The sequence below is a fragment of the Prionailurus bengalensis genome, chromosome B1, assembly GCF_016509475.1.
Source record: "Prionailurus bengalensis isolate Pbe53 chromosome B1, Fcat_Pben_1.1_paternal_pri, whole genome shotgun sequence".
Taxonomy (NCBI): Eukaryota; Metazoa; Chordata; class Mammalia; order Carnivora; family Felidae; genus Prionailurus; species Prionailurus bengalensis.
This window is the reverse complement of record NC_057344.1, coordinates 80,003,079-80,147,257: the sequence shown is the minus strand read 5'-3', so window position 1 is coordinate 80,147,257 and position 144,179 is coordinate 80,003,079. Positions and strand designations below refer to the sequence as shown.

The following is a 144,179-nucleotide window of genomic DNA, read 5'->3' as shown; positions in this document are numbered from 1 at the left end:
ACCCATCACGTAGTAGCTATGTACTTTCTTTCTTCATAAAGGGATTTTTCCATAAGCAAGCAATTCTTAGTTTTCTCAATTTAATGCATTCCAAACACTATTTTTGCAGTCTACTGGGTATAAAATTTCAATGTACATAGTTCATTCTTTGGTTCTGCTTAATCTTAATTTCTGGAAATTTCCATTTGCATGTTTTCTCTCTGCCTCTCTCCCCACTGCCCTCTACCTCTACCCCATCCTTTCCTCTCTTTTCTCTCTCTCTCTCTCTCTCTCTCTGACAACATATGCCTAAATTAAAAATAAAAAGAAGGATTTATGGGCCATAATCAAGCATAGGTATATCTTGAGTAATCTCTACAGTCGGAAAAATAAAATAATCGTGTTACATTAAAAAATGTTGGGGGCACCTGGGTGGCGCAGTCGGTTGGGCATCTGACTTCGGCTCAGGTCAAGATCTCGCGGTCCGTGAGTTCGAGCCCCGCGTCGAGCTCTGGGCTGATGGCTCAGAGCCTGGAGCCTGCTTCCGAATCTGTGTCTCCTTCTCTCTCTGCCCCTCCCCCCTTCATGCTCTGTCTCTCTCTGTCTCAAAAATAAATAAACGTTAAAAAAAAAGTTTAAAAAAAAATGTTGGAAAACTGAACTACAAAGATGTCTCTTTTGCTTAAAGAAAAGCCACTCATAGTGGCTGCCTGACATTTTTTTTTAATTTATGGAGGCAAAAATATTTCTTTTCTATTTAGTGCTGTATACAGAAATTTAATAATTCAATAATTAAAAGCTGGTTATACTTTTTGTTATCATTCAAACTGTTATAGTCATATATATAGTACATTTTGCTGTTTTATGAAGAGAAAAATTTTAATATTTACCATTTATTTAAAATGCCTGTTTACCTAAAAATTCACAAAAATAGCAATATAAAAATTAAAAATTCTCTTTATTTAGAATTTAGAACATTCAAGATTTAATGACCAACATTTAACAAGTAGTAATAAGAGTGATAAAATAAATAAAAGAGAAATAATTTCTACCAATGTAAATGTCTTCACATTTAGGCAATTTTGACAAATTGCCACATGGAAAAAGTTTAGCCGGTACATTGATAAAAAACATATGTGTATATGTATATACATATATATATATATATATATATGCACTATGGGCAAGGAGTCAAAATTTTAATCACCTAGCATTTCCTCTACGGAATGAATTTCTCCAGCTTTAACATGCTTTATGCCCCATTTATAAGCTAACACTATACCCTGTCCCTAAGCTAATATTCAGATAAAATGAGGCAATTTGATGACTCAAATTCATCTTCCCAAACCCTTAGCCTTTGGCAGGCAAAAACCTAAGTGTGCTAACTAATCTTTTCAACCTAATCTCAAATGCATATAGCTGGGTTTTTGTTGCTTAAAAACTGCATTGCAAAAATGGCATGATGACTTCCCCCTCTCCACAAGAACTTCTGTGCCTATTTTCACTCAAAAAGTGCAACTATCACACAGATATTTTAAGACTAGGTCAGCCATTGTCATATTAGGCTAAGAAATATCAGATGGGGCCTAGTTGTGTGGCACTAATGAGATTCCCATCCCATGTAAGCTCATAATGTGTCTTCTCTTTTATACAGCTGTTTCCCCTTACCATGGGGGATCTGTTTCCAAGATCCCGAGTGGACAGATGCCTGAAACCATGGATATTGCCAAACCCTATATATACTATGTGTTTTCTTATAATACATACCCATGATAATGTTTAATTAACAAATTAGGCACAGAAGAAATTAACAATAATACTAATAAAATAGAACAATTATAACAATATCCTGTCATAAAAGTTATGTGACTGTGTTTGCTCTCTCAAAATATCTTATTATACTGTACTCATCATTCCTCTTGTAATGATGTGAGAAGATAAAACGAAGTGAGGTGAATGATGTAGGCATTGCAACATAGCATTAGGCCAATATTCACTTCAGAAGGACCTGAGGACACTTGAGAAGGAGGAACATCCGCTTTGGGACATGTTGATCGTGGGTGACTGAAACCAGGGAAAGAGAAACCACAGATAACGGGGAGACTACTATATAGACTGACAGCTGGTATACACCTATCTAGGAATTCACATAAAGTAAGACACTAAAAAGGAAAAACAGAGAGTCAAAACCCTAGTGACTGCTTTTGGCTCTAGTCGAGGAATAATTTCTAAGATACTAACTTCTATTGTTGACTAGCCTTTAAAGATAAAGAACAAAATTTTTTTTCTGAAAGTAGAATAAACTTTCTTGAATAGTTTCAATTGCAATGAGGTTAACAATAATGTGAAGCCTCCTGGCTATCACTTTAACAGAAATGCATTAACCAAACATATTTCAAGTGTACACATTTCAAGTCAGTAACGTTTTGCCAATTAAACTCTTTATTAATGCCAGGACTCAGAGTTTACAACAAGTTTACCTTTCTGACAAGGGAAAGAACATGTAGTAAAAAGAACTGTGGAACTACTATGCTATGAGTAAATGCCCAAGTGAAAAATTTTTACATCATTATTATTTTTTAAGGGAGAGCTTGGGATCTAAAGTTAAAATATGTATAGCTTACAGGGATGATATGCAAAATCTTTTCAATACTTCATGAAAGTTTGTTTTTTGGAATTTAATCCAAGTTCACTTAATTCAGTGCTAAGAAAGAAAACAGTAACTGACAGCCAGTTTTCCTCTCTAACAGGCCAAACTCATGACCAGTCATCACACAAATGCCCATTAATTTAGATCACCACTCATTGTGTTATGAGTTCAGATGGCACACTGGCTTGGAAGGGGTGGATATGAATGTGTTTATGTGTGTGTGTGTTGGGGATTTGCTGTCTTGAATTTAGTCTGACCAAGCAATAGGACGGAAGTCTCTGTACCCCTGGCTGCATTTTTGTGTAAGAAGGACCTCCACTCAACCTAAAGGAATGCGTTTGGCTTCTTGCCACCTCTTTACATGTATGTCCATCTGTGTTTAAGTACAAAATCTATCCTGCCCCTCAGATAAGCCACTCCACTAAATCTTATGGATTTTACTAAATATTAGGATAATTAGGACAATAGGAAGGTACACATCAATGTTACAATCTATATTTCCACTTAAGTTAAGAATTTGGTCATTCGGGTACCTGGGTGGCTCAGTCAGTTGAGCATCTGACTTTGGCTCAGGTCGTGATTTTGGGGTTCATGAGTTCAAGCCCACATCAGGCTCTCTGCTGTCAGCACTGAGCCTGATTCAGATCCTCTGTCCCCCTCTCTCTGTCCCTCCATCACTTACACAGGCTCTGTCTCTCTCTCCCAAAAATAAATATTAAAAAAAAATTTGGTCATTTGACTCTATTGAGTATTTTGATACACACAGTGATGAGCAAACTATTCAGGGTCCTTATGTTCACAGGGCTTATAAAAAAATAATGCTAAAAGAGAAGTCTTATACCTTTTCCTAAATATATTTTCATCACAAGAGTATTTTTTCTTTATATCTTCAAATTAGCTTTTGGTTGAAAATCCAAGGATAGACAGTAGCTATTTGTCAAAAAGAATATGGAAATATCTAAAGCTGTCCAGAGAAGAAATGAACCACCTCAAAGGCAGGGCTTATAAGGTATACAGCCATGTGACTTGGGTTGTCAATCAGTCAGTGTTCAACAATGTAACTGAGTGACTTTTAAGATCCCAGTGAACCCTTTCTGAAATTTTTAAACTACTTTTCTAAATACAGAGTAGGGAAAATTGAAGTAGACAGCATGGAATTATCCCAACTGAAAGAAACAAAGTATTAGCAACTCATCACTGTCTTCTTTCTCTTCACTCTATATTTTTTAATTGGTCACTTTTCCATTCATTAATTCATTTATTTAGACAACAAAATTTTTAGCACTAAGCCGAACCCAAAAATTCTTCAAATGAGCATTATGTCTTATAAAAGGTCCAGGGGCGCCTAGGTGGCTCAGTCAGTTAAGCATCCAACTTTGGCTCAGGTCATGATCCCACGGTTCATGAGTTCAAGCCCCACATTGGGTTCTGTGCTGACAGCTCAGAGCCTGGAGCCTGCTTCTGATTCTTTGTCTCCCCTCTCTCTGCCCCTCCCCTGCTTGCACTCTGTCTCTCTTTCTCTCTCAAAAAATAAATAATAAACATTAAAATTTTTTTAAAGGTCCATTTCTTGGGTTTTAAAATATATCTCCTTAATATACACTGGGAAGAAGTCTATATTTATATCTATTGGCTAATGAGTTTATGAAGTAAGGGATCTACTCGATAGGGGATGGAAAAGTTTCACTGTTATCCTTCAGAGAACAGTCTAACCAAGTTTGGTTTTCCTTTTTTTACTTTATTATTGTAAAAGATAATACACATAAAGAAAAATGCATAAAACAAAAACTTAACAAAGCATTATACAACAAACACCCATGTATCCACCACACAGGTCAAAAAATACCATTCCAAATCAATTCCATCACTCACCTAAATAAAATTTTTCCTATTTTTTATGGTAATCATTTTCTTGCTTTTCTTTAAAATCTTACCAACCACTATACATCCCTAAACACCATAAGTTTTGAACTTCATAAAGACAGCAACATACAGTATGCATTCTTTTGTATGTTTTTGGCAGCTTACTGATGGTGTGATTTGTCCATGATGTCCCATTCAGCTATAGTTCTTCCACTTTCTTTAATGAATAGTGTTACAATGTATAAGTACATACTATTTATGTGTCCTTTTTTCTATTAACAGGAGCTTGGGATGCTTTCTCTTGTTGGGGCCATAATGAATCCAGCTACCGTGAGCATTCTTGGACATGCAGGACATATGCAGGAGCATATGCCTTTCAATAGAAGTGTAACTGCTATGTCATGGAGATATCTTCAGTTTTAGAAAATATTGCCTATCTATTTTGTAAAATCGTACTAATTACATACCCACCAGCTATGTATGAGAGGTTTTGTTTTGTTGTTTTTCATTTTAAACATTCCGTTGGGTTTGTAGTGCTATCTCATTGTGATTTTAACAGGCATTTCCCTGATTATTAATGAGATGAATCACTTTTTTATATGTTTATTAAATATTTGAATTTCTTTTTTTAAATTCTCCTTTCAAATCTTTTTATACTAGGTTGTCTGTATTTTTTTGTGATTTGTAGTCTTTTAAAGTATACTGGATACAAGCTTTTTATTGGTTATAGATGTTGCAAATATCTTCACTCATTCTATGGCTTGCCTTTTTCAGTCCCTTGGTGGGTATATACTACATGTAGAACTAAATGTATAACAGCATTAGAACAGGTGGTGGGAGTGTAATGAGAATTGTTTTCAGTATAATAATTAGTAAATTATGATATCAATTTAAAGAGGAAAATGATAGGATAAATGACATATTTTAAGCAATTGAATAGCCTCTAAAAATTAATGAAGAAATATAGCTAAAAAAAAAGAGAAAAGATGTAATAGAAAAACCTTCTCAATTAACCCAAAAGAAAATAAAGAAATAACAAAAGATCAAAGAACAAAGGAAATAGGAAAAAAATTATAATTATACTTGGAGATTTTATTGCCCATTTTTCATAGTTGATTAAAGCAGGAAAAAAACTTGGGCTATAAAAATTTGACCAATATGAGTAAGCTAACATTTATATAGCACTAAACCCAACAACAGAACACATATCCCTTTAAAGTGCACATGACATGTTCACTAAGATATTTCAATAAATTTCAAAGAATTGTTCTGTAACTGCAGTGGAACTGAATTAGAAATCAACAAAAATAAGATACATAGAAAATCCTTAAGTATTTGAAAAGAAGACATAAAATAAGACATGCCTATAATGTAAACAGATATAACCACTGTGGAAAACAGTATAGAGTTAAAAAAAAAAAACTAAACTAAAAATAGGGGGTGCCTGGGTGGCTCAATTGGTTTAGCATCAAACCCTTGATCTTAGCCCAGGTCTTGATCTCAGGGTCATGAGTTCAAGCCCCACACTGGGCTCTGTGCTGGATGTGAAGCCTACTTAAAAAAAAAAAAAATTGGGGCGCCTGGGTGGCGCAGTCGGTTAAGCGTCCGACTTCAGCCAGGTCACGATCTCGCGGTCCGTGAGTTCGAGCCCCGCGTCGGGCTCTGGGCTGATGGCTCAGAGCCTGGAGCCTGTTTCTGATTCTGTGTCTCCCTCTCTCTCTTCCCCTCCCCCGTTCATGCTCTGTCTCTCTCTGTCCCAAAAAATAATAAACGTTGAAAAAAAAAAAATTTTTTTTAAAAAAAAATTAAAAATAGAACTACCATATGCTACAGTAATTTCACTACTATTTTACCCAACTCAAACAAAAACACTAATTTTAAAAGATATATGCAAGCCTATGTTATTACAGCCTTATTTAAAATAGTTAAGATATGGAAGCAACTTACGTGTCCATATATAAATAAATGGACAAAGGAAACAACAAACAAGCAAAGAAAATATAAACAGACTCATAAATACAGAATGAGTATATACAGACTCATAAATACAGAATTCAATATAATTGAATACTTATAGCAATGAAATGTTATGAACTATTAACACCAAAAACTGTATAAATGGATCTCAAAAACACTATAGTGAGTGAAAAAAGCCAGATGCCAAAGAGAACATGATATTGATTCCATTTATAGATTCTATTTCTAGAACAAGTAACTCTATTCTTTGGCAATCAAAATTTAATCTAATTATTTGAATAGGGTAAAGTAAACTCCCTAGGTTGATGGAAATATCCCTGTTTCTTGGTTCAACTATAGTTACACGTTCATATACATTTGTCAAAACTCACTGAACTAAAATCAGTTCATTCTATTATAAGTAAATTATAACTCAATAAAGTAGACTAAATTTTAAAATACATATCATAGAAAGAAATTTTAGTAATAAATTTTAAAATAATGTGAACCAGATAATTATTTTCTTTAATCAAGAACAGCTTATCTCATTTTGCACTTTTTTTTTTGAGACAAAATTTATATAACATAGAATTAACCATCTTAAACTGTCAGTACATTCACAATGTTATACAACCACTAACTCCATCTTCTTCCCCAAAATTACCATCATCCCAAAATAAAACCCTGTACCCATTAAGCAGCTACTCCTATTGTCCCCTCCCCAACCCTTGGTAACCACCAATCTACTTTCTGCTTCTACAGATGAACATATTCTGGATATTTCATATAAGTGGAATAATATAATATATGCAATTTCATGTCTGGATTATTTCACTTACTATAATATTTTCAAAGTTCATCCATAGTGTAGCATAGATCAGTATCTAATTCCTTTGCCAAAAAAAAAAAAAAAGATTTTACTTTCCAGTAATCTCTACACCCAATGTGGGGCTCAAATTCACAACCCCGAGAACAAGAGGTGCATGCTCTATTGACTGAGCCAGCCAGGAACCCCAGTACCTCATTCCTTTTTATGGCTGAATAATATTCCATTGTGTGTATATAGCATAATTTGTTTACCTAATCATCAATTGATGGACATTTGGATTGTTTCCATCTATTACCTATTGTAAATAATGCTGCTGTGAACATGGTGTACAAGTATTCGAGCAACTGCTTTTGATTCTTTTGGATATAAAACTAGGAGTAGCATTGCTGGGTGATATAGTAATTCTATGTTTAACTTTTTGAGAAAACACCACCTATTAGAAAATAGACAATTTCACCACCTACTTTCCACAGCAGCTGAACCATTTTACATTCCCACCACCAATGTAAGAGACATCCAATTCTCCACCTCCTTGCCAACACTTGCTCTTTTCCATTTTGTTTGTTGTTTTTATGTAGAGCTACCCTAGTGGATGTGGAGTGGTATCTCATTGTGGACTTTCCGTTATTGTTATATAAAGTTTGAATACAGATTCATCAACTAATTTCCTTGCCAAACAATTTTTGTTGCTGTCTTGGTAAGGAGTCCCCCCACCCCAGGTATATGCCACTTTGTATCATTTAACAACAATAATGAAAATGATAATAGCTAATATTTACATAACGCTTATTGCTTATTAGTAATATTATTATTGCTGTTATTATTATTATCATTAATTTAACCCTCATTACTACTCTATGGGGTAGGTATTATTAGCTCCACTTTGCAGATGAGGACACTGGGGCACTAAGTGACTTGTCCAAGGTCTACAACCAGTAAATATTGGAGCCGTAATTCATATCCAGTTAGTCTAACTCCAGAGTTTATTTTTTTCTGTGGTTGCCAGGCTATTCCCCAAAATGCTTGAAGCCCTGTAGGCCTTATAGAAATAAGTCTGGGTAGCATAACTTAATTACAACACGTAAGTTCAAAATTAGGCACCCATGTTATATTTAAAATGCAAATGTGAGATTAACAACAACAAAAGGACTGTTGTTATGGGGTGCCTGGGTGGATCAATCATTGAGTGTCCGACTTTGGCTCAGGTCATGATCTCACAGTTCATGAGTTCGAGCCCTACATTGGGTTCTCTGCTGTCAACAGTGGGGACCCCGCTTCGGATCCTCTGTCCCCATCTCTCTCTGCACCTCCCCTGCTCTGTCTCTCTCAATAATGAAAGGACTGTTGTTATATATGCCCCCTGAATGCACTCTCCACCTACCTCTCAGGTCTACTTTATTGAGTTATAATTTACTTATAATAGAATGAACTGATTTTAGTGCAGTGAGTTTTGACAAATGTATATGAACACTCTCAGGAAGGGTCAAATACCCTCCATCCCAGCTGGCCAGGTAAGGGGAGGACCAAAGGCTGGAGGACCCTAGAGGTAGCTTTCTGCTACCTGTTATGCTAGCCTCTCGGACTAGCCCCTGTAGGGGGCGCCATTCCATCTCACCATCTAGCAAGGATTTGGCTGTGAACTGCCAACCACCAACCACCCCAGGGAGCAGAGGAAAAAATCTGAGCAGAAAAGTAAGAAACTATCATCTTTAGCTTTCCTCTTTGGACCGTCTCCATTTTCCTTCAGGCCTCTGAGCACTGGAAGCAGCAATGAAATTTCGTGTCTCTGTGTAAAGAGAAAAGGGGTCAATTTCTCCTCTACCTCTGCAATTCAAAACTTAGTTCCTAAGCAGCAGCTCCTGATTCAGCTTCCGGCTGATAGAAATTCTTCCATTAACCTCACCTCATATTTTAGGGTTTCGGATGCAAAAGAACACTCTTTCAAATACCTCCCCATCCCCCCCAAAGCACAATCAGTCTTCAAGTGATAAAGAAAACCAGGTTTTTTTAAACAAAATTTTGAAAGAATTCATTAACAGCAAAAATCATGAACCACTGCTAAGAATGTGAGCAAGAATTACCACAAAATGACAAAGAATGACTCAGAAGGTTTTATAATGTTCTTGAATCCCCCAGAGGGTCCAGAGAGCCCTGAAACCTTTGCCTTTCTCATGCTTGTCATTCCTGCCTAGACTGACCAGTGTCGGGTGGTGTTCTTGGTGTGTGGCCCTCCTATCTGAGAGAACAGGCCTGCTGTCATGGCCCACCACTGTCCAGAAAAGAAGAAAACGAACATCTGGTGAGTGCCTACTATGTGCCAGATGCCATACAGAGCACTGTACAGACATGAGTAGTCGCAACAGATGAAGAGAAGGGTCCTGGGGTCAGGCAGACCAGGGTTTGATGTTCCATGTCACCTCTTACCAGCCAAGTGATTTCATCAAGCCACTTAACCGTTCTGCACCTCACCTTTTTATCTGTAAAACCTAATAGCTCATATGTCATAAGACAGTGGGGAGGGCTGCATTAGATAATACTTGTCAAGTGCTTTGCACATAGCCTAGAATAGAGCAATTGCTCGAGCTAGAGTATTAGCTATTAATGGCAGCACTATCATTATTACTGTTACTATTGTTCCATCACCTCACTTTCTCTTCTTAGGCAAAGTCAGAAAAAAAACTCAGAATGGGAAGAACTTCTCAAGCTCTATCAGCTCTAAGTCAGCTCTTTCTAGGTTAATCCTAAGGGAAACTTTAGCCTATAAGCTGTTCCATTCACCTAAAAGTGTCCCCGCCACCAGGAAGCATCTGAGTGCACGCTAGGCTTCAGTGCATTGCTCTTAACTTTAGCAATGCCTGCTCTATAATTGCTCAAACACAAGTCTCTGTAGTTCTTTCTAAATTGCCTTGTGAAAATAGGATTCAACCCCAAATGTAAACCTGTGCCACTTGCTGAAACAGTAAGTGCCATTACAACCAGTGCCGCAGGTCAAGGGTAGACTCACTGCTAAAATAACTGACTGCCTCCTGCTAAGAGATTACATTGCTCCTGCACAGATAAAAATTCATCTCTAAGATTTCTCATCAATGATGGGTCAGTTGAAAACTTTTGCCCATTTTTAGAACAAAATTGGAATTGGCCTTTTATGGTGACTCAAAAGCAGACAGATAGTATCTGCAATTATTTGCTTCTTTGCATTTATGGAATTGCTGCTCCCCCAAAGCAGGTGGCCTGAAGCAAACTATGCCAACTGCTTCCAGAATAATCCATGTTTGTATGTTCACTTCCCCCACACACACTTCAAAAAAAAAAAAAATCTAGCAGGAACTAAACAGAAACAGGCACATGTAAAAAACAGGTCTCTGACGCATGCACTCCAGCCCACAGTAATCCAGATTTCTCTCCTCCCTTTCTGCTCAGTTAAATGTACAATTTTTAGCTCTTGTCTTGCTTGACTTTTTGAATACTTTCAGAAGCATTTACACTGTTGTGTAATGGAAACTTTACGGCTTAATGGAAACTGCCTCAACCCAGTTGTGACATCCTCCTCCCCAGCTTCTTTTGGCATCTCCCTGTCTCTGTCCCTTCATGGCTTCATCTTCCCCTGTGCTCCCCACTTACACTGTGGGTATTCCCTGGGATGCCACCTCAATGTCCATCCCCTTGCACTATCATGGCACATATAGCCTGCTACTAGGAGAAAGGGCATCTGAATGATTTCAACAATTCATGTAGAGAACATTCCAAAAACTTCAATCTTACTTTTTAAATAAAATATAAGCTGATATAATTACAAAAGCATTTATAAACCTAGAATAAGGCAACTTAAGATACAGTCTCTAAATCATGCCCTGTTTATAAGAAGAGAGGGAAATAGCCTAGCGAGAAAATTAAATTGCTACAAATTCTCTGAAAGCAATTTAGCAATAATTATCAAAAAGTCTTTACAATGTCAATACACTTTGATGCAACAATTTTATTTCCACATAATAATTAGGAATATGTGCTAATATTCATCTTTAAACTCTTTTTAATGTTTATTTGTTTATTTCGAGAGAGAGAGAGCTGGGGAGGGTCAGAGCAAGAGGGAGAGCGAAAATCCCAAGCAGGCTCCTCACTATCAGCGCAGAGCCCAATGCAAGGCTCAAACTCATGAAATATGAGATCTTGACCTGAGCCAAAATCAAGAGTCAGATGCTTAACCAACTGAGCCATGCAGGTGCCCCTGTGCTAACATTCATCTTAATGGTCAATTGAAAATGCATTTGAAATAGCCAAAAATTGAAAGCAGTCTAAATAATTCAATAAACAAAGGCATATCCATATAATAACATTAAAAAATTTTTAATGTATTATTTCACGAAAAAAGTTTACAATAAAAAACATATGTACATGTAGAAAACAAGAGGGAAATAAATGGAAAGAAGTCATATCCAATAGTAATAATGATTGTTTCTTTGTGTAAGAAATGTGGATGATTTCTACTTTATTGAGTTTTTCTATATTTTCAAAATTCACTAAAATAGCATGAATTACTTTTATAACAAGGGAAAAATAAACTTTTTAGGGAATTTTTTTCAAAAAGAGGTTATATACACAAAGATGATATAATTACCATTCTCCTAGAATACTGACTCTTGTAAGATCCATACGCTGAGACTATTTGAAATACAACATATTTCAGAAGGAGCTTTTTCATTAAATAGACTTTGAATCCTGTTTGAGATCAGTCTAGAGACAAACATCTAAGTGGAGATGTCTCACTTATCACAACTTACTATAGGTAAGAGAACAGCACCTGGATGACTCCAGAATTTGCCAGAAGATAACTTAGCTTTCTCAAACACAGTGAGATACATAGCGCAAATATGGCAGCCTTGCCTTTGGGATTAGAGCAGCATTATTTACCTTTTACCTATGTCACTAACTGGCTGGCTAGCCTGAGGGAAATAACTCAACACTTTTAAACCTCAGGGATTTTTAATTTGTGAAATAAGGACAAATCTTTTTGGGTTTTTTCTTGTGTTTTTTGTTTTTTTGTTTTTTGTTGTTTTTGTTTTTTTTTTTTGAGAGAGAGAGCACACAAGCAGGGGAGGGACAGAGGGAAAAAAAGAGAGAAGCTTAAGTAGGCTCTGTGACCAGCTCTATCTCACAACCATGAGATCATGACCTGAGCTGAAATCAAGAGTCAAATCTCAATCGACTGAGACACACAGGTGCCCCAAAGGACAACTCATACCTCACACAGTGTGGATGTAGAAATTAGTTGATTCTTATTATTCATGGATTCCATATTTGTGCATTTGCTTACCCACTAAAATTTATTTGTAACCTCAAAATCAATACAGTGTTTTCATGGTCACTCACAAATATGCTAGGAGCAGGGAAAATTTTGCAACATGACCCACACATTTCCAGCAAGGTTGAGTAAGGGCTACTCTGCCTTGTTTCAATTCTCATCAAGGAAACAAGTGTTCTTTTACAGTCTATTTAATGCCATGTTTTTCACATTTCTGTACTCCTTGTTAGTGATTTCACATTTAAAATGGCTACCTAGTATATTACTGGTGCTGTCCAGTGTCCCCAAGTGCAAGAAGGCTGTGATGTGCCTTAGAGGAAAAAAACATGTGTTAGATAAGTTTCATTCAGGCATAAGTCACAGTGCTGTTGGCTGTGAATTCAGTGTTGATGACTCAACTCTGTATGTTGATAAGGTATCTTTAAACAGAAACACACATAAAACAAAATTACATATGATTAGTTGATAAAAATTTTGTGACCAGAGTCTCATAGGAACCTAACCCTGTATTTCCCCTAGGAGCAATGGTTCAGTATTTGCTAATTCACTCTTCATGGCAAGTTTACAGACCATCACTACTGTGAATAATGAGAATAGACTGTATATACAATTCATTCCATGCTTTCCACAAATATTACATTAAGTGCATCATCAGCTAGATTAACACCATGCCTAGAATGAAGAAAAATGGGTAATCAATGTCTATTGAATAAATTTAATGTTGCCTTAAATAGAAACAACAGATGTCATAATACACCTATTTTTAACCAACATCAAGTTACGATTTCTGAAAAGCCTTAAGCATGATGGCTTTACAAACCTCCTTTGCCTGGGCTACAGTTGTTTGCAATAGTAGTTAATCTTAATTTCTCACAGGTCAATTTGCCCTTCAGTAACCAAACATTCTTACAAAGGAGAACATCCAAAACACTTTCAAAATTATGTTTTGGCCTAAAGGTAATTACTGATTGTCTTTATGGAGAGCTTTCTATCCATAAATAAATAAATAAATAAATAAATAAATAAATTTAAATAAATAAATAAATATGAAAAATTAAAAGAAATATAGCTTCTTTCCAGCCTAATCCATTCTCCTGCTGCAATTACAATGTATTTATTCGTGGTGATACACTGATTCTACGACATTCAACATCAGTTGAATCAGAAAAAGTAGCCAGGAACAAAGTTGTTTTTTTAAAAAAGGGGGAAATATCCATAATCTTAATCTAACCATAAGGAATGTCAAAAAATTTTCAAACTGGGGGCGCCTGGGTGGCGCAGTCAGTTAAGCGTCCAACTTCAGCCAGGTCACGATCTCACGGTCCGTGAGTTCGAGCCCCGCGTCGGGCTCTGGGCTGATGGCTCAGAGCCTGGAGCCTGTTTCCGATTCTGTGTCTCCCTCTCTCTCTGCCCCTCCCCCGTTCATGCTCTGTCTCTCTCTGTCCCAAAAAATAAATAAACGTTGAAAAAAAAAATTTTTTTTTTAAATTTTCAAACTGAAGAGCCTAAAAATGTGAGAGTCCTACAAAATACCACTACTCTTGAAAAGTTTCAAGGTCACAAAAGACAAGGAAAGGCAGAGAAATTGTCACATATTTGAGGAGCCTAAGGAGAAATGATAACTAAATGTGATGTATGATTCTGAGTTAGACCCTGAAACAGAAAAAGGACACTTTTGGAAAATAAGAAATTATAATAAAGTCTTTAGTTAAGGGGTGCCTGGGTGGCTCAATCAGTTAAGAGTCTGACTTCAGCTCAGGTCATGATCTCATGGTTCATGGGTTCAAGCTCTGCACTGATAGCTCAGAGCCTGGAGCCTGGTTCAGATTCTGTGTCTCCCTCTCTCTACCCCTCCCCCTCTCACGCTCTGTCTTTCTCTCTGTCCCAAAAATAAATAAACATTAAAAAAAATAGTCTTTAGTTAAAAATATTGTATCAATGTAATTCCTTAGTTTTGCAAATTGTGTCTCAGTTATGTCTGGTGTTAACACTACCGGAAGCTGGGTAAAGACTATGGGAACTCTCTGTGCTAACTTTGCAATTCTTCTCTAAGTCTAAAACTGAATTACAAAAAGTTTTGAACAGAGAGTAGGGGAGAGTAAGAAAGGGAAGAGATGGCTCATCTACATTCAAGGTATGAATACTGAACTGAAGCCAGGTTCGGTGGGAGGGATGGACACACAGCTACTTTGGGTAGCTGGGCAATCCCCATAAGGGCCCATTATTTTTTTTAAAGAATTGACAGGAAGTAGTTCTTTACTCATACTACATGGGAGGACAATTCTCCCCAGAACCCTTAAATTCCTGTCCCCTGGAGGATTTCTTCTAGGCACCCTGAATACTGAGCACACCCCCCGGGCTGAAATGGTCCACACAGAAGAGTGACTTAGGAAGCCAGAGTTCTGAAAACATAGAGCCTATTTGGGTAACTGTTCTGCATCTGACAACTCAACATAAGGGCTATTTGTGGCATAACGGTGTTTTCCCTGGGCATGAACTTTTGCCTGAGAGACAAGTATCTCCAAATGTCCTTCTGTGAAAGCATAGGCTCTTGAGCCCCAGATCATGTCATAACATGACCATGACAATTCAAGCTCATAATTAGTACCCGCTACAATTTGTGCCCAAGTTGCTTTGAAAGCCTGTTGCTGTTTAAAATTTTTTTCTATAATTACTGGAGATCACAATGGTTATGATCTGAACATAGAGCAAGGATATATTATTCCTTTCCTGAAAATACATCAACACTGGGGTTTCTTACTCTGAAATATTGGGAAATTTATTTTATTTTTCATAAGTTCCTTGAGCCAGCCCTTCCTGACAGCCAGCTGGTGAGTAAGAGGCATTCAGATCCGACTGCAGAGATTTAACCGCCCACTGTGCATCTATATGATTTTAGAACAGTTGTCATAATCATATTCTGCATCTATCCAAAACTAGGAGAGCTCAGAGCTATATGCCAAGGTCCGTCTATCAGATGCAAGAAATTCAAAGTACTGGCTTCAGAGTGTCACGAGTCATACTTCCTCAAACCAAACAAACAAACAAACAAACAAACAAACTCAAGGGTCCTAAATCTTAAGTTCTGCTTAGAAGAAATGCTCTAATTCTGGGACAGACAAGAGGCCTAGATAACCCAGGTATGTTCGCAACAATGATGGTGTAGGGCAGTAGCACAGCAGCAGTAGTAATGATAATGATAGGGAAACGCTAACACTGATCGAGCATTTACTGTATTCCAGGCACTGTGTTACACACTTGATGTGTGCTATCACTTGTAATCCTCCCCACAACCTTCTGAGGTAAATATGATCATTGTCCACCATGTAAACGATAAAGGAACTAAGACTTCATGAGGTTAAGTAACCTGCCAGAGCTCATAGGACTAGTAAACATAGGAAATTAACAAAATCGCCCTGACCCCAGAGCCTACCAGCTGAACCACACTACCCTGCACTTAGCATTGTGCAACTTGATACATTCCAGGGTTCCTTGTTACCCCAATTTCTGAATCAACATGACCTCTCTGAGGTGCTTTTAGGCAAAGTGAAGTGTTCAGAAACCACTTTAGTCCCTGGTCACTGTCTCTTCATGCCTCCCTAAATATACAGCTTGCTGAAGTCTCTAGTTGTGACTCCTGAAGGAGTCCTCATGGTTTCCAAGGCTTGAATTCACCAGGTAGGCTTATTTACAATGTTTAAATGTGACTGCCTGCTCCCTGGTCCTCAGGGTTAGCACTCCTCTAGGGATAAGAGCTAATAGCCAGGAATAGGCTTGTTTTCTGGTCCTCCCTCTGCCACTAATTACCTCCCTGAACTTTGATAAACCTCTTTATTTCTGTGGTTTTGTGTGTGTGTGTGTGTGTGTGTGTGTGTGTGTGTGTGTGTGTATTTCATAGAGATATTTCAAACAAAGAAAACTGTTTTATCTGGGCATAAAAATAAATTTAAGTATTTACTAAACCAAACTGACTGAGTAATGAAAAATCCTGAGAGTTGAGATTCACTCTGAGGATCTCAAAATCATCTCACTCAGCTCAACTCTCTACCCTTGCTATCTACATTACAAACACCACCCAGTCTCTTCTCTAATAGACACTTTTATAGCTGTGGGCAGGCTGCCAGTCTGGCCTGGTTTTCTTTTTGGGAAATGTCTCCTACTTTCCACGAGATTCTATTGAGCCCATCCATCTGTTATCCCCTGCAGACACAACACTCAGGCTGACCAATGAGAATAATTTGTCATCCTGATACAAAAACCCAAGAAGCGTTTGTCCAAGTCCTTTCTGAGGGATTGACATGGGTATTTCTTTTGTGCTTTGATTCCGAACTGTAAGAATCCCAGTGTTTGTGGCCACCAGGGACAGGTTGCTAAGGAGAGAGCCTAAGAATAAAACAGAGTAGTGACAAACAATACTGAAAGACAGAGAGAGACAGTGACAGAGATAGCAACAGGGACAGAAAGGTGACGAGATTGTTTGAACTCCTGGATCAAACTATGTCTGAAACCAGACCTACCACTTGAAGCTCCCAGTTAAGTAAACCAAAATATTCCCTTGTATATTTGGTTGTATGGGATTTTTGGTCCCATACAACTTGCAATATACAGTCCTAACCAATACAGTGGACATTAACAATGTCATGGATACCCAAGTCTCCTTCTTAATTCTTTTAATCTATTATTAATTGTTGAGAAAGTGATAAAGTATGAAATAGTACCACTTCTCTTAAAAAAATGAATAAAATTCATGATTTCTCATGTACTATCCATGTGAAATGAAATTGGGAGATATAGAAAAATTGCAATAGTATGTTGGGTTAATTAAAATAATTAAGCCAAAAAGGCCCAGATGTGGTTAGCTTCAGAAATATTGACTAATATTACATATAAATTAAATGTGCGTATTTAAACCCCATGTAATCTCTAAAACTGTGAGTGTGTGTGTGTATGTGTGTGTATACCTATCACTGATTTCCAAATTTATGTCTCTCACTTTGACCTCCCTTGCTGAACACCAGACTCATTTTTCCATTAGCCAACGGGACATCTCCCCCTCTGAGGTCAATATGTATCCAATGTCCAAAAGAGAATCTGGTTCTCTTCAGAGTTTTCCTTTTCAATAAAAAAGAATCTTTTTTTTTTAATGTTTATTCATTTTTGACAGAGAGACAGAGAGAGAGAGAGAGAGCGCTCGAGCATGAGTGGGGGAGGGGCAGAGAGAGAAGCAGACACAGAATCTGAAGCAGGCTCCAGGCTCTGAGCTGTCAACACAGAGCCCGACGTGGGGCTCAAACTCACGAACCGTGAGATCATGAACTGAGCTGAAGTCAGACACTTAACCGATTGAGCCACTCAGGTGCCCCAATAAAAAGAATCTTTAATTCCCCAATGGCTAAGGTGCAAATCTTGAAGTTATTCTTGATTCCTTTCCTTCTTTCACCTCACCATCTAATCAATAAATTTTGTTGGTTCTGCTTCCGGATGTATCCTGAATCCCCCATCACTTCTATCTCCACCATTATGACCTTGGTCCAACCCATAACACCTCTCAGATGGATAATTACAGCAGCTCTTAACTGAGATTCCTGCTTCCATTCTCAGCTCTGTCTAGCCAATTGTTCGCACAATAAGCAAAGGGACATCTTTTAAAATATAAATTTGATCATGTCACACCTTTCCTCAGAACCCTTCCATGACTTCCCATCACAGTCACAATGAGGCCAAAGTTCTTATCATGACGTTTAAGGCCCAAGATGATCTGGATCCTCACAACCTCTGATGTCATCTTTTATTACTGCCTCTCTCATTCTTTTCCAACTGCACTAGCCTCTTTGCTTTTCCTACAGTAAAGCAAGCATGCACTCACCTCAGGGCCTTTGCACTCCCTATTTCTTCTACCTAGAATGCTGTACCCCTCAGTTATCTGTAGAGCTTACTTTCTTTCTTTATTCACGTCTCTGCTCAAACGTCATCTCATCCAAGAAGCCTTTCCTAGCTGGCCTAAGATCATCATCCCCTTTTACTCTCTAGCACTTACTCTGCTTTATTTTTCTTCATGGGTCTTATGCTATGACATTGTCATCATTTTCGTTTCCCTACTCTTTTATTGACTGATTGCCTTCTTTAGAATATAAGCTCCATGAAAGGCAGGACATTTGTTTTATTTATGGTAACATCTCCAGCATCTTGACTCAGGCAAAACACGAAGTGAGCACATGCTAAATATCTGTTGATTAATGAAAGAAGAAATATTTGTAACATTCAAGACAGGCAAAAAGTTAATATCTCTAATACATGGAGAGATGTTCCAATCAGTAAGAATTTTTTTTTCATTTTCATAGGAAAAAATGGGCAGACTCAGGCCCAGATCTTGGTGTTTAAATACGATCCTCCAGGGGCGCCTGGGTGGCGCAGTCGGTTAAGCGTCCGACTTCAGCTCAGGTCAAGATCTCGCGGTCCGTGAGTTCGAGCCCCGCGTCGAGCTCTGGGCTGATGGCTCAGAGCCTGGAGCCTGCTTCCGATTCTGTGTCTCCTTCGCTCTCTACCTCTCCCCCCTTCATGCTCTGTCTCTCTCTGTCTCAAAAATAAATAAAAACGTTTAAAATAATAAATAAATAAATAAATAAATAAATAAATAAATAAATATGATCCTCCAGAAAAAGGAACCAGAGTTCCTTGGGAGAAGTGGCTGTCCAAGACTGGAGCACAAAAAAATACAAGATGAGCCTACATCGTTGTGCAGAACCATAAAAGAGGTACTCAAAAAATAAAAGGATGGGGTCATGTCAAAGAGACACAGGAGAGAAATGGAAGGAGTTCCCAGTAGCCAACCAAGAAGAATTTGAGCAACAAAATTAACATGGTATTAGGTTATAATCCAAAGTATAAAATAAGTATATGTGATTCCATACTGGTGTAAATAATGGTTGAATATGTAAGTAAGTCAATGGAGGGAAAGAGAGAAATCCTCCCTACAAAAAAATCCCCAAATAAAATATATAGATATTCTTCGCTGTTATGGGCTGAATTATGTCCTCCCTCTGTCCCAAATCCATACATTGAAGCCATAACTTGCAACACCTCAGAATATGACTATATTTGGAGATGGGGCCTTTAAAGAGCTAATTAAGTTAAAATGGGGGTGTTAGAGTGGACCCTCATCTCATCTGACTAGTGTCCTTATAAGAAAAGGAAATTAGAACACAGACAAAGACACCAAATGTGCATACACAGGGAAACAGCCATGTTAACACACAGCAAAAAGGCGGCCATCTGCACGCCAAGGAGGGAAGCCTTGGGGGAGACCAGATCTGCCAACACCTCAATCTCAGACCTTAAGCCGTCATAACTGTGAGAAGTAAATCTCTGTAGTTTAAACCACCTACCTGGTCTCTGGTATTTGCTCTGGCAGTCCCAGCAAACTAATACACCTCTCTTTTCAGAGGCAGTGCTTCAGCCCAGCCCCACCTTGAGTGTGGGCTGGACTTAGTGACTTGCTTCCAAAAAATGGAGTATGGAAAGTGAAAAATAATCAATTTACAGAAACCTGGCAAACACCAGCAGAACAAAATGATAAAGGTTAATGGCAGCAGTGCTAAGTCATGTGGACAGCATGTACCCCTCAATAGGTTATGAAGGGCAAGGCATTCCACATCTGGTAAACTTCCTCAAATCCTGTCATCACAGCTGAATCGTGAGAAAACATCAGGCAAATCCAAAGTGAGAGATATTCCACAAATATGTGACTAGTACTCCTCAAAACTATCCAAGGTCAAAAAACAAAGACTGCATGTCCAAAGACATACCTGGGGAGACTAAGGAAACATGAAGATAAAATGCAGTGGGGTACTCTGGATTAAATTCTAGGACAGAAGAAGGATAATAGTGGACAAACTACTGAAATCTAAGTAAAGTCTGAGGTTTAGCTAACAGTTATGTACTAATGTTGATTTCTTGGTTGTGACAATGGTACCACAGTGATGCGAATTGTTATGTAGGATATATAAGACTTTTCTGACTATCTTTGCAATTTTTCTGTAAACGTAAAACAATTCAAAACTAAACATTTATTTTCTTTCAGATGGACCAGGAGAATGAATAGGCAAATCACTAAAAAAATGCATATGGTCAAACTCCATGGAAATTATGGACAAACATAAGCAATCAAAGAAATGTAAATGATAACAATGAGTTATTTTTCACCCATCGGAGTGACAATGATTTTCAAAAGTGATAATACCCAATGTTTCTAAAAAGGTGTGGGAAAATATGTAATTTGCCACTGACATCTAATGTCTTTATCAAGTACATACTTCAATTCATTTCCCAAGGAAATAAGCAGGCAAGTACTGAAAATAATAACTAGCATTTATTGAACATTTACAATGTGTGCAAAATAGTACATATGTATTAGGTCATTTGACTCTGATGATAATTCTGTAAGGTAGATAATATTATCATCTATAAGGATGATAAAACTAAATTGTAATTTTTATAACAATTAGAATATTTATTACAGTAAGGGCCTCTTCCAATGAATCATTCCTCTCTGTATCTATGCCCTTGCATAATCCCCTCCACAGTGACTCTGGGTTTGGCCATGTCACTTGTTTTGTCCAATGAGATATAAGCAAGTGTCACAAATAGAGGGTTTCCCTTTCTCTTTCTTCTTTTGAAATCTTGCCACAATGCTAAGAAATCCTAGCCTGCTAAGACTCAAAGTCAGTCAAGAGCCAGCACCAAGCACCAGACAGGGGAAGGTGGCTAAACTGAACAACCCAGCTATGGCTGAGCTCTCAGATGGCTTTAGCCACATGAATGACACCAGATGGGAGAGGGGGAAGACCCACCAAGCTGAGCCCAGCCCAAAAGTTTGGGCTCACAGACTCGTGAACCATAAATGAACCACAAAATGGCTGTTTAAACCACTAGTTTGTTTTACAGCAATAGATAACTAATAGACAACCTTACAAGACTTTTGTTATAGCTAATTTATACATGAGGAATCTAACACTTCGTTAAGTAGTCTGGTAAGTAGCAGAGCCAGGATTCACAGGGACATAGCTAATAATCTTAAAAGAACATTCTTAAAACTCTGTGTTGCTCCACAGACCATTCATCTTTGTAAAATAACTGAAAAGTATTCAAAAGGGGTTTGTTTCCATAAATTCTGTTATAAATAGATACAATAAGTGATACAATAAACTACTGCTAATGATAGAATAGAATGCAATTATCCTCTCAGCAATATAAACCCATTGTTGATCTGAGAAGATAATCAGAGTTCACTTTTATTGGGTGTTACTACATGTCACACACTGTCCTTAGTGTTTTATGTGCTGTATTTCATTTGCTATTCACAACAGCTCTGTGAATATTGTGAATGGTCCTCATTTATTATTATTCTCAATTATTCCCATTTCCCATTTCCTTACAAATGAGGAAAATGAGTGCAGAGCAATTGAACAACTTGCCCAAGGTCCATTAGTAGCAAAATGGGGAGTCTGACTTCCAATAGCCGTGTTCCTAACCACAGCATCATGCTGTTTTTCCCGTAATGTATTTTTAGTTGAGAAATATCAGATTATGAAAACAATATGTGTTTCCATTTTGGTAACAAAAAAGAAAGTGTGGGTGGCTGTGTGGCCTCTGTTTATGTAGGCATAGGAAAGAATATGGAGGAACTTCTAAGTGTAGAGTATCAACAGTAGTTACTCCTGACTGGTAGGACTATGAGTGACTTTTCTTCTATATATTTTATGCATTTTCAGATTTTTTTTGCAATAAAAGTTTACAACTCTGACTATGGGAAATATACAACTCCTTTTAAATGAAAACCTTAGCACTTCAATATTTAAAAATTATAAAATAGATTTTAAAATTTGCAGAATAAACGTAAAGTCCTATGTGACCATATTAAAAATTACAAATTACTTTGTAGCTATGTATGGTGCTGGGTGTTAACTAGACTCACTGTGATCATTTTGCACTATATACAAATATCTAATCCGTATGTTGTACCCCTGAAACTAATAAAATGTTATGTGTCTATTACACCTCAATTAAAAAACAAAAAAAAATACAAATTCAAAGTTAATTAAAACAATTCATCAGTTAAAACAATTTTTCTCATCAAATGGGCATCTTTTAAATGTTAATTCTCAGCTTGCAAGCGTCTTAGGAGATGCATATTTTCAGCTGCTGCCACTGGAAACATAATTGCCACAACCTCTCTGAAATTTAAGCTAGCAGTATGTATTAAGAAAGAATTAATATCACAAGCGTTGGTGAGGATGTGGAGAAAAAGGAACCCTTGTGCATTGTTGCAAACTAGTACAGCTACTGTGGAAAACAGTATGGAATTTCCTCAAAAAATTAAAAAATAAACTACCTTATAATCCAGTAATCACACTACTGGGTATTTACAAAAAAAAAATACAAAAACACAGATTCAAAGGGATATATGCACCCCGATGTTTACTGCAGCATTATTTACAATAGCCAAACTATGGAAGTAGCCCAAGTGTCCATCGATAGATGAATGGGTAAAGAAGATGTGGTATATATATATATGGCATACATATAGAGAGAGAGAGCATATATATATATAGTATATACATATAGTTATGGAATATTATGGAATATTATTCATCAATAAAAAAGAATGAAATAATGGGGTTCCTGAGTGGCTCAGTCAGTTAAGCATCCGACTTCGGCTCCGGTCATGATCTCACAGATCATGAGTTCGAGCTTCACATCGGGCTCTGTGCTGACAGCTCAAAGCCTGGAGCCTGCTATGGATTCTGTGACTCCCTCTCTGTCTGCCCCTCTCCTGCTCACACTCTGTCTCTCTCTATCTCTCAAAAATAAATAAACATTAAAAAAAATTTTTTTAAAGAATGAAATATTGCCATTTGCAACAACATGAATGGAGTTAGAGAGTATAATACTAAACTAAATAAGTCATTTGGAGAAAGACAGATACAGTATGATTTCACTCCTATGTGGAATTTAAGAAACCAAACAAATGAGCAAAGGAAAAAAAAAAAGAGAGAGAGAGAGAGAGACAAACCAAGAAACAGACTCTTAACTATAGAAAATAAAGTGATGATTACCAGAGAGGGGGTAGGTGGATGGATGGATGAGATAGGTGATGGGGATTAAAGAATGCATCACTTATCATGATGAAAAAATACAGTAAAATAATAAAATAAAATAAATAAGCAAAAACAAAACAAAATAAAATTGCACAAAAAAGAAAGAATATTATATGAAACAGTAGCAATCACATCCTATTTATAATTCAACAAATTTAAAAAAACCCAAACTTCAACAATAAGAAAATGGTTCAGTGGGTAATGAAACATCCACATAATAGGAAAGAATATAGACATTAAAAGTCCTGTTTTCATAAAATATTTAATAACATTCATTATCCCCTATTACTTTCTTTCTCCTATTACTTAAAAAGCAGAATATTGGTAAATAGCAATAATATCTATATGCAAGTAAATATGCACGAATGAATGTGTAAATGTGCCCTCCCAAAAAAAACCCTGAAATTAAATACAAAAAAATTTAAAACATTATCTCTGAGTAATGGCATTTTAAGTAACTTTAATTTTCTACTGAATGGTTGTCAAGTGCCTAGGACAAGTCCCTGTTGAAACCAGTTGACACTAAGAGGCATACTAAGTAGCATTCAAAGTCAGGATCTCTATCCCAGCTCTTGGTCTGGATAGCAACTGCACCTGTAAATCATGGCACACTGAAGGCCATCACAGGGGCAGCGCCAGGAGTTTTGCTGAGTATGATTAGAACCACAGTACAGATGAGGAATGATGTTCCTGCAGTTCTCAAGAGAAGGACCTCACGAAGCTCCAGGTACTTTGGGGGAGTCAGATATACACTGGTTCTTCAGCCAGAACACAGGAGAGTCTTTTTAAGCTTCTGCAGCATGTAAGTCATTTTGAAATTGAACCTATTAAAGAATAGCAACCACAGTATTTGCCACTAATATGTGTTTATATGAAACATACAAAACATCTGGGTCCAGATCTCCCTCAAATCATAACATCATGCTTTGAATGTGGCTTCAGTAACCAGAATCTCATTCCAGGTACTTCTTTCCCCTCCCCCCCCCCCAACTCCAGGTACTTCTAACCTGCCAAGGCCGCCTTCTAGAAGGAGCATGGGAGGCCTCATATTCTTTTGTAGAGAGTCAGGGGTACCTCCAAGTTAAGTATCATTATCTCATCTGTACAAATACATAACCAAGCCAGGATTCAAACCAGTCAGACTGCAAAGCCTAAGGTAAATTTTAACCAGTGGCCTATGAATGTGAAGAATTCTGTCTTTTCCCCATCTACTCCCTATGGGGGGAAAGCATTGTACCAATATTTGATATAATGTGTACTTCACTGAGTAACAGAATGGATGAATCCATGGGTCTGATGGCAATTCCTAATTTTGATCCAAATTAACTAAATGCTGACTTTTAATCCAAATGATTATTTTTTAATTTACAGCCCCACTTTGTTACTTTGTTACCAAAAAGTAGCTTACAAAGATGCATAAAGTGTAGTAAGATAATATGAATTAAAATTAGGTGAAAAAGAAAAGCGAATACAATGGTAGGGACACAAAAAGGCACTAGCTTCGAGGCTAATACAAAATCACACATCACCACATCCCTCTATGAGCTTGGTATCAGCTCTTTTATAAACTGAAACAGCATTTTAGAGTTGTGCCAAGTAAAACTCTAAGACAGTATGGTTTACTTCCTATTACCTGGTTATGTCCTAAAAAGACAGGACAGCTCTCCTGTATGCTGCTTCACATGACACCCATCATAGTAGCAAAAAAGGTCAGCAGTTTAGAACTGGTTTTAGAACCTGATGAACATGTGATCATGGATTGTGAACTAAAAAACCTTGAGATAACAGCAGTTATCTGACTCTTCTGTCATGCTGGTTGTAATTACCAATGCCCATAGGGGATAAAGATGTAATTTAAAAGCAAGGAAATGCTAAATTCACCACCTCCAATGTCTGTCACATGCTGCAATTTTTAGTCCCCCAATTAGTGACAGAACAGAGCTAGGTCCATGGTAGTCACAAGTAGTATACAGCATTCAACATTTATTGTATTTAATGTTATTAATATGACACAACTGATTGGATTGATAATAAACAAGAAACCAATATAGATGTTGATTTCTGCTTTGGAGAGATTTTATCAATGACCTACATCACATAAGGTATCACAAAGCTCAACTACACACTTACTCAGGAACAGTGATTTTTCACTTTAAGGAAGCCCTAATACTCAGACATGCTACCCCCAGCACCAAGAAAGAAAAAAAAAATCAGACATGTGTGAGCAAGTATAGCATCCTGAAAAATCAAAAACATATACTGAGGGATTCTACTACTTCCAGAACCAGGAATGGAGGCATGTAGGGAGGGTACTCAGAAGAAGTCACATGAGCAAATTTAACAAAATCCTCCCTGCTTTCTCCTCCCTCCATCCATGAATTAAGACTGTATGGTTGGTTTGTATCAGTAATTTTTAAATTTTAAGGAGCCCATGAACTGAGGATCTCTTTAAAATGTAGATTCTAATTCAGTAAGTCTAGGGTGGGGCCCAAGATTTTATACACGTAAGAAGCTCATACATGATGTGAATGCTGCTGGTCTGAAAACCTCAGTTACAAGTAGTACAAGTTTTTATTATATTTTTGTATCACTTATCACTAAGTTGATATATAAAAAGAGATTTGCTTTTACTTGGTACAACATGACTAGACTGAGGGATGTCCTGATAGCTAGTGAAACATTACTTCTGGGTGTGTCTGTGGGGGGCTTTTCCAGAAGAGATTATCATTTCAATCAGTAGGCTGAGTGAAGAGCATCCTCACCACTGCAGGTGGACATCATCTACCCCTTAAGGGCCTAAATAGAACAAAGAAGTGGAGGAAGAGCAAATTAACTCTCTCTACATAAGCTCAGATACCCACCTTCTCCTTCCCTCAGACATCAGTTCTCCTGGGCCTCAGGTTTTTAGACTCAGATGGGGACTATACCATTGTCCCCCTGCTCCCCTCCCCGTGCACGCGCCCCCCCCCCCTCTAATTCTCAGGCCTTTGGATTTGGCCTGAATTACACCACTAGCTTTCCTGATTCTGCAGCTTGCAGAGAGCAGATGAGACTCCTCAATGTCAATAACCAATTAAGCCAATTCCTATAAAAATCTCCTCCTGTTGGGGTGCCTGGGTGGTTCAGTTGGTTAAGCATCCGACTTCTGCCTTGGCCATGATCTCACCATTCCCGAGTTCAAGCCCCATGTCAGGCTCTGAGCTGTCAGCTTCAGATTCTGTGTCTCCCTCTCTCTCTGTCCCTCCCCTGCCCATGCTCTGTCTCTCTCTTAAAAATAAAGAAACTCTAAAAAATTTTTTAAGCAAAAAACAATCTCCTCCTATATATATTTGTATATATCCTACTGGTTCTGTTTTTCTGGAGAACCCTAATGAATACACTTGAGTAAAAACAAACTATAAATTGATATTTGGAGACTCAATTCAATTCATAATGTGTGATATGATAACTTCTAGCCTTGTGTGGCTATTTAAATTTAAATGACTAAATAAAATTTAAATTTTCAATTTAAATTTAAATTCCTCAGCTATATTTGCCACATTTTAAGTGCCCAATAGCAGTATGTGGCTAGTGGCTACCATACGGATGGCATGGAAGAACATTTCCATTATCATAGAAAGTTCTATTGAACAGTGCTGAACTGGAGATGGTTCAGTTGCCAAACAAAAATGTAGAGAATATAAGGTGTACTCCACTTTAAAACAAATCAAAAACTGAAATCTTGAACTGCTCTTGGTAAAACCCCAGCCATCCCTGCTCAAAAAACAAAACAAAACAAAACAAAACAAAACAAAACAAAAAACAACAAAACAAAAAACACCAAGAATAGGTCAGGACAACATGATACCCATTAATAAAAGCAGCTTACATTCCTTCTTCCCAGCAAAGGGCAGTACAGCTTAACCTCAAATGGAACGTGACATTAAGGGGCTAAAAGGGAAAGACGGTAACAGAGTTGCTGAAGCTAACCAGAACAGGCCCCATGCTCTGCATGCTTCATTCCAAAGCCATGTTCATGACCCTTAACTTTTATCAGTCAATCTCTTGACCTGATGGGGAAACTAATACCAGTGAGACAAAAGTGTGGGGGTGTAGAGCACAATTTTTCGCTCAGCTGTATCTGGAATACTCAACTCTGACTATTCAATGAAAGCAACAATAACAAAAATGAAACAAAACAAAACAAGAAAACAAAAGGATGTATTAGTCAGGGATTTAGATAGGCCGATAGATAAATAGAGATTTATTTAAGGAATTGGCTCACATGGTTGTGAGGGCTGGCGTGTCTGAATCTGTCATGCAGGCCAGAAGGCTAGAAATGAAGGGAGAGCTGACGTAGCTTTGAGTATGAAGGCAGTCTGGATGAAAATTCCTTCTTCCTTTGGAAGCCTAAGGCCTTTAAGACCTTCAACTGATTTGTTGACGCTCATTTACACTGAGGAAAGCATTCTGCTTTACTCAAAGTCTACTGGTTTAGACGTTAGTCTTATCAAAATCATATCTTTAAAAAAATACCTCCATGGCAATATCTAGACTGGTGTTTGACCAAACAACTGGATACCATAGACTAGCGAAATTGACACGGTAACCATCACAAGGGGATAAAGACTGAAATCTTTAGCTCCAGGTCCCTAGTATTTAGGGCCTCCCTACTAGCTTCCTTTCTGGCTACTTTCTCCAAACTCAATAGAATCACCAGTGGAGACTGTAATGTTAGTGATGCTGTAATAAAGGCAAACTTGGCTGTGGTGGCCACTTGCCACCTGTCCCACACCAGTTTGTTGACAATAGCAAAGTCTCCATGAACTTTCAGAATAGGATGCCTGATGTCAACACTGAGGATCGCTCTACAACATGGGTAGCATAAGCATTAGCCTTTCTCCTTTCCCCAAACTGCCCCCTGCCAAAGCCTACGCAAGATACTAAAACTTGGGATTACGTTTTGCAGATTATACGACCACTTGGGAAATCTGGAAAATAAACGAGATGGTTGTCAACTACTTTGAGCATCTCAAAAAACAAGCATGACTGGAGGAGAAAACAATTTTCATTAAAAGAGCCTTTCCAGGCTTCTAAACCCAGCTTGAATTTTTCTATGGGTTTGGTACGTAGAAGAGAAGGAAATTTGTTTACCTTCTTGGAAAAAAAAAATAATAGTAATTCTTCCAGACCATGGGTTTCATAGTCTATGAGAGATAGAAGTTTATACTTCCAATAGAAAGTTTGCTCTGCCCTTCACTATACCTGATTTTACATTCGTAACTGATGAATATATAGCCTGAAGTGGTGTTATCTGAGCAAGCAGAAATTAAGTTATAAATCCATGGAAATCCTTCCTCCCTTCAATATTAGATAATCAGGTAGCAGGTTTCTGGACTGATTTTCTTTATCACTTATTTCACAGTCTAACCATATGAGTCACAAGCACTAATATCCAACTTGCAATCCAACTGCAGCCTTTTGCCTTCACCATGGCATGGTCCTTGGGGCATTTTTTCTAAGCATTCAGAAGTCTCTGAATTGTAAGTCCTGCTTATAATATTATAAGCTACACTCTCTGCATCTGGTTATTGCACAAGCCACCACTAACCTCCATTACCAGTTAATCTCAGCTGTTGACGGAAAAAGAGGATCAAAAATGCAGTTATGTAAATCCACAAAAGTATTGGTTTATTTCCAGTCTTGATCCAGACTTCAAAAGATTTCATGGACCAAACCCCACCATAATTGGATTTCATAGGAAGTATAAGAATTGTGTATAATTAAAGTGACTTAGTTTCCAAGAGTCAATGTAAATTCAGGAAAGGACACTAGTAAATTCATTCATATGAGAATATGTCCCTTCTACAGTCCCCGCCCCCCACATTTTCACATTCTAGGCTTCTATTCTGCTACCCTCACCTACTATGCCTTGCATCCCACCTTCTCAAATTCATCCCTCCTTTTGAATTAATCCAATCCTTTTGCATTTATAGACTGACCAAAAGTCTATCTGCTAGGTCCCTACCATCAAATCCCCTATCTTCAATAAGCCTTCTCAGAGGTAATCCCTTAGAATTCATCTCTACGCTTCTGTACTTTCAGAATGTGTGGTCTTTACCAGAATTAGAGCCTTTATCACATTTCCGGTTAGGGATACTTGGGTGTCTTTCTCATTAATTGTGACCTCTGACATAAAAAGTTACTGTGTGTCATTTTTCTCCCCCAGCATACCAAATGAAAGTTTAAAATGAAATGGGATGGAATGGGATGGAAAGGGATGGAAGTAGCTCCAAAGAGGGACAGCTTCGCAGACCCAGCTCAGCTGCTGATACAGTTCAGCTGCTAATACAGCTTTTCTGTAGGCCCAGCGATTCTGTGATGCAGCACCATGTCTTTAGCCCACAGGACCCCAAAGGCAGGGGTGAAATGTCCTTAGAGAAATGACATACAGATGTAGAAAAGAACAGGGCATCCAGTTAAGGGGACATGTTAGCAAGTACCAGCTTGTACTCAGTCTCCCAGAGTGGCTTCAAATTTCCCATTATTGAAAGAAGAATCTCCACCACTACATCTGTCCTGGACACATGCAAAGTGGTAAACTAGGACTACCCCCCCCCCCACCAACTATAACAAAAATAAGTTGTGTTTAAAGCTCTTCCATATACATTACCACATTCCATTCATATGTATCCTGTGAAGTAGGCAGGTTAGCTTTATCTCATTTTATAGGTGAAGAAAAGGAATGTCAGAGATTAAATAATTTTCCTAAGGTCCCCTAGACAGCTTATGGCAGAGCTGGAACCGTAACTCAAGTCTTTTTGATTCCTGGTTTAGAAGTGGAGGTGCTAACCACACTCCCAGTGCTATTACGAGTAAGATTTCCAAACACTGACTACCATTTACTATTTCCACGCCGGACATTCTGGGGTTGGGGTGGGAGGGCAGCAAGAGCTCCGCATGTAGGAGCAGAGAAAGCTCAGGCAAGGGATGCAGGAAGTGGGGATAGTGCGACTGTGAGTGTTGGCTTTATTGTGTCAGGGAAATTCAGATTCCCATAGAATCTTTTCCCCTAGCAGCAGAAACTTTGCACTTTTTTTTAATTTTTGTTTTTTAACGTTTATTTATTTTTGAGACAGAGAGAGACAGAGCATGAATGGGGGAGGGTCAGAGAGAGGGAGACACAGAATCTGAAACAGGCTCCAGGCTCTGAGCTGTCAGCACAGAGCCCCACGCGGGGCTTGAACTCACGGACCGCGAGATCATGACCTGAGCTGAAGTCGGCCGGTTAACAGAATGAGCCACCCAGGCGCCCCAGAAACTTTGCACTTTTAAGCCAAACCCTTTAGAGATCATCAGTAATTACAGTTTTCCAAGTCAGGTAAAAGGAAAGGACTCTACACTGGTATAGAGGAAAGAGGGAGCCGCCAGAACCCGTGCAGGAGTCATTGCTCCGGCGAGGGGGGAAAGGTACTGTCCATTTCTCCAGAAGAAAGGAAAAGGCAGAGTCTTTTGAGCTCTCAAAATATGCAGTCTCGAAACAGTTGATCTTGAGAGAAAGTTCAAGTACCTCCTTGACCAAAGTCCAGGATGTTCTGCAACAGGCAGCAGCCACTTTTCGTGGATAAGATTTGCTGACCAGTATGCCTAGTTCTATGTTGTGACATTTTATGGGAATTACCCAAATACTGTGGTTACATGCTAATGATAGGCTGGGGGAAAAAAAGCCGTTCCAAAATGCAAGGTAAAGTTGTTCATAAAAACTTTTTGACTCTTTGGCATCTGGTATGAAAAGGGGAAGGAAAGCACATACATTAAGTCAATGTATAGCACATGGAAATGATACATCTGATAATAAGAGGCAAAATACCTGTTATCTCTACATCAGATTTTTTACAATGCTGAACATAAACTGGAAGAAGAACCCAAGTAATCCTTAAGGTTGAAGGGAAAAGAAAAAACCAACCCAAATGATGGAAAGAAATCAGTGAAAACTGAGAGTGAGGGAAAACCAAAACAAGGTTCTGCAATATGAATATCTGCTCATCATAAAAGGATTTTTATTTTGGGAGCGTCTGGGTAGCTCAGTTGGTTAAGTGTCTGACTCTTGATCTCAGCTTAGGTCTTGATCTCAGGGTCATGAGTTCAAGCCCTGCACTGGGCTCCACACTGGACGTGAAGCCTGCTTAAAACAAAACAAACAAACAAAAAAAAAAACCCTGTGTTTTTTAACACAGGTTGTAGCAGTAACATTTCATAACTTTATTTTAAAGATTACCCCATTTTGCTTCAGTAGGCTTAAAATATATAAAAAGAGTTTGGCTTTTTAAATATGAAATATTAAAATACATAATTTATTGAGACAGTGGGACTATGAACACTTTTTAAGGTTAGACAATTCTAATATTGTTTGGAATATGTATGTGTGAATATATATGTGTATGTGTGTAATATGTAATATACAAAAATACACATCTATTATATACTTTTATATATTATATATAATATAAAAGAAAATATAAAGAAAATATTCTTTTCTTTAAGATACTGGTAAAGAAAGATCTTAAGTAGTTTTTGAATGAACTTGTTTGGGTTCACTGGGCAAAAGAAAATAATAATTTAGCTAAAGAGACAAACTGATGAGAAGAATAAATGACTAGGTTGCTTATGTGAATTTTCTCCTGGCTGGTCCAAGAAGACAGATACAGAGAAGAATGGAAGTGGTACCTTGTCCTGACTACCTCCCATACCCACCACCCCCGATGTCAGTCATTAGGAAGTGAAGCAGGAAAGAGCTGAGCCCTTTGATTTGGAAGAAGAGTCTTTGGAAAGCTGTAGGCCACAGCTAATTAAAGAGCCAAACAGAAAAACCACTACCTCCTTTCTGATAAAGAGGAAGAAATTAAAGACCTAGTTACAGGGTTGCTGTATAGAGTATGTGTGCATGTGTGTTTTTTTTTTAATTTTTTTTTCAACGTTTATTTATTTTTTCTGGGACAGAGAGAGACAGAGCATGAACGGGGGAGGGGCAGAGAGAGAGGGAGACACAGAATCAGAAACAGGCTCCAGGCTCCGAGCCATCAGCCCAGAGCCTGACGCGGGGCTCGAACTCACGGACTGCGAGATCGTGACCTGGCTGAAGTCGGACGCTTAACCGACTGCGCCACCCAGGCACCCCTGTGCATGTGTGTTTTAATGCAAAGTTAAATCAAGTTCTAAATTACTGTCAGACAGGTAGAACCTAGAAACAAATTTTCGACTTTGAAAAAAGTCAAAATGAATTATATTTTATCTGAAGTAATAAATCCACTATTGTTTATTTATTATTACTTCGTGCCTATTTGAAAGAGAGACAAAGAGGGAATTTGATGTAGCTTTTTGTTAAAGTTGGGCATAAATGCTCTTGGAATAGAAATTAAAACCAGAAAAGAATAAAGAAACAAATGCTTAACCACAAAGGATAATACAGTTACTGTGACTGAGCTCCATGCTTGGCCCCAAGATTCTTGGCAGTCAAGACCAAAAGGAAAACACAGTGAGTTATATAATGCCAATGAAAGAAAGCATACAAATGCTTCAAGGGAGAAAACCTTTGTTTCTGGTAATAAATTTTTCAAAAGGCATTCATCACTAGATTAAACAATAATTGATAACAGTTGAGCTCTCATGGAAGGAGCTTGCATTTTTATTTCTTAAAGGTTGCTATTTTCTATCTTGGCATAAATGTATTATTCAATTCTTACCTATGGGAGGTTTATATGTATGCTGGTGATGCTACAATTACATTGTAGTAAAATGTAGAAGAACATGGACAATATGTTAAAGTCTTACTTTCTGTCATTTATTCATAAGCAAACCTTACCATTTTAATCAAAGCCAGATGCCAGTCCATGGTGGCATCCAGGAAAATTGGTTTTTATCCTCAAATCTACTAAAGGGTATAAAGAACTGTATCTTCATAAATAAGTGAGCATTCTTCAAAGAATGGGAGGATGGAATAAGAAATAGAGCCAATGGGATTTTAAAAGAGCTCGGATATTTTACTGTAGTCAGAGCTTTGTGGAGTGCAGTGGATTTCTTTCCATTTTACTTTTTATTTATTCATTTTTTGAGAGAGAGAGAAAGAGAGACAGAGCATGAGTGAGGGAGGGGCAGAAAGAGAGGTTAGAGATAGAATCCCAAGCAGGCTCCATGCTCAGTGCATAGGCTAACTCAGGGCTCGATCTAATAACCATGAGATCATGATCTGAGCCGAAAGCAAGAGTCAGAGGCTTAACCAACTGAGCCACCCAATCACCTCTGTTTCCATTTTAATGTCAGAAGTGGGAGAATGGGTTTATGCTTCTTCCCTGGAATGATGGAGAGAAGTTTCTCTGTAAAAGCATACCACAGGCATCTGAAAAAAAAGGCTATAGAAAAGATTAAGAAGTGAAAGATAAAGGATCATGCCAAGAGATAAAACAAGGGAATGCAGATATCAAGGGAAAGGATGTCAAAAGGCACTTATGAAGAGCACGAGAAAGAGATCCAAGTGAATTTTCCAGGAAAAGGTTAATTTTAGAGAGAAACTGCTGACAATCCTGCTTTAAAAGCAGAGCTCAAGAAGTAAAAGGAAAAACAACTTACAGAGACAACAGAAATTCTGGAGATCCAAGGGGTTACTTAGAGTTTAAGGTCTAGGATTCTGGAATATATCACATATAAAGTGTATGTTAGAAAATAACAGAATAATTACATCCACATACAAATTTTAAGCCTTGTAACTATCGCTGCCATAGCAAAAAAAAAAAGTGGAAAGAAAAGAAATAGATACTATAGATAATTAGATACTATAGAAAGAAAAGAAATAGATACTATAGAAATAAGAAAGAAAAGAGAGAGACAAGATGAAAAGCAGTGGCACAGAGGGAAAGAGCATGGATGTGGAGGTGGGTTCACATGAACCTGAATCCCTGGTTCTGTGATATGGGACAGGTTACAAAATTTCTCTAAGCCATGGTTTCCTTGTTTGTAAAATGAGAATAACAACAAATTATGAGGAAAAGTAAATGGAACAGTGTGAAAAACACATAGCACAGTGCCTTCCACAAAGATCAACGCATTTATAGTGTTTGAGTGGGTGGTTGAGGGTGGGGACAGACGGTGAGTGATTGATGGATGGAAGGAAGGAAGGAAGGAAGGAAGGAAGGAAGGAAGGAAGGAAAGAAGGAAAATGAAATCCCTACTTAGACTTCAAAGAAACATAAACAGCCAAATAAGTTAGGGGAGGAAGCCCATACTGTTATATACTATTAGATGTATTAGAGTAGAAATTCCCCTTAGAGATTATGGATTTCAAATCAAATTTATAGGTAACTAACCTGAAGTCCAAGATCATATTAACTCTCTGCAAGTTTGCAAGAGATCTCTTCTCTGGAAAAAAAATGTATTTTACTGTTATTTTTTAAAAGAAAATTAATGTCAAACAAGGTTGGCTGATTTATTTATGGACATAAATAGGGGGTGAGCATTAGCCTTGGCTGGCCTGAATTCTCAAAATTTATAACCGGAATATTTTACTTACTTTTGGCCTCGTCACTTGAAGACTTTCTCCTAAATTTAATGAATACTGTTTTATATTCTACTTAAATATAAACCTAAAGAATCTACTGAATATTTTATTCATTATAAGACTGCCAAGACTGAGCAAGTAGCTCTTTGGAGTATATAATTACTACCTCTTTGTTACTTTAACCACTGTCTCTGAAGACAATTTAGCCCAGACATGTCAATTAATTCCAGAATCATTAGTTCTTGGCAGCCAGGGCTTCCTGATACCTTTTCTCTTATTCTAGCCAAATTCTAGAAGCTATAATCACAGAGATCCTTTTCAGTGCCCTATAACCTTGTTATTGTTTTAAAATTGTGGCCAGAAAGAGTATTTCTCAAAGGAAAAAAAATGAGGCAAAAATTATGTGTTCCAGCCAATGAAGCTATTGTTGAACATTTATAGAGAGTACAAGAATATGTTTCAGCTCTTCTTTTCATTGTTTCAGAGTCCAAATAACTAAAAACTACTTGGAATGGGATTTTGGGTTATGTTTATTTTTTACATTAGCATATGGCATATCTACTCAAGTGACTTCATCTTAGGAAAATGACAGAGGTACTTGGTTCTATTTTTTAATTAGATTTCTTGACTTCTCACTTGGTTACCACTGTCAATCCAAGTCCAATCTGCAAACACTATGTTTTCAGGCTCTTTTAAATCCTTACAGAGAAGTGTCAGACAGATTTACCTATCCTAAAGAAGTTTAGCATCTAAATAAGGAGATGATACTTAAATAGTTTAAAAGACAATTACCAACAGATAGAAAAACATCATTCTGCCAATTACTAAATGAGTAATGCTGAGTTGAGAGGAAGGATGTAAAATGGTTAAGGAAGACCATCATCACCCACATCATCACCATCATCACCATCACCATAATCATCATCATCATTATATCTAACATGTATAAAGTGTTTATTATATGCCACGGGATAATTTAAGTACTGTATATCCATTAACTCATTTAATCTTTACAATAACCTATGAGACATGTGACAGTATTTTCATCTACAGAGGAGGAAATTAAAGCTCAGAAAGGTTAAGTGATCTATCCAAGATAACACAATTAGTAAGAGTCACAGACCTGAGATTTGAATCCACACATTCTGGCTTCAGAGTATGAACCCAAAGGAGGCCCAAAGAAATAAAATTTAATCTGGATCGTGAAGGATGAATAAAAGCTCACTAAATGCAGTAGGGATTAGTAGGAAAAGGTATGAGCAAAAGCAAAAAGGTGAGAAAAGTCAGTTTGCCCGGAGTAGAGAAATACAAGATTAGAAAGACTGGCCATTGGTAACAACAACAACAAAATCACTGAGACTTTTAAGCAAGAAATGGACATATCAAAATGACACTTTAGGAAGATAAATCTGACAATAATGTGCATGATGGATTCAAATAGCTAGAGGACTAGTTACAGACCTTCATGACAAGTGAGATTTGCAAGGGGGAGGAAGAGATGAATGAGAAACATTACAAAAAGAAGTATCACCTCACAACTGAATTTACCTGAGGGGTCAGAAAAGATGAAGAATCAAAGATAGCTCTGAACCTGGACAAATAGGAACATGATATCACTATTGACAGAAATTAGAGTTGATTTTACAAAGACAACAATGAACTAAATTGATTGTATTTCCCCAAGTTATTGGTTTTCCTACACGAATGATTCTTCACTGTATTACTTCTTTATCTGACAATCCATTTTTGTATTTCCCAAGGCTTACTCCATGATGCTCTTTTCTACTTTCCCAATCTTTCCCCTACAGACAGTGCACCCATTCTTGGGCTTCAATATTCATTTGTAAGTTCACAATTATTTTTTCCATATCTATACTTATTTATTCACAATTATTTATTCCATATCTATATCCAGTTATAACCTATCTCCTGAGTTCAGTATCTACTCTGGTGTGCTAAGGCTTCCACTTGGAGACACATCCATCATCTCATATTAACCTGTTCTCAAGTAAGTGAAGTAATGTTGCCTAAAAAAGCAACCTTTACTGCCAACCTATATGATCAATAGATCTTGATCCTTGCTATAAATTAGATACAATTATGAAGGACTTAAAATCCACACATGACCACTTCATACCCCAGAATCTCCAGCAGAGGGTCATGAACATCCATGTCTGAAAACCTCCACCAGTCATCCTCTTGTGGAGTAAGGTTTGGAAATTACTAACCAATAATGTGATTGATCAGTAGAGGTACCGCTCAACATCTGGAAAAAAGGAATTGGAACAACTAGAAGTTGGAGTTGGTTATAGAACAGAGTTCAGTTTCTTGCGTGAAACAACCCCAGCAAACCTGTAGAGGTGTTAGGATAGCAAAGATGAGAAATGACTCTTAAGTCAAGACCAGGGGCATTGGACAACAAAGTCATGAGAAATAAAGGAGGCATTGTGGGTTGCACCAGCAGTTCTGTGAATGCAATTCCCTAGACCAACTGCTTCAGCATCACCTGGAAATTTAAAAATGCAAAATCCCTTAACCACACCTAACCTACTGAATCTAAAACAACCGTAGGAGGGACCAGCAATGTGTGTTTTAACAAGTCCTCCAGGTGGTGGCAAAGCACTAGTCAAGAATCTCAGAGAATGGACAGAAGGAGAGGACATGAGTAGAGAAGAGGATATCTGGAGGCCTTAAAATGTTTCCAGCCATCCTATGGAAACCTTATTAATTAACCATGCCCTATACTCCAAGGGAAGTTTCATCTACTACTAAAGGAATGATATTATACAGATAGTATTCTCTGACAGCAATGCAACAAAATTAGAAACCAGCAACAAAGTCTGTAAAATATATATATATATATATACATATATACAGTTAGAAAATAAACACCACACTGCTAAATAATTCATTTAAAAAATAAATAGTATCCTGGAAACTGTGAAATCCTTAGAAGTGGATGTCAAAAAAAATACTACATATAAAACTTACACAATGCCAATAGAGTGAGATTTAAGGGGGCAATTATAACCTTAAATATATACATTAGAAAAGATCAGGATTAAAAATTAATGAATTAGGTTTCCAAACATAGATAAAATATGCCATTTTCTAAATTTACCAAAATTAACTTGAGAAGAAACAGACTTGCAATCACAGTATAAAGGGTTCTTGCAGCTCCTGGGTGGCTCAGTCGGTTAAGTGTCTAACTCTTGGTTTCGACTCAGGTCGTGATCTCCTGATTTCATGGTTTCAAGCCCCACATCGGGCTCTGTGCTAGCGAAACGGAGCCTGCTTGGGATTCTCTCTCCCTCTCTCTCTACCCCTCCCCCACTGTCACTGTCTCTGTCTCTCTCAAATAAAATTAAATTTTTTAAAAATATATTATAAAGGGTTCTCAAATTGAGAACCCCAGACCAGAAATAACATCACTTGGGTGCTTGTTATAAATGCAGATTCTCAATCCCCCATCATACCTACTGAATCAGAAACTCTGGGGGTTGGGCCTAGCAATATATATTTTAACAAATCCTCTCTGTGATTCTGATGCAACTAAAATAACAAAGCCTACTCTACAAAGGAAGCTACTAAAATCATTTCAGTGACTTTTATCACTGAAACACCAGAAAACTTGCTTATAATCATTGTGAAGATGTGAATGGATTTTCATAGGCAAAATTCGTGAAAGTCATGACAATGTAGATTGCCTAAAACATTTGGGAAACAATCGTTCCCACTTTGAAAGCAGGAAGATGGTATAAAAGTCTGGCATGCCCTGTAGCCTGTACAGTTCAGAATGGCACCATAGTCAAGATACCTAATTGGTCCCATGTCCAGCTTTACATTCAGGGGCTGTGCAGAACATCTGAAAAGACAAAGACTTGAGGTTTTTATATACTTTTTGTGCCTGCTTGCTAATAGATGTTGTACATGTATGAGAATTTGCTCTGAAACAAGCTTTCATTGTAACCTGGTGTGAGATGGTGGAGGAATAGCAAATCTGACCTTGTCTGTCTTGTGGCTACCATTATCTACCAAAAAGAATCTAATGGTTCTACATGATCAATTAGTCTGGGCTGGTTCACATTAAGTGGATTTAAATGAGAAGGGGAAAAGAGAAATTGGAGTCAATGAGTATAGATAATCCTTCCAAGTAATTTTATAAATGGGAACAGAAATTTAAGGGTATGACTGGTGTTGTGGGGGTGGGGGGTGAAGTCAAGAAGGATTATTGCATTTGCTCTGAATAGTCAGTAAAGTAATATTCCTATCTTTTCTCCTTTTTTAAAAAAGATTTTTAATGTTTATTTTATTTTTGAGAGAGAGGGGGGAGAGAGAGAGAGAATGAGTGGGGAAGGGCAGAGAGAAATTCAACAGAATTTGAAGCAGGCTCCAAGCTCTGAGGTGTCAGCACAGGGTCCAATGAGGGGCTTGAACCCACAAACTGTGAGATCATGACCTGAGAAGAAGTCAGACGCTTAACTGACTGAGCCACCCAGGTGCCTCTCTTTTTTCCTTTTTAAAAACATATTCCCCCAATACATGGAAAGTTTCACCAAGAAAAAAATTGAGAGCTGGTGATGCTCATAAAAACTTTAAGGTATTTTAAGTTAATCCACATTTTTAATCTGTTACAGTCTACATTTGAATTTGCACATGTGTAATCTATTTAGCATCCCAAAGAGTCTGGCATATTAGGAAGTATATTTAGACTAATAAAATCAGTTTTTAAATTTTTAACATTTTAGCCACCAAAAAACAGAAGAGTCATAGGCCTTCCATTCAGTATCTCTTATTCTGTTCCACTTCTGTGGAATGCCATTCCCCTGCAACCATCACAAGTAAACTTTCAACAGTATTTGTTCTTTACAGTATTTTATTTCCATAACTTCAGGTCACAGGAAGGTTGGATAAGAGAGACTGTTTGTTAATGAATCCTCTTTCTCTAAAGACTTAATCCTGATCATTAGAATGCTTGATTTTCTTCTGCAATAAATATACCCCAGGTTATTTTCCCTGGTGAATTAGCTGGGCACAGATGAATTCTGAGTTTTCATGGCCTGACTTCAAAATGTTTTCTTTTACAATTCCCTACCTGGCAGAATTCTTAAACTGAAGACTGACACACAGACTGCTAGAGTGGGCATTCTGAATTAAAAAAAAAAAAAAAAAAAAAGTGAGTCTCTTCAGCTGACACTAGTTACTGTAAGGAACTAACCAAGGAAAGGTGAATCCTAATTATCTATTCTAGAGTAAAGCTCAGCCAGCCAAAATAAATTAAATACTTAGACCAGGACATTCTAAACATTTCTAACCCACTGTCCAGATGTTTCTATGAAAACCTCTCCAAATTGGTTCCTTTTGGGAAGCATAATTTTAAAACATTGATGAAAACAAACCTCTACTTTTCATCAGATCTAATGAATTGTTCTACTTTATTAAACAAAGAACTTATTATTCTTCATTTGTCTTTTCCTCATACAAAAAGTCCTCATTTTAGTAAAAAAAATAAATGTTTGAATTCAAGTTGTCATCTCTCTAAAGAAGTCAAGAATTCTATTCATTCTTTAAATATAATCCTTGAAGATAGTCATTGGCAAAGTATGAGAATACTTAATGCTAACTTATACTTACCTAACTTTGGTTTCTTAAAAGACCTTCATATTCATTCTCTCGGCACTGTGAGATAGGGATGGGTAGGTGTTACCACTGCCATTTTACATATAAGGAAACTGAGGTTCAGAAATTTAAGGGACTTGCTCAAGGTCCCACAGCTATTAAGTGCTAAAGGCAAAACCCAAATACAAAACTCCAAGCTCCAAACCCAATGGTCCTCTCATGACATTACTTAGGTTCCATTTGAGTATCTAAGCAGAAGACAGTGGACCTACCAATAGCATCCATTTACAAGATGTTATATATCAATCCTTTCTCAGTTGATTTAGTGACTGAATTCCAGACTGGCCTTACTGAATGGACTCCCACAAGCACCACTGAATTTTTACTAAAACAACAACAACAAAAATAAAAACAAAAAACAAAAGAAACAAAACAAAAACAAAACCTTTCAATGTTCAAATAAATTCATGGTTCAAACATATTAAGGAGTCTAAAGATTTAGAAATGTTCAAAAAATATTTCTAGCCAATACTGCATTCATGCCATAATGTTAAACAATAATAAAAAAAACCTCCAATATTAACTTATCCACAGAGAAGGAAAAAGTATGCTTGTTAGAAAAGAGACTGAGCAAGACTCTAACAAAGTAATAGCAATTGCTATACAGAGCCCATAAAGCTTTCAGTTCAAGGCTAGACTAAGCATACACGTTTACTTTTCATTCTTTCACAAACCTCATTTGAAATAAATATATACATATTTACATATGCTAAATATATATTCTTTATATGTAAATATATAATATAAACATATATTTATATGTTACATGCTAACATATAAATATATAACATAAATATATGTAAAGTATATATATAAATATATAAAGCATATATATAAAGAATACATATATATATGTGTATATATACATACACACAAAATTAATCCCTAACAACACTGCAAACAAGAAAAAAAACATAATCAGTAGACCAGAAATCTTGAGGAAATAAAAAGTAGATGAAGTCAGATGGATAGAAAAGCCAAACCAGAGAAAACTGCAACACACAATAGATGTGGGAAAGATGGCTGTGAGAGATAGACATATTCATCTCTAAGGGCTCCATCAGAGAGAAACTGTCAGCTACGAATCTACAAATGTGGAGGGCAGACTAGAAGATAATAAATTAAGGAAACACCCATAAAACAGCTGAGCCAGCCATGTCCCTCTTCTTGTCTCTCACTGGGGTATTTGCTTCCAGAGGATCTAACTAGGCAGGGTTCCTTGGACAGGGCAAGAAATGGAAGCACAGCAGAGTCTGAGGTCATTCCAGACACTCACAATGAAAACACACACACACACACACACACACACACACACACGCACAAGAAAGGGACCACCTTTCACACCCAAACATTCCTTGTACTGGCAATCCTGGGGGTCTCTGCACAACTGCTCCTAGCTAACATACTCTAAAAGAAAGCAGATCTGCTTACACAGAAATTTTAAAATTCTAGATGAAATGCTATGTTTCTAGAAAACATAAATATTCACAGTTCCAAAAAAAGCTGTAAGCCAAAACTGCACAATAGCCATCAGATAAATTAAATACATGGGGCAGGGCAATAAATGTACACCCAAAAGACAATGGACCCAGACTGTTTCATGGGTAAATTTGTCTCAATAAAACCAGTAATCCCTATGTACTTTAAATTGTCCCTAGATATTAAAAAAACAAAACAAAACAAAACAAAACACCAAAATCTCCCTGCTTCTTCCACAAGGCTGGCACAAACATATACAGAAACAAATGCTACTAGCTGGGTTCTATGGGCCACAACCATCTTGCCAATGATTATGTGTACATAGCATTGTTTAAGTTTATTTATTTTGAGAGAGATAGAGAAAATGAGCAGGGGAAAGGCAGGGAGAGAGAATCTCAAGCAGGCTCCACACTGTCAGCACAGAGCCCAATGTGGGCTCCATCCCATGAACCAGGGAGATCATGACCCAAGACGAAATCAAGAGCTGGCCACTTAACAGACTGAGCCACCAGGGCTCATTTTATATTTATATTGAATGTAGATATTATGAGACCCAACATCCATTCTGTTACCACAGTCTGTGTTTCTTTCTTTATGTGCTTCTCTCTTTATGAGCCTCATCTACTCTACTTAAATTTTTTAACAAATTTTACTCCTTTAGGCATGTGAGTTCACTATTCTGACCACAGACCAGTTTCACTTATGAATGTGAATTTTAAAATTCTTACTAAAATATTAGCAAATCAAATCTAGCAAAGGCTAAAAGAGCAAAGCATGTGAGTTAAGGCATGTGAGTTCACTATTCTGACCACAGACCAGTTTCACTTGTGAATGTGAATTTTAAAATTCTTACTAAAAGATTAGCAAATCAAATCTAGCAAAGGGTAAAAGAGCAAAGCATTGTAACTAAATAGAGCTTATACAGGGTTTATCATGAGAAAATTAATTCACAGAATTCACTATATTAGCATATTAAAGAACCATTTGATAGGTGGAAACACACACACACACACACACACACACACGCACGCACACACCTGAAAATTTTGTATCCATTCCTGATTCTTTTATAACTCTTAGTAAGCTAAGAACAACAACAACAAAAAAAACTTCCTTAATTTGATAAAGAGAATAAATCTAAAACATAGAGGAAATGACATTCTTAAGGGTAAAAGGTGAGAGAATTAATAAAAAGATAATCACTATTATTAAAAATTATTCTGAGTTCCTAGATAATGTAATAAGACAAGAAACCAAATGAAGCATAAATATCATAATGAAGTAGACAATGTTTTGCATAGTCATAGTTCAAGATAATCAATGTAAATTATTAGAATTGAGTTCTCTGAGATATCAAGATACAAGTACACCAAAATAATGACATTACTATAAATCAACAATAATCCATTAAATGCAATAAAAATTCATATTTATAACAACTAGCATTTTATATGTATATATATTTTAAAATAATCAAACCAGAAAAGTATAAGAAAATTATTATTTTGGAAAATGCTTTTTAAAAATCTAAGTATCAAAATACATTTTTTTTAATATCAGAAGATTCCATTGGTAAAGGTATCAGTTTTTGCCAAGCCAATACCTGCAAATTGAATATGATTCTGACAAAAATCCAAACTATTTTCAATGGAATTTGAAAAGTTGATTCTTGAGTTTATTGTAACAGTAAATGTGCCTAGAAAAATAGCTTAAGAATGAAAAATAATAGGGATGAAAAATTTTCCCTGCCAAATATCAAAACAAACTATAAAGCCATGTTAATTAAAACAAACTATAAAGCCATGTTAATTAAAAATAATAAGGATGAAAATTTTTCCCTGCCAAATATCAAAACAAACTATAAAGCCATGTTAATTAAAACAGAGAATTCATGTTAAAAATATACATACATAGACATATACAAAGTTATAGACACATGTAGACACACACACACACACACTCTCCAAAATACATCCAAAATTCACAATAGTGAAGCAAATATATGAAACAAGGAAATAAATGAGTCTTCCTGAGTTGTCCATCCTTAGTGTACCACAATCAGCAAGAGTAACCACTAGAGGCTAAAAATCTATGAAATTGTGCAGTTCACAAACACTTAAAATACACTGTGGAGTATTTATTAAAACCAAGTGCCTTGTAACTGGTAAGTAATTTTACATATAAACCCAATAGTGATAGTCTGGTTAAAGATGAGCATTTTAGTTTGTTTTGTTGGTTTTTGAGAGAAAGAGAGAGAGAGAGAGAAAGAGAGAATGTGGGAGTGGGGCAGAGGGGCAGAAGGAGTGAGAGAATATTTTTAAGTTTGAGAGAGAGCGAGCACACACACACGGGCACATGGGGGAGAGGGGCAGAGAGAGAGGGACAGAGTGAATCCCAAGCAGGTTCTGCATCATCAGCATGGAGCCTGATGCAGGGCTTAATGTGACATGGGGCTCAATGTGGAGCTGGAACCCATAAACCATGAGATCATGATCTGAGCCAAAACCAAGAGTCAGATGGTTAACCAACTGAGCCACCCAGGTGCCCCACATTTTAGGTATTTTTCATCCTGGGTCACAGTTGGCTTTATTCTTCAGAAACACAAGTATTATGACCCAATATCAAGGATCAAAGAAAACGCTTACACTATGAACCTGTAGACCAGAATTTCTCATCTGAACTTTTGTAATTTTGGGGTATCTAATACTCAGTTGTGGAGCATTTCCCTGTGTGGCATCTGCTTCCTTTGGGCCTGGAGACTACTCAGTAGTGTGCAGCCTCATCTCAATACTGCTAACACAAAGTTCTGATTGGCCCTCTGTATTGCCCTGGCATTCCTGCATCACACCCTAGTCAACCACTCCCCCAGAGTCTAAGACAAAAGACAATAATTTCATCCCTTCCATTTTTCCCAAACCTCCATCAATTCACCCTCAATCCTCACTTCTGTCAACCACCAAAAGACAAAACTGCAAGCTGCAAAATAAAATATGTGCATTTATTTAGGGTCTTAGAGACAGCAACTGCGAGACACAGATTCCACCAAAATCAAAAGCGGGCTCCAGAGAGACAAAAGAAGTTCAGAGCTTTTAAAGAGGAAAGAGGAAATTTACACAAGTTGTTTCAAACAAAACGTGATTGGTGCTGGTTCAGTTACACTAATCTATATGGGATTGGTTGCTAGGGCTAATGTTAGGCAGAAAGTTCATTTATGTTCATTTTAACACATAACAGATGCTTTGGCTTTCAGCTGAGTTCAGCAAAATTCCTAGAATTTCAGACAAAAGACGTGCATAAGCCCCACCTCCTCAATGTCCTCCCAGCTCCATTTTAAATAAACCTCTTAGTGATGCTTACTCCATTGTATTCTCTCCATTGTCACTTTTAACTAATGGCTTCAGGTCCTATTTCACTGAGAAAATAGAAGCAATCTGAAAATAGTTTTCTCATCTTTTTGCCACAAGTTCTACCAGCATTCACACATTAGTCTCCCCCTTACCCCTAGGGATTAAGTTCCAAGACCCCCAGTGGCTACCTGAAACCATGGATAGTACCAAACCCTGTATATACTGTTTTTTCCTATACATACAAGCCTACGATAAACTTTAACTTCTAAACTATACGCAGTAAGAGATTAACAATAACTACTAATAAAATAGAACAATTATAAACAGTATCCTGTAATAAAAGTTATGTGAATGTGGTCTCTGTCTCTTTCTCAAAATATTTTATCGAACTGTACTTACGCTTTTTATTCCTGTGATGATGCGAGATGATAAAATGCCTGTTTTATGAGGTGAAGTAAAGTGAAAGGCGCAGGGCGCTGTGACATAGCATGAGGCTACTATTGAGCTTCTGATGATTCGCCAGAAGGAGGGTCAGCTGCTTTCTGTTGACTGTGGTAACAGAAAATGCTGGAAAGCAAAACCACAGGTAAGGGGGGACTACTGTACCTCTATATTCAATCTTTTTTCCTGTTACAATAGGTAATCTCTCCCCGCTCCTAGCTATATTCATGTAATGATAATTAATACATACATGAATTTTATAGCCTTTGGTCATTCACACTTCCCACAATCCAAAGTATATGTGCTTACATTAAGATCCCATCTTATTCCAGTTGTAGCACTACTCTGAGAATGCTCCATTTTTAAATTCTGATCTTATAGCCTGGTAACAATATTTATCAATACCAATAAAGTGAGGAATCCTGATATCTAATATCTGTCAACAAAGTGTTTGAAGGTCCAATGTCTTTGAAGGATGGAAGCTTTCAAACATCTGGTATTGAGCAAGCACATTCATAACTTTGGAAAAATTGAGGATGTTGAGGAGAGTCAAGATAAAGCTTCTTTTATTTTTTAAGAACATTTCCAGTGAGAAAAAAAAATGTGAAAGCATTTTGTCAGGTATTTTTATTGAGTGCCTACCATGCTTTTTAGAATAGCTCTAAGGTAAGTGGGAGTCTTTAATAAGGTATGTAACATCCAAATTTACCATTTTTCCTTTGGGGAAAATAGGATCTCCTTACAATGATTTACCTTATGATGCAATTTGCAGAGAAACTGGTAAGATGAAATTTGCCTATACCTGCCCTACTTCTTTCACGGGAACACTATGAAGCTTATAAAAATATAGACTCTAAGTGCAATTTGAAAAAATTAAGTGAATTAAATGCAAACTATTATCAAAAAAAAAAACTGCAGTTCTTATCATGGATATTTAATCCTAAGGTGGGCAGCATGATTACTGTATATGGTCATCCTTTTAGCTTTTAAAATTTCTGGGACCAGGGACTATATTACATCCTTTCCCATTTTAAAGCTTAAATAAGGAAAACTAAACAAAAGGAATATAATTAAACAAGCTTTTAAGTCATCTAGAAGACAGAGACCATGGAAGGCGTTCTAACGCCTGCAGTGATAAGCGAAAGTGGACTCAGCTGGCCAAGTCTGGAAGGAGCTACCCACAAGGTGCATCCGCTATCACAGAAGGATGAGTGGGTGTTTCTGAAAAGGAACTGGGAGCCTACTCTGGTTAGAGTGAGGGGCACACCAGATGGCAGACAGGTGAAACTGGATAGCACTAGCTTGAGAGTGGTCAAATGTATTTGTCTGACTACATTCAGAGAGCACATAGGCTCATAAACAGGGCCTTGCCCATAACAGATCATAAATACAGACTAGTAGAATTCCATTTACAATGCTAATGGAGAGAGAAGACAGGAGTTTTAGTTTCCTGCAGTTCAGGGTAGACGATCATGAAAATCCTTACATGGTCCTGGGATGTGAGTGTGAATACAAGCTAGCAACACAGTGGTTCTCTGCATTCTAGAACTGGTTCTTAATAAAGACAGAAATGAGGAGATGAAGCAGAGTCTTTTATATGAACTTAAGTTAGTTCCCCACCAGCTATCAAGGATAAAGAAAAGAAATGTTTTGGGGAAACATGGCCACAGACCAGAAATGAAGAAAAGAACATTTCCAAGAATAAAGAAAGGCCTCAAAGTAAAAGAGCTTAAAATATTATTAAAAACAATGTCTAAAACTTAATATCCTCAAAGCATGATTTCTTTGTAAGTCTCACTTAGACGGAAATTACAAAACTATAGCATGAATGAACTTCACCTGTAGTGACTAATATCAACATAGTATTACTAAAATGAGGAATAATGACATACAACCACATCCTTACGACTCACCTACATCAGCATTTCCTAATGTTACTTAACCACAGAATGATTTACGACTTATAAAATGTTGATGGAGCACCAACATTCTGACAGAAGATACTATGCACACTGGATTAAAAGAGGATGGCAAAAAATAAGTGCTTCAGGAAAACGTCATAATTGAATTCATATGTTTGAGAAGAAAATAAACATTTAGTGAAATCACAAATAAATTTACCAGGAAAATGTTCTTATATTTTAGAGATAATCAAATATTTAGATGTGAATGTTATGATGTCCATAACTTACTTTAAAATACTTCCACAGAGGGGTGCCTGGGTGGCTCAGTCGGTTAAGCGTCCGACTTCGGCTCAGGTCATGATCTCACAGTTCGTGAGTTCGAGCCCCTCGTCGGGCTCTGTGCTGCCAGCTCAGAGCCTGGAGCCTGCTTCAGATTCTGTGTCTCCCCCTCTCTCTGCCCCTTCCCTGCTCATGCTCTGTCTCTCTCTGTCTCAAAAATAAATAAACATTTATAAATAAATAAATAAATAAATAAATACTTCCACAGAAATATGCACATTTATAAAGCCAACTGTGAACATTTTCTTTAAGTCATGCAAATGCAAAGATCAGTACATGAAGCGGCAAGTTGGAGCAGAGCTGTGGAGCCTGGAGTGTGGTGGTGTGTGCAAAGTGTGTCCACAAAATCCAGGCATTTCAAGCCACAGAGGGCAAGTGTTAAATGTTGTTATGGGCTGAATTATGTTCCCCCTAAAATTCATATGCTGAAATTCTAACCGCCAATACTTCAGAATGTAACTGTATTTGGAAATAGGGTCTTTAGAAAGGTAGTCAAGGCAAGACGAGATCATATGGTGGACCCTCATCCAATATGACCCTATAAGAAGAAAAGATCAGGACACACACATACCCAGTCACACAGAAGAGACCATGTGACACCACAGGAAGGCTGCCATCTGCAAGGCAAGGAGACTCAAAGAAATCAAGCCTGCTGACACCTCGGGCTTCTGGCTTCCAGAACTGTGAACAGTAAGTTTCTGTTGTTTAAGCCACCTGGTTTGTGGTATTTTGTGACGATAGTCCTGGCAAGCAAATACAAATGTCCTCCCAAATGTATTCCAGTCAGGAAGCTGTAAACAAAGGTCCTTGAGATGCTGCCTAATCTGTCCATCATCCTTCAGGCAGAGCCACCTCTACGTCTTCCAGGTGAGGGATCAGAAGAGTGTCTGGGGAAATAACCTGATATCCGTGAGAGGTGACTGTTGAAGGCGATACACCCTGAGGATGGAATCTTGGAATCTCAAGTCTAAATTCTTTACAACACCTGTCACCCAGTTTTGGATATCTATTGCAGAAGAGTGGTCTTAAAGCTCTGGCTGACGAATGAAGATGAAAAACTTTGGAAGGCTTTGCTACAGAACATACTGTATTAAACACTACCTCAATTTAGTAAGTAAAAATACATGAAAAGCTGGAAGTCTCCATCGTTTTTCTCTTTAATTCAGAATTGAGATAAGGTAATGAAAAACATCTTGTCAGCATTCTAAAGACATAAATGAGAAATCGGGAAGAGGCTTTGATTCAACCTTTACCTCACATGCAAGCTTCCTGGTCTCTTGTTCACCTCTGTATAAAAAATATAAGTGGAGGGGCGCCTGGGTGGCTCAGTCGGTTAAGCGGCCGACTTCGGATCAGGTCATGATCTCGCGGTCCGTGAGGGCTGTGAGTTCGAGCCCCGTGTCAGGCTCTGTGCTGACAGCTCAGAGCCTGGAGCCTGTTTCAGATTCTGTGTCTCCCTCTCTCTGACCCTCCCCTGTTCATGCTCTGTCTCTCTCTGTCTCAAAAATAAATAAATGTTAAAAAAAATTAAAAAAAATATATAAGTGGAATTGTTTCTCAATAAAATTCCTTTTCCAAATTTAGCAAGAAGTCTTGAAAAAAAGCCCAACGTAGTACATGGTAATTGTAGATGGTGTTGACTCTTCTTCCACATATTACAGAAATAAATTTAGCAGAAAGATTTATACTCACTACTTAGCAATGTTCCTGCATGTCTTTTTGCACTGTTTCTAATTACTAAGTTATTTTGAATGTGTGTAAAGCAGAAGAGTTTGCCTAAAGGCTCAGCTTGACATCCTTAGAACAATATCCCCCTTATTGCCCATCTCCCTGACCCGTTCTCCCTCTTCATTCCCTTTGACCTCTCTTGACCACCCACTCTTTCCTGTAACTATCTTCTTTCTTTATGTCAGAGACACTGCCCTTCCCTGCTTCTTTCTTTCATGCTTCCCTCTCTGTTTGACAAGCTTCTGGTTATTACTTACCCTAACTGAATGCTTTGTACAAGGCTCATCCTGGTTTCTTTGCCCTTTTCTTTTTCACATTCAGTCTACAAATGAAATGCTTCCAACTCATGGCTACAGTTCCTGATTACTATCCTCATTCAAGCCTGAAGGCCTCATCTAGACCCAGGTCTACAGTTCCATACGTCTTTAGATATCAATGACGTTCACTTGAATGTTTTCAAACTGCTTAAAAACTGAACTCATCTTCTTCCCACTTACATAAACCTCTCTTGCCCCTCAAACCTGGCTTCCTTTTCCTGGTACCCTAATGGATTCACTGTCAATCTTCCTCTCCTGGCCACTTTGTTCACATACTGTGTATGGTTACTTTTTTTTATTTAAAAGCAGAGTCCAGTAATTGTGACAGAGACTGTAGGGTCCACAAAGCCAAAGTATTCAGTAAATAACCCTTTACAGAAAATGTTCTCTGACCCCCTATCTAGCAGATAGCTCTATCCTAACCCTTAGCGGATTACTTTAAAGCTATTTACATATATTTCCCCCTATTAGACTCTAGACTTCTTTAGAATAGGGTCATGTCTTATTCGTTATTGGGTTTTTAAAATCTCTATTCCTAGCGTAGAACCTGGTAGACAGTATTTACTCAATAAACATTGGCGAACTGTTTTGAACTCCCAATAGGAAAATTTAGAGTCTTTTTTTTTTTTTTTTACTTTTTCCTGCTTCATCCTCTAGATCCACTCTGCACTCTTTCCCCCCAAACAATTCTTGGTTTCATTAGATTGTTTGCAAAAATAGCTGCAATAGTTCTCTATTTCTATGCCCTTGGTTAGTCTTCTCCAAAACTGGCTCTGGGCTTGACCTTATTTGCTCTGGCCAATGGGATGATAGAAAACATGGTGCAAGAGGACACTCGAAGAATACTTGGTTACTGGGGCTTGCCCCTTCTTCCTGTACTTGGAACCCCAGTACAACCAGATGAATGAGCCAGGCTAGCCTGCTAGATGATGGAAGACACAAGACCCTGTGAATCCCTTGCTCCAGCCAAGAGCCAGATATGTGAGTGAAGCCATCAAATCCTACCTGACTGCACATACATGAGAAAACTCTACTGCATGAATGAGCCTAGCCAAGACCAACAAAAGAACCATACAGATGAACCAAAACTGCTGACCTACAACAGCATGAGCTCATAAGCTATTGTGGTTTTAAGCCAATATGTTCTTTGGGGGAAGGGGCTGTTATACAGCATAAGATGGCTGCTATTTTTGTCTCCTTCATTTTAAATATCTCTAGGATGTGTGCCTTACTTAGACTTGACCAAACCACCAAAGCTGTGTCCATCGCCACTTTATTCTCTACCCTCATGCTTTAAACTGAGATGACACACTATAGGAAAGGAAGGAAAAAACTTTCCATCTACCTTTCTAAGTTTTTTGGCAGGTTTAATAATCAAATTAACAATAGACAGATTAACTAGAGAAAAACAATTTGAATTACATACATATGGGGGCCCCACAAAGACAATGAGACTCCAGGACAAACCAGACAATTGAGACTTACATGCCATCTTGAGATGAGGAATGGGGTAGGGACCTGGGCTTCAAAGAGGAGAAGGGTGATTAATAAGAGGGTAAGAAAAGCAGATGTTTGGTAATTATGCTTGTCCTGCCATTCAGATAGGTCATTCTGATTTAAAAAGAAGAACAAGAAGAAGGAGAAGAAGAGGAAGAAGAAGAAGAAGAAGAAGAAGAAGAAGAAGAAGAAGAAGAAGAAGAGGAAGAAGGAGGAGGAGGAGGAAGAGGAAGAGGAGGAGGAGGAGGAGAAGAGGAAGAAGAAGAAGAAAGAAAAGAAAAGAAAAAAATTATCTCTCAGTAGTAGCTCTCTTTCTGGGGCAGGCCCCTATCTAAAAATTTTTAGGCAGTTTAAGGGAGAGTTCAATGTTTTTCTGGAGTCTGCTGCATTTTAATTGCCTTGAACTCAAAATAGTCTACATGCCAAAGTAGCACATTTTGGGGAGACTTGTTCCAAACCCCTTCAATACTAACCTGTCTTCTTGCTCCTAGTTTCTATTCAGATACATAGATTGTAAGCTCCACAAGAAATGAATTATAGAATCATAAAGCATAAAAAGTCTATAGATGATGTAATCTTGCAATTTCCTCTTACTTATGAGGAAACTGTCTCCTCTATGCATGTCCCACCACTGCATTTTGGAAGCACAGTTTTTGTAGGTTCACACCTGGAGAGGACTTTTCCCTTAGGATGAATTGTATCTCTAGTCTCACCCATATCTGATTTAGATGATATTTAGATGAGACTTTGGACCTTAGACTTTAGAGCTAATGTTGGAATGAGTTAAGACTTCGGGGGCTGTTGGGATAGAATGAATGTATTCTACATGCATGAAGGACATGAATTTATGGAGTCTAGGGGAAAATTTTTCTAAACTGAATGTTTGTTTCCCCCTTGAATCCAGATATTGAAGTCTTGTGATATTATGATTTATAAGGAATATAACTTGGTCGTTCAAATGACGAAAATATATGTCTCACATATAATTCATCTTTAACCACCTCTGGCTCAGAGCTCCCCAGACCCTTGGAATTTCCTGAGCAATAAAAGCATATTTTGTTATAGTATTTGGTCTCTTGACCTCAGTGCCAAAAAAACACTTCAGATCCAGGAAGGTGAAATGAGTGTCTTGTTATTCATGACAATCGCCTTTCCAACACAATTGGGTTTATGTTAAAGAGGTGAGTTTTGGAAAGCAAATAAGGGTAGGGGCTAGTCACCAGGGGAACCAACCACAAAAAGGGAACTTTCAGTCCATGGCCTGATTTCCTGAGACTAAATCAATTTTCAAAGGCCAATAATGTAATCAATGATGCCTATGTAATGAAGCCTCCATAAAAACAAAAAAGGAGAGGGTTTGGAGAGTTGGGGAGTCAGACAGCTTCCACATTCCACCATGCTGGGCCCCAAACTCCACAAAGATAGAAGTTTATTTGCGCAGGACCTCACCATATCTATCTCCTTATTGGGCTATTGAATAGTAGCCTTTAATGTCCTTTGTCATAAATCAGTAATCTGGTGAATAAATAACTTTCCTGAGTTCTGTAAGCCACTCTAGCAAATTAATCAAACTCAAGCAGGAGGGCAATTTATAGGCAGTCAGTCAGAATGACAGGCAACAACCTGGGTGATTGTGATTGGTATCTTACGTCTCTTGGTACTGAGCCCTTAACCTGGGAAACCCGATGCTATTTCTGGGAGGATGGTGTCAGAATTGAGTTGAACTGTAGCACATCTAGCTGGTGTTGGAGAACTGCTTGGTGGTGTGGAAAACTGCACCCTCAAACACACCCTCCACACATTAAAATTGTTGATCAGAACCCATTAAGCCTTAACCTCAAATGTGATGGTATTTGAAGATGGGGCCTTGGGAGGTAATTAGGATTAGATAAGGTCACGAGGGTGGTTGGTGCCTTCATGATGGGATTAGTACCCTTATAAAAAGAGATACCAGGGTGTCTCTCTCTCTCTCTTTCTTTACCTCTGCCATGTGAGGACATGGCAAGAAGCCAGGCAGATAGCTCTCACCAGAAACCGAGCCTTCTGGTGCCCTGATCTTGGACTTGCAGCCTCCAAAACTGTGAGAAAACAAATTTTTGTTGTTTAAACCACCCAGTCTGTGGTATTTTACTGTGGCAGCCTGAGCTGATGCAGATAATTAGTCAACATCCACTTGCATCTCTACCAACCCAAATTAATTGTTATTTCTACGTTTAAGAATCACTTGTACCGCCATCAGTTTTCTACAACTCACAGAGCTGTAATAGAACTTAAAGGTGATGGAAGGCACAGATAACACAAAAAAATGCACTAGATAGGACACCTAGTAATCTTGTCTGCCAATTTCAAAATCTATCGCATTTTGCCCTGACATATCTAAAGAACAAACAATAAGCTAATTGTCCTTACCTCTCCTGTTCTGACGTTATTCCACAAGACACCTGCTGTCACCTCTTTGATTAAGAGTCTGTATTCAAGCTTTAGGGATATTTAGTTTGTCTTATTACATGTGCAACCCAGAGTTCCTGAGCCCATACCAACCATAAGGAACATTCAAGAGTCAAAGTCACAGTGATGTCCTCACAGCACCCACCTTGGCCTCTAGTCCTCACTGGCAAAATCGGGACCTCTCAGGCCCCTCCTGTGTCATTAAAGGGATCCCTGGGGCAGTGTAGCATAAGCACAGCCACCTGAAGATATCAGATCCCCTCTCCAGCATTTACCTTGTAGCTCCCCAGATGCCAGTGATCTCCTTGGCCTTAGTCACAAGTACTATGTCACCTTTCTAAAGTCACCCATGTTACCATGTGAAGCTGCTTCTTCTGCTATACCGCTCTCCTCATGGACAAACAAGGAAGGAACACATGAAAGTGAAAAGAGCTATCACTTATTGAGCTCCCATGATGTGCCAGACTAGGTACGTTACATCCTTTTTTTTTTTTTTAACTCATGTCATTTTTGTTTCTGCTTTGGTACTTAAAAGTAAAGTATATATACCCCAAAAGAATCTACAATATAAGACCATTCTTCTATATGCCAAAGATAATCACACTGAATAAAGTTCATTTCACATCTGATAAAATTAATAAGTTCTTCACAGCATCTAATATCTAGTCCAAATCTAAATTTTTCCAGGTGTCCAAAAAATGTCCCTTACAGTTGACTTCTCCAAACCAGAAGCCAACCCAGGATAGTGCAGCTGGTTGTCATGCTCCTTTAAGTCTCTTTTAATCTAGAAAAATACCCCTTTTTCATGGGCTGACTTGTTGAAGGGCTAGTTGTCCTGTAAAATGTCACACTTTCTGGATTTGTCCACTTGTTTCCTCACAGCATTTGTTACAATATCTATCTCCTACCTTTCCTGGAAACTGGAAGAGCTAAAGCCGTAATTTAAGTTAAACGGTTGTGACCAGATGGAATATGTCGTCAAAAGGAAACTAACATCTGCTTGTCTAAACATTAGTGATGCTAAAACTGAATGATTTTTCAGCCCTCCAACGAGACCACCAGCAGTTTACAAAACACTGGGCTACATTATGCATTGAGTATATTTTGATGAGACAACCTGCAGTCTTGACAACCATGTGCAACATTACTGCAGTGAGAAAACACTTTAGAATCTTCCGCAACCCATTACAAGCGAGCATTTTGGAATACTTCCTTTTACAAGCAAACCGTCTATAGTGAATTTCAATTAAAAATGAAACTTAAACTCACCGGGCTTGCTTTTTCTTCTCCAGGCCAGTGATGTTGAGTCTTGACCATGGCACCGCCCAGTGTGAAGACTGCAGTGACAGGCCCAGGTCTCTGATGTGCATCTCCCCCGTTTCTCCCCTCACAACAAGCGTCCCAGCCTTTCTTTAACTTTGTGGTTCTTCTCTGACCCCTTCATGTTTCCTTCCCCCAGGGGGCCCTAAAGGGAACACAACATTTTTAGCAAACACTGTGAGACTCAAATCCTTTATTGCATTTCAACTTTGAGAATCTTAAGAGTTAGCAATTGTGAAATGGATTTGCAAATTTGAATCAAGAAACTTAAATTCGCAAGAATTTTACCCCAAGGACACATGAAAACTTGGCTCTTAAGTGCCATCTTGAGTACTTCTTAATTTTCAGCAATTATTATTCAGGAAATCAATAATGATAACATGATGCTGAGAAAAGTCAATGTAACTACCATTACAGTAATGCTCCACTTACGAGCAGCTTGAACTACAAGTCAAGTGTGATTAAGAAAGTCTCCTTGAAACCCAGAAGGCCTGCAAATCTGCATCCAACCTACCTTCCAGAGGAAAAAAAGAATCCTTGGAAATCAAATTAAGAAACATAGCCAAATGCATTAATTATATGTTCATTTAAAGTACATAGCAGGAATATAGAAGTGGGTGAGTAGGGGCACCTGGGTGGCTCAGTCGGTTGAGCATCTGATTCTTGATTTTGGCTCAGGTCATGATCTCATGGATACTGAGACTGAGCCCCATGTCAGGCTCTGGGCTGACAGTGCAGAGCCTGCTTGAGATTTTTTTCTCTCTCCCTCTTTCTGCCCCTCTCCTGCTCGTTCTCTCTCTCTCTCTCTCTCTCTCTCTCTCTCTCAAAATAATAAACTTTAAAAAAAAAAGAAGTGGGGTGAGTATATAATGCCTTGTAAATGGGGCAAGGTGTTAGTGAAGTAGTTAATTTAAAGGAGAACAGACTTAAACCCACTGAAGTCATTTTCCCCAAAGTAAAGCAGAGAAGCCAAGAATATAAATCTCCAACAACTAAGGAAAGTTTATGTTGTTCTCACCTAGAATGAGGCAATCCCAATCAGTTACAAAGTTATATCTATGCTCGTGACCCATGTAATACATATTTATTTATATTTGAAGATCTTTCTTAGAAGAAGCAGTAAATTTATTTTATAAACATATAGGGTAGGTATTATACAGAGGCAGATTTCATCTTAATGTCAGGAAGAATTTTTTTGTGTGGCAAAATATACATAATATAAATTTATCATTTTAACCATTTTTGAGTGTAAGGTTGTGGCATTACCTTGTACAACCATCACCACCATCTATCTCCAGAACTTTTTCATCCCAAATGGATGCTCAGAAGCACATTAAACAATACATCCTCATTCCTCCTCCAACCCCCTACCTTCTGGCAACCACCATACTGCTTTCTGTCTCTGGTTTTGACTACTACTCTAAGCACCTCATGTAAGTGGAATCATATAATACCTGTCCTTTTGCATCTGGCATATTTCACTTAGCATGGTGTCTTCAAGTTTCACCTACATTGTAGCATGTATCAGAATTTCATTCCTTTTTAAGGCTAAATAATAGTTCATTGTATATATGTGCACTACATTTTATCCATTCATCCATAAATGGACACCTGGATTATTTCCATCCTTTGGCTATTGTGAGTAATCTTGCTATAAACACGGTGCACACATACCTGTTTGAGTTCCTGTTCTCAATTATGTTGGGTATATACCCAGAAATAGAATTGTTGGATCATACAGTAACTTAATGTTTAATTGTTTGAGGAACTACCATACTGTTTTCTACAGCTACTGCACTATTTTACATTCCCACCTGCAATGTGCAAGGGTTCCAATCTCTAGACATCCTTGTTAACACTTGTCGTTCTCTGCTTTTTGGTAATAGCCATCCTCATGGGTGCAGAAGAGGAATTTTTAATAACTAGACCTGTGCCACAGTGGGGTGAGCTGTTCCCAGGATGTAGGGGCTGATCGATGTGCTCTACCAAAGACTGGATAGACTAAGATGTTCAGTTGTACAAGCTGTGCACTCTCCAAGTGTGTCTGGTCACAGGGTGAGCAGGAGCTAAAATCCAGTACATGTTTCACCTTCCAAGGTGTGAACCCTCATATAGAACTGCCTTTTCTGGGAGGAAGCAATAACATTTTCTTCCCTGAAAATATTGCCCGCTTGCCAAGTCATGTGCTTGAAGGGGCACTTTTTTTCAATGCAAACTAAGGCACTTATTTATAAAAGCTATTGGTTATCCTGGCTGGCTGACTCTCTGTCATAGAAAGCTGTAGACAGAATAGATTAATGCACAGGGTAATACCTAGTCCAGTTGGACTAGATGACCATTAAGGTCCCATTCAATGGTGATATTCCGTGCATCTCTTTGATGGTTTTACAAGTTTCCCCCTAAAAATTCTTTGAAACTCCTTCCATTGACAGATGGAAGCAAAATCCTGTCACCTTGAATCTGGGATCGGTGACTGCTTGATAACAGAATTCTGCAGGAGTGACACTGTACCAGTCTCTAAAGCCCAGACCTTAAGAAACTGGCAGCTTCCACTTCCTGACTCTTAAGACACTCCTTCTTGGAACCCAGCCACCATGCTGTGAGGAAGCCTAAACCACTTTGTAGAGAGACACACATGGAGAAAAACCAACATTCGTCACCAAGTGAGTGAACTGTCCTGGAAGTGGAGCCTCCAGCCCCAACACAGATGAGCTGTCCCAGCCAAGCCCTGCTCAAACTGCAGATTGATGAGTAAAGTAAATTATTGCTGTTGTTTTAAGCCACTACTGTTTTAGGGTGACTTTCTTTAGCTGCGGTAGATAACCAGAACAGTCTGAAAGAGTTACCAGTGCTCCAAACTCACATTTTGACAATATGTCTCACACCAGTAGTGCAACGAAGGACCACAAGGGAGAGCCTTCTCTTAGGAGTCCTCAGTTTTCTCTTGTATGTCACAGGCAATGGCCTTTGTCCTTCATCTCCTCCCCTACTCCTTAACTTAGGATAAAAATCTCCATCATGGAAAGATGCCTGCTTTCTGCAATGTCTGCACCCTCCGTGTTGGGATTTCTTGAGGAATCGTAGGTTTCTCTGAGCCACACACTGGAGCCTTTCACAGACTCTCCCGCCTTGCCTTGAAGTGGTATGCAAGAGACAAGGTAGTAGCAAAACTTGATCCAGTAAACTGCTAAGTTTGGTTCTTGAACGCGATAAGCTTCAGAGGGGCCATACAAACCCAAGCAAAGGGGCGGGGAGCACGGAGGAGACATCCAGCTTGGACCCCGGCTCTAGCCGCAGTCTTTCCCTCACGGATCAAATCTGCCCGTGAAGGGGATGGGTTTTTCAGCAAGGCCTTCCACAGTTCTGAGTCTTGTCTGTTGGACTATTCTCCTCCTTCGACTGCCAACCCCCCACTTCAGTACTGGAAGGAAATGGTTAAAAGGCTGTTGCCCTTCAGGGCCTGGGAGGCAGCTGGGAGGGGGCGGCAGCTTTGCGCTTTATAGTGTCTTCCTCCTGGGAGGGCTGGAAGGTTGGGACGTTCTTGCTGTCCCAGAGTGGAGGCGAAGGTCTGGGAGTGTTTCGAGGAGAAGGGGAGGACAGCCGGGAGGCGTGTTCCCCTGGAGTTTTCTTTTTCTTGCGAGCCTTCGCGCGCGCGCGCGCGTACAGTCATCCCTTTAGTCTGGCGATTGCGGACGGGCGGTGGAGAGGCTCCGTCCCACTCGGTGGCCGGAGGCTGGAGACTCGGGAAGACTTCCCCGGAGGAGCCGTGCCCAGGAAGCTTTCCGAAGCGGAGGCAGCTGTGCTTCCCGGGCTGCCGCGGCGTGGGAGCCGGGCACAGCCACCACCCACCCTCGCCGGCTCCGCTTCCTCCCGCCCAGGCGCGGCGCGCGGACCGGGCAGCTGTTTGAGCCCGGCGAGCTCCACGGTCGGTGCAACTCTTTCCTCGGGGACCCGAGCGGGGGTGGGGGTGGGGGCGCTACCTGGGAGGACTGGCGAGCCGGGAGCGTTTTCGCCAGGCGCCCTGCAGCTTGGCGACCCTTCGCACAGGGGCTGGCACCCACCTGCCCGAGGGCGCGTGGCGGGGCGGGCGCGTCTGTGGGAAGGGCGCGCTCCGGAAACGTTTGGGGGTTGGGGGACTGATCGAAAGCCCCCAGCCTCCCCAGACGGGATTAGGATTTTTAGTCAGAGGAAAACCAACGGTTTTCCTTGGTCTCCCTTTTCCCCCAAGCATATAAAAACTTTGTGGAACATCACGCCCTCGTCGCTGGCTCCAAAGCCTACTTGCGAAGTTTGCTTCGCAGCCTTTTCTTACTCGCCTGCTTCTCCTCCTTGCACACCCGGGGTATGCCAAGGGTAGCCAAGGGCACTTGGTGTGAGGGACTGATGTGTTTTGGAAAACCCCCAGTGCAGCTAATTTGGAAACCTGCCTGTAGAGGTCTGGGCGTTGTGTTCTGTGCTCTCCTTTAAAGGGCACTTGTTGCCTTTCACGTGCAGAAAACAAGGGCTGTTTCTAGATAATCAGCCTCTGTTTACACCATCCTAATGGAGTTCCCGGATAGAGTTGGCGGCGGAGGGGGTGGGGTGGGAGGCACATTAAAGTCAGTTGTCTGTAAGGAGAGTTGCTAGTTTCTTACCCAGCAAGCAGAACCCACAGAAGACTAATAAAAAGTTCCTAGTTTGTTTGGGTTTTTTTTTTTTTCTCTCCTCTAGTAGATATTCGTGGCCTCCTGCCCCATCTGTGTTAACTAATTGAGAAACATCTTGGCAATCATTTCAGTAAATTACGTGCTCTAAATTTATGCCATTTTGGTAAGGTTGGAATTTCCAAATTACTAATTACAGGTGAACTTTAATCCTGAGAATCCAAGATGTTAAATGCTTGCAGTGTAAACCTAAGGATTCAGTCGTCTTCCTTAATAATAGCTTTAGAACTCCATCAAATTCTTAGCCCCCAAATATGAAGAAGGCTGAATCTATAAACTGTGTTTTTCAGGGTAGACCCTGAGATGCTTCACTAGAGCTAGGTCTGATTGTGACCGAGAGTTCCAAGCACAGCATGACTTGGATCCACGGAAATGTGCTACAGGTTCATCCATGGAGGAACATGCATTCGAGAGGCTTTTTGTTTATTTGCTTTTGCATTTTTCACCCAATGATAATATGGTACCCACATATCTTTGGCAAGTATCCCTTAGCTCTGCAGCTTAATATGTGTCAAGAGCTGATGGAGATGTCATCATAAATGATGTAGCAGTATCATTGTGAGAAGAACAAGAAACGTGGCTTTAATGGTAGCTAGCTCACACTTTGATGAGAACCTATAGCCTTGGCCTCCATAGTTCCTGCCTAATCAGCTGACCAAGCAAACCAGCATGCTGATGTTCAAACACTAGTGGTACCTTTCCTAGCTGGCATAATAGCCATGATAGCCAGGTCAGTTCACTAAATATCCTCCTAGTGGACTCTACTGGGCAAAGAGCCACTCCATTTCCAGGAAAGGCCTTCTCTTTCTTATTTTTAAGGAAACATCACTGAAGGGTCCATCCCAACTGGGAAAGTAGGAGGCTGTAGTCATTAAATAGCATAACATACTGAAGGATTTCTTTTCTCTCATATCTATGATCTAAAGAAGAGAATGACAAGGTGCTTTGTTCTTAGAATCTTGGTCTCCACTGTAGAATGTAAGCAGTGGCATTTTGTAGATCTACAGTATTCGGTCAAGTATTCACTCCAAACTGTGAGAAGCAGGAAAAAACTGCAAACTGTTTATAATTAAGCAAAGCAAAGTGAGGCATTATGCCTGTCCTGACATTCTTTGGCCATGAAGACTTCTTCAAGACCCACTTAACTCATGATTAAAATGGGAATATTGCCCCTGCCTACCAGAGTTATAAAGTTCAAGTCAGAAAACAGATGCATACATAATAAATTATTAATATACATACAATGTTATTTTTTCACGTTCCCAGGAAAAACCTCAGGGGAAGGCAAAAGTATATGGTATTTGCACCTTGTACTTACTTTAGACCTTCTGCACAACTTGAATAAATCTTATTTCATCGACATATTGAGTAAACCTAAGCTCTACTGATTTCCCAACATAACTGTCAAAATTCCTAAAAGCGGTTAATACCAACTATAAATAGGCCAAGAAAAAGGACACAATTTTTAAAAAACTACATTATGACCATATATATCATAGACACATGCCACTGCATTAATGAGGTTATGGTCTTCATTTAAAGAATCATTAAAAACTCACAGAGAAGAAAATTTACAAAATATTTAAATGGGAGGAGCCATTTTTAATTTACCTTTGATTACTGTGTTACTACCAACCCCTCATTTCCTCCAACATCTTTTCTGTAAAAAAAAAAAAAATCACTTATTTATTTTGAGAGAGAGAGTGAAGAGGGCAGGGCGGAGAGAGGGAGAGAGAGAATCCCAAGCAGGCTCCATGCTGTCAGCACAGAGCCCGAGGTGGGGCTCCAACTCCCAAACCCACAAGATCATGACCTGAGCTGAAATCAAGAGTCAGACACTTAGCTGAATGAGACACCCAGGTGCCCCTCCAATGTCTTTTAAGGATTAAAGTATCCTTCTGAGCAAGAAGGACCACTTGCTGTCAGCAAGTCACTTAAACAAACAAGAAAACAAAAAACGAAAACAAATGATCTTTTGGAAACAAGTAATCACCCTCCCAAATCTATTGTTTCATGGAAACTCTGGGAGACTGTTGAAACATTTTAGGTGCTAAGAAAGCACAAGAATGAGAGAGATAGTGTGGTCTAGTGGCTAAGAGCTCAGGCTCAGAGTCCAACAAACCTGCCTTAGAATCAACATTGCCACTACCACCTGTGGACCTGAAGTCTCCTTGCCTTTACTGAGCCTCTGGTCCCCTATGTTTCTAGAGGAACTGTGCATCGGCCTCACAGAGGCATGGTGTGCATTAGACAACACCATGCATGTGAAGTGCTCAGCACAGTTGGTGTGACAAATGTAACCACATAGGATGTTTCAAAGAAAGCATGAAACAGATAGCCCTTGGAAAGCCAAATTCTGTGCCTGGCCTGGAAAGCCATTATTACCAGCTTCACTTGCTGGCAAGTATTGGGATAATAATTTCTAAAGAATGGAAGAGAGAGAGAAAAAATTCCTGTCAGAGAGGTGGATTGTACACATTAATCATCAAGATTTTCAATAAAATGAATATTTGGTGTGTATCAATTACATAATTTTTAATCAAAACTAAGATTGTTAAATGTATTGGTGGTATTAACCAGAGTTCTGATTTTAAAAGAGCATTTTATGACACTTTAAATAACTACCTGTGCTACATTTTAACCCCGTGTTCATTATTTACCATGTGTACAGCAGAACACATTTTGGAATATTGAATTGTTAGTTACAGAATTTGCTAATTTTATGCCTTGATATCATGTAAATTTACTCGGCAAATAATGCCTTTTCTCTTCCATTAATAAATAAAATTTTGTATCTCAACTCTTGAAGATTTTTGCAATTCAGATTTTTATCAGCCAGTGTAATGGAGAGAACAAAGTAACTTTTGATCTACTAAAGGAAAAACCCATATGTCCTCATCTATATTATAATCTAGATATAATCATGGATGGAGATGAGAGAGAGAAAGAGAAGGAAGCAGAGGGGCGTAGAGAGAGACCGAGACAGAGACGGAGATAGAGATAGAGATAGAGATAGAGATAGAGATAGAGATAGAGAATTTGCCATAATGGAGCTTTGATCTTGTCTTTTTTCCCTGCCGTGGGATAACCTTACACAGATCTTATCTAATTACCAAATATATATTACTTTTTACCTGACGCAGTAAATAATCATTGACTACAATTATTGGCAGCTGGATTTTGTAACCAATTATTTTTCCTCCTTTCTTTTCCAGGTGAAAAAAAAAAAAAAAGCAAGTGTATAAAGGAAAGGTAGTAAGAGACATTTCCTCAAATTTGCATCACGATGGAAACCTTTTGCCTCAAGGTGTCCTTCTGGGTAGCGCTGGTTGGATGTGTGATCAGTGATAATCCTGAAAGCTACAGCACAAACCTAAGTACTCCAGTGGATGATTTCACCACTTTTCGTGGGACAGAGCTCAGCTTCCTCGTTACCACTCATCGGCCCACTAATTTGGCCCTACCTAGCAATGGCTCAATGCACAGCTATTGCCCACAGCAGACTAAGATTACTTCAGCTTTCAAATACATTAACACTGTGATATCTTGTACTATTTTCATCGTGGGAATGGTGGGGAATGCAACTCTGCTCAGGATCATTTACCAGAACAAGTGTATGAGGAATGGCCCCAACGCGCTGATAGCCAGCCTTGCCCTTGGAGACCTTATCTATGTGGTCATTGATCTCCCTATCAATGTGTTTAAGGTAGGAAGTAACCACAACTATATTTGCAGGTTTGAACATACGTTCTGATTCCACAGTAAGAGAGTTGCTGCAGACCTTTGGAGTTTTAGTCTGTGTTTTTACTGAGAGTGATTTCTGCAGCCTTCAACTTTGGTGGCCTTTAACATTTTTATTATTTGTTAAATGTTACATTTATTTGCTAACTTAATTGTTCACAAAATCGCGTTTTGGGGAAGACTATTCAAAGTCACGGTCTTTAATGAAGCAGATTCTCATGCCAGCCCTGAGCTTGCTGAGTGGATGGGCAATCTTGGGAAGAAACTGGATTTTTCTGAGACTCAGTTTTCAGGGTGAGATCTATTGAGCCCAAAAGATACTTAAAATAAGTATTTCTTCAGTTTCTGTAACCTTTTTAATGTGATGCCATTCAGTGGCCAGATAGCCAGGGTACATGTTGAAATGAAGGTACCTGTTTTATTTTGACGATCTGGATTGATGATGGAAGCCAAAGGGTATGCTGGCTTCCCTCAGTTGTCTCGCTGACTTAGAGATAGTGAGGTCCACGTGATCTCAGCTCAGTGTTGACCTTGTTGAACAGTGTCACTAAAGCCATTTAAAATAGGCCTCAGTTTACTGTTGCCTTCTTCATTTCTTCAGTTTACAGAGTTTTTATTCGTGGAGTACCCACTGTGTGCCTGCCCCTGAGCTAGGCAATAAGGATCCCAAGACAAATATGACAAAAGTGATGCCTCAGTGGGAGGGGAAGATAACTCACCCACTGTCACTGTGATCATCTTGCTTTAGGGACTGGTTAGTACCAAAACAAAGTAAAGCCCAAAGGAATTAGATGTTTCGTATTTGGTCTAGTGGTTGTGAGGGGAAAATGGCTGCAAGAATTCAAGTGAACTAAAATTCAAGTAAAATTACGTGGTCTATGCCAGATGTTATGGAATGTCTTTATTCTAAACCCAGGAAAAGTACTTTCCTCAGCCTTTCTTTTTTTTTCTTCTATGTCTTATCCATAAAAACAAAACTATTCTGGGCAATAATATTCTGAAATATGACTTTAAGTAGCAAGTTTTGTTTGAAGACATGATAAATTTTAACTAAGAGTCTCTCGGTTTCCAATAAATACACTTAAACTATGGCAAAATTATGCTCGCCTAACAGGAAAAGCGGTCATACGATGAAGTGCTGACAGTAAAGATGAAAACAATGATTACAGTCTCGAACGTTACAAATAAAAAGCATTTCAAAAGTACTCAAGTATATTGTTGGCAAAATTGGAGAAATTAGACAACAAATGATAAAAAAAAATTATATGCCATCTCTTTTCACAGAATGGCATGAAAACATGTTTTCTATTTGAACTTGAAATGGGATTTTAGAACTGAACTATGATGCAAAACTGAAAATGCATAATTAACTTAAAATGTTTAGCACATGCTATAGAACTTAAATTTTTTTAAAGGTTATTAATTTTCTCTTTATGAAATAATGTGTGTGAACACGAGGCTTTCTCATGACATCTTTCTTTAATAATAGATTTAAAGTGTTTATATGACTCTTATTCAAAATTTTACTCTAGTAGTTATGTTGTAGAGTATTAAACATTGATTATTCATACTTATATACTAGTTAACCAACCCATCATGCCTCAGAAGAATAATTAACTATCTCTGAATTAATTATTCCCGTTTGACCATTTGCAAAGAACATTTTTGGAAAACCAATATTTGCGACTGCTGGAAAAGACACTCGCTTATCTCTTTGAGGTGCTACCTGCCAGTCACTAGACTAAACATCATTTCTAGTCCAGACCAACACACGAAGCCAGACCGTCTGGACTATCCCCAGTTGGTGAAAATTCAAGTAAAACTTGGTTTTACATTCATATAACAATGGATAATAATTTATACATCCTCATTTGACCAAATGGTTCTTCCTTTTGGGACTCTAATACTTTATATCCCTTATTGTAGTTCTATACAATGTGAACAGTTTGACAGGCTTTTACATCGCAGGGGTACATTTGTGTAATTACTGTTTTTCTAAAACTCACATAATGAGACATTTAACCAACATTAATTTTAGAAAGTAAACCTTTTGGGTTAAAAAAAATACATACATGCTTTAGTTATTTCAATCTTCTTCCAGAGGAAAAGAAGAAAACATTTAAGCTAAAAAGCCTCCCAGTATTTGGGGGTTATTTCTACCTCATTCTGTCAGTCCTCTTCTCTGACTTGGGAGACGAGAAGATGTAGTTTCCCTGATATCTGCCCAGGGGAGTCCAGAGAAATCCTTCCTAGTGATGTGAGCTCTGCGCCTTCCTGCCTTTGGTCTGCAGCTGCCTCCTGCTGTAAGAGTCTGATGCTTTGAAGTCTCACCTATCAGGCCTGTGGACTCCTCTTGCCATGGCATATGCTGCAAGGTGAAGCAGCAGCTGTCCATCTCCCTTTACCATGGTGTTTAGTGCCAAGTGGCTCTCGATCTGTGAGCATGGAAGAGGGGGTCCCTCCACACCTATTTCCAAAAGTTTCCTAATCAATCTCCCTATCTTCAGGGTTTCTTTTCTCCAGCCTATACTGGTCTTCACTTCTACTTACTGTCATTTTAATAAAAATCACCCAGGAGCTTCCATGTTTAGTAGTCGAGGTCCTCTCCACTCTGACCATACTTTACCTACTTCCTACCAGCTGCCAATGTGCAGGCACAGCTCTTGTCAAAATGCCATCACTGCAGCTAACTAAATAACATTCTCAGAGGGGCACCTGGGTGGCTCAGTCCATTAAGTGTCTGACTTGGTTTCGGCTCAGGTCATGACCTCATGGCTCGTGAGATTGAACACTGTGTTGGGCTCCAGGCTGACAGCGGGGAGCCTGCTTGGGATTCTCTCTTTCGCTCGCTCTCTCTCTCTCTGTCCCTCTCCTACTCATGCTTTCTCTCTCTCTCTCAAAATTAATAAACATTTAAAAAAATAATAACATTCTCAGAGAGGCTAGGTCTAGTCACTGAAGGACTGCTACTGAGGCATTTACAGATCCTAAATTGAAAAATAAATCCAAAGTTACATGTGTTGCATAAATAAGAAATAAGCCAAAAAGTGGAGAGAGTCTCCTCTGGCCCTAGCTTGTACTCTCACACACACAGACACACTACCTGGTGATAAAATCAGACAATCTGAGACAATAAAATTCAAAGCAGAAGGAACCAAAGGAAGCAAATAAATGCCAGTTACCTTCTTGGTTTTCAAGCATGCAAGGGCCTTGCAAATGGCAATGTTGGGGAAAAGTTGTTACTAACGTTATCAAAGGATTACTCTAATTCTTAATCATGCAAAAAGCATAATATCACTAATTATAAGAGAAGACTGACCAAAACAGGAGAGAGGAAGGGAAAAGAGTTATCGACCCTTTCAAATACTCATGCTTGTCACCTAAACTGATGATGGATTTTATGTGTGAGGAAATTACATTATCTGATATCCTGAATTTTCAAGAAATGCCCAAATTTAGCCAGTACATTGATCCGTGTATAAATTGTTTACATCCATTACAATGACAAAGCAATTAAAACCTTGTATCTTAGGGATACAAATAACCCCCAACTACTAAATGCCAATATAGGTTAGAACAGCAGAATCTAATAATTGTACTCTTTAATGATTCTTGAGATTATGTTAATGCCATAGAGTGCCATCTATAGGGAGATGGGTTATAATTTTGAATAGAGGGGAACCTCTAAAAGTGATGTTTATGCATGGGTAACCAGCCAAAGCTTGGCATCATGTGCTTTCAGGATAACAGCTCACCCATGTTTGCACACAGATATGCCCATAAAACACTGTAGCTCAGCCCCTTTAGTAGAAACAGGAATGTGGGGAAATATGTGTACGAGGAAGTAGATTGCAAAGGATTAAAATGGTGGCCAACGGAAGAAGTGGAGTCCAATGACTTAGCATAGAAATCTCTCACACGCAGAGCTGGGCATTGAAACTAGTGATGTCGTAGATGATACTGTAGGTGAATAGTGTCTCTTTTTAGCATGTAGGGTAAAGCAGGTTTGTGAGAAGAAGCTAACCAGCAAGTGGCAGAATCTAGTAACTGATTGTTGGTTACTAATTTGGACCACTCTAAACATCCACCTCTTATTGAGGACAATGAAAATAAACAGATATAATTCCGTTTGAAATTATCAGAAATATTTTGCAATGGAAAGTCAAGACTCAATATGTTGCTCTGGCAGAGGATCTGAGCAATGTGGAAACCAGAGACGTTTGCTTGGAGCCAGTTATCTGCATATTCACACAGCCTTTGACATCTTGTGCAACTGGAATCCATTCTGTTGTTGGGGCAGCCATACCAAAGTTGTCTCCTGACACATCAAATCACCAAGGCAACTTTTGCCTAAAAAATAAATCGCCACAACTTATAGATTGTGTGTCTCAAACATAGTAGTCATTCAGTAAGTGCTTTTTGGTATAATTTGATTTGTTCAGGGTCTTTACTGTTAAAATTGACTTCTTATCAGATTTCTCTGAGATCTTCCAGTTTAAATACTGATGGTACTGATGATTATGATGACAATTTGTTAGAGGGAATCTTCATTTATGTACAAGACACAGGAAATTATCTGTGGTCTACGCATCTTATTCCCCCAAATTGATCAAATTACCCACCAGATTATTGCCTATGTGATAATGATGGTGTCTCCCTTTTACTTAGCATCAAGCAAATAAAAACATATCCTTCTTATGTACTCCAGTAATAGTACTATAACCATAAAATTAGGGATAAAAACTATATTCCCTGAATTTTGATAAAGAAAAGTGTGTCCTTTGACCAAGATCTCTGCCCCTTGTTGATGCATTGCAGCTAAATGTTTCCTATGGGGTAGCTCTGCCTCTGCCTTCCCTCCTGGGCCTCTCTCTGTACACATTCCTTTACCTCCCTTTCCTGGAGCTAACCTGGCCTGTCTGAGAATACCAAGATGGTCTCTCTACCTGGCAGATTTTCCCTTCAGGCCTCCTCTGGCTTATTCTGCTTTATTCTTCAGATCTCAGCTTAAACATCTCCTTGTCTGGCAAGTATCTATAACCCAAACTGGGTTAGTGCCTTTCTCATGCGCTCCCACGACACCCTCTATTAACCCTGAAATAGCATTTAACACACACTCTGTTGTATTTGCCAATTCACTTGCCTGTCTGCCCCACTAGACTTCAAGTTCCTTAAGACAGGCTGCCATAATTCTCATTTATCATTGTATCTCCTGCATCTAGCATTGTATCCAAGTTAAAAAATATTTGATGAATGAGTAAAATAAGAACATGTACTGGTACTTGCTTCTATAAGAGTGTTTTTCCTCCCATGCAATTCAAGATCTAAAAGCTGACTTCCTTTTTGAATTTATTGAATTTCTACTTTTTTCTTGCAAATGAGCAACGTCTCGGGGTCCATAAATCTGAGGGAAATGTGTGCAAAGCAGAGCAGCACATAACAGGGTCATTTTCCCCTTCTGCCTATGTCTGGACCACTGTGTTACCTTCCTCTCTCTGGTACATAGAATCAATTGAGGACTCTTTTTTCAAAGTTTCTGTGCAATATGCATTCTTTGAGCATACTTGGAATTGTGGTTTTGATTGGAATATTAAACCTACACGTGATTTGGGATATCAAAATGAACATTCATATCACTAAAGATTTTATTTGCTCTTCAGAGAACAGGAAATAGGTTGAGTTTGAGTTTCTGGCGTTGCTAGGACACATGCGCATTGCAAAAAATTCATTATGCTAACTAGCTGATTTTAGAATATCTGTACACATAAAATGACAGAGTGATAAATTTATTACCCAATTTACTGTTTGTTATAAGGAAGTTGCTGTCTGGAAAGGCTTCAGAACCCTCTCCAACTCTACCTCCCATTCTGACTTTTCGTTTCCTGTGTCTGGGAACCTCATTGCCTTCTCTCATGCTCATGTTAAGTAATTATTCTCATGTGAGGTTACTCTCTTAACCCTCAGCATTTGGCTCACAGCACAGTTATTCCTATTTCAGGGAGGTGGGGGGATGGAAACCATCCATAACTGCAAGATTGTTCCCATGGCTGAGGAGAGAGAGATGGTTTCAGTCCCGTTCTCATTAGGAAGGTGTGGAGATGTAAAGAAACATCATGGCTGATGATACTCCCCCATCGAACCATTCAGCTCATGGAAGAGGCTGCTGTGTTCTAAATTTAACATAAAATAGTGAGGGCTGGGGAGGGGATGTAAATGTTGCACTGCTTCAAGCGTTTGCAGTACAAGCAGATGTTCGGGTATTTCATTCTGAAATATTTCTATGGTGTCTTCATCTACAAGTTGCTAGGATATGAGTGTTATTTCTTTATTATCATACAAGGGTATGCAGTTGGTATAAAGAGTGTGCTAACTAAAATGAAAGAGGGTGGGGTATCAACTTCTCTGTGTCTGAAGTTGATTCTAAGACTAGAGTGATTAAGTGTGGACTGTTCTAAGAAATTCTGTCAAAATAAATTTGATATACTGCCAGAAATTCTACAACTGCTTTCTGTAGCTACCATATTCTCCTGGGAGTTCAAATAACTGCTTTCTATAGCTATACTTTTATTTTTAACTATGTCTAGCTTTTCTTGGAAAAACTTTCCTACATTATAAAGTTAATAGTTGAGATTAAATTCGGTAACGGGACTAAACGTTAAGTATCACTCCATATTAATTTTTGGTAGCCTTATTTTTAAATATGAACATCAAAAATTTTACAAGACCACATGCTCTGAAATGTTTACTTAAACTTGGAAGGTTTGAAGTCCCCGGTGTTCCTGGACTCAGGAAGCAGCGATCCAAGTGTGCCCTCAGGAAGATTTAATCCTATTTTTGGATGTGCAAATTGAGAGGTTACTTTTAGAATTTAAACCTCTGTATGAGGTTTGTTGACATTGTTTGCCATCTCAACTTTTCCAACAACTTTCTTAGAAAAGAGCGTCCGTAATGGAAGCTGGTCAAATAATTCTTCTCATAACATGAATCCTAAACATATGAGCCCTATTTTACTCTAGAAGGCAATGGGGATGGCAGTGGATTGGCCATTTGGTTACTCAGTGACATCAGATCTTTCCTCTCTAAATGTTCTTCCTTTATCCATTCAATAGATAGTCACTGAGCTCTTACTATATACCAGTCATTGGGGAAATAGCAGTAAAGAAAAACAGACAATCATCCTTGCCCTCTTGGAGCATACATTCAAGTAGAAGAATACAACAGTAAGCAAGTTAAATAAATAAATATCTCACATAGATCACTGATAAGGAGAAAAGTAAAATGGGAAAGAGGAATAGAAAGAAAGGGGGAAAGATACTAATTTTAGAGTGGTGGCTAAAGAATGCCTCCATACAAGATAACAGTTGAATAAAAACCTAAAACTTTCCACGCCACTATCTAAGGTAAGAGCATTCCAGCAGAGGAAATGGCAAAAGCAAAGTCCCTGAGGCAGGAATGTGTCTGGACGGTTAAAGGACCAGCAAAGAGGCCATGGTGGTGAGTGGAAGGGAGACAGTAGTAACATGAGGTCACAGGGATAGGCGGTAGGCTATGTGATGGGGGAAGCAGACAACATAGGGCCTAATAATAGGGTAACCGTATATTTTATCATTTAAACCAGGACACTCTGAGAGTGAAAAGAGACACTGTCATCAATAATTGCGTCTGGACAATAGGCATAAACATGGATTGTCCTAAAAATATCATGTCCTAAACATTGACACCCTACCTGTGCACCTTTTATAAAGCCCTTAGCCTTTTCCTCTGAGTGAGATAGAAAGCTTTTAGAAGGTCAAGAGAAGATTAGTGACATGATTTGGTTTATATCTTAACAAGAGGATTCGCTCTACTGTGTTGAGAAGCACTTCCTGAATCAATGAAGGAAAAACATGCAATCTTAAAATATGTTATGTATACCAATATGTACTGTGAGAATAGTATTCCCTGAAGCTTAACTAGCATTTGCCCTGTGTCAGGCTAACTTTTTTGATCCTCACAACAAACCCACGGTGCACCACAACTGAGATACAGTTTTTAAGGATTTCCTCAAGGTTATACAACTAGCAGGTGGCAGTGCCGGGATTTGGATCCAGTCTGATCTCGGAGACCATGCTGTAGGACAAGCAGCCATACCACTTCTCTTCCGTATACCTCATAGGGCAAACTTTCCAGTCATCCAGATGCCATCCCTGGTACAGAAATATATTTTCAAAGACCATGTTTAAAGATAAAGTCAGACCCTTTTCTCTCCTCCATTAAATCCAATAACTTCTTCAGTTGCTTATTTAAGACAGAAGGAAAACATCATAAAGGAAAATGTGTATGATACAGAGACTGTTCTTCAGAATAGTATTTATGTTGTAAATCTTGCAGATTGCATTGGCACATCTGGTAAGCAGATTTTTGTATTCTATACTCGTCATGTTGGTGAGGTCAACCGACAGAAAGGAACCAGAAAATAAAATAATAAAACAAAGGTTGAGCTCTTGATGAGCTGATTGTCTAGACATATACATCTGCTTATCTGCTCAGAGGGACACATTTTGCTAAATAGGTGTCTCACCCAGTTATTTCTGGGAGGGCCAGGCAATTTTTCAGTGGACATGAGACAAAAATGAGTGTTTGTGACTAGCCCATAGTTTTATTTGGGGTGGAAACATGAGATTTTATTGCTAAAACTAAATGTTGCATTTCTAGACCTTCCTTCCTAGGTTTACCAGATGCACAGGAATTAAAAGGGGAATGTGGAACACGATGATGTTTGGGAAATATGTCTCAACTGATATTTAAAAAGAAGCCAGAGGGGCGCCTGGGTGGCTCATTCGGTTAAGCGTCCAACTTCAGCTCAGGTCACGATCTCACTGTCCGTGAGTTCGAGCCCTGCATCGGGCTCTGGGCTGATGGCTCAGAGCCTGGAGCCTGCTTCCAATTTTGTGCCTCCCTCTTTCTCTGCCCCTCCCCCATTCATGGTGTGTCTCTCTCTCTGTTAAAAAATAAATAAAACGTTAAAAAAAATAAAAAGCCAGAAATCTTCAATTTGAAAAAAAATGTACATATGAAGTGTATTATTTTGTGAAGTGGTCCATTGAATCTAAAACTAAGTAAGGAGTTTATTAATATCCCTAGTTATAAAAGCAACAAGTAAAGCAAATAATTACTGGACAAGTTAAAAATGTCCAAAGTCATTGCCTATCAGAGTATGAAAGGAATGGGATGGGCACACATCTCTGCCAAGTACTGAACAATATACTGTGCCCCATCCCACATGAGTTTTCTAGCTGATGAGGCAATTCTGCTAAATGTCTGTACCTGGAAGGAAGGAAGGAAGGAAGGAAGGAAAGAAGGAAGGGGAAGGGGAGGAAGGAAGGAATAAAGAGAGAGAGAGAACCATCTCTGCTGCGAATTTTTAACTTAGTTTCATAAAATAAAAATGTCCTGAACACTCCAAAATTCTCCCTTAAAATAATGTCATTTATGTCATAAATGCTGTTTTTCTGAATATTTCCATTGTTTCCCCAAATTTGATTTTCTTATAGAAAATAAACCTATGAAAATTAGGGGAATGTTACATCATTTAAGAGCCATAATACTGCGTAAACTTTAAAAAGTTTATTGAAGTATAATATACATCCAGAACAATGTACATAAGTATCAACTCTATGAATTTTCACAAAACGAACACATCTGTGTAACCAGGATCAGGAAACAGAACATTACCTGCTCCCAGAAGTCCCTCAGTCATGAATCACCCTAACTCCCAAGGCAACCACTTTCCTGACTTCTAATGGCATGAATTTGCCTATTTTTGTATTTTATATAAATAGAATCATATGATATATATTCTACTCTGTATGGCTTCTTTTGTTCAACATTACATTTGTGAGAGTAACCCACATTGTTGTGTTGTAGCTCATCCATTCTCATTACTCTATAGTACTTCCTTGTCTGAGTATGCCACAATTTATCCACTCTACTCTATGTAGGCATTAAATGGTTTCTAAAATTGAGCTAATATGAATAGTACTTCTATGGAAATTCTCATATGCATCTTTCTGTACATACATATGCTGAAATATATATACACACATACACATATATGACCTACGTAGGTATATATAAAAAGATGTATGTAATATTTGCATATCAAAATATACCTATATATTAAATATATATTTTTATATAAATATTGATTATAAATCTTTAATCTAAATTTTGATCAGTAATTTTGGAGAACTATACCAGGGCATGGTACACTATTAAGAATTAGGCAGCAATGCCTAAACAGGAATTTTTTTCTAATTCTGAATGCTCTAAAGACCTGTGTGGCATATGTGTGAATTGTGTTCATTGTAATTCTTCTTTGGCTTTCAATCTGTTATCTGCCTCCATAATGGATAATCCCCACATCAACTCACATATTTACTAAGTGTCTATAGAAAACACAAATCTAGGATAACCATGACTTTGAGTGGCACACATTCTGTTTGAGAATACAAACATATACAATCAAATTAGCCTAACTGCCAGGGTAATCTTATACTCTGGTGTTTTGTTGAAGTTTTTGAGACCACCAAACATGAACACACATGAAAAGCATTTTAAAAGTGAAACACCTATTTAACATTTTCTTTAAAAATAGAAACACTGCCATTTCTCTTTCTCCCAAAGGAGTATCTGCAGCTGAAACAAAATTAGTCAAATTAATTTCAAGGGATACAGAAATAAGGTTTCAGCATTTTCCATTACTGCTATAATAAATGGTTATTTATTTAAAAATATTCAGGGGTGCCTGATTGGCTCAATCAGTTAAGTGTCCAACTCTTGATCTCGGCTCAGGTCATGATCTCGCTGTTCGTGGGTTTGAGCCCGTGTTGGGCTCTGTGCTGACAGCATGGAGCCTGCTTGGGATTCTCTCTCCCTTTCTATCTGCTTCTCCCACTCTCTCTCTCTCAAAATAAATTAAAAACTTTAAAAAAAATGTCTAAACACACTATGAAACACAAATTAAAAAACAATGATTGCAGACAGTAAATGTTATGAGAGTTTAAGTTAAATTAATGAAATTTTCCACACAATCTCTCTGAGGTTATTTTTGTTAAATGACATATCTTGGGTGTGCCAGTTGCTAGGTAAAACTTGGAGGTTTAGTTATAATCTGGTTACTACTATTAAAATAAGATTGGTAAGGGAAGGTTGCTATAGAAATTTACCAAGTTGCAGCTTATGAAGACAGAATAAAATCCCTCATAATGTCATCCACAAGGTTTGCATTGCAGCATCCCTAAAAAGAAATTTTATTTGTCAAAACCACTGACTCAATTTCAAATGCAACTTACAATGGTCTTATAGCGCAAATAATACATACTCCCAGAAGGTATTCAGAAGTGAGTGAAATGTGTGTGAGCACTGGGTTTTGCAATATTATGAATATGCATTTAAACTTAGGTGATTTGTTGAAACTTCTCCTGCTTTTTGTTCCATGGAAATAGCTTCATAGGAATATTTTCGTTGGTGTTATAGAGTGACCTTAAAATTGCCTCCATCTCCTGGGCCACCATCAAGGAGGGGAAGTAAATCTGGAAGTACTATACACTAAAAGGGATATTCCAGAGCTTCATGTGCAAGCACTGAGTGCTCACCATTTCTGCTGTCTCCTCATTCTCTGGCCCAGGGGTGGGTCTACGACCAGTGGGCCAAATCCAACCCAACACCTATTTTTGTAAATGAACTTTTATTGGAACACAGCCATACCCATTACTTAAGTAAATCATTTTGACAGACACCATATGGTCTGCAAAGCCTAAAATATTTGCTATCTGGCCATTTACAAAAACAGTTTATCAACCCCTGTGGCATCTCACTAACTACCCTGTTCCTGCCTTTCATCCCTGCCTCTCACTCTCCTCCATTTTGTTCCATAGTAGGTCAAAGCTCAAAACCTTAACTTCAGAAATATTAATATGTCTTCATAACCTTTGATATTTTTAAGTGGCTTATGTCTCCAACTCCCAAAAAAGTAAATGGGCATAATCCCAGGAAATTAAAATTTTTTTAAATGGTTTGTAATTGATCTTAAATAAATTACTTGATCTCTCAAGTCATTATTTTTGTACGAAATAATAATGAGGGACCCTAATCCCATGGAGTCCCCTTAGGCACAATGATGCATGGTAGGCTTGCTCCTGAAGTGACTACTAACATCAATTAGAAGAACACCCGGGGTGACTGGGTGGCTTAGTATGTTGAGCGTCCAACTCTTAATTTCACTTCAGGTCATGATCCCAGGGTCTTGGAATAGAGCCCTGCAGTGAGCTCCATGCTGAGCATAGAACCTGCTTAAGATTCTCTCTCCCTCTTTGCCCCCACTCTTCTGCTCCTGCTCTCTCTCTCTAAAAGATAAATAAATAAATAAATAAATAAATAAATAAATAAATAAATAAAATCATTAAAAAAGAACAGGCAAGGGCTGTTATTGTCTCTTTGTCTCCCCCATTTAGTTATCACACATCAGAACTCTGCCTCATTGAGGGTCTTGGTGACCAGGTATCCATGAAACCTATTGGATAAATCATGCATTTCTCATCAAAACTGAATAAGTTTTAAATTCTTTGTCATGATCTTAGAAGTGTTCATTATCTTGTCTTTCAAATAATTAACATCAGCACTAAGCCAAGTGACCAGATCTTTCAGCAATCATTCATGTTTCAGTTAGGAAAAAGAAGTAAAGAAGACTTTTGCATTTATTTTAGGGAAATATCATACAAAAAAAAAAGAGGTACTCCCTAAAGATTTTAAAGACAAAAACTTTACATAACTTGAAATTATTGGATCAGAAAATCACTGTATATTTATTTGGTATGCCACTTAAGTTACATGGTCATATGTAATTTACATACATACTTTAAAATAAATGAATGTTTTTATCTCTGTTCTATAAAATTCAAGGAATTTTTCTTTGATAATGGGTGAAGGGCCATGTCATAGACAAAGGGGAAAGTGGAGAAAGGATAAGAAATACTCTGTGTTCCTTTTTTATACAGTGTGTGTGTGTGTGTGTGTGTGTGTAATTTTGTGGTACAGATATTCTCTGTATATATAGTCCTTTTCTCAATTGTTGGGGAAAAGAAGGTGCTACAGGGGATGGAGGAAAGAAGACAGAGTTGGTGATGGATGCATCCCTGGGACTCAACTCTTAGACACTATGTAATTCATCAGGTAGACAGAAGACAGTTCATATATATTTAGGAAGGGAGGGAGAGAAGCAGGGAGCATAGACTCTCAGAATGTTAGGAGTCAACATCTTTAGTTCTGACTGTGTGACCCAGAACACTGAGCTATTTACAATCTTACAGAGATACTAATTCAAACTGGTCTTGTGTTCAGGTTGATATAATAAAAGCAGCTCTCAGCTGATAGACCAGAGTCTATCTCTACTGTGGTTTTGAAATTTTTTACTTATTTGCAGTAACTCTAACTCTCATGAAATGATAAACATTTAAGTTTGTGGAAATGGTCCAGAAGAGAAAACTGGTACAGAATTGAAGACATCTAATAACATGTTATTTCTCTGCCAGGAATTTTGGATAAATGAATGAGTAGAGAAAAGTAAGTGCCTTAGGGCTTAATGTTTATCATTCAATCCCTTTTTAGGTTCCTTGATCCTCAGTGCATCCCCTCATTCTGTTCAAATTATCTCTTCTCTGCTAAAGACATCCATGATCTATGACTAATGGTTAATTTGGAAAATTTCATGTTATGTATATTTTACCACAGGTAAAAACAATTTTAGGGGGACACCTGGGTGGCTCAGTTGGTTAAGCATGCGAATCTTGATTTCAGCCCAGGTCATGATCTCCCAGTTTGTGAGTTCGAGCCCCATGTCAGACTGTGCTGACAGCATGGAGCCTGCTTGGGATTCTCTCTCTCCCTCTCTCTCTCTGCCCCTCCCCTGCTTGTGCTATCTCTCTCAAAATAAATAAAGTTTAAAAAAAGTAATTTTTTAAAAACTATGAACTTAAATGAAAATGTAAAAGTATAAAATTTTAGGGACAAAAAGAAAGAAAATCTTTGGGATCTAGGACTAGACAAAGCATTCTTAGACTTGATAGCAAAAGCACAATCTATAAAAGAAAGAATTGACAAATAGAACCTCCTCAAAACTTAAAACGATTACTCTACAAAGGACCCTCTTAAGAGGATGAAAAGAAACCTACAGACTAGGAGAAAATATTTGCAATCGCCAAGTCCAATAAAGGCTAGTATCTAGAATACATAGAAAACTCTCAAAAGTCAACAACAAAAAAATCCAAGTAGAAAATGGGGAAAAGATACAAATAGAAATTTTACTGAAGAGGACATATAAATGACCCAATAAACACATGAAAAGATGTTCAACATCATAAGCCATTAGGGCAATGCAAAATGGAAACCACGGTGAGATATCACTACACACCTGTAAGAATGACTAAAATAAACATACATTGCTGGTGAGAATGAAAAATTGTAGAACCACTCTAGCAAAGAGTTTGGATGTTTATTATAAAACTAACCAGGGGCGCCTGGGTGGCTCAGTTGGTTAACCATCTGACTTCAGCTCAGGTCATGATCTTGCATGTGTTCGAGCCCCGCATTGGGCTCTGTGCTGACAGCTCAGAGCCTGGGGCCTGCTTTGGATTCTGTGTCTCCCTCTCCGTTGCCCCTCCCCCACGTTTCTCTCTCTCTCCCTCTCTCTCTCTCTCTTAAAAAAAATAAAATAAACATTAAAAAATTAAAAAAAGAAAAACTAACCATGCAATTACTGTCAGACTTAGCAGTTGCACTCTTGGGCATTTATTCCAAAGAAATGAAAATTACATTCATGCAAAAACCTGTTCATGCATGTTTATAGTGATTTGTTTGTAATAGCCAGAATCCAGAAACAACTCAGATGTTCTACAGTGGGTGAGTGGTTAAATAAACTATGGTACATCCGTTTCATGCAATACTGCTCAAGATTAAAAAGGAACAAGCTATTGATATATATATATATATAATTTGGATGAACAATTTTGGATGCTGAGTGAAAAAGCCAATCTCAAATGATTATGTATTATATGATTTCTTTTATAAAACATTCTTGAAATGACAGAGTTATACAGATTGAGGACAGATAAATGGTTACCAGGGATTAGGAATGGGAAAGGGAGGGGAGGTGAGTGTGGTTCTAAGAGGACATCATAAAGGATCCTTGTGGTGAAGGACCTGTTCTATATCTTGACTGGTGGTGGATACACAAACCTACACATGTCATAAAATTGCATAGAACTAAATACAAATGAGTAACATTGGAGGGATATGAATAATATTGCTGGATCATATTAATATAAAAAAATGATTGTACCAGTTTACAGTCCCATCAGCATTACATGACAGTTCCAATTTCTCCACATGCTCACCAGCACTTATTATGGGTCTTTTTAATTATAGCCATTCTAATGATGCATGGTGGTCTCTCATTGTGGTTTTAATTTCTGTTTCCTGAATAGACTAAAGATGTTCAGTATTTTTCATTTTCATGTTCTTATCTATTTTTATATCTACTTTGGTGAACTGTCTATTTAAACCTATTATACTTTTTAATTTTTGTTAGTCTTTATATTTTTTAATTGTAGGAGTTTTTTTTATATATTCTAGACAGAAGTCCTTCATCAGATACATGATTTGCAAATAGTTTTCTCACTCTGTGGCTTTTCTTTTCATTTTCTTAATGGTATCTTTTGAGGAGCAAAATTTTTAATTTTGACTAAATACAATTTATCAAATTTTATGGATCACGTTTCTGGTGTCATATCTATGAAATCTTTGCCTAAGCCAAGGTCACCAAGAAAATTCTCCAGTGTTTTTCTCTAACAGTTTTATAGTATTAGCTTTTGACATTTAGATCTTTGATCACAGTTTTTGTGTAGGATATGAGGTAAGCATCTAAGTTCATTTTTTTGCACAGGCATATCCAATTGTTCCAACACCATTTTTGAAAACCCTCTAGTCATTGAATTGCCTTGGCACCTTTGTCAAAACTCAGTTGATGATCAATGTTAAGAGTTTATTTCTGGACTTTCTTTTCTGTTCCAATGACTTCTGTGTCTATTGTTTTGCCAGTACCATCCTGTCTTGATTAACTATAGTTTATAGTAAGTTTTTAAACACATATTGTAAGTCCTACTTTGTTCTTTCATTTCAACATTGTTTTAATTTTTCTAGATTCTTTACATTTATATATAAATTTTAAGATAAACTTTTTCACTTCCTTCAATTTAGATGGGGATTATATGGACCTTTTAAATGAATTTGGAGAAAATTGCCATCTTCACAATATTGATTCTTCCAATCCATAAACATGTATTTTAGATCTTTGATTTCTCCAATATTTTGTAGCTTTCAGTACATGTCGTACACTTCTTTTGTAAAATTTATTCCTAATTTTGACACTACTTTGAATGAAGTTGTCTCTTAATTTCATTTTTGGATTTTTGGATTTTTCGGAGCTGGGATATTGAAGTGCAACTGGTGTTTGTATATTGCTCTTGTATCTTGTGACCCTGCTGAACCCCTCACCATTACTCTTGCAGCAGCAATTTTTTTTGTTGCTAGTGTGTGATGGTGAAAAATACAATGACTATTAAAACAGTTTGGTGCCACTGTCTCTATTTGTGCTAAGGGAACCAGCAGCTTTCCCCACCATTGCTTTTGTACCAACAAGGCAAAAGGCAGTAATCTGCTAGTGTTCTCTTGATCTTACAAAGGTTCTCAGGGATCCTCAGGAGTTGCAGACAACACTTAAAAGAACCACTGATATAGATGATCTCTAAGTACCTGTCCTAAGTCTGAAATTATAGAACTTTAAAAATCTAAGATAATGTTCTTTACCAAACTTGTCTTAATAACATTTGATTAAATAGAACTACCCTACAACCCAGCAATTGCACTACTAGGTATTTATCCAAAGGATACAGGAGTGCTGATTCAAAGGGGCACATGCACCCCAATGTTTATAGCAGCAGTATTGACAACAGCCAAAGTATGGAAAGAGCCCAAATGTCCATCAACTGATGAATGGATAAAGAAGATGTGGTGCATATATATATATATATATATATAATAATACTCGACAATCAAAAAGAATGAAATCTTGGCATTTGCAACAACATGGATGGAACTGAAGTTCCAGCTAAATAAGTCATTCAGAGAAAGACAAATATCATGTAATTTCACTCACACATGGAATTTCAGATACAAAACAGATGAACATAAGAGAAGGGAAGCAAAAATAAAAACAAGGAGAGGAACAAAACATAAGAGGCTCTTAAATACAGAGAACAAACTGAGGGTTGCTGGCAGGGTGTTGGGTGGGGGAATGGGCTAAATGGGTGATGGGCATTGAGGAGGGCACTTGTTGGGATGAGCACTGGGTGTTAATATGTAAGTGATGAATCACTAAATTCTATTCCTGAAATCATTATTACACTATATGTTAACCAACTTGGATTTAAATTTAAAAAATCATAAGAGAAAAATTTAAAAATAGCATTCGATTAAATGTCTGGTTTTCGTGACAGTTAATATTCTTTAGACAAGTGTAAGCATCTCTAAGTAACCAAGTCTAGAAAAGGAATCTTGATGTCACTGTAGGCTAATTACATTAGATTCCAAATTTATATGTTTTCTGTTCTAGGTAGCACTAAAAATAAACAAAATGCTTACACTAGAGATACAGCACATATCAAATATCAAGATTAGAAGCAAAACTAGCTTATAATCTATTGGTCTTGACTAGCACAATCTAATGTTATATCATTTCCAACTAACTATAAGTAAGACAAAATAATAATCAAACTCATTTTCAAAACTTTTTTAAAAGCCCTGATTTTATACTACTATTTATAACAGACCCTTGACTGGAAGCTTAAAATAGCTACTTGCCTACTATTTTTTCCTGCACTTTATATATAGTCAGGATTATATTTAAAATATGATGCTTATAGCTCACTGACAAGTGTACTGTATATTTCAGCTTTTCCCTAGAGAGTAATAAAGTATTGTTGATTCATTCAAGGTAAATAAATAGTCTCAATGCTTCAATCTATGGGATTCCACAGGTTTTGACATCCTTAAAACCTGGGTAGGAAAAAAAAAAGGCAAAAGGACTAAAACAGTCACTGATGGGAAAAATAAAAGAGAATTTGGAAAAAAATAATTATGTAAAATGAAGGGAAAGATTAAGCTAAGATTAGGGATAAATTGAGTTGATAATAGTTTTGGAGAAACCAGTTATAGATGGAGTTTTGATGTGAAAAAAAAAATCACACAATTTCTGAGCAGGCAGAGAATTTAGAGATAAGAAATGTTGCACCAGAACTAGATTATTCAGCAGAGGAGGGAAGCAAGCCCAAAGATTTCTGACAGGGCTGAAGCTGGAAGTCAGGATTTCCAACTTCCCCTTTAGGATGTTCCATTCTTCTCTCTTCCCATTAAATATGACTTTTACGGTTTTAATACTCTCTATACCACACGTAGCACTTCCCAGAAGACAGCCAAGCTTCTAAAACTTTAATGGCAAATTGTTAAAATGCATGTCATTCGTATGTGAAGTATTATTACATGACTGGTAATTCGGACATCTTAGGTATGTCTTCCTCTTTCACTTTATGTGTCAGCTACTGGAAATCTTGAAGTTTTATTGTCTAATGAATTTCTGTTATTAAATATTTAAAATCACCTGAACCTCTTGTACTGTAACATGTCAGCTTCAGCATCAACTTTTTTCCTCCCAAAGACACAAGAGTACCATTTCTTCATGCTGCATACCGTACATTAGGTGGGCCATTGTTTCTGTCTACACATAGGATAATTTCTTATGACCACATGTCATACTTGACAATGAAGAACTAACTCCAGTTCTTAAGATTTTGAAGAACTCATGAATGACATGAAATCATTAAATAAGCTGCATGCCTTCAAATATGCTATTGGTTTTCCCTTTTTTCTACTTATCACCAATTCTTGATAAGTCTTTTGTAGCTACTCCCTAAATCTGTATGTGGAGATCTCTACCAGTTTGTTTTGTTTTGCTTTGTTCTGCTTTGGTTTTGCCTGCAGCTTTCTTTTAAACAAGTACCGGCATGTACTTGCATAGAGACTGCTGATTAAAAGAAATAATAAAACATTTTCATTAGGTTTTGTGCCTTGTTTTGTGTCCAGGTCAGAGCACTTATGGGCTATAATTAACTATGCTTGCACTTTGTTACAAGAAAATGTAAGTCTCCACTCATAACACATGTGTGAACTCTTTTCTCCAGTCGGGAAAAGCTAGGGATCATTTTTTCCAACATAAATCTTCTCTCTGTTATGAATTAAATCTTAAAGTATTGGCACATATATTTGGCACTAACGTGTGTAATTTTGATATTGAGTCCTTCTAATGCTCCTCCTTTAAAGAATTTTAATTCTTCTCCATCATTCTCCACAATTATCCTTTGGTTTTACCCATGCAAAATGAGTAGAAGTCTCAAGGCCCCTGCTTCTAGACTGGTATCCTTACAGCAAACAGAGTTATTCAAAAGAGACACTTCTTTTCATTCCAACCTCCAGGTAACTGAGGCTGTTGGGGATAGTAAGCCCATGTCTTGGGGGAACCATCTTTCTTCTAAGGAAAAACCTTCGTGACTTTGGAACTCTGGTTTCAAAAAGTATTTTTCCTCTTCCCCGCCCCCACCCTCCTCCACCTGGTTGTTGTTAACAGCTATGTATCTCAGATTCTAAAAAAGTTATGACTTCAGCAAAAACGGAAACACTGAATATTCAACAGTGTAAGATACAGACAGTGAGGAGTAGCAACAATCCCATGTTTCCCATGGAGGTGCAGAATAGTGGGAACAGTCTCTCATGGGAACTAACATTTATGATCTGTGACAGGCCAGGCCCTGTTCTAAGTGCTTTGTGTGGATTAGTTCATTTCATACTCACATGCACCACATGGCATAGATTCTCTTTTCATGTCCAGTTTTTTCTGAGGCCACAGTTAACTTGTCTAAATTATGCCAGGTTCGGGGTCCAGAGCCTGTTTTCTCTGCCATGGTGCCATACCACCGTCTCCTTCTGTTGAGCTCCCACAGAACGTTGCTTACAGCTCCTTTAGGAACTATTATGTCTGTTCATCTTCCAGGTAATAATTTCCCTGAGAATGAGGTCTTTTGAGCTTGTGTCATCTTCCAGCACTCTGCAGCTGGTGACCTGGATGATCCTTCTTCACATTCTCGTGGAAAAACAGGACAAAACGTAGAGAGACTGATAATGATAGGCTGTGCAAATATCTCACATTTCCAGATACTTACTTCTGCTAATCCCTCTGTATGGATCGTCTCTTCTGTTGCCCACAGAAATCCCCTGACGTAGCTGCCATCACTGTCTTCATTTTCTAGAGGAAGGAACTGAAAAGCAGTGAAGTTAATCAACATGTCAACGTCACACAGGAACATAGCAGAGCCTTAAGTCCAAGGAGAGCTTCAGGGCCCACGCTCTTAACTGCTCTGCCAGGCCATTTGCTTTAATTAGAAGTGCTTCTCCATCCCCCTTGGTCACTGAGGGCACCCAGCACCAGAACTGAGAACATTTATGGAGTTGCTGCTATGCTCTGCATTTGTCATACACTTCAAGTTTGGGGCTGGTCAGGAGGCAAGAGGAGCCTGTCAAAGGAATATGTGTATGGATAGAGCAGAGGCCATGGATTTTACTTCATTTATCTATATGAAAACTCTGCCTCAACCCTGAAGCAATTAAAACATAAAGGAAAAGAAAACTCCATGCTCAGTCATGCAGTGATTTATTTTATTGCATCTGATTTGAGATTTGCAACAGAGAGCATGTTTTCATTAAAGGCCTTTCCTGGGCATTACAGGCATTATAATTAACTCAGTCTGTGCTATTGGAAGATATTCTTGTTTACTACAGATTCAACTATTCAACTTCTACATCCCAGCCCCTCCCCCAGCAAGAAAGAAAACCGTAGGACCTCACGTTTTCAACACTGGTACCTGGTCCATCGTGTTCAATTCCAAGTGACACTACAATAATTCATGTTGAGGAGAGGAAAATATTTAATTTGATATTTTCAGCTACTATAGACTGTGTTCATAAATCCCTCGCTCCTGTCTAGAATGGGTGGAGTGGTGTGAAGGGAGGAAAAGTATCCCTCAGCTGCACCGGATGGGCTGGAAGGAAAATTAGCACACAGAACAATGTGCCACCGGTTTTATTTATCCCATTATTAAGAAGCCATGACAATAACAAAAGTAATGTCCAAATAATAGCATTAAATGGCAGGAGATAACATCAGGAATAGATAAAGAGGGGTAAATTCATTTCTGTTATCCTTGTTTTCATTAAGTTGTGCATAAATGGGACATTTCCATGTATGATTACCAATTATAGCAGTCCAAAGTAACTAATGTTTATGTAGTGCAGATTCAGTTTGAAGAATTCTTTCACATGTATTGTTCTTATTGAGCCTCTGAGATGGTCATCATATCGTTGTTGGAGGAATGCGAACCACCCCATTTAACAAATACAGAAATGAGACTTACAGGGGTTTACCCAAGGTCACACAGGAACAGGTAGATCTCGGACTTGAACCTGAGTCCTCTGAGTTCACAACCTAAGTTGAATTTAGGGGAAAAACAGCCTTTTTCAGTAGCGCCAAGCTGATGAGGTCTGAAACATTAGGCTACAACATGAGGGTCTTGCGTAACAGTCAAGCCACCTGGTACCGAACTGTACTTTTACGTACTGAAGTCTTTAGGGACTACTGGGGTGAAGGGGCAGTGGGATGCTGTCCCTAAACTACTGTGATTTTTTAATTTCATACGTTTATGTTATAAACTATTTCTGCTTCTCCCCTATCTGGCTGTCAGCTGTCAGTTTTTGTTGATCACTGTGCTTCTAGAGCAGTGGTTCCCCAAGTTTGGTTGATGGAACAGCACTATCAGCATCACCTAGGAACTCGTGAGCAATGCAAATGCTAGGTATCAACTGTACTTCAATAAAAAAAGAAAAGAAATAAAATAATAAAAAAAAGAAATGTAAATTCTCAGGCCTCATCTCAGACCTACTGAATCAAAAAGCTCTGGGAATAGAGCCCAGCAATCTGGTTTAACGAGCCCTCCAGGTAATTCTGATGCTTTGAAAGCTTGAGAACCACTACACTAAGCAATGATTCTCAAACTTGGCTGTACATTGGAATCACCTGGGAGCTTTAAAAACTACTGAGGCTTGTGTCCCAACCCCAATGATTCTGGCTTATTGGTCTATAATATGGTTTTCAACCTCAGCACTATAGGCATTGCGTGCTGGATAATGATTCACTGGGGAGGCCTATTCTCTACCAGCTAGATGTTAGTAGCCTCTGTCCTCCAACACAATTGTAATTACCAAAAATGTCTCCAGAAATTGCCAAATGTCCTCTGGGGGCCAAATTGCCTCAAGATGAGAAGTACTAGTCTAGGGGCATGGCCCAGGTACTGGGATTCTTAAAAGCTCCCTAAATCATTCTAATGTACAGGCAAGACTGAGAACTATTACTCTGGAGAGTTCCCAGTAGTGAGGAGCTCTGGATGTGCAGTGGACTAAGGAACAATAAAAGCTAAACTTTATAGCATTGAGTATAAAGAAAGAATAAATCAACCTGTAGTGAAGAGTCCAGCAGTTTGCCTGTAAGTAAAGTACATGAGCTCTAGGGCATAAATTTCACGTCAACCAATGGGCTTCTTACATTTTTGCTTACTTTCCGTTTGTTATGTTCCAGAAAACTGACATAAACAGGTACATTGCACATAACTAAAACATCCCAACACAGTAGACATTGCTTTGTACTAAATATAGTGGTGGACAGAGATCCTGCTTTTGGATCTAGTCGTTCTACAAACAGGGTGCTTATGAGCATACCTTGTGGTACAAGTCCTTAGGTAAATCTGGTTTTGACAGGCTAAAAATGCAGCCTGCCAATTTTATATTGACTTTGACATAATCCAAATCAACCACACACATACATACATATACATTCATATTCAATGTATACATTCATTTCTGCCATTTTAGAGGTATTTGAGTTTTCAGGTGATGATCAGGGACTTTAACAACATATATTTCAACTGTAGAAAATCCCCCAGGCTAGAATCAAGGAAAGGATCCTTCAGTAAAATCCATACCCAGCAGATTGCCCTCTGCTCCTTCAGCGATTGTTCTGTGGTGTTCCTCTGTATCCCCTTGAGAATGAGATTAGACCATGGGACGCACATCACGTTCAAGTGTCTGCTCTGTGGCTTTTATCAGGCTGGATAGTCTCATCACAGCCCAGACTGAGAGGTCTCCAAGCACAGAGTTTCTGGCAGCTCCTGTTTAACCTGAAATCTTAAATAGAACAGTATTCTCCCACTTCCTCAAACGACTCATTCACAGGTGTGTGGTTTCTTTCAACGTGAGGAATGGAAATACTACACTGGGATGCTGATAAATAACTTTTAAGTAGAAAGTAAATTACAAGATGGATGTATTTTCAGGGCAAAAGTGGTACTAATTTCAAAATATGGAAATATTGGCTTCAGTTAATGAGTTGGGATTATTAATTCATTCAACACCTACTATGTGCTAGGACCTGTGTGATGTCCTTGGAAGTTATAAATATGAGGGTTACATAATAGCATAGGCCCTTATATGGCAAAAATAAGCTATGACTGCCCCAAGGTGCCCAGTTAACCCTTGAACCAATCTAACTTGTCTGTTTGTCAGACTAGTTTGGTTTTTCTTTCAATGAAGTGATAGTAGCTTGTTAACATTAATGAAATCAACCAGTTCTTTTGCTCTATAAGATTTATCTTCTACAGTTGCCTATCTTTTCCTATCCTAGTCTAAATTCTTTCATGGATATGCTTTTAAAAATCCAAACCTTTTAATTAGACAATAGAACTGCTTACCAGAAAAGTAGGCAAAAAAGATCATAAAAGACTGTTAAAAGGTATTATTTCCATATGTTCCCACTTTTTTTTTTAAGGGCATAGGAAGTTTTCTGGAAGAAAACACACTTAACAATTAACAATGGAAGCCTTTGGGCAGGGATTTTAGGGGCCTTGATTTTAAGGGAGACTTGCTTTTCATTACATGTTTTTATACAGCTTTTTACCATTTTAAATCTTGTGTTTTTAATTTTAAATGCTAGTAAATAACAGAAAGGATGCATTCCCAGCAGTCTTTCAGAAGTTCCAAAATATCTCTTCTAAATAAGAGAAAAATAGGTGAGCTACACTCTATGCCTCTTTGATTCCCTCTTTTTTTTTCTTTTTTTGTATATGCTTTATTGCTAAAACAGAGTGAGCTGAGACTTGGAATGTAAAATTACCCCCATACTAGTTCCATGAAGAAAGAGATTAATAAGCAGAACCTGTTTGAGATTGGGTAGTTAATGGGGGCCTCTTTGAGGAAGCCACCTTTAATCAGAAAAGGAAGAAGTTGCCGCAGGCAGTGGCCTAATTTCCCCTGGCTACATTAGGACAGTTACTTTCCATACATTCTTTCAGAATGAAGTGGATATAGGTTTTAGAAGTCTCCTTGTGATTGTCCGGAAATTTCCTCCAATGATTTCTTTCATTTCCCTTTGTCTTTAATTCCCAAGAAGAATCAAGGTCCACTCCAGGAGAAAAGAAAAGATAACAACATACATAACAAAGCATCTCCTTATGTCAAAGAAAGACAATTCTATGATCTCTTTGGTGCCCACCAATTCTATAGTATCTTTCCCTTCAGTCCTTCCTCTGTATCTACCCCCATCTGGCAAGCATGAAAAAGGAAAAAACTCAAGGGCCAGAAAGAATACATGCTCAGTTGTGGTTTTTTCTGTATCATTTTTCTTAGCACTTGTCATTTATTCCCTCACAGGACCTCAGAGTCTCCCTTGTTAAGCAAGAAACATACTTTTCTCTGATTATTGGATGTGTGAATTGGGAAATCCATCTATGTGGATTTCAGGATCCTCTGTTTGTGTAATGAACCAACTGTAACAGCTAAATTACTCCAGAGCATATCCTATAACAATCCTTACACATTTCATTTACATCTCTGTAATACTTCAGTGGAGAATTACACTTGTAGGACAAAATACTAAACTCTCTATAAAAAGTAGTTTTCAGGTTTTCTTTTCTTTATAGGGGAAGAGTCATTTCAGAAATAGTGTTTTGTGTCTTGCATCAGCATTAACAACCAGCAGTCAGCAATGGTATAATATTTGTTAGCTTCATGAAAACTGTCAGAGTTTAGGGCAATGTTTCTGTGAAGAGCCCATCAATTGTTCTTGGACAAAAAGTTTATGTGGAAACTCTAAGAAGACACCCACCAAGACTGATCAGAATGCAAGGAAAAAGAGATGAGAGACAAAGTTGGATTAAGGACAAGGTCCTTTCAGCAAACTATTCAAAAGAAAAGGAAATGTGTTTTAAGTGTTTAAGAGAGAATTTCTGGAATAAGTCATACAAGGTCTTAGCCATAAAAATAGGATTATAGGGATGCCTCGGTGGCTCAGTCTGTTGAGTGTCCTACTGTCACTTTCAACTCAGGTCATGATCCCAGGGTCGGGAGATCATGCTCTGTGTCTGGCTCTGTGCTGAGTGTGGAGCCTCCTTGCGATTCTCTCTCTCCCCCTGCCCCTCCCCCGCACTCATGCTTGCGTGCATGTGCTCTTGAAGAAGAAGAAGAAGAAGAAGAAGAGGAAGAAGATTTTAGAGTGCCCTATATTACTAAATTCAAAATGAGTATCATGTTAATGGCCACATTGACCATGAAATTAAGCCTTACATAGTCTTTTAGAAATGACAGAACAGAAATTCAAAGCTCAACTCAGAGTTACTAAGGCAATAGGTACTTTGCAAAAAAAGAGAAAAAAGCCCCATTTATCAAGTTAGTAGGATAGTGTTTCCTAATGAGTGGAGTAGGTTTCAATTCTGAGTTACTAAGCAAAAATTAGAAGGGAAATCAATACCATTTTTACTCTTGAAAAGACATCAAGTATTCAGCAGGGACTTCCCTTTTAGGTAGCTGAGCTATTATTCAAGCCCATGCTTTGGGTATAATGCCTAATTAGATAAATATCAGCAACTCACAGGGGACTTTATATTATTGCTACTTACCGCAGCCACTAGAGGGTATCCATCCTTTCCTTCCAACAAAGATTTTAAATTGTCAACATAGAAGAATAGATTTGCCTGCAAATGCCACAAACAGATCACAGTAACCACCTTTCTCCATATGATAAAGGGAAGTTTAAGCCTAAATAAAGAAAGGCCACTTGTGACACACTTAGTGAAACAGAATCAGCCCTGTAAGCTAAATTCAAAATGACTTTAGGGTCTTAACCAGCTAACAAGTCAGTGCATCCTAAACCACTTCCTTCTCCCAGGATTCTCCATAACCTCGCATTCAGAGCCTTTGCTGCTTGCCTGGAGATAACATAATCTTCCAGCGCTGCTACTTGAAAACAAGCTTTATTCACGGTTTAATAAAAATAGGTAAGAAATGACTGCCTGCTTCTCATTCAAGCTGTCACCCAAACCCTAACCTTTTGCTACTCTTTGAAAAGTAGGCAGTATGACTACTTCACATAAGATCAAAGGTTCATCTCTTCTATTATCGTATTTATCATTCTCAACATTTTCCCAGAAAAAAAAATGCTATGGCTTTAAGATTTTTTTTTTTTTAATGATAATAATACTCTATCGCTGCCATGCTAACTGGAAAGCATAATGAATAATGAAATTTAGAAGTTTGGAAGATCATTAGATATGTAAGTGTCCATGTATTCCATGCCAGCTCTGTCATTTCTTACCGTGGTGTCTCCTTTTTTCAGCTGCTGGCTGGGCGCTGGCCTTTTGATCACAATGACTTTGGCGTATTTCTTTGCAAGCTGTTCCCCTTTTTGCAGAAGTCCTCGGTGGGGATCACCGTCCTCAATCTCTGCGCTCTCAGTGTTGACAGGTAATGTGGTTCTTGCCCTCTACTCTTGTTACATTTAGAAAAACATTTTCTCAAAAAGAAGACAAAAAGCCTTGAGAGTTGGTGGCCAGGACAGTTGTTAATTAAAATATCAATAATTAAAGTGAATTAAAATATCAACAATCTCGGGGCGCCTGGGTGGCGCAGTCGGTTAAGCGTCCGACTTCAGCCAGGTCACGATCTCGCGGTCCGTGACTTCGAGCCCCGCGTCAGGCTCTGGGCTGATGGCTCAGAGCCTGGAGCCTGTTTCCGATTCTGTGTCTCCCTCTCTCTCTGCGCCTCGCCCGTTCATGATCTGTCTCTCTCTGTCCCAAAGAAAATAAATAAACGTTGAAAAAAAAAATTTTTTTTTTTAAATATCAACAATCTTGCCCTACTGTTGAGAATTGCTTTACACATTTGGTGGTTATTAGCCATCTTTAGTGCAGGGGATTTGTATTTAGAGCATTTTGCCAGTTATAGCTATTTGGTACCCTATGGCAACAAAGGAAAAATGAACATATTAGATGGGAGGAAGTTTGGAAAAGGAGATTTTTGGACATGCAAATCCTATATTTTCAATGGTAGATTTCTCATTAGAAAAAAGAAGATACCATTCGATTATATTTATAATGCTTGATTACTTGAGCTGAGTGGTGAGTACATAATATTGTTTTATTCTTCTTCTGTGTTTCTTTGAATGCCTGAAATGTTTCATAATTTTTTAATGTTATTTTTAATGTTTATTCATTTTTGAAAGACAGAGAGAGACAGAGCACAAGCAGGGGTGGGGCAGAGAGAGAGGAGACACAGAATCTGAAGCAGGCTCCAGGCTCTGAGCTGTCAGCACAGAGCCTAATGTGGGGCTCGAACCCACGTGAGATCATGACATGAGTTGAAGTCGGACACCTAACCGAATGAGCCACCCAGGTGCCCCTGGAATGTTTCATAATTTTTTTAAAAAGGGCAACAACAGAAGCACCCCTTGATCAGATTCTGAAAAACCCATCAAGTATATCTTTCTGGAATTCTCCTCAAACATGGATGTTAAGACTTCTCTAAAGGAGTACTTCTAGATGGTATTTTCCTTACCTTCTAATTTTCATAGCAGGATCTATAAAAAGTGATGTTAGGAACTTTATAATACATTCTATGGAGTCCTTTTATATTGAATATTATCCTATGCAAATGTTCTTTAATGACCTATTTAATTTAGAAGAGGTTTCTATTTTTTCTGTCTCACACTCTGGTAATAATTCTATCAGAGCACCTGAGTCCCATCATTATAGACATAAAAGACTCACTTTCTTAAAGAACATTTAAGTTTTTACAGATATCCTGTTATTTGTCATTTGCAATTAATTTCGGGGACCAAATTGTTATTGATAAAACATAAAAAATACTCGTTCCATTAGGAGTTGAAAATTATAATGGTATTCTTATTATAAATTTAAGCCTGTAATAACTGTGAAACACAAACCAAAATGTTTAGTAGTGTCATTAAAAATAAATGTATTGCGGGGTGCCTGGGTGGCCCAGTTGGTTAAGCGTCCAACTTCTGCTCAGGTCATGATCTCGCAGTTCATGGGTTCGAGCCCCATGTGGGGCTCTGCGCTGACAGCTCAGAGCCTGGAGCCTGCTTTGGATTCTGTGTCTCCCTCTCTCTCTCTCTCTCTGACCCTCCCCTGCTTGTGCTCTGTCTCTCTAAAATAAATAAATATTAAAAATAAATAAATAAATAAATAAATAAATAAATAAATATAAATGTCTTGCAAAAAAATGTAATGCTGAAATTAAAACACAAACATTCTTTTAGTAGTTTAAAACATAGTGATGTGAGGGGCGCCTGGGTGGCGCAGTCGGTTGAGCGTCCGACTTCAGCCAGGTCACAATCTTGCGGTCTGTGAGTTCGAGCCCCGCGTCGGGCTCTGGGCTGATGGCTCAGAGCCTGGAGCCTGTTTCCGATTCTGTGTCTCCCTCTCTCTCTGCCCCTCCCCCATTCATGCTCTGTCTCTCTCTGTCCCAAAAAATAAATAAATGTTGAAAAAAAAAATTTAAAAAAAACATAGTGATGTGTTTGACAAAAATGCTGCTACAGCAATGGTAAACACAAAGATCAGAGATCACTTCTCCCTTATTAGCAGGATTCTCAGTAATTTCTAAGAAAACCTGAGGTCTATGTAGTTTTCTTCTGCATCATATCAGACATTAAGGGCTGCAGTATTAAAACATTTACATGGTGCAGGTAGCCACTGTATCACTTCCACCTGACTAAATAATAGACTGTGTTACTTGTGGCCATCTCCTAAAAAGTTGAGTAAGCATTTATAATCTGGATTTTATTCACTAATGAATTCTCACTCTGCTGCTCCAACCCTAGCATTCCACTAACATCATTTTCCTCTTGTATCCAAAGTGTCGTACTATCTAAAAATTAAAGCATTTAAATTGTATATGTGACATGACTAATGTAAGATTTTTCTTGTATTTGTCAAGTTGTATATTTAGAGATATAGCTATATAGTCTTATTACAATATTCAATTAAATTTTTAATTATAATATAACTCTAAAATCCACATGGGGAAAAGATATAAGAAAATAATCATGATAGTTTAAAAAACAATTATGTTTCCTACGTACGTACTCTTCCTATATAATAGTGTTAAATGTTATAAAGCTACAGTATTTAAAGCAGTGTGGCACATGCATATAAATATACTGAGAAATAAATGGGAAAGCCAGAAACAGGTGTTACAGTGTATGAGAACATAATACAGGCCGAAATCACTTTTGTAATGGAGAAAGGAAAGATCATCAATAAATAGTGCTATTTAGTCATCTGAGGGAAAAAGCATGTTAAAGTCTTATCTTGTATTGTATGTCAATAATAATATTTATAATAATTACCACTTGTTGAGTACTAGTATGTACTGGGCCCTGCTAAAAATACAGAAATTAGTTTACTTAATCCTTACAACACCACCTTGTGATAGTACTGTAATTATCCTCATTTTATAGGTGAGGAGTCTGAGGTTGAAAGAGGTTAACGAAGGCCATTTGGCTACCAAATGTTGGAGGCAGTAATCAAATATAAGTGGTCTGCCTTTTTACCACTATGCTTCAGCATGTAAAAACTCAAGCCATATAGAAGAAAATAGACTAATATCTTTTTGATCACTGGAAAAGGAGGGCTTTGGAACTTAAAAAAGATGGTATAAATTCTGAATATAATTATTAAAAGGATTTCAGGAGATAAAGTTTGAAAATATGAATATCAAACATTCATAAATTTAAAAAACAAATATAGCAATAACCTGGGGGAAATATTTGCAGCAAATACTTGTAGCAAAAGCTACAACATGTTAATATTCTTGGTAATTAAAGAGGCCATACAGATAGTCATTAAAATCATAAGACTTCCATATAAAAAGAGCACAAATATAAAAATACCAATGAAGAAGTTTGAATGACTAATTAGCATATTAATAATGTTCATGTAATCAAAGAAATTCTAATTAAGAACATGTTTCTTAATATCTGGTGGGAGTAGAGATTTAAACACCCCTTCAGGGGGGCACCTGGGTGGCTTAGTTGGTTGGGTGTCCAACTTGGACTCAGGTCATGATCTCATGGTTCGTGGGTTTGAGCCCCCCGTCGGGCTCTGTGCTGACAGCTTAGAGCCTGGAGCCTGTTTTAGATTTTGTGTCTCCCTCTCTCTCTGTGTCCCTCCCCTGCTCATGCTCTGTCTCTCTCTCTCTCTCTCAAAAATAAATAAACATTAAAAAAATAAAATAAAATAAACAGCCCTTCAGGAAGATAAAATCCTATATACACTTTTGCCTTCTGACCTGGTAATTACAATTTTTAGGATTGATTCTGAGAAAACATTCCAAACAGAGAATTCATGCACAAAAATTTTCTTTACAATATTATTTACAGCAAAATACAGGAATCTTATTGTTCCATGTTAGGCCAGTGGATAGGAGGTTATATATAATTGACATGTACAGGTATATGAATATAAAATTCCTTAAAGGAAACATGATAAATATTATTAGTAGTTATATCTAGGGATGGGGGACAGGTTTTTGTAATGTTCTTCTATGAGTAGGAAAAAAATCTGAAAGTTTATTTACTTCTATTACCTATTACCCATTTTCCTTATTTATTCTATGCCATTTTATGCATTTTATTTTTTCTCATTTATGCAGCTCATTCTTATGACTGATGTTCTATATCAAGACTAATTTTCTATGGGCAGGCAGCTCTAAAACACAAGCACATATAGGCACATAAACATGAACACAGAAGTTTGTATACATGGAGAAACACATGTATATGCCCAGCCCAGAGTCTCTTCCATCCCTATTGTTGACTTTACAAAAACACCATCATATTTGGGAAAAATAGCATTTTATATCAAAATTAAACTTTATCTCAAAGGCTTTAAAAACCAGGATGATAATGAGTGTTAGGAAAGAGGAATTTAGCATCGTAAAAGAAAACTACACCTCTGAGGAAACATCTAACTAAAAGCCAAAGCTAGATAAGATTAGCATATTACAAAAAAGAATGAGAAATAAAATGAAGACAAGGAGAATTCTTGTTTCCTATAAATAATAAAAATTTTTAAGATATCTAAGTATAATCCCCTGATAAGCATTAATAAAAGAAGAAGCCAAAAGAGAGGAAAGAACTAATCATCAGGGAGGTGCAAATCAAAACCACAATGAGCTATCACCTCACACCTGTCAGAATGACTAGTGTCAAAAAGACAAGAAACAATAAGTGTTGGTGAGACTGCAGAGAAAAAGGAACGCTTTTGCACTGTTGGTGGGAATGTAAATTGGTGCAGCCACTCTGGAAAACAAAATTGAAATTCCTCAAAAAACTAAAAATAGAATTACTATATGATCTAGCTATTCCAGTTCTGAGTATTTATCCAAAGAAAATGAAAACACTAATTTGAAAAGATACATGCACCCCTATTTTATTGCAGCACTATTCACAATAGCCAAGATGTGGAAACAATTCAAGTGTCTATCCATGGATGAATGGATAAAGATGTGGTATATATAAACAATGGAATATTAGTCAGCCATAAAAAAGGATGGATCTTGCCATTTGTGACAACATGGTTGGACTTTGAGGGCATTATGCTAAGTGAAAAAAGTGAGACAGAGAAAGACAAATACTTATGATCTCATTTATATATGGAATCTAAAAAACAAAACCAGCAAAACAGAAAAAAATGAGCTTAGAGATACAGAGAACAAGTTGGTGATTGCCAATGGGCAGTAGGGGTGAGGGTGAAATGGGTGCAGAGGGTCCAAATTATTTCATAACTTCCAGTTATAAAAGAAATAAGTCATGGGGATGTGATGTACAGCATGATGACTGTAGTTAATACTGTGATGCATATTTGGACTTTGCTATGGGAGAAAATCTCAAAAGTCCTCATCATACACACACACAGTCCTATAACTGTGTATGGTGATAGATGTTAATTAGACTTATTGTGGTGATCATTTCACAATTTATACAAATATTGCATCATTGTGTTGCATACCTGAAACTAATATAATGTTTTATGTCAATTATACCTCCATAGAAATAAATAAATGTTTCACTGTCATCCTTGTGATTTATTTCCTTGTTACAAAATTTAGAGTCTTTTTCTGAATAGTGTTATGTGGCATGGTTTAGTGGTCCCTTTTATATTTTATGCAAGTCTATGTCATCAGTTTTTTGTTGATGAAAATATTGTAAGGTACTTATCCCCTAGTGACATATTGTATAATACATTATCCTAGATTGAGAAGCATAATTCATAATTTAGTTCAGCAGGGGCTCAGGCAGGAATGAGGTGATGGACAGACATGATGAATAAGGACTGGCTGCTGTCCCTTAGGAGTCTTCACGCTTGTGAAGATGGCAACCTGGAGACATGAGAGAATGAAATATTTGATGAAGGTATTTAGGCTATGGGATTCCTAAATCACCTAAATCTTCAAAACCCTGCCTTCCTTCCCAAGTTCACATTGTTCTGCCCTCTCTTTCTTCCTTGAGGGAATCTCAGGGAACCATTTTGCACAGCTTCGTTCTCCCCAATAGAAACTCTACCTCTGAAGGGGGTGGACAGGGGGGAGAAGGTGTGGGATCACCTCACCTTACCACTTCCTCCCCACTCCCATCTCAGGCATGGAGAAAAATGAAATAAATGTTCCATCACAAATGATCAGTTGTATATCAAATAAAATGTTCTTACTTAAAAAAAGAAAAAAAATGACATCAGGCATCTATTTCATTAAGACTTGGGCTCAGTTTCAAATCAAGATCATGAACCATTTAAAATTCCACTCCCACAAAAATCTGCCTTAACCTAGGAGATTTTCCTTGGTAATAAATGCTTTGTTCCCTGGGTCCTTTCTTTATTATTTTTACATTTCATTTGGTACTGACTCTAAGTTTTGGGATCTGAATATAGGGAATCTCTTTTGACATTTCTATTTCAAAAGCTTTCACACTAGAGAATGAATCATTCGCACTTAATTCCAGAAGATAAGATACTATTTGCTTTGAGTCTCGATTTGGTTGCATTATATTCTACTAAAAATAAAAAAAAAATTCCTTCTTTAAGAAAATAAAAATAAAACAAGAAGTAAAAAGAGGGAAATTGGAATCTATTACAAAACAATTTACAGTTTGGGAATCCCTGCTTTCCTCTTATGAACTGAATCAAATTTATGGCTCAGGAAGAGTTCCCATTCTTTTCTAAATATATTTTAAATAAAAAATGATGAGAGGAACAACATATTCAAGTTCTGTACAATTTCTTTTTTTTCTTCTTTGGGAAGACAATATAATAAAGAACGTATTTCACAAGTTGATTTACAGATTTAATAATCTATAATTTACAGATACAGTAAGAAAGGAAATGTTTTCCCACAACAATGAATAATAAAATGAAAACAACTGGATGAGAAAGATACTTGTAACTGATGTTTATGAACAGAAATTTTAGCCCAAAAATATGTATGCAAGAGAGATATTGGTTAATAAAGGCAACAGCTACTTTCTAGTGGAAGCATGGTTAAAGAATATGAATGTATGGTTATGTAAGAAGAACTATATCAAATGTTATTCAAAAGTTAAGCTTCCAGAAGAATTTCAAATTTTGTGAATTAGAGCAACAATGAGGTGTCATCTTAACTATAATTAGTAAAAATAAATCAATTTATTTATTTTATTTATTATTATTATTTTTTAATTTACATCCAAATTAGTTAGCGTATGGTGAAACAATGATTCCAGGAGTAGATTCCTGAATGCCCCTTACCCATTTAGCCCATCCCCCATGCCCACAATGCCTCCAGCAACCCTCAGTTTGTTCTCCATATTTATGAGTCTCTTCTGTTTTGTCCCCATCCCTGTTTTTATATTATTTTTGTTTCCCTCTGTACAATTTCTTTTAAAAAAAAAATGTTTATTTGAGAGAGACAGCAGGCATGCGAGTAGGGGAGGGGAAGAGAGAGAGAGGGAGAGAGAGAATCCCAGCTAGGCTCCACAGAGCCCAACACTGGGCTTTATCCCACAAACTAAGAGATTATGACCTGAGCCAAAAATCAAGAGTCAGATCCTTAACTGACTGAGGTTACCCAGCAGCCCCTGTACGATTTATTACTTTAATCGATTATTCAATGAATACAGAAAACTGAAAGATGAAAGAAAAAAAATCTACCTTTCTCACTATCAGCTTTCAATCTGCAGAGGATAAACAAGAGAGTAAGAAGAAGCCCATAACTTGCCCCAGAAAGGAGGAGCCTTCATGGTTAATATCAACTATGGACCTGTCTCAGCTCTACCTTTTCACTAATTCCTCTTCAAATCTAGCTCTTATTGATTTTTACTTTGCATCCTTAGTCACTTAAGAAAAAGAAAACCAGAATTTCAGAGAAAGACTGAGGAAATTTAGAAACAACTTTGACCCCTCTTCAGATTTATCAGTGAACATTTTTTTTAATGCTAAGGTAGTGTACTCATAACACCAGCCATTACCAACAATTAAAATAGGTGTTTTTGTATGCCATAAGTGACAAATTTCAGATGTTACTTTGAGTTTGTTTGAGGGGAAAAAAGAGGGGGCAGGGAAGGGAAGAGGGATTCAATGCTGTTCTTTGTAAAGTTAACTGTCTTGTTTAAAGTGGAAGATGACAGGGTCAGACCAGTAAAAGGGTCTGGGTACAGATCCAACTTGTAGTTAAAAATTGCCTGTGGAAGGAGATTATAAAAAGATAAAACTCTTTTAACAACTGCTCCAGGAGTGATGTATAATTAGATACCTGGAAAAGTTGCAGAGACCTAGTGATAAGGCAGTTTTGTTTCATAAGCCTCAAACTCAAAAGTCAATGTCAGTTCTTCATCCCAGCATTTTACATAATTGCTCAGTGGTCTCTATGATGTTCCCAAAGGTTTGTCCTAAGTCAAAACATGAAAGTGGTTTTCTGGAAAACCAGTTTTATTTAGACCTTGGACTTGGTTTCTCCTTATTCTTCTGCTGTTCTGATTGTCCTTTGCTGCATGACAATAGGGAAGACATATAAGAAGAGCCAGAAGAGGGAACCCAGGGACCAGACACAGACAAAGCCAAATGCTGACTATGGAGCATTTGGCTCTATATTTGGGGGTCTGTTCCCCATTGCACATAGTTATTTGTCTTTTATCTTAATTCTATTGATAAGATCAAGTGACTGGATAATTTTGCTAGCTTATTTTTCTTTTTTTGTTTTGTTTTGTTTTTATTTTTGAGAGAGAGAGACAGAGCACCAACAGGGGAGGGGCAGAGAGAGAGAGGGAGACACAGAATCTGAAGCAGGCTCCAGGCTCTGAGCTGTTGGTACAGAGCTTGACATGCGGCTCAAACTCACAGACTGTGAGATCATGACCTGAGCTGAAGTCAGACGCTTAACCTACTAAGCCACCCAAGCAACCCAGCTTATTTTTCTTTGATAACAACCTACCCCAAAACTTAGCAGCTTAAAACAACCACCATTTTATTATTACCTCACCATATGGTGGGGTAGGAATTTGGGCAATTCTTATGCAACTTGTCACTTTGACTGGGGTCTTCTGGTGGATTTCATCTCGTGGCTCAGCTTGTCTCTCGGGTCCAAGATACGTGACTAGCCCTTTGGCAAGAACAAATGGAAGTCTGAGCCTAACTCCCTCTCATGTAGTCTAGCACCTCTTAACACATTCTCTGAGACAGGCCCAGGGCTTCAGGGTGGAGTTGCTGCTCTGCTCGGGACCCAGGCCTGAAACCCACAAAGCATCCTTCCAGCTCTACTCAGTCGGTCCAAGCAGTCACAGGCCAGCCCAACTGAAAGACTCTGCCGAAGAAGTATGAAAGTACTCACTGCTATCTTTTAATCTACCATGCCTGGTTTCTCTTTAAAATTCTTCCTGCTGAGGAGACTATAGATGCTGGAGAGGATGTGGAGAAACAGGAACCCTCTTGCACTGTTGGTGGGAATGCAAACTGGTGCAGCCACTCTGGAAAGCAGTGTGGAGGTTCCTCAGAAAATTAAAAATAGTCCTACCCTATGACCCAGCAGTAGCACTGCTAGGAATTTACCCAAGGGATACAGGAGTACTGATGCATAGGGGCACTCGTACCCCAATGTTTATAGCAGCACTCTCAACAATAGCCAAATTATGGAAAGAGCCTAAATGTCCATCAACTGATGAATGGATAAAGAAATTGTGGTTTATATACACAATGGAGTACTACATGGCAATGAGAAAGAACGAAATATGGCCCTTAGTAGCAACGTGGATGGAGCTGGAGAGTGTTATGCTAAGTGAAATAAGCCATACAGAGAAAGACAGATACCATATGTTTTCACTCTTATGTGGATCCTGAGAAACTTAACAGAAACCCATGGGGGAGGGGAAGGAAAAAAAAAAAAGAGGTTAGAGTGGGAGAAAACCAAAGCATAAGAGACTCTTAAAAACTGAGAACAAACTGAGGGTTGATGGGGGGTGGGAGGGAGGGGAGGGTAGGTGATGGGCATTGAAGAGGGCATCTTTTGGGATGAGCACTGGGTGTTGTATGGAAACCAATTTGACAATAAATTTCATATATTAAAAAAAATAATAAAATTAAATAAATAAAATTAAATTTAAAAAAATTCTTCCTGCTGAAATAAATAAATAAATAAAAATAAAATAAAATTCTTCCTGCTGGTATTTTTGCCTCCAAACCTCTGCATGGAGGTTAGTTTGTCTATCGTATAAGATACATAAATCGTAAAGAAACATTACAAATGATTGCATTTGCTGTTAATTAACAATGTGCATAGGTAAGGGTAGAAGTGACACTTACTGGAAGTGGCAACATGGAAGGGAAAATAATAAATTCCAATGTAGACAAGTATCGATAGGCACTTGGTAGAAATTACTGAAGTACTGAAAGTACTTCAGTTACCTTTTCCTTCTCTTGATTCAATAATCCCCCTCAAGATAATTAATCCAGGAAAATCATTCAAAAAGAGAAAAAAAAACTATATATACAAACATATTTATAAGTGTGTTATTCACAACCTTGAAACACTAGAATTGATGTGAACTTAGGAGAAATATTTAAGTCAACTGTATCAATATCCAGTTATACTGTGTAGCTATAAGTTAATAAATGCCATGCTTCTGTAGAAGCATAAGGCCATTTTTTATCATGAAAAGTAGATAAAGCTAAAAATAAAATTGTAACTGATATGGTTATAATATATATTTAGATTATGCTTGTGAGAATAGAAATAGGCAAAGAATAAGAAGAAATAAAAATAGATTTTGTTGAAGTGGTATTTTTTTAATTTGTTTTATTTCATCCTGTTTTAAAGTACACTCAATAATAAATATATTAAAATTTACTTACCATCCCAGGCCATACCTCAAAAATTCAAAAACATGCATTAAATGCCTTTGGCCTTGGAAACATGTAGAAATCTATATATAGACATACACAGTAACAAACATCTTTACATAAATAAAATGCGTAATTTATACTTTTATTTTGGCATATCACATGACAGGGTACAAGGTGATGTCGTGGGAAAAGACTCCCCTGGGTGTTGGCAGACCAGAGCCCTTGTCCGGGCTCTCCACATTCACAGGAGATGAGGCAGACGATATAGTAACACTCCAGCCCTCAGGTTCCCAACTGGTAGAACATGAAGGGGAGAAAGATCACCCCAAGAGTCCCTCATGGTTTTTTAATTATTTGCTTCTACGATTCTAAAAGTATTAGCTTTTTGTTTGTTGTCTGTCAAGGCTGCCTTAAAAAGTAAGAAAATGCTCAGAATGTAGTGTGCTTTATTGGCTGATAAAGATAAATGCATGGCCAGGAAACAAAGACATTTACTTCGACAGATATTTATTTGGCACCTATTGTTCTAGGTATCGTGACCAACATATAAAATGTCTGCCCTCATGGCGCTTATATTCTAAAGACAAGGGTGGACAGAGACGATAAATAAAATATTTGATTGGTCACATGGTAGTAAGCGCTATGGAGAAAAATCAATCAGCGTGAGCAGGTCAGCGTAAGTCTGTAGGGGATTCTGGCAATTTCAAACAGGATGTTCAGGGAAGGACCCTATGAAAAGCTACACCTGAGTAAAGTAAAGCAGATGAGGAAGCAGCTCTGAGAACACCAGTAGGCATTCCCACTGGGCTGGAAACTGCTGGGGGATTTGAACCGAGGGATGACATGAGGGACTTACATGTTAACAGGCTCACTTTGGCTGCTATGTTTGGGATAGAATGAAGTAGGACAAAATGGATGAAGGGAGACTAGTTAGGAAGCTACTACAATAATCCAGGTGGGATGGTAACAGGAGAGATGGTGAGATGTGGTTGCATTTAGGTGTATCGTGAAGAAAGAGGTCACAGGGTTTGCTAAAGAATTGGATGTGTGATAGCAAAGGGAAAAAGAGGAGTTAAGGCTAACTTCAAATTCTGGGCCTGAGATGGTAAGGACTGAAGAGAGGGCAGGGTGGAGGTCATGAAAGGGACCAGGAGTCTGGTTTGGGTAAGTTCGAATGCCTATTAGATTTCGAGTGGCCATATCAGTTAACCAGTTGGAAAGACAAGTCAGGAGCGAGAGGCGGGGTCCTCAGTTAGACTTATAAATTTGGGAATTAATTATCAGTATATAGAAATTTTAAATGATGCTAAAGCCATGAGACTAGATGGATCACTAAAAGAAAGTGTGTTGATAGAATAGAAAAGAGGACCAAGGACTAAGGAGGAATCCAATGCTAAGAGTGAGAAGTGAGCAGGTTCCAGCCAAGGAGATGAGAAGAAATAGCCAGCCTTATCAGCTGGAGAAAGACCAGGAGAAATGTAGTAGAAGGCAAGAGAAGAAACCATTTCAAAAAGTAGACATCATTTCTGGAATATCAGCTGTTAGTGGTTGAATCTACACTTGCAGATTTTCTATGGCAAGTGACAATGTCATATGTGTCCACTAGCTCCATTGAAGGATGTTTATAATCACACCTAGTTAGGAGAACATATTTATGGATATGTGTGTTGCATCATTATATTATAAATAGAAATTATGTTTGGAACATCCGGTATTTCTTATCTTTCATACCTTTCCCTACCCCCATCATCACAAATGATTATTTCTAATTAACTCTTACAGTTGTTTTCTCATGTCATGTAAATGTCATCAAAATCAATGTGATTACAAATAAAAAATAGTCTAATTCTCAGTCATGTGGGTTTGCCACACTATACACTAAAAACTACTTCTATTTATTTTAAAATGTTGAATTTACATTGTAGACGTGTAATAATTTGAGGACTCATGGCATATTACAAAATGAAGCTGCTTTGTGAATATACTCATCATAAGAACATGTTGACCACATTTTCCTTCTCAAACCACCTTCTATCTCCAATCCTGCCTAATAAATCTTGCTTCCTTACTCCCTTAGGAGATAAAGCACTTTATTTAAAGCACCTTTCCTGATAGTTGATCTAAGAGAAGGGGAAAAGAAATAGATATAACTCACTGACAGCCTCGGGATATAGACATCCTGTCTCCATTCCTTTTAGCTTTTACTGGACATCAGGCTGCCAGTCTAATAAGGCAACAAAGAAAAGTAAACAGAAATGAAAAGCAAAATAAATAGCAGTCTTTATCCCACTGGAAATAACCATAAATTTAAAAATGCAATCTTGGCTATATCGTAAAAGGATTTTCTTGGTTTGTTTGCATAGCTGTATTTTATTCAATTCTGAGCTAATCTGGACTTTTTTTAAAGATTCTTATTGTACATCAATCTTATTTATCCTAAAAATCTTTTGCAAAAAATATTTCTTCAGCAAATTGTGCTATATGTGTGCCATATGGCATCGTCGTGCATACCCAAACTATAAGTTCTAATCTACAGTGGAGAACTAGGTAGCATAATTCCTAAGACCTGTGTTTTCACAGATGTACCTTGTAGATGCAATGAGACAGCACAGTAAATATAAGTGATAAGAGTGATTATGGGTAACGTGTAGTTTGCCTTGGCTTTACTGACAAATCTTTGACATTAAGTCATGTGCCCTACAAGCCCATGTGCACCTGTCCCCAATGCCTCGGTCTGTTTTACAGTCTTCTTCTGGCACTATCTAATGAAAGCTATAAAAAGAGAATGTTTACTTTCCATTACAACAGCAAAAAAAAATTTCAAGAATGAAGCCACAAAAATACCATACCATGTCACAGGTCCCATCTTAATAGTAAGCCTAAAAGTAGTTAGCACCAGACCATCACCTCAGGTCAGAAACACAGACTTTCTGAAACCAAACTTTCTTTAGACTTAACATTGAAATGGTATTACTATCACAAAAAATATTAAAGTAGAAAATAAACAATTTCTTAATGCCAGTTTGTTTTTTGATTGACATGATTGTCCAGTAACATTTATGTTCTACATTTTTCTATGAACATTTCTTTTCTATTAGATTGTAAACCCTAAAGATTAGGAACCAAGATGTCTTTAACTCCACTTTATCTATTTTAGCTCAGGACCATAATGGGAGATAGTCATTCTTTGACTACCAGGTATACAGTGAGAGAAGAAAGGAGAAAATGATCAGCTATCTATGGTCATATTCATTTAAGGATATCTAGATCCACTTCATAATAATGTTTCAAGTTTCTTTTTTTAATATATAGAGAGGAGTAAGATGTTACCTTAACAAATACCAGCAGCTTTCACTACACCTTCCATCATCCAGTTTTTTCCCCCAGCTTAAAAAACATAGGCACGGGGCGCCTGGGTGGTGCAGTCGGTTAAGCGTCCGACTTCAGCCAGGTCATGATCTCGCGGTCCGGGAGTTCGAGCCCCGCGTCAGGCTCTGGGCTAATGGCTCAGAGCCTGGAGCCTGTTTCCGATTCTGTGTCTCCCTCTCTCTCTGCCCCTCCCCCGTTCATGCTCTGTCTCTCTCTGTCCCAAAAATAAATAAACGTTGAAAAAAAAAATCTTTAAAAAAAATAAAATAAAAAACATAGGCACATTTATCTGATGCTGCCCCATTATAAGCCATCACAAGATTTTCCTGAATTCCAAATGAAGACCTCAGACTCAGGCCTGCCAGACACCTGATTCCCAAAGGGGTGGAACTCTTAATGGTTCCATTACTTTTCAAATCAGGACTCACAGAAGGGTCCTTATTTTTCACATCAGGACTCACAGAAAGTTCCAGGACTCATTGGAAAGTTCCAGTGATTGGTCACTGGCTAAGGGGAGGATCTTTCTAGCATTTATAATTTTTTAAATGAAATAAATTTTAAATTTCCTAACAACTAGGTTCTGCCTCCATTCCCCCCACCCCCACCCTGCTTTTGTTTTTCAGGTACAGAGCAGTTGCCTCCTGGAGTCGTGTCCAGGGAATTGGGATTCCCTTGATCACTGCCATTGAGATCGTCTCCATCTGGATCCTTTCTTTTATCCTGGCTATCCCTGAAGCTATCGGCTTCGTCATGGTGCCCTTTGAATACAGGGGTGAACAGCACAAAACCTGTATGCTCAATGCCACATCAAAATTCATGGAGGTATGGAGAGTTTAAAGGAAATTGGGGAGGAGAGGAGGTCTTTATATATACTTTACCATTGCCAAGACTTGTTGATATTTTTACAATGCCCAGTGTGACTTACTCTGTTAGTTCAGTCCCATAATTACAGCAACTATTTTGTTTTCACTCTTATATTAGAGCACAATTGTAGACACAACTCTAGTTTTACCCCAAACAACTCAGCATCTGAAACAAACTTACTCAGAAAGATAGATGGGGGGGGGGGAGTATATATATACACAGTGCTATTTGTTTTTATAATAAGTAATACAGCACAACAATTTCCATCTGATGGGCATGCTAATATGTATTTTATGTTATTTGGGGAAATGCACATTCCTCACACTTTTTTAAAGATAGATTTACTAACTTAAAGTAGGAAGTTATACTTCATGTACTTATATTAGTACAAATTGTATATGTAATATACAAATAACAAATTTGCAGAACTTTTTAAAAAGTGTTTTAGTTCTTTAACAAATTCAGTTGTTGTTTGATATATCTGACCACATTAATGTTTTTTTGAAAAGTTTAATTACATAACTGAGTGTATTGGGAAACATGTTTAAAATGCATATTTCCTTTGCCAAACTAGTCAAATGTGGACTGGGGAGGAAAAGGAGAACCATTTCTCTTAAATCAGCATAATTTAGTGCTTTGATGTAGGTTTCATGCAGCTCAGATTCCACATTTAATCCCTCACAGACATCTCCAGGTATGTTTTCCTAACTTGAAAAATTCACAAAATTAGTGGTTTTACAGTTGACCAGTTTTCCTGCATTGGAAATTCTTCTTTTAAAATTAAAAATACTCATGAAAACTGCCAAACTGGCGATGTTAAAATTAAGGTCTTCTGTTTATCTACTGACCTTTTTATTAAGTCGATGTCCATAGTGAAAAACAAAGTAGCAGCAGGAGGTTATCAGAATTTGGGCAGTGCGAATAAGCAATCTAGCTATTCCCGACAAAAGTGTTAAAGAGAAGAGGCTTAGTATAAGAATGAGCTCACTAATCAATTGAAACTAGACAAAATGAAATGGGCTACTTCACAACAACCGAGTCTCTCTTCTAGAGTGGGCAAGCAAAGACTAGCTAGCTACCTAAGGGGATTACAATGAAAAGTATGAGTTCAACCTGATTGTTTTTTAGATTCCATCCAACTCTGAAGTTTTCAGACTCATTCTCCCCCAGCTTGTGTTCCATTCTTTCCTCCTCAACTCTGCCCTAACCTAGAATGGAGGGAGGTCCCTCCATACCCTGGCTGATGACATTAGTTCAAAAGAAACGTGTGACCCCTTTCTCTACAGGCCTCTGCCATGGAGGGGGCAGGGGACTCCATCGAGACCCCTCAGGGGTCAGCTTCCAGACCTCTGCAGCTGCTTCTAGGGCATTCACACCCAGGCAGCAATGCATCTGGAAGAAAGAGGTACAAGTGAAGAGAGCGCTTAAAGGAGTGTTTGTGTGCACTTAAACAAAGAGTTCTGATTTTTTTGTTCTTGTGTTTTGTTTTGTTTACTTCAGTACACAAATCTTTCTACAGTGTGATGTGGAGAGGGAAATACTTGTATAAACAGATCTGAATAAACCAAGTCCCTTGGTGTAGTTTGCACTAACCTTAGGATAGAATTCAGGCGTCTGTGAACCTGAATGGAAAAGAAATTACCTATTGATTTTCACTAACTTCTAACTGAAATTTATCATTTCCTTCTATTATGAATGTAGGCAACAAACCACAGTCATATTTAACAGAACCATTTTATCTCCACTAATGGAAGTAATACACATTTTCATAACATAACAGTTGGATAATCTTGAAATATCATTTCTGCTCATCATTATTTCAACTTCTGATGGTTATTAGAGCCACCATTTGATTTCTCATTTAATTTGTTAATAAACACCTAGATCAGAATTTTAATATTTTGATAGCTGTGTTTCAACATAATTGGCTACCACTGTAATCTTATTTTATTTTATGCATATAAAAGTATTATTCTCAGAAAGGATTATAGTCTTCACCAGACTTCCAAAGCATAGAAACAGTTAAGAACCTCTGCCCAGAACTTTTTTTCCTCAGGAACCATTTATAGATTATTTTAATAGACATGTTATAAATGTAGCCTACTGGGCCTCTTTCTATATTCAGCAACTGTCCGGTTTTTCACAGAGCAGCATGATTATTTTTTACTGTGGGAACTGAGATAATACAGGAGGCTGCATTATCCTTCGTAAATAAACAATCTGGAGAAAGAGTATAAGGAAAAGCATTTCTTCCTAAGTCGGTGATTAATTTAGTGGGAGGAAGAACGCAGATATAATTTTCTAATTTCCATTTTGTAGAGTACTAAATTTTCTCCTTTAAAAAGACATAAAACTTAATAATACTAGTATTTACAAATCCTGCCCACAGAGAGATAATGCTAAATATGCCTTCAGATAAGATACTCTGCCTCAATAGTTTCCAGGTGATAAGTATTAAGAGCTCGAGAAAGGGCATGGTTATTGATGGCTCTAACTGGCTGGCTGCAAGGTCACATAGCAAGCATACCAGGCAAAGGGTTAACTCCCAGTAACCAGAGCTACACAGATAAGCCATTCATAACCTTCGCTGTTACCACACAAGATATTCACATTAAGTACACTTTAACCACAAGAGTCAAAAGTAAACTTGGCACTAGCAAAGTTTTGAGGCTCATCAATAAGTAAAGATAAATACATATTCTATCTATCTCAAAATCATGCTTTATGAGCTTTGGGAGGGAACTCTTCTTCTCGAGTAGGGCTCTCCCACTGTGTTATTAAAACCAATTTCAGTTTATAAAAGTATCTTTGTCAGGATTATTTTTAAGTGCAATTTCTTCATGTGCTACTAGAAAGCCAGGATCATTTTTGGATTTTCCATTGGATTTTGGATTTTCCATTGAGTTTTGAGCACCACCCCCAAGCCCTTTACCACAAGTGTGAATGTAGAAACATATCTACAAGCACGAAGATTTTGAAGCTACCAGAGCACTGCCCAGTAAATTTCGATTACAGTGCACCTCCTATTCTCTCCCTTTCTTCACCCTACAGTTTTACCAAGATGTGAAAGACTGGTGGCTCTTCGGGTTCTATTTCTGCATGCCCTTGGTGTGCACTGCAATTTTCTACACCCTCATGACCTGTGAGATGTTAAACAGAAGGAACGGAAGCTTGAGAATTGCCCTCAGTGAACACCTTAAACAGGTAAACCTAATAAGATCATGAAAATTTGGCCAAGACTTATTTGTCCCAGACAACAGAAGGCCTATAAATAAGTGTATTTATTTAGCATATTTACCCTGGTTTGCTAAAAATAAAGTCTTATAACTGTTTTATTTATAGTTATAGTATTAGAAATTTCTTTTTTTTAATTTTTTTAATGTTTTATTTTTATTTTTGAGAGAAAGAGACAGAGACAAAGCACAAGTGGGCAGAGAGCAAGGGAAATACAGAATCCCAAGCATGCTCCAGGCTCCAGGCTCCAGGCTCCAAGCCATCAGCACAGAGTCCAATGTGGGTCTCAAACTCACAAACCACGGGACCATGACCTGAGCAGAATGAAGTCAGATCCTTAAAACCTGAGCCACCCAGGCGCCCCAGTATTAGGAATTTCTTTTGTGAAATAGAGAGTCTGCCTGTAAAACAGGTGGCCTGGAGGCAGGGCCAAATAGAGAGGAACTATTCATTTAGTTTGCCAAGAGTATATTGAACATGTTTGTTTGTGTGTCTGTGAATTGAACTGGGCTTGGAACTGTGCCAGGACACAAAGAGGCATAGGACTTTCTCCCCTAGCAGGCTTTGCAGTCTTGGTGTAGAAATAAAATACAACATGAAAAAATTAGAAAATAGAATCACCAAATATGGTAAAAGTAGCCTATGCTGTAGAAAGCCAAGGATGATATAAAGACAAAGTCACAAAGATGCTTGTCATGGATGAGGGAGATCGAACTGTTCATAAAGGGTAAATGGGTTTGATGGGGAAGAAGAAGACAGAGGGCATTTCAAGTGGGAGGACAGGAGTCTAGTTAGAACATGGCACAGGCACCACGCATTTGGGGAGTGGAAAAAAGAGATGAACCTCACTAGAAAACCATCCAAGGTAAGACTCAGGATAGGAAATGGGATTGGGTACATAAAAAGAGGTCAGATTTTGGATAGCCCCAAAATTTGTACATGTCAATAGGAGGCTGCTGTTGGTTCCCTCCCTGCCCTCCCCTCCCCTCCCTCACTACCAGGAAGCAAACAGAACATGTACAGCCATGGACTTTAGAGGGCAAACCTTTACACTTATACTTGCTGGCTCTGTGTTGTTGGGCAAATTGCTTAATCTCTCTGAATCTCTGGGTCTTCATAAAATATATGCAATAATATCTGTACCTTTCTGTACAAATACTGATTCAGTTTTAAATTTTAAAAAATTAAATAGGGGTGCCTGGGGGTCTCAGTCAATTAAGCAGCTGACTCTTGATCTCAGCTCAGGTCTTGATTTCAGGGTTGTGAGTTTAAGCCCCATGTTGGGCTCCACACTGGGCATAGAGCCTACTTTTTTTTTTTTTAATTTTTATTAAAAATATCTCTTTAATTTTTATTTTTATTTTTATTTTTTTTTGTTTTTTTGTTTTTTTTTTTTTTTATGAAATTTATTGACAAATTGGTTTCCATACAACACCCAGTGCTCATCCCAAAAGGTGCCCTCCTCAATACCCATCACCCACCCTCTCCTCCCTCCCACCCCCCATCAACCCTCAGTTTGTTCTCAGTTTTTAACAGTCTCTTATGCTTTGGCTCTCTCCCATTCTAACCTCTTTTTTTTTTTTTTCCTTCCCCTCCCCCATGGGTTCCTGTTCAGTTTCTCAGGATCCACATAAGAGTGAAACCATATGGTATCTGTCTTTCTCTGTATGGCTTATTTCACTTAGCATCACACTCTCCAGTTCCATCCACGTTGCTACAAAAGGCCATATTTCATTTTTTCTCATTGCCACGTAATATTCCATTGTGTATATAAACCACAATTTCTTTATCCATTCATCAGTTGATGGACATTTAGGCTCTTTCCATAATTTGGCTATTGTTGAGAGTGCTGCTATGAACATTGGGGTACAAGTGGCCCTATGCATCAGTGCTCCTGTATCCCTTGGATAAATTCCTAGCAGTGCTATTGCTGGGTCATAGGGTAGGTCTATTTTTAATTTTCTGAGGAACCTCCACACTGCTTTCCAGAGTGGCTGCACCAATTTGCATTCCCACCAACAGTGCAACAGGGTTCCCGTTTCTCCACATCCTCTCCAGCATCTATAGTCTCCTGATTTGTTCATTTTGGCCACTCTGACTGGCGTGAGGTGATACCTGAGTGTGGTTTTGATTTGTATTTCCCTGATAAGGAGCGACGCTGAACATCTTTTCATGTGCCTGTTGGCCATCCGGATGTCTTCTTTAGAGAAGTGTCTATTCATGTTTTCTGCCCATTTCTTCACTGGGTTATTTGTTTTTCAGGTGTGGAGTTTGGTGAGCTCTTTATAGATTTTGGATACTAGCCCTTTGTCCGATATGTCATTTGCGAATATCTTTTCCCATTCCGTTGGTTGCCTTTTAGTTTTGTTGGTTGTTTCCTTTGCTGTGCAGAAGCTTTTTATCTTCATAAGGTCCCAGTAATTCACTTTTGCTTTTAATTCCCTTGCCTTTGGGGATGTGTCGAGTAAGAGATTGCTACGGCTGAGGTCAGAGAGGTCTTTTCCTGCTTTCTCCTCTAAGGTTTTGATGGTTTCCTGTCTCACATTGAGGTCCTTTATCCATTTTGAGTTTATTTTTGTGAATGGTGTGAGAAAGTGGTCTAGTTTCAACCTTCTGCATGTTGCTGTCCAGTTCTCCCAGCACCATTTGTTAAAGAGGCTGTCTTTTTTCCATTGGATGTTCTTTCCTGCTTTGTCAAAGATGAGTTGGCCATACGTTTGTGGGTCTAGTTCTGGGGTTTCTATTCTATTCCATTGGTCTATGTGTCTGTTTTTATGCCAATACCATGCTGTCTTGATGATGACAGCTTTGTAGTAGAGGCTAAAGTCTGGGATTGTGATGCCGCCTGCTTTGGTCTTCTTCAAAATTCCTTTGGCTATTCGGGGCCTTTTGTGGTTCCATATGAATTTTAGGATTGCTTGTTCTAGTTTCGAGAAGAATGCTGGTGCAATTTTGATTGGGATTGCATTGAATGTGTAGATAGCTTTGGGTAGTATTGACATTTTGACAATATTTATTTTTCCAATCCATGAGCAGAGAATGTCTTTCCATTTCTTTAAATCTTCTTCAATTTCCTTCATAAGCTTTCTATAGTTTTCAGCATACAGATCCTTTACATCTTTGGTTAGATTTATTCCTAGGTATTTTATGCTTCTTGGTGCAATTGTGAATGGGATCAGTTTCTTTATTTGTCTTTCTGTTGCTTCATTGTTAGTGTATAAGAATGCAACTGATTTCTGTACATTGATTTTGTATCCTGCAACTTTGCTGAATTCCTGTATCAGTTCTAGCAGACTTTTGGTGGAGTCTATCGGATTTTCCATGTATAATATCATGTCATCTGCAAAAAGCGAAAGCTTGACTTCATCTTTGCCAATTTTGATGCCTTTGATTTCCTTTTGTTGTCTGATTGCTGATGCTAGAACTTCCAGCACTATGTTAAACAGCAGCGGTGAGAGTGGGCATCCTTGTCGTGTTCCTGATCTCAGGGAAAAAGCTCTCAGTTTTTCCCCGTTGAGGATGATGTTAGCTGTGGGCTTTTCATAAATGGCTTTTATGATCTTTAAGTATGTTCCTTCTATCCCGACTTTCTCAAGGGTTTTTATTAAGAAAGGGTGCTGGATTTTGTCGAAGGCCTTTTCTGCATCGATTGACAGGATCATATGGTTCTTCTCTCTTTTTTTGTTAATGTGATGTATCACGTTGATTGATTTGCGAATGTTGAACCAGCCCTGCATCCCAGGAATGAATCCCACTTGATCATGGTGAATAATTCTTTTTATATGCCGTTGAATTCGATTTGCTAGTATCTTATTGAGAATTTTTGCATCCATATTCATCAGGGATATTGGCCTGTAGTTCTCTTTTTTTACTGGGTCTCTGTCTGGTTTAGGAATCAAAGTAATACTGGCTTCATAGAATGAGTCTGGAAGTTTTCCTTCCCTTTCTATTTCTTGGAATAGCTTGAGAAGGATAGGTATTATCTCTGCTTTAAACGTCTGGTAGAACTCCCCTGGGAAGCCATCTGGTCCTGGACTCTTATTTGTTGGGAGATTTTTGATAACCGATTCAATTTCTTTGCTGGTTATGGGTCTGTTCAAGCTTTCTATTTCCTCCTGATTGAGTTTTGGAAGAGTGTGGGTGTTCAGGAATTTGTCCATTTCTTCCAGGTTGTCCAATTTGTTGGCATATAGTTTTTCATAGTATTCCCTGATAATTGTTTGTATCTCTGAGGGATTGGTTGTAATAATTCCATTTTCATTCATGATTTTATCTATTTGGGTCATCTCCCTTTTCTTTTTGAGAAGCCTGGCTAGAGGTTTGTCAATTTTGTTTATTTTTTCAAAAAACCAACTCTTGGTTTCGTTGATCTGCTCTACAGTTTTTTTAGTTTCTATATTGTTTATTTCTGCTCTGATCTTTATTATTTCTCTTCTTCTGCTGGGCTTAGGCTGCCTTTGCTGTTCTGCTTCTAGTTCCTTTAGGTGTGCTGTTAGATTTTGTATTTGGGATTTTTCTTGTTTCTTGAGATAGGCCTGGATTGCAATGTATTTTCCTCTCAGGACTGCCTTTGCTGCGTCCCAAAGCGTTTGGATTGTTGTATTTTCATTTTCGTTTGTTTCCATATATTTTTTAATTTCTTCTCTAATTGTCTGGTTGACCCACTCATTCGTTAGTAGGGTGTTGTTTAACCTCCATGCTTTTGGAGGTTTTCCAGACTTTTTTCTGTGGTTGATTTCAAGCTTCATAGCATTGTGGTCTGAAAGTAAGCATGGTATAATTTCAATTCTTGTAAACTTATGAAGGGCTGTTTTGTGACCCAGTATATGATCTATCTTGGAGAATGTTCCATGTGCACTCGAGAAGAAAGTATATTCTGTTGCTTTGGGATGCAGAGTTCTAAATATATCTGTCAAGTCCATCTGATCCAAAGTCTCATTCAGGGCCCTTGTTTCTTTATTGACCGTGTGTCTAGATGATCTATCCATTTCTGTAAGTGGTGTATTGAAGTCCCCTGCAATTACCACATTCTTATCAATAAGGTTGCTTGTGTTTATGAGTAATTGTTTTATATATTTGGGGGCTCCGGTATTCGGCGCATAGACATTTATAATTGTTAGCTCTTCCTGATGGATAGACCCTGTAACTATTATATAATGTCCTTCTTCATCTCTTGTTACAGCCTTTAATTTAAAGTCTAGTTTGTCTGATATAAGTATGGCTACTCCAGCTTTCTTTTGGCTTCCAGTCGCATGATAAATAGTTTTCCATCCCCTCACTCTCAATCTAAAGGTGTCCTCAGGTCTAAAATGAGTCTCTTGTAGACAGCAAATAGATGGGTCTTGTTTTTTTATCCATTCTGATACCCTATGTCTTTTGGTTGGCGCATTTAATCCATTTACATTCAGTGTTATTATAGAAAGATACGGGTTTAGAGTCATTGTGATGTCTGTATGTTTTATGCTTGTAGTGATGTCTCTGGGACTTTGTCTCACAGGGTCCCCCTTAGGATCTCTTGTAGGGCTGGTTTAGTGGTGACAAATTCCTTCAGTTTTTGTTTGTTTGGGAAGACCTTTATCTCTCCTTCTATTCTAAATGACAGACTTGCTGGATAGAGGATTCTTGGCTGCATATTTTTTCTGTCTAGCACCCTGAAAATCTCGTGCCAATTCTTTCTGGCCTGCCAAGTTTCAAAAGAGAGATCAGTCACGAGTCTTATAGGTCTCCCTTTATATGTGAGGGCACGTTTACCCCTTGCTGCTTTCAGAATTTTCTCTTTATCCTTGTATTTTGCCAGTTTCACTATGATATGTCGTGCAGAAGATCGATTCAAGTTACGTCTGAAGGGAGTTCTCTGTGCCTCTTGGATTTCAATGCCTTTTTCCTTCCCCAGTTCAGGGAAGTTCTCAGCTATTATTTCTTCAAGTACCCCTTCAGCACCTTTCCCTCTCTCTTCCTCCTCTGGGATACCAATTATGCGTATATTATTTCTTTTTAGTGTATCACTTAGTTCTCTAATTTTCCCCTCATACTCCTGGATTTTTTTATCTCTCTTTTTCTCAGCTTCCTCTTTTTCCATAACTTTATCTTCTAGTTCACCTATTCTCTCCTCTGCCTCTTCAAGCCGAGCTGTGGTGGTTTCCATTTTGTTATGCATTTCGTTTAAAGCGTTTTTCAGCTCCTCGTGACTGTTCCTTAGTCCCTTGATCTCTGTAGCAAGAGATTCTCTGCTGTCCTGTATACTGTTTTCAAGCCCAGCAATTAATTTTATGACTATTATTCTAAATTCACTTTCTGTTATGTTATTTAAGTCCTTTTTGATCAGCTCATTAGCTGTTGTTATTTCCTGGAGATTCTTCTGAGGGGAATTCTTCCGCTTGGTCATTTTGGATAGTCCCTGGCGTGGTGAGGACCTGCAGGGCACTTCCCCTGTGCTGTGGTGTATAACTGGAGTTGGTGGGCGGGGCCGCAGTCAGACCTGATGTCTGCCCCCAGCCCACCGCTGGGGCCACAGTCAGACTGGTGTGTGCCTTCTCTTCCCCTCTCCTAGGGGTGGGATTCGCTGTGGGGTGGTGTGGCTCGTCTGGGCTACTTGCACCCTGCCAGGCTTGTGATGCTGGGGATCTGGCGTATTAGCTGGGGTGGGTAGGCAAGGTGCTCGGGGGCAGGAGGGGCAGGCTTAGATCGCTTCTCCTTAGGTGATCCACTTCAGGAGGGGCCCTGTGGCAGCGGGAGGGAGTCAGATCCGCTGCCGGAGGTTTGGCTCCGCAGAAGCGCAGAGTTGGGTGTTTGCGTGGAGCGAGCAAGTTCCCTGGCAGGAACCGGTTCCCTTTGGGATTTCGGCTGGGGGATGGGCAGGGGAGATGGCGCTGGCGAGCGCCTTTGTTCCCCACCAAACTGAGCTCTGTTGTCAGGGGGCTCAGCAGCTCTCCCTCCCTTTGTCCTCCAGCCTTCCCGCTTTCCGAGCAGAGCTGTTAACTTATGACCTCCCAGACGCTATGTCGCGCTTGTTGTGGGAACACAGTCCTTCAGGCCCCTCTGCTTTTGCAAGCCAGACTCGGGGGCTCTGCTTGGCCGGCGAGCCGCCCCTCCGCCCCGGCTCCCTCCCGGCAGTCCGTGGAGCGCGCACCGCCTGGCCGCCCTTCCTACCCTCTTCCGTGGGCCTCTCGTCTGCGTTTGGCTCCGGCGACTCCGTTCTGCTAATCCTCTGGCGGTTTTCTGGGTTATTTAGGCAGGTGTAGATGGAATCTAAGTGATCAGCAGGACGTGCGGTGAGCCCAGCATCCTCATAAGCTGCCATCTTGCCGCAACTCGGAGCCTACTTTTAAAAAATTAAACAAAATGTATATAATAATACAACAAGAGGATTACCTCATGCATGTACAGTGTCTAATAGAGCCTAACTCATAGTAAGTACCCAGAAAATGTTTGATATATATTAATTCAAAGAGTAAAACTAGGACTACAGGTAAATTCTCTGTCTCAGCAGAGAAGTGGATAAGAACACCCAACCGCACCAAAAGATAATGAATTGTTGAAGAAGCCTGTAAATCTGCTCTCTACAATTACCATACAAAAGCAACATTCTTCATCAGCAACTCTTCTCAACTATTGTACTGATTTTTCTGAGTCTTCAGCTTCTTATCTATAAATTGGGTATAATTGTATATGAATCAATATTATTACAAAAATCAAAGGCATTAGGTGCATACATATACTTTGTAAAATCCTTACATGCCATAAAAATGGTAGCTATATTTTTTATTAAAATTTAACGGAAAATTATATTGACAAAATTTAGTATGACTTTGTTCAGGCATGAATGTTTCAAGTGCTCCAGATGTGAAATATATCAAGCAATTACTGTGTTTCACTCCTGCAGTGGAGGTAATTAATTAGAATAGATTTATAAAAAACAAAAACAAAAACAAAACCCCATAGTGTTTTTCAATGTTGACTTTTTCATTAGCACCATGATTGAGTGTTTAAGCTGAATGGTACCTGCTCTGAAAATAACTGAATAGGGATTGGTCACAATAATAGGATGCTCCTTCACATTTACATGGCATTTTATAAGTTTCCAAAGAGCATGTCATTTGCTTATTTGATTTCTTCCAAGCACCCCGAGATATAAGCAGGGTAGAGGTCCGCATAAGGGTGGTTAAGCTATTGGCTTATCCAAGTGGAAATTAAAAGCAAAGACTTGGTCCTCCTACAGTAGTCACTGCCTTTGTCACACCCAAAGCTGTAGCAGTTTCCAACAGCAGGAGAGCAAGCCTACTGGAAGGCTTTCCATGGGAGCTAGCTCTCAGTGAAAGGCCATGCCACCCTTTAACTAGTATCCTATATAGCCCTGGTCTTGCTTTCTGCACGGTTTCCTCGAATTTCTCTGTATTATTCTTTCAACATCTTTTATCAGTTAGGGATTGTGTTTGGATGCTGGTAGCAGAAAACCCAAAATAACATTGAGCAAACCAAGTGGAGGTTCTTCTTTCTCCCACAGGAAAAAAAAAAAGTCACTGGTTCAGTGTTCAAGGGACTCAGAAGCCAGGGGTCTGCTGTTTTGCTGACTTTTCCTTTAGTATTGGAAGACAGTAGCTACAACTCTACCCTTATATCAGATTTCCAGGCAGCAAAAAGGGAAAGAATATAGATCATATTAGTGTGTGTGCATCAGAAGGAGTACCCTCCACTTTTAAGTAGCTTTTCCAGAAACCTCTTACAATGATTTCTACTTGATCTCAGTGGTCCGACTGTGTCAGGTGGCCATGCAGATGATTAGCCCAGGCTCACCTGCTGATATAATAAAATCACGGTTCTGACTGATAGTGAGGAAAACAGGAGAATAGATATTGGTTAAGCAAATATCAGACTACCATACAACATATTACCTTTCGAATGATCATCCTCTTTGAGTATGTGCTCAAGGGAGATAACCTTTCCCCCAGTACCCAGTACCCTCCTTTTCTCTTTTTCTGGTCACATTGTCTTCCTGTGTACACTAAAGGAGCCTTTAAAATAATCCCCTATTCCTACAGATTGGAACTCTTGATTTTCTCAACCATTGCTTAGCTTATATGTTCTCTGAAGCCATATCCCAGCTATCCCACCCAATAACTCTGGAAGATTAAAGAACTCCAGTCCTTTGGTCTAGAGCAGCAGTTTGTGACAACTGCCTTGAAATCTTCTTAAATGGCTCTATTAATCATGTGGGTTTATTGTAGGCTTCCCATACTTAATATTATATGCTTTGGGTTGAACCAGCATTACCCTTCCAAATCCTGTTTTCAATCAATTTTATTTTGACATTAACTGATCCCAGTTACAGACGAGTTGCATTTTATGCTCCTAGTTAGGGTTTCAAATGCATGAGTTTTAATGCTGAAGCATAATGCACACAAATGACTGTTGCAGATAATTCCTAACCTATGATTTTTCTGGTCTACACAAACTCGAAAGTATGTAAACCTTCAAAGTGAAGTCAGTCCAGGGTCAACATGTCCCACTTGTTCTAATCATCATTGCTGATAATCCTTTACCCTCATCCCTCTGTTTGCAAACAAGATGTCGTTGGAAGCTATATGTCATTAATAAAAGAATTTTAGAAGCAAAAAACTCCCAGTGCTAGCTTTCTTCAACAGCAAGAAATGGGGGAAACACATTGCTATTGACCTTTTCTCTTTTTCCTACTTACGTTTTCCAAATATCTTCATAGATTTGTTCCTTTATTATGCTAGGTTCAGTCACTTTGACTGCCATGCTGTCATTAATGCTAGCTACCCATTATGGAGGCTTTTAGCTAACCATCTCCCCCATATAGTCACACACACACCCACACACACAGCCACAGTGTTGGCTCGGCTCCAGCTAGTTCCCATTTTCCTGACATCTAACTTCTATCCTGACCCTAATAACCAGTTTCAGGCCACCATCTTTCCTGGCAGTCACCCAAAAGAATCATTAGCAACTCCTTGATTAGAAAGTTGGACTCTAAATATTGAAGAGATAGAGGCACTGTGAGGTATGCTGTTCTGGCTCTTTTTTAAGTAATTCTTTCTTTGCTATCTACAACTTCCTTTGTATAGTTCTTTCCTCTGGTAGAAAAACACTAAACTTATTGTACTTTTTTTCCCCTCACTTTCCTTTAGCGTCGAGAAGTGGCAAAAACAGTTTTCTGCTTGGTGGTAATTTTTGCTCTTTGCTGGTTCCCTCTTCACTTAAGCCGTATTTTGAAGAAAACCGTGTATGATGAGATGGACAAGAACCGATGTGAATTACTTAGGTATGATCCTGTGTACTCATTAGGAAATTGGAGTTTCCCTAATTTGCACATTTATAATACTTTTTACCAAACCACCTAGTCTATAGCCTCATTAGCCGTGAAAATTAAAACTGCCAAGTTGATTATTTTTCTCGAGCTGACATAGCCCATGACTGATCCCCAAATTTGTGCAAGCCATAGCTTGGCTTGTGGCTCCCCTCCTGAGGCTGTGCATAATGGTTTGAGCTAACCAAGTGGCAGGTATATCTGTAAATGTTCTGCAGAACTGAAACTGCCATTTAAACAAGCACTTTAAAAAAATTCTGACTGCCACCTGTAAGAAATGGCTCCTGGGCAAGAAAAATGCTTATTCTAGGGATAAATGCTAGCTAGCAGATTTAAAAACATTGTCTTCTAATTATTCTACACTATTTTCTTTTGTTCTAGTTTCTTGCTGCTCATGGATTACATCGGTATTAACTTGGCAACCATGAATTCATGTATAAACCCAATAGCTCTATACTTTGTGAGCAAGAAATTTAAAAATTGTTTCCAGGTAAGAATGTTTTGCACGTATTTTTTAAGGACAACCAAATGGTTATATTAAATAGCCAACAAGCATGGCTAATTCTAGTAGAGAAGTTAAAATCATATTCTGTTACCTAGAGAGTCAGATTGTTAGCATAAAGCAATATTGTCCAGATGTTGGCGAGGATGCGGGGAAAGAGGATCTCTTTTGCATTGTTGGGGGGAATGCAAGCTGCTGCAGCCACTCTGGAAAACAGTATGGAGGTTCCTCAAAAAACTAAAAATAGAACTACCCTACGACCCAGCAATTGCACTACTAGGCATTTATCCAAGGGATACAGGTGTGCTGTTTTGTAGGGACACATGCACCCCCATGTTTATAGCAGCACTATCAACAATAGCCAAAGTATGGAAAGAGCCCAAATGTCCATCGATGGATGAATGGATAAAGAAAATGTGAGATATATATACATATATATATATATATACACATATATATATACACATACATATATATATGTAGATATATATTAGAGTATTACTCGGCAATCAAAAAGAATGAAATCTTGCCATTTGCAACTACGTGGATGGAACTGGAGGGTATTATGCTAAGTGAAATTAGTCAGTCAGAGAAAGACAAAAATCATATGACTTCACTCATATGACGACTTTAAGAGACAAAGCAGATGAACATAAGGGAAGGGAAACAAAAATAATATAAAAACAAGGAGGGGGACAAAACAGAAGAGACTCATAAATATGGAGAACAAACTGAGGGTTGCTGGAGGGGTTGTGGGAGGGGGGATGGGAAGGAATCTACTCCTGAAATCATTGCTTTACTATATGCTGACTAATTTGGATGTAAATTTAAAAAAATAAAAAATAAAGTTAAAAAAATAAAGCAATATTGTCAGAAAAATTGTCAGAAAAGCAAGATCAGTTCAGACAACAAAATATTCAGAGGTATAAAAAAGACTAACTTAATAATATGCTAATTTAGTATGCTGCTTTAAAAAGAAATGCTCAAGGGGCGCCTGGGTGGCTCAGTCGGTTAAGTAGCTGACTTTAGCTCAAGTCATGATCTTGTGGTCTGTGAGTTCCAGCCCCGCGTTGGGCTCTGTGCTGACAGCTCAGAGCCTGGAGCCTACTTCTGATTCTGTATCTCCCTCTTTGTCTGCCCCTCCCCTGCTTGCTCTCTGTCTCTCTCTCTTTCAAAAATAATAAGCATTAAAAAAAAAATTTTTTTTTCAACGTTTATTTATTTTTGGGACAGAGAGAGACAGAGCATGAACGGGGGAGGGGCAGAGAGAGAGGGAGACACAGAGTTGGAAACAAGCTCCAGGCTCTGAGCCATCAGCCCAGAGCCTGACGCGGGGCTCGAACTCACGGACCGTGAGATCGTGACCTGGCTGAAGTCGGACGCTTAACCGACTGTGCCACCCAGGCGCCCCTAAAAAAAAAAAAAATTTTTTTTTTTAAATACACTGTTTTAAAAAGAAATGCTCAAGGGGCCTTTGGGTGGATCAGTCGGTTAAACATCTCGTTCCTGATTTCAGCTCAGGTCATGATCTCATAGTTCATGGGATCTAGCTCTGAGTCAGAGAGATCCCTGCTTGGGATTCTCTCTCTCCCTCTCTCTGTCTCTGCCCCTCCCGTGATCTTTCTCAGGTTTGCTCTCTCTTGCTCTCTCTCTCAAATAAGTAAACTTAAAAAAAAAATTTTTTTTTAAGGAATGCTCAAGGGGTGCTTGGATGGCTCAGTTGGTTGGGCATCCAACTTTGGCTCAGGTCATGATCTCACAGTTTGTGGGTTCGAGCCCCGCATCGGGCTCTGTGCTGACAGCCTACTTCAGATTCTGTGTCTCCCTCTCTCTCTGGCCCTCCCTCACTCATGCTCTGTCTCTGTTTCTATCTCAAAAATAAATAAAACATTAAAAAAAAAATTTTTTTTAAAGGAATGCTCAAATGTGAGCTCCAGGCTGCATAGAATACATAAAACCTATTCATGCTTTTCATTATCTTAGACTTTAACCACAGTCTCCAACAAAATATAAATTCTGTTGTTAAAAACAATCTTGCTAAATGCTGTTTAATACTATATTTAATAATAGCCTCTTCAAGGAGAGTAAATGCTTATTGCCCTGGAAATCTTAACTAATGTAATTTCATTCAAAATCAGTTTCCTTATGTTCTTCAAACTTTCTTGCAGCTAAGCTAACCCACGTCCTCCAGAAGCTCCATGCACTTCTTACCAAGGTGTCATTTCTGCAGTTCCTGGGATGATTTAGCATACAGTTAATTCTAACTGGATTTTGTTCTCTTTGGCCAGGATGTTTAACTTCAGTTTATGGCACATATTAGGAAGAGTAGGGTAGAGGTCAGGGCTGCAGGATCTGGAAGCAAACAATCTTGATTTACACCACAGCTTTGTACTTGCTAACTGTCTAACTCAGGTCCAGGTGGTACCCCTCCTGCCTCCTCAGTTTGATCATCTGATTTTATAGATTATCTATCTCATGGGTAGGATTCAGTGGGCTAATATATGTTAAGCACTTGAGACAATAATAAGCTGTCAGTATGAGTTTATTATTATTAGGGGTAGAGAAGAGAGGAAAACCACAATGACTGCCCTCATGTAATTTGCCATCTAGAAGGAAACAAACATATATTTACCAAAGAATCATACAAATAGATGAATCTTGGCATGGAAGTTCTAGCCAACACCTTTTTGAAGTCTACTTGATAATGTTTACAAGTCATGAAATGCTATAAGAAAGATACTGCCCAAAGAAGGATTGACTAAAATGCTGGTCATGATAATATATAATCTGGAGTTAACATCATTTTGATTAATTTACATACTAATTAGAGGGAAAGGAAAAATCAATGTACAAACTCTCAGAAATTAAACATGTCTTTTGACTGATCTGCAGAAAAAGGTAGCATATGCTGGAGAAATCTAGAGTCCTGGGTTCTAATTCCAGTTCTGCCTATTTCTCCCCTGAACCTCCCTGTCCTCATTAATAAAATGAGGAAAACAGCACCTACCACCTAAGGTCATTATGAACATCAGATGAGGCGCCCCATGCAGGTGGTGCACACTGTGGAAATGCCAGGCCCCTCTGGACTCTTCTCCATCCATGTCTACCCCAAGTCATGGAACATCTCCCTCAGGCCAACACTGCCTTCTCTTCCTCTTTGACTTGGTGAATAAATTAAAACAAGAAACAAGGGATCTATTTTTCCAGCACTAGAATAGACAATTTAACTTCTACCTAGAAATTATAGGCTCCATACTCTAGATTACTGTTCAGGCTCACATTCTGTCCTCAAATTTGTATGGACATTTCCCCCTTGTTGGTAGGAAGCCAATGCCTCTGTGTTCTGCTGGGAATGGGTAGGCTCATGTTATTTAGAATCTGTTCTTTCTCCCAGTCTTGCCTCTGCTGCTGCTGTTACCAGTCCAAAAGTCTGATGACTTCGGTCCCCATGAATGGAACAAGCATACAATGGAAGAACCACGAACAAAACAACCACAACACAGAGAGGAGCAGCCATAAGGACAGTATTAACTAAACAGCTTAAGAAACATTAATCAATATTCCTTCAAAGTCTGTTGAAGGGAAAAAAAATCACGCAGCAACTGTGTTTCCAGAAATCTTTTCTCCAAGTCTTCTCCCATGATGCAACCCCAACCCCAGAAAAATGCTTTCCAAAACATCAGAGGGTGGACTGGCTTATAGTCACAAATTCAATGAATCTTTCTTCTTTAATTTATCTAATTTACATATTCTGCATGTTATATTCAGCACCAAAAAATGTTGGGAGTTAGCAGGGAGAAAGGAGACTGTTCAATTAAACCAGAAGGATATTTGCTACTTTTGCATGAAAATAGAGTCTCCGAGTACTTAACAGCTTCCATGGCAGTTCTGTGGAATGTTCCATGAGAACTGGTCATAATGAAAATTTTGCAATCTTGACAAGGTTTTCTGTTTTTTAATTGGCCAAAGACAGTAAGATGAGCAATTAAGTTAATGTTTTTCATGTCACTTTTTTTATTTTTAAAACATCAATTCTCAAGCTGCAACAAATACAGCCACTTAAAGCACAGACTGATATCCACATGTGGCAGTTTAATAGCTGCTACTCAAAGAATTGTTAAGAACCTATATATATATATTTTTTTTTTTTAATGGTGTTTCATTACAGGAGATCTGGAGCATATTTTTATGTTAAATTTTAAAATAATGCTTGAATCAAATAATTCTATTTTTTGCAAACCCAATCTTTTTAAACTGTAGATATTTTGTGTAAAACCAATGTCATGTACCAAAATGTAAATGTACAAATCATTCAACTATACCCAAGACTTTCAGTGGAATGTATTGAAGTCTAAAGCACACTTCATAGAAAAAGATTGAATCTTTTTTGAAGATTTGGAAATTTTCACTGAGACTTTGTTTTTTTGGTCATAGTAACATGTGTGTGTATGTATGTGCATATAGATGTACATATACATATATGTATAATGTATATAGATGTAGACATATCTATATACATTATACATATCACCTCATATTCTCTTGATTTCTCTTAAAATGTTAACTGGCAGTAAGACTTTTTTGGTCATTCCCTTTTCCATATAAGAAACAATTTCAAGGTGGCCAACTGAGTTTATCATGTCAGTGAAATATAATTATCCCCAAATGCCACCATGAACTTACGGTTCTTCACTTCCCTGGGTTTCCAGTATGAATCGAAACACCTCCCCCACCCCTGCTCCTCACATGGTCACCATTTCAAAGGGCCCACAGTGACTTTTGCTGGGCATTTTCCAAGATGTTTACAGACTGTGAGTACGGCAAAAAACCTTTTACTGTGTGTATATAAATATATATAAACAACTGTACATTTCTTTTAGCCAATTTTTCTGTGATTGTCTTTATGGAATATACTTGTGTGTGTGATATATGCATGTGTGTGACAGTATGTATGGACTTAATGAAATCTAATAATAATGCCCTGTAGTTGTACTACAGCACACACTCTGAGTGGGTGGAATCTAGTGGTTGTTCATCATGACAACTGGCCTTAGTTTTAATATATCTGTGTTCACAATCCTTGTGACCATGTTGCCATTACAAATGGAATATGAGAGGCAGCATGAAAGAGGATGCACCATGGGTTGACAATAGGGTTTGTTTAATTAGTTGGTTGGTTGGTTGATTGGTTGGTTTGATAAAACAGTATTTGGGGTTATACTTTTTCCTGTGCTAGAGCAAAAATCATTCAATTTTGAAGTAGTATATTGTCCTGGTTCCTCAACTCAATGTGCTGATGAGACTGACAAGAGGTCTGATGTTTCTATCAGACTTCACCAGATAGATTGCTGATGATAAATTACCTAAGCTGATTTTTGGGGCTATATTTTAGCATAGTCATGTATAAAATGATATCAGGTTCCAGCTTGTGCCATTGCAGGCCTCCTCTATGTGTGAGCAGTCAAATTCCGTTACTATACTGGTGAATCACATAGAGTGATATATACCTATAATATAAGCCATAGTTCACATCATTTTGTTTAGACAATTGTCTTCTTTTTAAAGATATTTTGTCTCTTGCATATTAAAAATGCATTTTATAAGTTCAGAGAGTCATAGATTTCTGTATAAAACACAGACTTCAATGTGCATTTTATTTATGGACCAGTAAGTAACCATGATTTACTAACAGGAATAGTTCCAATTTCTACCTTTACCACATCTTTCCAAGTAGATCTGTAGAAATGAGCCAGAAGCCAAGGCCCCTGCATTGGCAGTGGCCCATAAGTATAAAATAAAAGTTTACAGAAGACTTGCAAGTGTCTCTTCATTTTTACATAGTTTTACATAGAAAATGTTGATTACGTGATGCCTGTTGCAAACTTCTCCCTAGTAGTAGCCAGGCAAGCAATTTTACTTTCAAACAGGTACTTCCTATTCTCAACCTACTTTGTTGAGAATACTAAACACTTAACTCTTTCATTCATTCCTTCATTCACCTTTCCAGTAAGTTTTAAGCATCTACTATGCACCAGGCATTCTTCTAGGTTTGGGGGACATAGCAGAAAACAAAACAGGCAGAGTCCCTGCTCTCATGGAGCCTGCATTCCAAAGGAGGGAGTTGGACAATAAATAGCGTGTCAGGTGGATATCTGGAGGAAGATACTCATATATACCTACATGCTTATTTAACATCTCCAAATGAATGGCTAACAGACATACTATATCTAAAACTAAGCTCCTGATATCCCTCTAACCTGTGCTGCCATAATATTTCTCTGCTTATGTATTAGGGTTCTCCAGAGAAATAGAACCAATAGGATAGATAGATAGATAGATAGATAATACATAGATGATACATAGATAGGTAATAGATAAGATAGATAGATAGATAGATAGATAGATAGATAGATAGACAGATAATACATAAAAGAGGAAATTTATTATAGGAATTGGCTCCATGTGATTATGGAGGCTAAAATATGCCATGATCTACCATCTACAAACTGGAGAACCAGGAAAGCCAGTGATATAATTCAGTTCAAGTCCAAAGGCCTGAAAAAAACAGGGAAGCTAGGGTATAACTCCCAGAGTCCAAGGCCCAGGAACCAGGAGTACCAAAGTCCAAAGGCAAGAGAAGATAGATGTCCCTCATCAAGAAAAGACAGAATTCACCATTCCTCTGCCGTTTTGTTTTTTTCAGGCCTTCTACAGATGGATGACACCTGCTCACACTGGTGATAGCAGATTTATTTGCTTTACTCAAGCTTCTGATTCAAATGTTAAACTCTTCTGGAAATACCCTCACAGGCACACCCAGAAGTAATATCTTACTGGAGTCTCTTAGCCTAGTCGACACATAATGTTAACCATCACAGCTCATTTAAAGACAGCTTCATTCTTTGAGCTGCCAGGATAAAAACCTTGAAGTCATTGCCCATTCTTTCTCTCCTGTCTTATACTAAATGCCTCAATACATCCTGACAGCCCTATCTTCAATATATATTCAGAATTTGACTACTTCTCTTTCTCTGCTTCTACTTCCCTTTTCTGAGCCACCAATGCCATTTGCCAGGATAATTACAATAGAATTCTATCATGTTTTTATCACGCCTGCTATCAATGCTTCTATCATTTCCAGCCTTTTAAACACTATACTCTAATTGGAGCCTGTCTCTCGACCCCTATAAACGGTCTAAAGGTATTCACATTTCCAAGGTAAGCTGACCAGTATCCCCTGGGGAGTTTTCTAGTAACAACTGAAGTAGGAAAGAGCCCTTTCCTACTGTGGCACACCGGGTAGGACATGACCATGGGAGCTGTGCCACCATGGTTTGGGCATTATGAGGAAAGTCAACGTAGACTGTTACAAAGATGAAAAAGAGCATATAAGCTCCTGGTTCCAGTTTTCCCTGATGCTTTCCCATGGCTTGAGTAAGCAAACTAATATATTTACTCTTGTGCCTGTGCTAATAAATTGGGTTTTTGTTGCTTACAATCCATACATTCTAAGAACATCTCCTCTAAGTTATCTTGATTTATTTCTCTTTTCTTGTTTAAATTAAGAGGCTTTATGTTTTTTAGAGTTTAAGGTTTATAGAAAAATTGATTGGAAAGTACAGAGAATTCCCACATGTCCTCTTTCCCTCCTTGCCTGCATGCAACTCTATTATTTCCCTCTTGTGTCAGTGTGGTATATTTGATGATCCAATATTGATACAAGAGTATTAACTAAAGTGCAGAGTTTACATTGGGTTTCACTGTTTTGTACATTCTATGGGTTTTAATAAATGTATAGTGACAGTTTTCCACCATTATAGTATCATTTAGAATAGTTTCACTGCCCTAAAAATACCCTATGCTCTACCTTTTCTTCCCTCCTTCCTTCTCCTTCTTGATTTATCTTTTCACCCAATACAGATATGGTAAACACCCTCCATTATTACACTGTGTGAGTTGCTGGGAATACAAAACCAGATATATAAACAAATAAATAAATGCACTGACATTCTTAGTGGTGACTCATAGATGCCAGCATAGGAGCCGGTAAAGGCACAAAATAGTCAAGATTCTTTAAACTTCAACTGGTGACATTAGAGAACACAGTGAAAAGGTTTTCTTTTCTACGATTCTTACTTTAATGCAAAAATATGTCACTGCTAGGAGAATGACATAATAAAAAGCAATAGACTATTGTCTTTACATTATGAGCTTTTTTAAGCTGTAAATACATGTCATTTTCCACTCAAAAATAAACCAAAATCTGTGCCTTTAAAATTATTAAGGTAATGAAACAAATGGGAGATTAAGTCCAGGAAATTGCCAAGACAAATATTAACCTTTTGCTAATCTCTTATCCCTATCATTATTTTTAATAGTATTACTAGTCCATAATATAGCATTAAACACTATATAGGTATGGAGTGAGGAAAGTGCACTACCAGTATTCCCCAGCCTCTCCAGGCCTGAAATTCTAATACCATGGTTCCTTTATTTGCATAGCAGTGTATTTATTGACCTTTCTCCATACTTCAAACAGGCAAAGTTAAATCAGGGCCCAAGTCCACCATATGCAGTAGTTTCTGAAATTCCAGTGGGGTCTTCATACTAAAACCCCCCCATGGATTTTTTTTTTTTAACAATCTTACATTTGGAGGAGTTTCTGTGACACTTTTCCTCTAAGTATTTACAAAGGCAAACCAGTGTCTATATTTGGTCAGCACTGCTACTCTGGCTTTTTTGTTTTGAGAGAGGCCACTGTTCTTAGAACCAGGGAATAATCAAGAACCAAAATTAGCACTGTAACTGCAAAGCCAGGCTTTCCCCATGAAGCAAACTAGCATAGTTCACTTTTGATTTGATGAAGCCAGAAGTCCTAATATCTCATGGTTTCCCAAGCTTCTCACATCGATATTATTCAGTAGATGTCTTTGTTTCTTCCTGGGAGGTAATAAATTAGGAACAGCAATGCCAAGCGTAGATATAGTAAGACAAGTCATGGAATCTCCTAAGGGAATAGAATATTCCACAAATTTTTCCTTTTTGGCCCTAAACCACAGTCCTCTTTCCTAATTTATCTACATAGAACTGACCATCTTTCATTTGAATTTGATTCTATGATGATAGATACAATTGTATATTTGGTGCTGTGTGACAGATTTGTCCCAGATGGGGGACAGTAATGCACGCTGCCCAGACTGTGTAGTATCATATGATCAGCCAAATCACAGTCCCCAGGCACCTACAGGGCACAGCCCTGACTCACTCCATTTATGCAAGTTTTTACAGAATAAAAAACCATTTCTCTATGAATGATAGCTCATTATTTATCTTAAAGTGTGACAACTGGGATTAACTGCAGTTAAATTCTTGTTTCTAAAAATATCTTCAAATGAGAAAATCAACTAAAAGTGATCAGGTGAAGGGAACACAATCAGGTGTGCTTTTAGGCTTTTCAGGCATACATCTGTGCATAATGAAATAAAACTGATTTCTTAGTCTAGTCTTTTCTCTATTTTATGAAATTTAATGGGGTTAGGCCTGGAGCACAGTTCTTCATTTGCAGTCAAGACCTTGTTGGGAGGGAAGGATTTCTCTGATGAGTTTAAGCCAAGCAGGGCTGATTCAGAGGGAGCAGGCGGGGGGATGGTGACTTCCCATAGGAAAACCCATATGGCCTTAGAAAGAGGAAGGGGAACAGCTGCACCACTTCCTTTTTTCCTGTTTGAGGATATTGTCCATACATCCTGCTACTCCTTATTTCTGCTGCTTTTCACATCTGTAGCTTAGTTAATTCTTTCATTTCTATTACTTTCTTTAAAAAGAATTTATATGCAGGGGGCCTGGGTGGCTCACTCAGTTAAGTGTCTCACTCTTGGTTTCAGCTTAGGTCATGATTTCATGGTTCTCGAGTTCAAGCCCCACATCAGGCTCTATGCTGACAGCACAGAGCCTGCTTGGGATCTTCTCTATCTTTCTCTCTCTGCCCCTCCCCATTCTCTCTCTCTCTCTCTCTCTCTCTCTCTCTCTCTCTCAAAATAAATAAACTTTAAAAAAAAGAATTTTTGTTCTTCAAATTATAAAAACAATATACAAAATAGATCTATAATATATTTAAAGCCCCTTCAGAACAAAACAATAATTAATGATCCATGTATTCAAGGGGAGAAAGTTTCTATACATGGGATTTTAAATATAATGTAAGATATATAGGTATAGATAGATAGCTATAGCTATAAATATTAGATACAGACAGATAGCCATCTGTATGTATATCTTACATTTAATTTATCCAGTCTTTTGCTACTACAAACAAGGCTACATTGTACATCTCTGTACTAGTCTTCATGGAGACTTGTGTGATTTCTCTGAGACAATTACAAGTGAGTAGGATTGCTGCTCCATCACAGGGGTTTTGCAAGTTAATACCCTTACATACTGCAGATTGTCCCCACCAGGTCTGAGTGGAGCCATTATTATTACTCGGGGCTCTGAGTGGCCTGCAACTGCTCCGCTTTACACTGGCACTGTCACACCGGAGGACCATATACCTTTCGGCAGATATACAGATGCTGTCGGAGACCTCACTAGATCCTCCTGGATCTCTTGCACCAGCTCTGTTCACCCATCCCTAGCATCGTGTTTTTGCTACTATTTGTACCTACAACTTTAAAAGTGGCTTTCCCTTGGACACAGGAGCCTCCTAGTTTGTAAGGAGAAGTGGAAGTGTGTGGGATTTTTAGGTTCACCTACAACTCCCACCTGTGGGCCAACGGCCTCCTGGTGTGGGAGCACAAAAGTGCAGCTCTTGTGTCTCAGGTAGCACAGACACCAAGCACCCCAGGAGACAGGGCTGCAACTTCACCTGAAAGCTCACCTTTCTTAAGGTCTTCCCTTTTCCCAACTTGCTGCTTCTACTCTCTTACTGGTTTCTGCTTCTGGGGCTGTGCCTTAAGAAACCACTTACACCCAAATCCTTGCCTCAAGGACTATTTCTGGAAGAGTCTGCTCAAAGCTAGCACATGTTTTTATTTCACTGCTGAATGTAATTGGAAAATTTTGACATTGAAAATATTAGATTCTTCAGCATACTGCATCAGGGCTCCTATTTGAAGCTACTCTTAATTTCTCTCTCCAGGGCCTCTTAGGATGTATGGGCCTCTACTAACTGGCCATCCAAACTTCCCCACTCTCTACTTTGGTCCCATTGGCTATGAAAGAGCATGGCTTTTCTGTTGGGTGCTAACACCCAACACTCTAGGAGCTCCATTTCAAGCTCTAAGTTTTTCTGTGTATCTAACGGGATACTACTACACTTGCCCTTAGGAGAATATGCCTCTCCCAAGTGTCTGACAGATGAAGGTGTCAGTCATTTATGAAGCTGGAAATCAATAAGAGAGGTAACAAGATTAGTCAGCTGGAGACTGGGAAGTGCAGGGAGCAAGCAGAGACCACTTTTTCTGGGCTTGACAATGAGAGTACCAGAGAACTAGGATGGCAGCTTGAGAAAACAGCAGGGTCAAAGGAAAGGCTTCTGTTTCTGTAAGAGAAAAGCAACCTCAGCATTAAGATGGAAGAATTGAGGCCAGTGAAAGGAAGAGATCATGGATGTGTGAGAAAAAAAAAAAGAAGATAATTGATGGATCAAGCTCCCAGAGATGATCTGAGGAGTCAGATATGGCAGGCTTTAAAAGGAAAGATTTAAAACTAAAAACCTTTGGATGTCAACTATATGCAAGTGAAAGAAAAAGGAAGAGAGGGAGGGAGAGAGGAAAGGAAAGGAAAGGAAAGGAAAGGAAAGGAAAGGAAAGGAAAGGAAAGGAAAGGAAAGATGGAAGGGAGGTTGATTCTTCCTCACTGACTAATCAATAGCATATATTTCTTCAGGCATGTGATTTCCTATATCTTATTTAATTTATCCAGTCCTTTGTTACCACAAACAAGATTACACTGTATATCTTCCTACTCATGAATGTCCTTTGTATATGTTTTAGGCTTACAGACAAGAACAGAGCCTGTTTCTTACAGGTAGAAGAGTATCATTTTTAAATCATACCTTACAGGAACATCCTGGAAAGATACCAAGTGCACCTGTATGAATGAATGCTACACTTTAGTCAGCTCCTAGCTAGAGGGACTCAGAGAAGACTGACCTATAGCTAGACTCAGAATGGCCTCACCCACACTCCAGGCTATCTATAGGTGCCAGTGAAAATCATACCTGTACAATCTTTTCTATAATGAACATGTGATCCTTGCTCTGTAATCAGAGTATGTAAATAAATAGAGAAAAATTATCTTTGATTTTGATAATAGTGTTAAACTTTCTTCAGTTTAACAGCCAATGGGTTCTCCCAGAGAAACAGAACAAATAGAATATACATATATAGTAATATATAAGAGATTTATTACAAGAATTGCCTCATGTGATTATAGAAGCCAAAAAGTCACACAATCTGCTGTCTGCAAACTGGAGAACCAAGAAAACTAATAATGGCATCATCCTATCATCCAGTTCAAGTCCAAAGACCCTAGAATCAGGGGGCCAATTGCATAAGTCCTGGTCTGAGTCTAAAGACCTGAGAACCTGAAGCTCCAATGGTCAAGAGCAGAAGACAAAGGTCTTAGCTCAAGCAGAGAGGACAAATTCACCCTTCCTCCACTTTTTTGTTCTTTCTAAGCCCTTGATGGATTGGGTGATGCTCACCTGCATTGGTGAGAGCAATCTTCTTTACTCAATCAAATGCTAATGTCTTTCAGAGACACTCTCATAGACATACCCAGAAATACATTTTATCAGCTATCTAAGCACCCCTTAGGCCAGAAAAGTGAAAATAAAATTGAAAAGTGAAAATAAAATTGAAAAGTGAAAATAAAATTGACACATAAAATCAGTCATCAGTTATACAATAAATGCACAAGAAAAAAACAAAATCATTTCATTACATGTTTATGTTTTCTTATAGAAACGATCAGAGAAAATAAATTTCCAATAAGCTGGAGATGTATACTATGTACATAACTGTGCCTTAAAGCCTTCATTTTATAAACATCTCCCAATCACATAGCTGTTCCACATTAAAGAGTCTTTCTCACCATTCCAAATCTATCAGTCAGGGTAGCTGGTGGAGATTAAGCTCTGAAGCAGTCTAACGTGCCTACCTTGCCTTCCCCTGTGTGTCCATAGAGAATCTATAAAATGGTAGACTGTTTTCTAACTCCTCCCCCTTCACTGAGTGCTCCATTTCCAAACTACCCTGGGCCCAAAATTCATCAGGCAGAAGGGAGTCTGAGTTCATTACTTCCTCCACACTGACCCTCTTTCTCAGATTCTACGTCATCTACAGATATTCAGCAATTGTATTGCTAAACCAATTGCACAACCTCTTGGGCTTGGTTAGTAGATACAGTCATCCACTTTTGTCATCAGCCTGGCATCCAGAATCTCTTTCAATGAAAATGGAGAAGGGTCATGGGAACTTAATTTTCTACTGAACCATGAATTGGTTTGGGAAAAATAACGGTATAACTTCTGACCATGCGTGAGATCACACAGCATTCCACCAGGTTGTCCCAGTACTCCAGGGACCACTGTGGTTACACTCAAGTACTCTCATCTAGGAATTATGCTGCATAATGTACAATTTTACAAGCTCTTGCCTCGGTAGATTACACAGCATGCAACAAATAAAAGGTTGTCATTCTGATTTCTGCCTAAATGTTGCCTCCTCAGACCTTTCCTGACCACAAAATGTAAATTACTCAGTCACTCTACCATATCATATATTATTCGGTTTTAATTCTCTGCATAACACATATCAAACTTAAGTGAGTCTGTAAGTTTGGTAAGTTTGTCTATTATATGCCACCTCTCACTAGATAAAGGACCTGGTCTGTCTTATTTTTTGTAATATCTACAATGCCTGAAATAATTCTGGATGACACATAGTTAGCCCTCAATATGTATATAGTAAATTAATTAAATCAAGGTGATACAATAGAAAAAAATGCCTAGGAAGTTACCTTGAGGCTACTTTTAATATAGGATGGTCAAAGAAAGTCTTTCTGGGAGATGAAACCTATATGACAATCAGATAAGAGTATGAGGTTTTGATTATTACAATGGCCTGAACGTTTTATTGTTGATATGAGACTGTTATTGTGAAAAAAGAGCTTTATAACTATTGAAGAGCAACCCAAAAAAATATGGGATTGGCCCAACAACAGAACAGAAATGGGACTGGTGGGACTGTATGGGACTCTATTTGCTATTGCATATCTCCAGAGTGGGTTCAAAAGAGATAATGAGAAAATTCATTTTCAATGCTTCTCAGAACATTTTTCTTTTCCATAATCCAGAATTTCTTCCCCTAAAGCTCCTTACACAATTAAGGCTTAATCACCCAAAGGGAAGGGATGGCAGAAAACACCTAAAATAAAAGTCCCCAGTGAAAACATGATGAGAAAAGATTCTACCAGATTAGGAAAAATATATGCTCCTCTACTGAGCAGAAGGAAAGCTTAAGAAGGAACACTATGAACATCCCACCTGGGTTCTCTTGGATTTCAGTGCTCCCACCCCATATCCCTAAGATTTAGCCAGTTGAAGGGTTGATTGCGGAGACAGAAATCAGGCAGACAAGAGAGACAAGCCTAAAACTGGTAAATTGTGCCCTTTTTAGAAAAAGGCTTGTACACTACTGTTTCTATTTGGAAAACATGAACAGACTGTCTCACGGAGCACCTGTTGACCTAAACCAACATGTCTTCAGCTACTGAGAAATCAGCATGAACTATTAGACATGGAGAATTTTATTAGCTATCCTCAAGTCTCCCATACTTTCCCATGCAATGTGGAAAAGATATAGACGTTCCTACTTGCTCCCAGAGAAAGCCATGGAAACCAGCCAAGAGTCAAGAGCCAGAGAGCCTACCTTTGGGTTACTATATAGAAAGGTGAGATGACACTAAAGGCCATAGGCTAGACAGGGTAGGCCAGAGAGACGATAGAGGACAAAACTGGACATTTCAGCAGTGGATGCAGTGAAGACAGAAGTCACTCACTGCAGAGGTAAATATGTATCTCAACTGGTGATCAACAGAAAAACAGAATGATATCACCAGGGCAAGGAACCTTTGTCCATAAAGGATAAATAAGCTCCTTCTTGCACCCAGACACCATCTTGGGCATATGGAGAAGGAAGGGAGACTCTGCAGAGGAGAAAAAACTCTGGTGATGCTTATGAATTTTAAATTGCTTGAATATGGGTATATATAAACCCATAAAAACCAAACTATAATCTGGAATAGGTGAAATTACCTTCTAATAATAAGCTTTAAATGATTGATTTCTACAGTCACCAGGAATTTAAGTAGCTCCAAAGTAACATAAGATCAATTATAGAAATACATACTTTAGATTGTTTCAATTTTGACCCTACTGTGTTATATATAGCTCTAGTGTCCACTTCTAATGTTACAGTTTGAGATGCTCAAGCATGTTCTATTCAACTCACAAACCTCCACACTAGGTATCCAAGGATTCCTTTGGTCTTATAGTTGCCCTGGCGGCAAACGTAGGGTACAAGTAAGAGTGCAGCTTCCTCTATTTGCTATAGAGTCAAGGAAAGGAGACTTAGCTGGGTATTGTTTTCATACCCACAGTGGCTGTATGACTTACTGCCAGGACACTTGAGGCCAGTAATATGAAATTCCCAGTAAAGACTAGGACATCAATAGAGTGACTTTGAACTTCTCTGGAAGTGACCCTTCTCTCCCAGCATTTGTGTTGACCTCTACACTTCCAGACACACTACTTCTCACATCCTCAGCCTCTCCCAATTAAACCTATGTCTCTCCTCTCCTGTTGTCACTACAAAAAAAAATTCTTTTTTCTCTTTTTTTCCAACACGGTAGTTGTTAAGAGCTAATAGGTAGAACCAAGATTATCCACTAAATTTGGACCCCATAGTATTGGTTCCTTCTCCTCAGGAGCAGAAAGACCTTTCTTCAGATCTCCCACTCATGGAAGGGAAGAGAGAGCTTTATTTTCCATGCAGGAAAACGTTGCCCAAACATTCACTACTACTTTCCTCTTGTTCCCACTAAGTCAAATGACTTCTAAAAATGCCAAAAGAAAAGACAAACCCAACATGAGTTTTGAGGACAGAAGAGATCAATTCAAATGAAAAAAAAAAGGTAGTTAACCAAAAAACCACAGACAATATAGGATCCAGTAAAACAGAGGTTCCAACACAGGAGAGAGGCAAAAAACTTCCCAGAATAATAGAGATCAGCAGCAGGCCTAGAGCAAGCAGTCCAAATCAAAGAAGGAGGAGAGAAAGCTTGAGAAAACACAGCTTATCTGCAGGGGAATAATGAGATAGAACTAGTAGAGTGTCTAATAGTGTCCAAATTGTAACATTGTTCTAGTGGGAATCACTAGAATCATAGAAACGGGAAACTGTGCCTGTGTGCATGTGTGTGTAAAAGAGCAAGAGAAAGAGAAGGAGAGATTGAGAGAAGACCTCATTTACCCTGAAAAGAAGCCAAAATATAATAGGTAAAATTGTTAAATCCATGGAAATGACGGTGTGAGCACACTGTTCAAAGAGGTGAAGTTAAATACCAGTAAAAACAATCTAAAATTTGAAAGCAGTAGCCTCTGGGGGACAGGTATCAAGAGAGGCAAAAGCAAGGGGCTTCCTTTTTTCATTATTAGCTATAGAGGATTAAAGATGGTCACAAATTCTTTGACAGCACTCCCATGGAAGGGTCTATTTCCCCTTTCCATGAATGAATTTGGGTTGGCCTATAACTGCTTACCAATAATGTACCAGTGGACTTGACACTCTGTCATTTCCAGTCCTAGTTTTTTAGAGGATTAGAAGTTTCCACTGTGGTCTCATGAATCCCTGAATCAACATGTAAGAAGACCAACTACCTCCCTTGAAAGACCACATGGAGAGGCCTTTAGACTGAATTAAGAGAGAAGTAACCAGCTGATCCCAACCTTTTAGCCACCCCACCAAAACAGCAGATATGTGAATGAAGCTGTCTTGGAACCACCAGACCAGACCAGACACCAGCCAAACACACCCAGTTAATGCTACATGGCACAGAAAAATTAGCCAGCCAAGCCCTGCTTGAATTCCATATCTACAAAATCTTGAGATATAATAAAATTATTATTGGTTTGATCCATTATATATTGAAGTAGTTTGTTATACAGCAATAGATAATTGGAAACTAAGTCTTTTAGTCCTCAAGAGTAGTAAGTCTTTAGTACAAATTTTTTAGCATGTATATGTATAATTTTCATAAAAATAAAAAGTAAATTAAAATAGTTTGATCTGAGTAAGGTCAATGGATTATATTGAGGTCAATTTCATGATTGCAAAATTGTACTATAGTTATACAAAATGTTACCCTCGGGCAAAACTGGGTGAAGGGCATAAGGGAGGGGGTCTCTCTATATTATTTCTTACAACTGTGTGAGACTCCACAATTATCTAAAAACGAAAACTTAAAAAAATAATTTGAACAGCTGAATGTCTGTATCTTGTCATATTTATATATGTTTAACAAAAAATAGTGGCATACTTTATTATCCTACATTTTTCTGTTTAATATATTTTATACCTATATCCATGTCAGCACTTATAGGTCTAGCTTATTAATTTTAATGACTAAATTATAGCCCTCTGTATGAATTTGCTCCCATTTACTTAATTACCACCTTACTGATGGATATTTATGTTTTTTTCCTTTCTGGAGACTATGTACTCTATTAAATCAGAAGAATTCTAAATTCCCTTTGAGTGATAAAAAAACTGGGCAATATGGCAATATCCCTCTAGTATAAACTGAAAGAATTTATTTCTATCATTCTTATGATAATTCCTTTCCTGTCTTCACATCTTCCATAAGCAATTCTAAGCCTACTTCTAAATCCAGGAAGTGTCCACATATCTATACATAGCTAACTCAGCTTCTGGGTAGCAGATTGCAATGCAAACTGCTAGATGTCAGGGGAAAAAAAAAAACAAAAAACATATAACTAAAACTCAAAACTCCAGACTTAAGTCACCCTGTCTGAAGGGGTGTCAAAAAAATGAAACCAGTAAAGAACACTGATATATAAGAGAAAGAACTGCTTTTCAAAACCAAGCCTCAGACCACAATGCTTCCAAAACCCAATATCTCAAAATAACTATTTACTCTGACTAGCATGTTTTATATTAATGATAACATTAAGATCAAAAGAAAAAGTAAAAAGGATGTTCCAGGTAGATATACTGAATTGCTAGCCAAAAATAAGTTATTCTACCATCTAAAAACTCTCTGTGGTTTTTTTTTTTTTTTCAACGTTTATTTATTTTTGGGACAGAGAGAGACAGAGCATGAACGGGGGAGGGGCAGAGAGAGAGGGAGACACAGAATCGGAAACAGGCTCCAGGCTCCGAGCCATCAGCCCAGAGCCTGACGCGGGGCTCGAACTCATGGACCGTGAGATCGTGACCTGGCTGAAGTCGGACGACCAACTGACTGCGCCACCCAGGCGCCCCAAACTCTCTGTGTTTTTAAGAAGGTGGATCTGGACTGTATTCTTCACTCATTTACTAATTTATTCAGACACAACATCTAAGTGTCTGGTAGTGTGTCAGAAGCAGACAAAGGCAGCTATTGGTCCCTGGAAGAGCACATACTCCAGTGCAGGGACAGAGAACCACATAGATAAGTATAAATACTGTGACAGAGGGTAATAAAAATAAGCCACGTGGTAGCACAGGGCTACACAGGAGGACATGCAAGCCTTTATGAAGGAAAATTTTTAAATTGTAAGGTAGGGATAGGGATGTCTGTGGGAGAGAGAGCTCATTCCACGTGGAAAGGAGCATGGACAAAGTCCTAGAAGCAAGCATAAGGTTGAGTGTAGCTTGCAGGTGGGATGGTACAGGGGGTCAGGTGGCTGTACATGCAGTTACATCTTGCCCAAGTATACAATGGAGCATGGAGTTCCATGAGAGATGGCCTGGGTCCAGATCATATAGGGCTGTGTGCCCTTCTGAAGACATTCAAGTTTATCCCTCAAGTAAGGGGGATCTAATGAAGGAGAGCCTTGCTTGGGGTCAATATATGTCCCACTTTGACCAAGACTGTTGCAGTTTATGCTCGTCCCAGTGTAATTATTAGTAGTGCTCACTTTCACATTCAAATGTCCTGGTTAAGATTATAACCCTATTTATTACCATAGTTATGATAGACCTACTTCCAGTGGTACTCAGATCATTGAAAATCTAAGTGAGAAATAGCAGACAATAGAAGGAAAGGAAGAAGAAAAACAAAATCTATTTCCCACCGTGCAGAAAGTCTGATCAATGCTAAATTAAATAGTGGAGAAAGAGTAAGTGCAAAATTTTCATCAAATACATGCAGGAGCAATTTTTATTGTGTTTTTTTTTTTTGGGGGGGGGTCTGCTTTGGGAAACCCAGAAACAAGCATTCTACAACCTTTATTTTTCTTTCTTATACTTCTTTTTGAGGATTTTCTTTCCTCGTGATATGATACTTGTTGATTTATAAAAGGCATACATGAACATGATAATAATTATAAAAGTATAAAAGGAAAAATTAAATTCTATCTTCCCAGGATGCCTGGGTGACTCAGTTGGTTGAGCGTCCAACTCTTGATTTTGGCTCAGGTCATGATCCCCGGGTAGTGGGATCGACCGCTATGCTCAAGGCAGAACCTACTTAACATTCTCTCTCTCCTTCTGCCCCATCCCCCACTCATGTTCTCTCCTCTCTTAAAAAAAATCTATCTTCTCTCCCCAACCTAGGCCTACTATCCCAAATGACACCATATGAACTCATCAGTTTACTAAATAGGATAAACTTAATTGGGCAAAATAAGAGAATAGCTTTTTTCTTCTTCTATTGCCTTCAAACATGTTTGGTCTGCCCCTCTCAGTGTTAGCAAATTACTAAAATAGCCAACAACTGGCCTACAAGCACACCTTTCATATGCAAACCAATCAATCCATAGCACATACCCCAACCACCTCCTTTATCCAACTTAAGGCCATTAGTCCCCTGCCCTACTCATCCCAGGGCCAGGTGCCAAACAACTAGGGACAACCCCTACCCCAGAGCTCTTCAAAATTATTCAGACTAGGAGTGATAGCAGCAATATGGCCAAATAAGACATGTCCATTAATATCTCCCTCACCTCAACAATTTGGCATCTATACACAGTATCTTTGGCTCCCAAAAGTGTCTTTGTGGGATTCAACACCATATGCCAAGGGACCAGGGAGGAGTCTTGCTGCATCCCACACCCACCTTTATGCTATGAGTAACAGGCATACAGACCTTGGTTCCAGCTGTGGACCCTGAAGTGGACCATGAACCAGCTCCAGCCTCTCTTGGTGGTGGTCTGGGAGGCTCTGGAGAACACTGTCTTAGACAATCACTCACAGTTGAGAGATCTTCGTGGAGCCCAGGTTTACAGCAGAGATGTTCCAGTTTGGAGCACTGGAGAAAAAAAATATCAAAGTTTGGATGCACTGGAGAACATAAGAGGAATAGTTTGACTTAATCAGCACTAGCCCTCCCCCAAGGCAGCACAGGTTGGGCCAAGAGAATGATTTTTCTGCATGGGTGGGATAGTAAAATGAGAATGTGTGGGTAAACAGCTGGCTTTCCCAGCTATGCAGGATGCTGCCAATGAGGCCCATTTCTCTTTCTCACTAACCCAAGTTAAATTATGAGCTACATGACTCAGGGGTAGGGAGTGACTAGGAAAGAGGTAGATGGGACTCTTGAGGGCATTAAAGAGAAGCAGATCCTACTACCCATGTCACAGATTATATCAAGAAGCTCACCCACAAATCCCAGGGACCCCTTGCCCTCAGATCTTCCCAAATGGCATCCCCAGTGCTCCATGTACCTTACACACACATGTGCATGCACACACACACACACACACACACACACACACACACCACCTGTGGTCAGCTCCCCATGTGTGCTCACAATAGTAATGGGAGTAAGTTTGGGAAGACTCAGATAAAATTAGAAATGAAAGGGGAGACATTACAATTGATACACCAGAAATAGGGGGAATCTTAACAGACTACTATAAACAATTATATACCAACATGTTGGATAATCTACAAAAAAAAATGTATAGCTTCCTAGAAACATACAACCTACCAAGACTGAATCACAAAGAACTAGAAAATCTGAACAGACCAATACCAGGTAAGGAGATTGTACCAATAATCAAAAACTCCCCAGCAAATAAAAACTTAAGACCAGATGGTTTCACTGGTGATATTCTACCAAACATTTAAAGAATTTACACCAGTCCTTCTCAAACTCTCCCAAAAAAATTCAAGGGCAGGAAACATTCCCAAACTCATTTTATGAAGCCAGGAATACCAAAATCAGATAGGGACAGTACAAGAAAAGAAAACTACAAACCAATATTCCTGATGAATATAGATGCAAAAATTCTCAAGAAAATATTAGCAAACCAAATTCAACATCATATTAAAAGGATCATACAGCATAATCAAGTGGGATGTATTCCTGGGATGCAAGGATGGTTCAAAATATGCAAATCAGTAAATGTTGGTACACCACATGAATAGAATGAGAGAGAAAACTCATGATCATCTCAATGGATGTGGAAAAAGCATTTTCAAAAATTCAACATCCATTTATGATGAAAACTCTTGACAAATTGGGTATAGAGAAAAATTACCTCAATATAATAAAGGCCATATAAGACAAGCCCTCAACTACTGCCATACACAGCAGTGAAAGGTTGAAAGCTTTTCCCTTAAGATCAAGAACAAGACAAGTGTGTCCACTCTCATGACTCCTAATCAATATGGTACTGGAAGTCCTAGCCAGGGCATTTAGGCAAGAAAAAGAAATAAAAGGCATCCAAACCATAAAGGAAGAGGTAAAATTATATCTGTTTGAAGATTATATGATCTTATATATAGAAAATCCTGAAGACTCCACCAAAAAATGTTAGAGCTAATAAACAAATTCAGTAAAGTTGTAGGACACAAAATCAACATATATAAATTAGTTGTGTTTCTATACACTTACAATTAAATATCTGAAAAAGAAATAGTGAAAACAATCCCATTCATAATACCATCAAAAACAATAAAATACTTAGGAATAAACTTAACCAAGCAGGTGAAAGATCTGTACACTGAAAACTATAAGACTGATGAAGAAATTAATGAAGACACAAATAAATGGAAAAATATATTATATTCATGGATCAGAAGAACTAATATTATTAAAATGTCCATATTCCCCAAAGCCATCTTTAGATTCAATACAATCCCTATCAAAATTTCAATGATATTTTTGATAGAAATAGAACAAAGTATTTTAAAATTTGTGTGGCACCACAAAAGACCCCAAATAACTAAAACAATCCTAAGAAAGAGGAACAAAGCTGGAAGCATCCTCTTTTCTCATTTCAAAGTACATCACAAAGCTATAATAATTAAAACAGTATGGTACTAGTATAAAAATTAACATATAAACCAGTTAAATGGAATAGATCCTCACATATACGGTCAACTATTATTTGGCAAGAAAGCCAAGAATACTCAATGGCAAAAGGATATTCTCTTTAATAAATGATGTTGGGAAAACTGGTTAATCACATGCAAAAAAATAAAATTGAACCTCTATCTTACATCAGTCACAAAAATTAACTTGAAATGGGTTAAAGACTTAAACATAACACCTGAAACCATAAAGCTCCTAGAAAAGAAATTGGGAAAAATTTCCTTGACACTGGTCTTGGCAAAGACTTTTTGGATATGACTGCAAAAGTACAAGCAACAAAAGCAAAAATAGAGAAGTGGGACTACATCAAACTAAAAAGCTTATCATAGCAAAAGAAATGATCAACAAAATGAAAAGGCAACCTAAAGAATGGTAAAAACAAATATTTGTAAGCCATATATCTGTTAAGGGGTTATTATCCAAAGTATATAAGGAACTCATACAACTCAATAGCCAAAAAGCAAACACTCCTATAAAAATGGGCAGAGGACCTGAATAGACACTTTTCCAAAGAAGACACACAAATGGCCAACATATACATGAAAAGATGCTTAACATCACTAATCATCAGGGATATAAGATATCCACAATGAGATACCACCTCACACTCATACCTGTTAGAATGGCTAGTATAAAAAAAAAAGCAAGAGATTAAGGATGTGGAGAAAAGGGAACCCTTGTGCATTGTTGGTGGGAATGTAAACTGGTACAGCCACTATGGAAACCAGTATGGAGGTTCCTCAAAATAGTAAAAATAGAAATACCACATGATCCAGCAATCCCATTTCTGGGTATATACCCAAGGGAAATGAAATCAGGATCTTGAGGAGATATCTGCACTTCCATGTTCATTGAAGCATTATTCACAGTAGCCAAAATATGGAAACAACCTAAGTGTCTATAAACAGATCAATGGATTAAGATGTGGTATACATACACAATGGATTAATATCTAGCCATGAGGAAGAAGGAAATTCTGTCATTCGTGACAATGATGAACCTTGAGGACATTGTGCTAAGTGAAGTAACTCAAAACAGAGAAAGATAAATATTATATGATATAACTCACCTGTACAATCTAAAAACATCAAAATTACAGAAATAGA

The 144,179-nt window shown here is 38.2% G+C and overlaps 1 protein-coding gene across 1 annotated transcript; it reads left to right on the top strand.

Annotated features, from left to right (window-relative positions):
- Positions 1–59,239: 59,239 nt before the first annotated feature.
- EDNRA (endothelin receptor type A) lies at positions 59,240–126,280 on the top strand. Its single transcript, XM_043567857.1, has 8 exons — positions 59,240–59,686; positions 63,680–64,170; positions 91,123–91,250; positions 106,165–106,363; positions 109,457–109,609; positions 119,788–119,921; positions 120,348–120,456; positions 123,863–126,280. The coding sequence occupies exons 2-8, from the start codon at positions 63,751–63,753 to the stop codon at positions 124,001–124,003; spliced, it is 1,284 nt and encodes a 427-aa protein (XP_043423792.1). The 5' UTR covers positions 59,240–59,686; positions 63,680–63,750; the 3' UTR covers positions 124,004–126,280.
- The last annotated feature ends 17,899 nt before the right edge of the window (positions 126,281–144,179 follow it).

Bases quoted from the DNA above. Each gene is read 5' to 3' on its own strand.
- EDNRA (XM_043567857.1), top strand. From the start codon at position 63,751: ATGGAAACCTTTTGCCTCAAGGTGTCCTTCTGGGTAGCGCTGGTTGGA. The intron at 91,251-106,164 runs GTAATGTGGTTC...TTTGTTTTTCAG, and splicing joins TGCGCTCTCAGTGTTGACAG to GTACAGAGCAGTTGCCTCCT. The intron at 120,457-123,862 runs GTAAGAATGTTT...TCTTTCTCCCAG, and splicing joins AATTTAAAAATTGTTTCCAG to TCTTGCCTCTGCTGCTGCTG.